Genomic DNA, 118,592 nt, shown 5'->3' with positions numbered 1-118,592 from the left:
GGAAGGAAGGAAGGAAGGAAGGAAGGAAGGAAGGAAGGAAGGAAGGAAGGAAGGAAGGAAGGAAGGAAGGAAGGAAGGAAGGAAGGAAGGAAGGAGAGGCAGCGCGTTGATAACCCCTGCTCAAGTGACCCACTACTTGGGCTACTAGCAACCTATCCCCTAGGCTGCAGGAAATCTCACGCCAATGTGACAGGCAGGAATGTGAGAGAAGGCAGAAAAGCCTGTCTTAAAATAGAAAGCAGCCTTGAGCTGGAACTAGGGCAGCGGCGCTGGCAGGGCCTGCGTGCGCTCGGGGGCCCCGAGCAGCCCTGCCTGGGCTGACCTCGAACCAGAGCCCGGCCCCACGGCCGGCCCCGTGGCTGCTTGGATTCCCGGCCGTGTGTCATCCGGCCGAGCCGGAGCGCAGCGCCGCCCGCTCCGCTCCGCTCCGGGTGCTGCGGGACAGCGCGAGGGCACCGGCACCCCCTGCACCGGGTCCCGGGCTGCGAGGCTGCGAGGCTCTTCAGCTGCTCAAGCAGCCGCGCGTGTGTCCGTGGGCAGGGAATGCACAGCACCGTTTCTATGGAGTTTCCACTAGTCTTGCCTCACTGGCCAGCCCGTATCTTTAGCTTAGGGAGCCCACGGTGTGGTGTGGATTAGGCCCTGGCAGTTCCCAACTTATGCATGAACGGAAAAAGGGGAGCACATTAGGAAACAGGGAGTGATTTTCTAAGATCTCTCTGACCTAATTTCTTTGCTTGCTGGTGAGCATTAAGCTGCTCTTAACTCCATTTCAAGAAGGTGATGATTAAACTGGGTTAAATGGAAGTGATTAGGTTGGATTATCCCAGTCATGGAAAAACTCGCTGGAAGATCTAAGAGGGAGGAAATGGCTGCACAGATCCTAATAGGTTCTGCTAGAAGGGAGATGAATTTAATTTCCTCCCTGAAAAGTGTGTGGGGGGGGATGGAAGGGAGGTTCTGGATGCTTCTAGAGGCCACAGACTTGCTTTAAAACATGCAGCTTTCATCTTGGAGATTCCTCGAGGCTGGGCAGGAAAGCCCTGCTCCCATTTTTGTGGCCCACTCCAGGCCTCCATCGGATGGATTCTGGAAGCATCCCAGAGGAAGGTGAAGTAGTTAGCCACCTTTCCTCCAAGGGCTTTAATGGATAAACTTCTGCGTTGCTACCTAGTGCTAAAAAACGCCCAAGGAGCTTCCCAGGTGGAAAAGAAGAAGAATATCCTGTTTGCCAGGAAGGTGGAGCAGCGCAGCGCGACCTTGGCACACGCACACACACATGCCAGCAATCCCCTTGGTCAACACGGCCACAATTTCGGTCCCCCGTTCCCCACATGAAGCCGCCAGGGACAGGCAGGTATTTGGGGGCGGCCACGAGCCCCAAGGCAGAAAGCAGCAGTGTTTCCATGCAAGGACGGCCGTGCGAGGCTTCCTGCCGACTAGGGCGCATCCTGGTAACGCTCCTGCTTCGGTGCTCCAGAGCTTCCGAGCGGATTCCCTCCCTGGTGACGCCCTCGTCGCCCCAGGACCGGGCCGGAGGCTCGTGTGTACGTGAGCGCGTCTGTGCGTGCAGCTGGGCTCATTTCATGGGGTGCGCAGAGGAAGAAGATAACACTTTTGGTGTCCTCATCATTCCGGGCTCCTCAAGTGAGGTATTTTTTGCTCGGATTTATTGCGCTTTTTCGGCCTGCCCTCAGGCATTGTTCTGATGCTTTCAGGTGGTCATATTTGGAGTTAGAAATCTTAAAAATATATCTATTGGGGGGAAAAAAAAACAGAAGAAACAAAAACAACAACAACAACAAAACCCAGTTATTTGGAGGAAGGAGCAGTTTCATTTTTCCATTTTCCTTTTTTTTGTTTGCTTGCTTCCATCTTTTCTTTTCCCCTTTTCTTCTATTTAATCTCCGAAAACAGAAGAACAAACTCTACTTGGTAAAAAGAAAGGCACGTTTTTTCTTCTCCTTTCGGTTAAGAAATTAGAAAAATTCAACAGTTTTCACCCAGAAAATTCTTTCCCATGGAGAGTACCTGCCGTTTTCTGATGAGCAGTGTTGTGCTGCTGATCAAAAGCTTCCAGCCAGCAGATCTGAATGAAACAACAGAAAAAAAAAAAAAAAAGCATGCATGCATGTTAAATGGAGTCAGCATTTATTGGTGATTACATAACAAATGCTTTTTTTCCCCCTTCATACTGCTTTGCAAAGCATATGCAAGTGGTCTTAGAGCTTGTTTTTCTTTTTATCCCACAAATAACCAAAATGATAGTTCTGGCCCTCCTTCCCCCCAGCCTTCTTGCACCAGAGGAGGACCAAAGAAACTGAGTTTTGCAGATTGCATTGGGAAGATACAGGAAAATACTGACCCTTAACAAATGCAGATTTTTCTCCCATATTTTGACTCAAACAGGCTTTGAAGTGTTTTTTCCTAAGCAATCTGAATAGAAACTTCTTTCTTTTTAATCTCTTCCCTTCCACATTTTTTAAATTCCCCCCTCAATAGCTCAGGTTTCCTTTCTTTGTTATGAGGCGCTAACAGCCATCAGCTCTGTTGGCTACAGAGCTAAAACAAGGCAAGAGGTTCTGAAAACAAAAACAAGAAAATAAAGACAAATTCTTTCTTTTTTTCTCTTTTTTTCTTTTTTGCCTTTCCTTCCTTCCTTACTAGCTTCCTTTTTCCCTTTCTCAAGAGACACTATCCAGCATCATAAAATAAGAAAAACAACAATATCAAAACACGAACTTTTCCCTCCCCCTCTTACGGGCCACAAGCAAGAGCAAACTCAGTCCTACTGTATTTCGTTTCCAAGCAGGCTACAAAAGCCACCCTCGCTGTCGCCTCCAGGGACGTTGTCACCAAACAAATCCTGTCATTAACTTGTTGGCAGGAGGTCCATTAGGAGATGCAAAAGGCAAAAACAATGTGGGGGTGGGGGAAAAAGAGAAAGAAAAGCAAGGAGTAAATAAGTCTGGAAGTTTGAGCCCAGAGGCTCAAGGACAGGAATGCCAGACATAACAGCGAGATTGCAAGTTGTTCAAGAGGGTTTTTGTTTTGGGAGCTGTGGATTGCTGAAGATACCGTGCCCGCTTCTTCCAACTTTCCTCTCCTTTTCTTGTTGAGCTCCTCCAGGTCTGGGAGCCCTGTTGGAGAACTCCCCAGCGTCTCTCTGGACAGTGGCTCCGTGCTCTCGCTTCCCTCCTTCCCCTTTCAATCCCATAGTTTGGTTGCTCAGGAGGAAAGAAAATTACTTCAGCAGATTTCTGCCCTTCTTCAGCAGCAGCCCCTATTATCTGGCTGATTAAAACAAACACACGAACAAAAACCATTTCTCTCTCTATAAGACTGTTTGGCATTTGTTAAACATTTCTTACAACACTTTTCTGTAATTTAAGGTGGTTTTATGATGCTGGGAAAAAAAAGTGATTTTACCACACGTAGTGTGGCTTGGCCCCTGGTGAGTTGTAGGTTTTTTTTTCTCACTGTTGCCAGCTGAAAATGATTTTTCAGAAAAGTCAGATGATCAAATCAAAATCTAAGGGCACTGGCAGAGAGTTTTAACACTCCCTTGTAAGTAATGTCCACCACTGCTGTGGTACTGATTTAAACACATCCATCTCAATGCATGTAACTCATTGTATAGAATACATCTATATGCAACCAACCAGATTTAGTGCACCAGGCATTAGCAGAACAATGCTGTAAAGATAACAAGTCAGGCAGATCCTCCCCTGCTGAGACAAAGCACAAAACAAATGTGTTGCAAAATGAGAATTTCAATGCCAAAGGCAGATATCGTGCAGAGTCTGAGGTTACTGTACACAAGGAATTAGTATTACAGTGCTTAGTGAGGGAAAAACAAGTACTAAAAAATATTTCCCAGTCCCATGAGCACTAAAGTTAATCTTGGTTTGAAACTGAAATAATGCAAAACTGCATTATTTTATGGTCTTTGCCATTGTGCCTGGGCAGAAAACGGGATCCTTAGAAATCGCTTTTCTAAGGGTGCTTTTGGGTAAAGGCCTCTAGAGGTCACCAAAACCTAATGAATAAGTCAGGACTACGCTTGCATGGGAACTGTAAAACACTGTTTAGACTGTGAATTTACAGCCCTGCATCTCTGTGGGCCCCCTCTTGACCATTAGCTTGCAAATAAAATAAAACGCCTGCAAAACCCCAGACCTCAACACCTGTGAGCCAGAGCCCTTTTGTGCAAGCAAGTCACCAAAGTGGCATCTTTTCCTCCACTCCGCACTTTGCTTAGGAGCTTCTGGGGTCAAAAGCTGCCCTGGCTGCAGGCTGGGCTCCCTTGTGCCCCATGGGTGCCCCACGGGTACAAGTTCTGGCCAACCCTCGGGACCCAGCGAATGGCAGGAGTGTTGCCAACGTGTGAGGGAGACCAGTCCCACCCCACTGCTGATGCATGGAAGCAGGGACTGCAGGGAGAGTTGCCCGGGTAATTGGTAAGGAATTTTGTGTGTGCATTTTACCTTGTGAACAATGATTTGAAAACACACGATCTGAAAATAGTGAACCTCCCTCCCCGTTCAGCCAGTGCTGTCTCCAGAGGGAAGGTCTAGAGAGGGCTGCAATTTAGTTGTGATTAAGTGTGGTTGCCATCGCCATTCCTGCCAGACACCCCATCTGCTTCGTGCAAGAGCAGGAGGAGCAGCCAGCTCATTTTCCTGGAGCTCTCCGCAGGGCTTAGGAATGAGGCAGGCCGGGTGCAGAGGGAGCCGAGCGCAGCTTCGTGGGAGTCACTCTGAATCCTATGACTCTCCTTTATGTTCTTCCCTTTCCCTTGAGGAAGATGCACAGACGGAGTGAGGGACTTGCCCTCTTCTCGAAACCCCTCAAGGGGAGTCCTGCAGAAGCCCCTCTTCTTCTTCCCCCTCTTTAAACCACAGCCCCAGCAAGGTGCCTCCCTCGCTGTCATCAGTGCCGAACCGACCCCACCGCTTTGGGCTTTGGCTGTTTACGGAGCAATTAACCTTTAGCCAACTAGCCCGTGACTGTCGCAAAGGGATTAACAACGGGAGCTTGGCTTGCTCCAGCCACTGAACTGCTGCATTGGCAGCCAAGTGCCCCTGGTGCCCGCAAAACCCTTGCGGGCTCCGTGACTTGTTTTCCTGCTCTCTGCACTCCAGCTGCGTGAGGAGGCGCTTTCACGGACACGGCCCAGTGGAAGCAGCGTGAAGGTGGAAGCACATATGGAACGTGTGCGATAAATCATGACACAACTACCTACCTTCTTTTAAAATTACTAAATTCTTTACTAAAGTTGCTACAAAGAACCCAAAAGAAGAGCAATGAGGGCAATGTGCTGCTTACACATATGTATTATCTGGACATCCAGATAGTTCCTTAAGGATCTGATTCTTGACAGATTCAGCAGCAGGAACTATCAAGGCCACTGCCCCCACAACTAAAGCAAACAGAGGCCATAGGGCAAAGCCTCGTGTTATTCCCGATTTATTCATATAAGCCAAAATCCCTGCCAATTTATTTAGTATGTGGTATAGTTAGTAGTACATGTAAGTATAGTTCGTATTTTGTCACACAGGATCGCAGAACCGTTGGAGCTGGAAGGGGCCTCTAGGGATCATCTAGTCCAACCCCCTGCTCCAGCAGGGACACCCAGAGCACGGGGCACAGGGCGGCATCCAGGCGGGTTTGGAAGATCTCCAGAGAAGGAGACTCCACAGCCTCCCTGGGCAGCCTGTGCCAGGGCTCTGGCACCCTCACAGGAAAGAAGTTCCTCCTCACATGGAGATGGAGCTGCCTGTGTTGCAGCTTACACCCACTGCCCCTTGTCCCTTCAGCCCTCACAGCCAAATCTTCTAAGGACAACAGATTTTTTTTTTTTTTTTTTTTTTTTTAAATGTAATGAGAAGGCAATTTCAGTTTGATTTACACTGGCAAGATGCATGTGGGGAAGCTTTAACTACCAAGAAACTGCGGACACTTAGGTTCTTCTCAATTCAAAGGCAGGAGGGGGGAAAAAGATGTATACAGGCACAAACTGATGCTCTTTCCCTGAATTCCAGTAACCTGAAGTAAAATGCTGTCATGAAGCGATGGGGAAAAAAAGTAGTTAGAGAGGGGGTGATTTCGGCTTAAAAAAAAAGTCACGGGGAAGTACGGAATTTTAGCCCTTTCAGGGTCTAGCAGGAGCTGACCGGGAGCAACAAAACGATTCTCTCCGCATTCCACCATCTCTCAATGACACCCCGATTAACACCGATAACAGCACCCCGCGAAAGGCAGCCTAAAATGGCCTCGCGGTGCCCGCTCGCGGCCGTTAACGGCCGCCCGTGACGTCAGTGCGAGCGCGCCTCCCGCCGGAAGGGCCCTGGCGCCGCCGTGACGTCGCCGCTTCCTTCTTTCCGTCGAGCCGGGAGCCGAGGTAGGAGCGCGGCGGTTCCGCGGCCGCGCCATCCACCGCCATCCGCGGCGCCGCCGCCGCCCCCCGCCTCGCCGCGGGCGTTAACAGCCGCCAACGGCCGGCGGCGGGGGGAGGGGCCGGGCGGGGGTGCCCGCGCCGCCGCTAACGGCCGCCAACGGCCGCTGTGCCCGCAGAGCGCCATGGGCCGCGTGATCCGGGGCCAGAGGAAGGGCGCCGGCTCCGTGTTCCGCGCGCACGTGAAGCACAGGAAGGGCCCGGCCAAGCTGCGCGCCGTGGACTTCGCCGAGAGGCACGGCTACATCAAGGGCATCGTGAAGGTGGGCGCCGCCGCAGCCCCGCGCGGCTTGTGCGGCCCGTTAGGGGCTGGTCCCGTGTAGCAGCGTCCCCGTGGTGCCGTTAGGCCTTCCCTAGTTCATCCAGTGCGGGTGGGTGGAGGTATCCCGGTAGCACCTTGCCTCCTGATCTAAGAAAAAAAACCCCAAACGCTTCCCCAAACCTTTAGTAGCTTCTGTCATCTCAGTGCCTAGCTGCATAGGGTGGGTGGTGTCCTTGTTGTGTTTGCAGTAATGCTGTTCCTGCTCTGCTCTGGGTGTTCTTTGGGAAACGGGGGATCCCAGTCACTGACACTGGTGCCCAGTCACAGGCTTCAGGAAAACCTAGCGAGCTATTTGGCCTTTTAGAGCAGGGTGATGTTTTGGTTTGGGGAGGGAACTTCAATTACATTCTGCATAATTCAGTTTGAAACAAGTAGGTGGGTGATTGAGACTGAAACTTGCTCTAGGTGACCCTGCCTGTGCAGGGGGTTGGACTAGATGATCTCTAAAGGTCCCTGCCAACCTTAATGATTCCGTGATGACGATGAAACTTCAACGTTACTTACGGTGATTTTTCTCTTGTTAGCAGTACTGAAGACGTTAAAATGCCGGGCACCAGCAAAGCCTGAGTGTTCCCAGACAAGCCACACAGGCTAAAGAGCTGCAGTTATTTAGGCTGAGTTGCAGCACACTTAAACTGTAAATGTAGCTGAGGACATACTCATAGAGGGGAATGCTAGCGAGAGCCATGTGATTTTGGAAGAGCCTGTCACAAACGCTGCAGTCTGCTCTAAAGCTCATCCCGCTCCCACCAGGACATCATTCATGACCCGGGCCGCGGGGCTCCCCTTGCCAAGATCGCCTTCCGGGACCCGTACAGGTTCAAGAAGAGGACGGAGCTCTTCATCGCCGCCGAGGGCATCCACACGGGGCAGTTTGTTTACTGCGGCAAGAAAGGTGAGTCGTGGCCAGAGGGCTGCCCAGGTGAGTCCCGGCAGGCTGAAAGGCCCGTCCCCTGAGCACGCCACGTTCAGGGTGTTTAACTGCAGTCGCAGGCCACGACGCAGTGGCCTCCAGCAGCTTTAAGCAAGCCCACCCTGCTTTGAGCCTGTTCTAATTGACCAGCTTGTCCATAGTGTGGTCAGGTCTAGAGGTTCATTTTACCTGCAGTCCCCTTTTGCTCCTCCCTTACTCTGCCCAGAGTGAGAGGAGCCCCTGCCTGGTGCTGTGGGGCGCCGTGGTGGCACCCTGTGGGAGCCCGTGCGCTGCCCGGGAGCACGAAGGAAGCCGCGGGCGCCCCGTGTTTCCTCCGTGCAGCTCAGCTGAACATCGGCAACGTGCTGCCCGTGGGCACCATGCCGGAAGGCACCATCGTCTGCTGCCTCGAGGAGAAGCCCGGCGACCGCGGCAAGCTGGCCCGTGCCTCGGGCAACTATGCCACCGTCATCTCCCACAACCCCGAGACCAAGAAGACCAGGGTCAAGCTGCCCTCCGGCTCCAAGAAAGTGATTTCTTCTGCCAACAGGGCTGTTGTGGGTAAGCAGCGGCCCCCTTCCCAGTGCTGCCTGCTCGAGGCTGAGATGTACAGCGTAAGGGAGACCCCTGGTCTTCCCAGTGACCTGCATCGTTGGACCTGTACGAGCCACGTGTGCTCAGCTGGGCTCCGTGCCTGGGTGCCTCACATGTGTGATGCCCCAGCCCTGCAAGGGCTGAGGCTGCTTCTTAAACATGGGGAGGCTTAGCGTTAGAGAGGGCCTGGCAAGGGGATACTGGTAGCCCTCAACGTGCAGGGGGATTGTGCAGCGTGTAAAATCCCCCATCTTCTGGGGAAAAAAGTCATGCAGAAAATGGCACTCATGGCTTCCTGCTCCAGATGCTCCCACAGCCTGTTGGATTGGTGCTCAGGGTGTTTAGCTGCTCTAGAGGGCAGCAGTTGGATGAAGCACCCTGGAAAGCACCTTCTACCCTGACAAGTAGTAGAAGAAATCCTGCTGTTAAGAAATGGGTTGAATCAGGTGGGTAGCCCCTTGGCTCCCAGCAGAGGGACAGCTGCATTTCAGCAAATGACACTGGAAGGAGCCCAGGGCACGTGTTTAAAACAGCAGGCAGCTCTGCCGGCGAGAGCTGCTGCTGGGCTTAAGCAGCTAAAAGTGCAGTGCTAGGCACAGCAGCAGCCACCGTCCCTGCCTCTAGCCAGAAGACAGCAGCAGGAGTAATGACTAGTCAGTCCTACAACAGGAATAGACTGCAGAAGTCAGAGCCAGCTCTTAAGCCTCAAGGAACCAGTCTTTTTACGTCTTTGAGTTGATATTTTATTTAATTGAAATAATTGTGAATTAGCTCATGTAGTTTAAGAGAGCTTAGCAAGAAAATGGAAAACTCCCCAAGGAGGAGGGTCTTGCGGGAGGGGGAAAAACCCTCAATAGGAGGTACATAGGAGACGTAGTTGGGATTGCTAAAGACTAGTCTCGGAGCCCCAGTCTTAAAACAAGAGTATTACTTGGAACTAGTCTCTGCCAAGGATTTTTTCTCTTGCGTTGCCTGTTGCCCTTTCACGTTACCATCCCTGCCTTCAATTCCAGGTATCGTTGCTGGTGGAGGCCGTATCGACAAGCCGATCCTCAAGGCTGGCCGTGCCTACCATAAATACAAGGCAAAGAGGAACTGCTGGCCACGTGTCCGTGGTGTGGCTATGAACGTGAGTCAGTTTTCAGTTATCCTCTTCATTTGATTCTTTGTTGTTGAGGAAAGGATTTGAAGTAGACTGGACTTGGAAAAGATAATGGGAGGCTTCTGCCAACAAAGGTTCCCTGAATATTTTGTGATTTCACCTTCAGCAGCGCTTGATAGTTACTGTGTGGAAACGCAGTGAACAGCAGCAGGGATATAAGGGAACTAAAAGCTCAAATGTTCATCAGTCACTTCTGCTAATGGCATTCCTGACTTCTTTCTCCGCAGCCGGTAGAACATCCCTTCGGTGGTGGCAACCACCAGCACATCGGCAAGCCCTCGACCATCCGCAGAGACGCTCCTGCCGGGCGCAAAGTCGGTCTCATTGCTGCCCGTCGCACGGGCAGGCTGCGGGGAACAAAGACTGTGCAGGAGAAGGAGAATTAAGGACCCTGTGTGGAGTTCACAGAATAAATTTTTAAAGCTTAGTTTGTGTTGTCATGTATTGCTGAAATTCAGGTAGTGCTCGGCCGGGTTGGGGGTGTGATCTGCAAGCCCAGCTGAGAGGGATAGATAGTTGTTCACCTCTACAGAGACTCTTTGAGGGGAGTTGTTTTCCTCTTTTTGTCTGCTGCTTCTCTTTGGAGGAGAGGCTTCCAAGTGCAGTGGGGCTCCCTACCCAGGAAATACTTATCAAGCACTACTGTCAAGTTGGGGACCTAATACAAGGACCAAAAAGTTCAAGGAAGTGTTGTGCACCCAGCCAGACTATGCATTTGTCATGACAAGTACTAACTAAAGCCTTTACTGTAGCATTAATCACATCTAGTTTAACGCGGGGCATCCTCCCTGTAGCGCCAGAGGCCGAGGCTCCGCTCCTTTCTTCATTATTTGCCATGGAAGTAGAACCCCCCTATAGCACGATTGCAGGAGCTGCTGCTGGGAGCGTTTTGGCGAGGAAATCAAAGACCTTGGTAAGGCCCAAGGAGTAATGTGGTAGGGCAGAGGGGAAGTTATCTTACCCAGGAAAAGGGAGCTTTAGTCCAGGCCTGGTGAAACACTTCCTTGCTGAAAATCAGTAATTGCTGCTGTGTTAATACAGGTCTGTGGCAGCTGCAGTGCTTCCCTGGATCTAGCAGCAGTGAAGCAGTTACATGTAAATCTGTATCGAGAGCTTAAAAGGAGTAGTTTATATCCTTCAGGAGAAAAAACAAGGGGATATGCAGCATTGTGTGTGTGGAATTTCTTTAAGTGCTGCTGCTTAAAGAAATGCAGTTGTGAAAGACTCGGAAAAGAAGCCACCTTGTTACAAAGAGTTCATCCCATTAATCCTTTTAATTTTTTTAATAGTGAAGTGCCCTTTCACAAACTAGAAACTTCACCTGAATTCAAATACACACGCAGTGACTTAGCAGTGCTTACTAATACTCTTAAACTAGAACTGAGCAGCAAAGGGTAGGGAAAGGCAGCCACTATCATGTAAGGAAGCTCCTCTTATTCAATGGTTCCATCAGGACTGAAGTGGCCTGAGCCGCTGTGTGGCCGTAGAGGAGGCTTTGGAGGAGGGAGCGGTGTGGATGGGATAATTGCACAAATCAATAAATAAATAAACGCCATATTATAGTGCTCAAGGCAGCTGCAGATCCATTAATGTAAATGTACAGGGTGCAATGCTATTTCACTTTAAATTCACACATTTGTTTGCTGAGGATTTTAGAAGGCACGTGGCCCCTCCTTCTCCAACCTCAGGAACAAGTGCTCCTGACGCAGGTAACAGGGAACTGTAATAACAGCTGCCAGCCTCCAAGTTGCAGCAAACACCGTCTTTCAGCTTGTGTCTTTCTGGCCTGAACGTGTGCAGCGTATTCTAATTGCTCCTTTGGAAAAGACCGTGTGGGAATAAGCCAGGGAATCGATGGAAATCTTCCTCCCCTGGTGCTAATGGCTTTGGGCAAAGCCTTTCAGTGCACGATGGAGAAGTGTGAAAAACGTAGCTCACCAAAGCAGTAGCTTCCTACCTATACATTTCAAGGGTCTTCCCTCTTCCATAAACATCTGGGGCTGATCCAGGGATTTGCAGGTAATTTATTGTACTATGAAGGAAACAGCACAAATAAAAACCGGAGTAGGGTCCCCTCTCTCCAGGCAGAGCAGGAGGAAACGGAGCCGATCCTCCCCACTGCGTGCCCGTGAGGAGAAGCACCTTCCATCCCTTAAGCTGTCAGAGCCCAACGTGCAGCACGAGGAGCCTCAAGGGCTTGCGATGGAGAAGCTTCTGCTGCCTCTGCAGGGCAGAAGGGGAAGAAGGCGAGGAAGCCCCTTCGGTCTTTCTGTAGCCTTTCTGCAACAGCGTGATCCCAGCTCTATGGAGGTAACTTTACAACAAAACCCACTGTGACATGGAAGCCAGCAAAGCAAACACAAACCCCATCTAGCAGAAAACCTGGAGCATCCTCCCGTTGAGCCCTGCGCTCCTCCTACCCCTATTGCCCCCCCATACGTTGGCCTCTTCACTCCTAGTAATTGCATTTGTGCAAAATATACAATATATGCAGCATCCTCTTGCTCAGGCCAGCTGTTACTAATAGCACAGAAGATGACAAGGTTGGATTTGCTTATATAGTTTTTATCCTATTATTATTTTATCCTGAATATTTGTTTCATGGATGAGTGCTGCATATAGGAGATCAGTACTACATATAAATTCAAGCTTAAAAGTAATGGTTATAATTATTAAACGAAAAAGAAAATAGAAAAGCAAGACATCAGAAACCCTGAAGTCCAACAAACTAGGTTTTGGAAGAAAGATGTTAAATGATTATTTTTTGAAGGAGCTTCAGAGGTTTATTTCCAGCACAAAGCTTTTCTCTCTAAAAGAAAGAGAAAAGAGAAAAAAGACACATACCAGGGAAGCACAGAAGTCCTCGTCAGGAAGTGCTTCAGATTCCACTTCCTGAAAGACCAAGTGATATTTTCTTTGCACATTTTGAGGAGCATACTGTGAAATCCTACATCCTAAGCCCGGACACATACCGTGAGCTCGCAGCACAACCCGCTACCCTCATTGCCATCCTTTCCCAACCCAAGCAGGGCACTGGGATGACTCGCCCCTGGCCGCACACGGCGGCACCAAGACTCGCTCCGCGCGCGGGCAGGCGGCTGCTCCCACCGCCATCCCACCGGGAGGTTGCCACATGCACAGGATCCTCAGCCCGCCACCCGCTGGCGGGGGAAACACCAGGGCAAACGCAGGGAAAGCCGCAGAAGGTGGAAAAAGGGCTCAGCGCGAATCCGTCCAGAGCGCTTGGGAAAAGGAGAGAGGGGGGAAAAGCTTTCGCAACAAAACTGTGCCGATTTGGTTGCGCTGAAGTTACTAGGCAAGCAAATATCAACACTGAAAAAAAGGCTTTGGGCTGTATTTTCAACTAACGTAAAAGCAGCGGGAGCCCAAATGCTGAAGAGTTTCAAGGAGTCAGCTGATGGATAACTCATTTGATATTTTATGCTTGCTGTCCAAGCTCAATTAAAAATTGGTTTCCCCTCCCCCCCTCGGCACTAACAAATCCTCAAGGAGAAGCACGAGGATGGAAAACATGCGTGGGAGCTGCGAATTGCCTGGTTCAAAAGCTTTCCTCTCCCCCTTTGTAAGAAACTCTCACGGGGCAGCAATCTGCTGCAATACATGCAGTATTTATCATTAGCTCTTATTTTCACTAACACGCCCCTGTCCAGAGAGCTCGTGGTCACGCACGCGCAGGCAGGTTACCTCAAAGGGAACGCAGAGGTTACAGCAGCTCCGGTGTTCCCTTCTTCCTTGGTTTCCTTGCTTCATTTTATTTTTTATTTAACACAACTGATCGAGTCATTCTTCATCCACCAGCTTTTCATCAATCCCTGGAGTGGTTCCTCAGGCGGCTCTTGTGCAACGAGGACGCTGCCATCAGGAGTTGGTCTTCACAGAGCTATGAGATAGTCAAAGGCAACGGAGAGCCCAACCACGCTTCCAGGCTCAGCCCATCCCAGCTTTATTTCTCCGTTTTCATGGTAGCGCGTAGCCTTCATCAACGACTCCACCACATTACAAGGCAATACATTCAACACAAAACTCCTCCACTAGCCCGTTCTTCAGTTAAGTCCACATTTTATTTAAGGTTTGCTGATGGTACTTCAATCAGATTTATATACATAATCTAGAACCTACAGCAAAATCATTTTGACTGCTCTGAAGACCAAGAGAAACGGCACGGTTGACGTTTCCTTCCGTAGCTGTTGAGTAGTGTCTACATTCCCACAGCAGGTATTTTTGGTTTTGGTTCAGCTTGCAGGAGTGCTGGGGAAGCCCGTGCCGGGTTTGACACGGCCGGCTTACACAGTTCTCTGTCAGCATCCCAGTCTTACACACACGCCCTCGGTAACATTGCTCTCGAGACCAGCAGTCAGGCCCACTGGCTTTCCCCGCCACAACAACCCTCCCTAACAACTCAACACGTCCAAAGAGCTGGAGACAGAGAGCCCTCCCTGGAAACTGCTGCATTTAAACAACATTCAGCTGCAAAGGGGGTTTATGCTACTCCAGAAGGACAAGGAGGCAGCATGAGAGACCGAGTGTTCCTTAAACCACGTGGTGCCGCCAAGTCGAAGAACTTGGAGCCCCTGCGTTTTCCCGTGGTTTACAAACACGTGCTGGGACCGCGAGCCAAGGGGTTTCCGCCGCCGCCTCTCCCCGGAGGAGCCGCGGCGCCCGGCCCGACACGGGGGCGGCGGGCGCCATGTTGAGAGGCAGAGGGCAGCGGGCGGGGGCGCCGCTCACCTGGCACCACGTGCGCCTTCCCTCAGGGAACACAACGCCCCGAGCGGATCCCAGCCGGGGAGAGCAGGAGGAAACACCTTCCCCGTGGGCTTCCCGAGGGCGTCGCTGCGGAGCGGAGCCTGGAGCGGACCTCTTCCACGGCCCCCGTGGCAGCGTGGAGGCCGCTTCCCTTCAGCACGGCGGAGCGCGTGGCCAGCACCGCGTTAAAGCACGTTGGGAAGAGCGGTCTTTAGGGCTATAGGCTTTCGAATTTGCCTCTGAGGAATCCTAAGGCCTCAAGCACCTATACCTATTTAAGCATAGTCAAGTATATTAAGTTGTTGTGAATCAGCCGCCTTTCCCAAAACAGAGATTCCGGCTGGATCTAGGGAACATTTTATTTGCCTGTAGATGCTAACTGTGGAAAACAAAGGCAAACAACCCCTGCCAAACGCTACAAGCTATTTGAATTCACGACTACCGTGAGGAGCAGGAAAGCAGAGATTTACGGGACAACATCAAATCCCAGCCCGGCTTGTGCTGCCGCGCTGCACGAGGCTCCATCTCCGGGCGCCAGGGAGCCTGGAAAACCATTGCCCTGCTGCAGCAGCCCCTGGCGATACGTCCGGCGTGGTGGAAAAGGAGGGAAGAGAAACAAAAGCAGCAAGAAAAAGGGTTTGATTTTAAGACAATTAATACAAAAATAATAAATAGTGTATGATCCTGGCAGTCCAGGATGAGAAACTTGGTAGGAAAGAATGAGAAGGGAGATTAAGAAGTGATGGGTAGGAACCAAGCAGCATTGCAGTGAAATAAAGCTACGATGCTTTAGAAAGCTCCATCCCTCGAGGTATCACTGCAGAAAAGGAACATCATTCCTCTCTTAATGGCTCCGGTGAAACCACACGTGTAAAGCAGTCAGTCAGTCCTGCTCCTTCTATAAACAGGAGCAGCACATCATGACAGGAAAAACAATGGAAATGAAGAGTAGGAGCCAACGTACATGGGGAAACGGAACACTTCAATACTTTGCTCTGGTAAGGACTGAGGGAGACAGAACTGCAAATGCATCAGGGCGCTGTGAGCCACAGAGCCGACACTGCCTTGGGTAAGTTAACAGAAGCTACTGGACACCAGTTGTAAATTAAAAAAATAAATAACATTTAACATTTAAATAGTATACTGACAGAGAGAGGAAGGAAACGATTGGATTTTCCTCCAGACTGCTTTTCTGTGGCTGGGGTTTGGATTTTAAGATTTGTTTACTGTTCCCATCCCCATTTTCATCATTTAAGGTCAGCTCAGTGTTAAAACTTGGAGGACATTGCATGCTGTTTTTTGACCACTGCAGAATGACGCTATCATTTTATGATTGCGCTCATGTTTTTAAGGCTATACTTCATTTTTCCCTAAGGTAAAAATCAACCTAAAGATTTGTTTAAAAGAACAAGTGGCTTTACGGAATTCTAAGCCTAAAAAATGTAAGTGGGGTATTTTAAACCTGCTGAAAAGTTAGCCCTTATTCAGGAGTGTCCTTCTCCCTCAGAAATTCATACTTCTGTGCTTGCTTTACCTACTCGCAAGGAGGTGTAAACGAAGCCAACTACCTGGCTGCCTTCTGTCCCTCTGGTTTATACAGTTTATCCTGATCCACACAACACCCGAGCTTCAACCTATGTGCGCTAGGGCATTGACAGGACCCAGGCAAATCCCACCGAAATATGTGGATCCAGTGTCAAGGGAAGCCTTGGTTTGTGTCAAGTCAGACTGCAGGACCAGGAGCCCTGACGGCCTCCAGCACCTGGCAGTCTGCGCTTCTGCAATAGACCTGAGAAAGGGATTTGTTAGGGTCGAGACCAAAGAGCTTCTCTTGTAAAAAACAAAATCCCCAAGCAGCCAACCGAAGCATCAGTTTAAGACGGTTAGTTCCTACGGCTTGAAGACAGATTTCTGGAGCGAGCCTGAAGCAGTCAGGTAGCCCGCGCTCCCCCGGCACTGGAGCCCTCGGAGCGCAGCAGGTTCCGCTCGCGGGCAGCGAGGGGAGCGCCCCAGTGCAGCGCAGCCCTCGCGGGAGGCAGAGCCCGGAGGCCACCGCAGGGAATCCCCGGAGGCCACCGCAGGGAATCCCCGGAGGCCACCGCAGGGAAGGGGGCACCAACACCGGGCAGGTCCAAGGGCAAGCGCCGGGCGCCGCTCGGGCGGCTGCTGCTTCGTGCCCTGGCACCGCCTGGTCACCACGGCCGTAGCGGTCGCTAGAGCTGCACGTGAGGAGGAGCAGCCGGGGCCTCCCCGAGCTCCACTTGTGCCGCCTTCCCCATGAGGTTACGGGTGAGAGGAACAGAAGCTCCTCTTCTATAGAAAGATACGGCCGGCTTTCCTGCACCCATTTTTCCTTCTGTCTATTACCTTTGCACAGCACACACCACTTACAACATGTTGCTACTTTTCCCCCAGACAGACTCTCGCGTCTTGCTCTACAGGGAAGGCTTCAGATTTAGATTTGATTTCCGTCACCTCTGGGCTGCAGGAAGAACATCAGCATGGAAAGGGAGAGCGCAGGAGGTGACGTGGGAACGCACATCCCTGCCGTCCTGATGTCCTGGCACAGGGCCACAGGAGATGGGCAACTCCCAAGCCTAAGAAACATTTAGTCAAAACCAGTGGCTCTCCCTCACCAAAACGCATGCACAGGTCCTGCAGCACAGCAGCAGACTTGCTCTCCATGTGGACTTGCAAGTGCTAGCTAACAAAACCCAACCCAGACACTTTAACTCCTAACTCCACAAGTTTCCTAACACGACACTCTTCCTTTAGTCCACATATTTAGTCTTTAAATTCCTCTTCCTCGCCCCTTTGTCTTCAGTTAATACCAGACCTGAGAGCCTCCCTGTAGCTCAAACACAGGCCAACAAAAGCATCGAGTTACAAGCAAGACTCGGAGGTAGACACAATCTGCTGAAACCAAGAAGTGAAGCCAATTGCCACAGCAGCCACCCTTTTTTGCCCACTTAGCTTTGGCAGAAGGGCTAATCTCACTCTGGGAATTTGAGAAAAATAAAATTTGGGAACGGCAAGTGCCTTCCCACGGTATAGATGTTGAAACACACATGCTAGGCACACTGAAGCAACAGAGAAGGCCTAACACTAATCACTTCATTTCCCTCATGCTGTCTCAAAGCCTCACTCTAACAATTAGCATGAAACAGCACTAGGGGCTTTCATTTCTTTCTGGCTCAATTTCAGCAAGATACACTAGTTTTAAAAAAATAGTAATAATAAAAAGAGAGGTCTTAAGGGTTTTAAGTTCCACAGCTGGCGGTTAGGAGGCTCTAGTTGCTAAGCAGGGGCAATTCCAATGGATGGAGGGAGAAATCCAGCTTAGCTACGATTTCTCCCCACACCACTCAGCAACCATCACATAACATCACCTCCGAACGTCCCCTCTACGCATCTGATCGGCGCTGTCACGAACACAAGAAATTGCTTCGTTACTTATTGGCTTGCTTTATGGAAGACCACGGACGCCCTAGCAGCCACCTGAGCAGGAAACGGGGCTGGAATCGGTAACGGGGAGACGGGATCTTGAGGCACTTTACGGACTGCTCTTTCCGGGGGCGCCCTCGACATGGAGGCACCGCGCGCGGCCCGGACGCGGGCCCCAGCGGGCGCAGGGAGCTTCCTGCTTGCGCAGCGCCTGGTAAGCACGGACCCCAACTGCTCAGCGCAGAGCAAAAAGCACAACCAAACAGAAAAACTGCACCTTTTACCGGGGCTGCCTGCCGAGAAGCGGCAGCGGGAGCGAACACCACGGAGTGTCCCTCTGCGAAGCCACCGAGGGCCACAAGGCTCCACTGGCCACCCTGGAAGTGAAGGTCCAGGGGCAGGGAAGAGAGTCACAGCCTTCAAACGTCACGGCTTTTACACGTCCCTGCAGCCACTGCACTACGAAAAAGCAAACACATTTGGCAAGGCTGAACTAGCACGTTACATATTTTACCTATACAGTAAAAAACGCATAATCATCACCTCTGAGATGGCCAGTTTAACAATTTCCAGTCCAAATAAATAGGAAGTATTTCTCTCGAATACTCAGGAAGCTATTTTTGAGTTAAAACTTCCAACAAGCATCCCCAAAAATAAATGGGAAAACTTTACCCAAATTTAGTAAGCCCAGGTAAAATGCTATGGCTAAAAAAGTAGGAAAAGATCGGAATTAACTCGAATACTAGAGAAAACACGGAAGCATAAAAGTGATCACCGCTACACAGCATTTTCAAAGCTCTTCTCTGTCCCTTCCTTCTTTCACTCACTGCCTAAGACGTCACTTGCAATTGATCCTTCCTTTGTTCGCCTCAAAACTACAGACCTTCAATTTGATCAGCAGCTTTGTGTTTCTATCAGCTCATTTGTAAAAAACACCATCAAGCTTGTGCTCATTAAATATATATATGTATATATAAAAACATACAAAAAGTACAAGATAAATCACATTAAGAAACTTTTACAGCGTAATTGTCCTGATTATTTTATTCTTAAGGGCCAATTTTTTTTCTTTTTTTTTGCGCACAATCTCAATGTGACTGATGCTCCAGAATTCAGCATAGTGGCACTGCACAGAATTCACCTTTCTGTACAGTCCATTAAAAAAACAACAAAAAGAAACAAAAAAACCCCAAACAACACACACCACAGGACAAAACATTCTTCTTAAATCAAATTCTATTTGTGAATTCAGCAAAATAATTTCTATAAAATAAAACAGCAAAATATTTAAATAGTATAGGGTGGGCTGTATCTGTTTTGCAGGGGTATTTGGTTTTTAGACAGGTTCCAAAAAAAAAAAAAAAAAATTACACACATTCAAGTTACCAATTCTCATTTAAATACAGTATTTACTGATGCGTTTCTCAAAATCTTTAAACAAATGTTTATTCTGGAATAGAGATACCTCAGAATCGTATGACTAACCAGTAGTTTTTTATAATTCAACCCTGCTTCTAATGGTAAGATTTCCTGTATAATGGATAAAGAGCTAAGACAATTCTTGCTTTCAAGTAGAACTGTGAACGAGCAGAAACCCAGCAAGTTAACTTGGTGCAGTGGCACTCACAAGTACGGTGTGATTTTGTTGACTTCCGCTTCCCTGGGATGCAGTAGAAGGAAAGTGTTAGAAGTTTATCTAAGAAGCTCTACCAAAGAAACAAAACAAGCACACCAAATACAGTCTATTATGCTCCAGGCATCCTGGCATAGCAAATTTTTGCATATTTGTTTTTAATCTTTTAAATTCCTATTACTGAAAACTAAGTGTTCTTTATCCCACCCAGAGACAGAACTGTCAAACATCAGATGTGAGGAACATATGTGAAACTGAAAACCACTTGTTTGTCACATTCTCCCTCCCCGTTTTATAGTCTAGGTGTAAGAAGAAAAAGTTCTGCGCAAAACAGTTGTCACATTGGGACAACTGCTGTCACGTTCCCTCCCGCCCCCGTTGGCTACACTAACTTGGTGTGAAGCCATGCTAAATGTTACAGCATAACTATAGCTTCAAAGTGATTAACCTAATACCAGAATGAAAAAGGCAATGAAAAAAGATCTAGAAACAATGTTACATCACCAATTTTCCACATCAACCAAATAATTAAAAGGTTACCAGCCATTAACGTTGCTCATAGTAAAATCGACTCCAGTGGCAAAGAATTAACATGAAACTATTTTTGTGGTTGACATGGAGAGGCTTTTTCGTAAAGGAGTTGATCCAACTGCCACGAGGCAGGCAACACTGGTTGCAGAGCGCAGCAGATATATCAAGAAATTATTTTTTTGTTTTTTTTTTTGTAGGTCTGTGAGTCTCATCAAGACAAAAAAAAAGTTTCTTGCTTAAGAATTAACAGTCAAACATTAATATACTATATACACCTTTGCCATTTACACATTAGCATCAGGCCATTTATTACAAAACACTATACACTTTCCACTGCAGGCGGGTTATATATTGACAGCAATTTTCTGCAGATAAGACAGTGAATAGACTCTCCACTCCATGTTGATTAGGAATAGTTTTTCTAGTTTTAAATATTAGCCAGACACAGAGAAAGGTTGGACTGTAAGGCCTGGGTGCACAGTCTTGATGGAGCAAGTTAATCGATTAGGTGCCTCTCACTAATCCTTCGTCTGCGGCGGGGAAACTTCTTCACTGCCTTCGTAATTTTCTTGTGCTCGTTGGCCAGGTCGCTGAGGGTTGTTCATATGATGGGCTGCCGGGCCTGTGTAGGGCTGTCCATGCACGTGGTTATTCTGCAACAGAGCACAGAGAGCTTGAGGGAACACCAAACCTGCGGGCTGCTTCCCGACCAGCCACCCAACGGCGCCCTTGGCGGGGAGGCTCCTGCAAACAGCCCCGAGCGGCGCTGAGCCCGGCGCAGCAGCAACTGCATCGACACGCAGCAGAGCCGCTCCGGCCCCGAGAGCTACCCCCGCCACTCACTCACCTCTCTGGTTGCAAAAATAAGGGGAACACATTCAGAGATAAAGGCATTAGCTAAATAATTTAACCTGTCGAATACCAAACGTTTACATGCAAAGCAAAAGCGGTAAGAAAGAAAAAAGGCAGACGGAAAGAGAGGCTATGTGCTGCAAATATTGAACTGTGCACCTGTTTTCAACGTCAGATTGAACTAGTTCGTTTTTCTTCTTTAAAACCTTGGAGAAAACACACCTGCATTTACGTAGCTTATTTTAATTTTAAAGGCCCCAACGTTTAAAATTAGTTTTAAACTAAATAAAATCTAGACCAGTCCTTTTCTCTGGATGCTCTGTCCCAAAGGAGTACAATTTTAAACATATTCACACATTCATCTAGCAAACCACATTGTCTTATCCCTTCTGTTGTTCTGCAAGGCTTGGAGAACAATCGTGGAGAACCGAGGACCAGGAGGATTGTGCGTGTTAGTGAGAAAAGCACCTACTGCAAGGAAAGTGAACATACCACGAGGGCAACGGTGAGGTTATGGCATGTGCCTGAATTCCAGAGGAGCGGGAAGAGCTGCATCACTTACCAGCTGCTCTGCTGAGAACGTCAGGTAAGGAAAGCAAGATGAGGGGCAAATGGGTTTGGGCAGGAAAGGAAATGAAATTAGCAGATTCAGAATCGGAACAAAGGAAAGAAAAATGGCAACTGAATAGGGGATTTATAAATTTAGTCCACTCGTTCTCTCATTCATTCAAAAAAATTTGGTACGGTTTCTTTCAGATCTGGCTTTCCACTAAGAGATGTTAACAGAGGAGATATTTAACCTAAAGTAGATTTAAATTTTATTTGTATTTACGATTTGAAGAAGATCAGTGCTCAAACAACTTTTTTTTGATATATAAAAGCAAACACATCCTTATTTTTATGAAAATCTTCAAAAAGCTCAAAAATAAACCAGGACTTGAGATCTTATTCTATCAAACAAGAAAACAACTCGCAACATAAAACACTTTTCAATGCATTAAAAAATAAATAGATAAAATCAGTGTGTACTAGCCTGGGATGACGTCTGCCTCCACGGATGGTTAATCCCTGATCTGATAACATTTCAATTCTCATATTAAAATTATTTTGTGATTGCCTGGCAAAGTAAAACTGAAACTGCAATCCCATACCTTTCAGTGTGTTATTTCTTAATAACACGCTTCTGGCTAAATGTTTAGAATTTAAGTTAACCTGAATGCTTAAAAAAACCCCACCAAACAAAAATCTGGGACTAAACAGAAGTGCTCGGCTCCTTACCTGTTGATACTGGGAACCAGGTGAATGGGGATAGAGTGGGGCGTCTTCAGGTGGAGAAGACTCATGTTCATCTGGGGCATCAGGATCATCTGGTTCCTGAAGTTGGAAAAAAAAACATTAAATGTGTGCAGATAAAATGCCCACTGGTTGTTCTACCCTGAACCAGTTCTGCCTGTAGGCGATATTTGCAGGTATCGTCAGACAAAAATTATTTCCCCTATGTCATCTTAACCAACCACCACCTACAGCTTGTACTGGTATATGCAAGAATTTTCTTCTTGTTGAAATAGAACTGAACGAACAAGCAAACACAAACCCAGACCTCTTATCCATTCCTAGTCTTCTTAAACGGGTTAGTCTCAATTCTGTATCATTCTGTAAGGGACAGATGTCCACAGAAACAGTAGTAGAAGTGGGAAGAAAAAGGAAAGGCACTATAAAAATCAACGAAAATACTCTCACATAAATCCGTATTTATAAAATACTTATAAAATGGCTACCTCTGCAGTGAATGATTATTTGTAGAAGCATTTTATTTTAGTTTTTACCAGGTGACAAGTGAATCCCTTACCTCCTCTGGGCAGAGTTCACAAGCTTTTGCGAGCGTCATTCTAGCACTGTGTGACCTCTCTAGGAAGTAGCCATTTGATGTTTCATTACTTTGTACTGGTGGAGACCAATTATTATAGGTGTACTGGGGATTGCCAGTGTAGGGTCTACGCTCAAGCTCGTCCCCAAGCCATTCCACTGCCCAGGTCCATTTTCTCTTCAAATCGCCATTGCTCTGCAGAGGGAAAATTGACATGTCATAATTATTTTCTTTATTTTCAAAAATACAAAGATTTTCTGCTTTCTATACATCAGCGCTTCTCAAACAGACCACCACCTGTATATGCTGCTGTTTTAAAACTTACTGTTTAAAGCACTCTCTTACTTCCACTCAAATATCCTTTTTACTCGAGGAAAACTCGAGATCCAAAAGGAAGTCTGTGTGGATTTGCTCTAACAGCAGTTTGCAATCGTGTGTCACAATCACAAACGCTCTCAATGACACATAATAACCTTCTGAATAACCTTCTGCTATAGGAAGATCCTGTTGAGTTTCACTTGGAAGTGGCAACTCATCAAGTCAGCAAAAACGGGATTAGTATTTTCTGTGTGAAACTGGAAAAAAAAAGGGCAGAAAGCATCACCTGAAGGATCTGGTAGGCTACAGGACAGTTGCTGAAGAGAGCCACCATGCACTTTATACACTGGTAAGCTCTCTTCTGATAATGATTCTTCGAGCGCTGAATGGTGTCAAAGAGTCCATCCCTGTCATCCGGGATGCCCTTAAGTGCATTGTGAATCCTGCAAACAAGAATTTAAAGAGTTGGAATTTTAGTCTTTACATTAAGGCTTCAGTTACACTGTAATTAGGCAGAGGATGACCTCTATAGTCAATATTTTGATTTCAGGAACATACTCTTATCAGAAATTCTAACATGACAGAATGCAAGCGTCATTTATAACTTTAGCATAACACTTGGTAACGTTTAAGCAAGTCAGTTTTTCAAGCCTCCTGAACGAGATACAGTTAATCCTACTCACCAAAATCAAGTTCAACTGGTCATTTTTTCCTTTCTGATCAACTGCATTTACAGAGTTGACTTTTTAACACAGTAAATCCCTATACCATTACATTAGTTAAACCTTCAGCAGAATGGTTACCTACATTATTTCTATGGTTCAGAGATTGTAAACGCAGTTCCTCTGAAGATATACATATATGAACCAGGGTTAAGAGATTCGGGCATTCACTGGAACTGAACAGGCCTTCCAGGCCTTTTGCTCTTGAATGAGGGCTAGAGGAACTGATTACAACACTCAACTTGCGGCATCATTCCAGGAACGGCCATACTTTGGGCTCCGAGAAAAACATCTGAGAGGATGCCAAGGAATCTACGCTGACGGCATCCCAGTGAACTAGAGTTGCTGTAGGAAAAGTAAATACCCCTTTTCCCTCAAGTCTCTGCCAACAATCATCAAACAGTCTCCAGGTAGCTGAGAAGCCAGGCTCCGTCCAGAAGCGACGATAAGCTTTGCTGCAATGGATTTAATCTAATGACACCAGCAAGATGCTATTCCCCAACTTGCATTTGCTGAGAAAAAACAAAAATTATGAGAGGTGCTGGTGCCAAAGAAAAGCTGTAGTTGCGGGCAGCAGAGATAAGGGAGCACCGAAGGGGACACACAGTACTCAGGAGGACGCGGATCTGACGCCCTGCAAGCCAACACACTTGCAAGGGATCCCTGCTAAATACAGGCACTCACTGACACGTCTGAGACAGAGAAAGGCACACCAGAACTCACAGGAGAACAGCAGAACTCAGCACAGGTCAGAAACACTGCTCCAAGGTACTGCCAAAAGCAGCAGCGAGAGATTGGAGAACAAATGCAGTTGACTCCTTTATACCTCTCTGCCGAGGGCAACGCAGATCCAGCAGAAAAGTCACTCCAAAATGCTCAGCTCCCTCCCTTCCTTCAGCCCCTTTTCCCTGCTATTTTTTCCCTGTTTGAAAAGTAATATCCTAAAATACAGACACTTCTGTGGTCTCTAACCTGTATTTTCAACGCTAGCTAATGTTTCGTTTTACTTCAGACATCATCAGCTACGTGCATCCTCCAGTGCTGTGCAGACGTAAGGCCTCTCTGTGCATCGGGAAGAAGAGATTCACAAGCCAGATCACACACGCCAAGTGCTACCAAAACTTAAAAACCTGAAACAGGGGATTATCTTCCCTAAGCTAAGCTGGAATTCCCACAGAGAAAACAAAGTAGTCCCTTCAATTCAGTCCTCAAGTTCTGGAATGTGAGAAACACCATCTTTAAGACTGAAGTCTGGACAACTGAGGAAATTGTATGAGTCCAGGGTACTTCCACAGGGAGTATTCATGATTTCCCTCCTTATTGCTGTAGGCAGTTTCCACTTAGTAAGGTGAAACACAGGGGTTTTGAAATATTGCCAACTAGCAGCCCTACATTTATTTTGTGATACATCATCTACTTTTATACAGAACTTCTGAGGAAATGACTGTAATATTTCTCTCAAATACTCAATACTTGCAACAACTGATTGTTCTAAAAATGTCATCTTTCAAAATCCTTTTACTCCAGACATATGAAAATTAAGTTTGAAACTTGAGACTTATTTTACAGGTAAAATTATAAAGAAGTGTCCCACACTGAGAATATTTATGTCTCAAATATTCTCTTATTATGAGAATATTATGAAACATGCAATGTTATGCTCCCAACTTCATAATTCATCCTTCTCTCTTGGCATCACTCTTTTGACTGTTCATGCTACTAAGACCAGGCTACCACTAGATCCTCTTTAATGAGATGTTTATAGGATTCCAATGAGCAATTTGCAGTAAATTGCAGCAAGTTTAGCTTAACCAATACACGTGTGAAAATTTCTATTGTATGTAAAAAATCCTGATTTTACACCACTGAACAATAATTTCTCAATAGTAAAGAAGGCAGAACTGTGAAACTGTAGACCTAAGCCACCACAAAAGTTAAGATGAAACGTGGTAAAGTGTTTTACCTCTGTATTTTTGCTTAACAATAGATTTAAAGCAATACTCTTGAAAAAGATTAGCAACAGAATCACTGGGAAAACCAACTCTACGGATGGAGCAATCTTGATTTATAAAAAGTCAGGCAAATACTAACCTGTGAGTTTGCCAAGAGTCCTCAATGAGTAGGATTTGCAGAAGCAGATCCAAATAAGGTCGAAGCTCGTATGTATATGAATATGCAACCTTAAATAGCAAAAATGCAGAGAATTCAAGACTGTATTTCTTTCAGGCATACGGATTACACAGTGCAATACAAAAATATAGCTGATTGATGTGAAGCTTGCTGTTTCAGGACAGGGAATTTTAAGGGAAATTTCCAGATACCACAAATGTTTGTTACACTAAAAACACATAACTCTGTCACTGCCAACTTCTTTAAAACTAGGCTTTGTATCAGACAAAACATTTCCCCATGAGTTTCTATCAGAATTGGTTTGAAAAAGTTAACATGAGGTACTACAGAAGCAACCTTGAAAAGTACCTTCAGAAAAACGAAATTATCAAACAGCATCTCCCACTGACATTGCTACTTGTAGACATTATTTAGACCTAACTAAGTGAAATAGCAGTAAAGCAATTTTTATTTTGACTCTTTATATGCTACAAAACAAAACACCACCACCACCAGAGCCAACAACACAACACAGTGTGATGTTTATGTGGGGTGGGGGGAACCCCAAGCCCACAACAGACTTGCAATGAGCCACCCAGGCTTTAAAAACCCTTTTATTTCAAGTGGCAAAGTATGGCTAACCTTATGCAGAGTACAAAGGAAAAACAAGTGCAAAACAAGGTTGTTTCTTGAGCCTAAAGCCAGGTATGTGTTGTAAAAGAGGACCTTATAAATGTATATAAAATAAACACAAGGGAAATCTTAAGAAATGATTCTAATTTTCCGTGACAGAAATGTTGAAGGTAACGTCCCTGCAAGATACATAAAGGTCATCCTGGCCCACCTTGTTCCATCCCTAACATTGCCTTTTTAATAGGACTTCGATACACAAGTGTAGAATCTTGAACCATACACATTTAAACCCTGATCTTCTTAGTTCTTTGTTGTTACCTGCCACAGAAGCTCACTGAGGACAGTGGAGGAGAACTGTGGATTCTCCCAGCAGCAGAAACGAAGCAGCTTGATGGTCTCTTCTGAATTGCTGCAATCTTCAATGATCTTCTTCACGTAACTAGTTCGCACAAACAAGATGTCTGCTACGTTCTGCTGAAGTGCCATTATAGGTTGAGATAAATTAGGATCACCGTAAGGGTTGGCAAGTGGGGGATTACCTAGAACAAGCAATTATTACTGATGAAAAGGTACTTAAATACTTTCAGCGTAGAGACAAAATGTAAGCTGCTGTAACTCATCAATAAAATCAATCAGAAGAAAACTTGTAACAGACCATTTGCTTTGCAAAATGTTAGCGTATGAAATAACTGAACCTTCTAGCTGTGAAGCTTGATACTTTCCACCCAAGTGAGCTACTTCTCAGCTAAGAGAGCAAGTGCAGTGACAACCAAAGCAGAACAGCTGTAGATTTCTACATATTCAAGAGGAGTTACTGAGAGTTTCCTCAGTGACATCTTCCTACCTCGAAAATTTGTGTGCTTCCCTGTTTGTGTAATACAGTCAAAATCTACCGAATTTCAGGACACTAAGTCTATTCAACTTCACTAGGTCATGGGAAAGGATTAAAAGGAGTATCTCTGGCAGAACAATCCAGTCAATCTCCGGAGTACAGACAAAAAATTCTCTCGAAAGAATCAACACGGACAAGTATTATTTTGTAGGCTTCATTTGTGTAAGGAAAGACTGCTGCTTCGCTCCTGATGTTTCCTGATTGAGTGCTGTTGTGTTATTGCTCAAGGTTGCACAGAATTTCAAGAGAGAACTTTTTAGATTAGGATGCTGAAGCAAAAAGAAATGTCTGCACGCAGGAATCGTAGCTAATTGTCCAACAGCAATCATATAAAGCGTGCTTTCCTGCAAAGCACTATGAGCAGAGCCAACACGCAATTCATTTTCACAGGTAGCTTATCTTGTCAGCAGGAGTCCCAAATCACACACTGAAAGCAGAGCCAAAACTGCCATAAGGTTCTGAAGCTTACTACAGCAGTAGTAGTAGCAGGGATTTTCAGTTTATTAACCTTACTATAGTATATTCTAGCCCACTGGCTTCATAGCCGGAAATGCTGATGAGTTTGCTATTAAATACCATCTCTACAAAATTCCTCATGGGGTTTTCCAAAATATGCTTAATATAGAACATACACAGGGTACACTCCCTGTATACTCAGTGCATCTCAAAAATAACTGCATACTCTATTCAATTTAGCTTGTGATGATACAGATTTATACTGTAGCCTACTAATATCTTGCTGATTCTTTTACACACAGAGTTTCTGGTTTCTGTTGTCTTTCCCACTGCAGCTGAGCACTTTGTGTATGTTTTCAGGAGATATCCACAAAGCAAGACCTCCTTACTGGCAATTTATATTAGTTACTTCAGACCTTGCTATAGTTTCCTGATAAGAGGAAAATCACAGGTTATTTTATTGTGCATTCAGTATTAAAAATCTCTGTATAACTCTCTGCTATCAGCTTAAACTATCCAAAAAAATCACCTCAATATTTTGTGTCGATACTCAGTGTATTTTTTCCTACATCACTTAAGAACATGTCAAGGACCAGAACGTATAACCTACCCTCCCTTTTTTCAGAAAGTGAGCATACCAAACCAGATTTGCCAGTAACAAGGCAACCAAGAAATCTGTCTTTAAATATGAAGATTTTTCAACATAGAATGGCAGAGACCATTTTTACAACAAATACAGTTTACGCTTAGTAACAATGTAAGCACACAAACTAGTGATATACTCATTTAAGAGGAACTGAAAGTTCACTGTACCATTGATAGAAGACTGCATGCGTGAGGACACATTGCAACAACGGATCAGTTGGGACACGACAGTGTACAGCTTGCCCAGCTCAGCATACTGGTATTTGATCGGAGGGCCTGGGCCTTCGTCCAGAGCCACAAGCATAAACGTTGCAGGAACATTCAGCTTCAGCAGCTGCGTCTTCTCTGCTACACCTTTACGGAGGAAGGCAAAAATGAACAAGCAAACTTATTTCTAGTACCCACAACATTTCTTTTTTCTTTGAAAAACAACTAGTGTTTACATGATTGGTAACTTAGTAGTTACTTTTACTTAGTTACTAGTTACTTGGTAGTTACTACTTAGTAGTACTTAGTAGTTACTACTTAATTACTTAGTAGTAGTTTCTATTATAGACCTCATTTTTGTGGGAGGGTAGGGTAGGGAGGGAGGGAATAGTGTAATAAGGAAATGGCATTCAGATTAAAAAAATCACGTTCAAGAAGAGTTGTAAATGATTAGAATTTTTAATAGTATTTAATCACGTAACTGATTTTTGACTTAATATCAAAGCCGCAGAGAAGCTTTTTGGGCAAAGGATTCATATTTTTTAGATGCTTTTATTGGGAAGCCAAAGACAGCATGAACATCCCTCACGAGGCAAGAATCCAAGACATATTCAACTGTGCCAGGTTATACCACGCATTTGCATGTGGGACAAAAACAATTTCTAGATGAACCACCTCTGCTCCCAATCCCACTGCAGGACTACCTTACACCTACTGCACAAACGCATACCAGTACATCAGGTATGTACTCTTCTCACCTCCTATTTTCTTCCTGATTATTATTATTATTTTTATTTTTTTAAAAATTCTAACTTTCCATACATTTACCCAAAGATTTTTCTTATTCTGAAATACAACTAGACCTTGGAGTGGCACGGGAGAAGTACAGAAGTATTGTAGCTTTTCCTGAGTAAGCAGTCCACATCCATACTCCATCCACACACATCCACCAAGCCTTCAATTAACAGCAGTAAGACTAGTGCAATTTAGCTGCCTTAAATCGCTATTTCATATTTATCTTGAATAAATCTAAGACAGACTGTGAGATCAGCCTGAGAGGTGAAATTATTCTCTGCAGATGTGCTCTTCTGCCTGGATTCTGACCATTATGAAAAATTAGTAAAGAAGGAGAGAAACTAGAGCAGAAGAATTACACCCTTCTTCTATATAACAACATTAAATCCACTCTTGGGGTCATGGATGGAACAATGCCTGACAAAGAACAGTTTAACAGAGCAAGTATAAGAAAATCACAGTACAAAATAGGTGAAATTAAATTAACATGATTAGCTTAACTTTTTGGATCCTCTTTGGTGATGACAGACTCACTTTTTAGACACCCTTTCAGGATTTTTGTAAGATGACTCTGATTTTCACTGGTATTTGGTAGAATATGCCACTTAAAAAGACAGGCATATAGTGACAAAGTTTTTCTATCAAATCTTCTATCAAATGTATCAATTTTCCAAAAGCATTTTGTTACTTATTGCCCTTTCAGTAGAAGCCTGTATTCCAGCTTGTGCTGAAGCCAGATACAATACAATATAATTTCCTACAGGCTAACAAAGGAAGCCTACGTTTCAGTCCATGCACTGCTGCACTGTACTGCACACTATCTTTAAAACCATCTTGTTTTAAAGGAATGACGGGGGAAAATCATTTCTTCAAAGAAATTAAGTACTTGAGCGGTATTCAACAAAAACAAGGAGCACTTGTTTATCAACAAGTTTATCACTTGTTTATCAAAAATAAGATATAAAATCAAATTCCTTTAGTGTGCAAAGACAATTTGAAGGGCTGCCAGAACCGTAGGTGCAGTATCCCTCCCTCCAGTATCCCTATATCCTGAAGCCACTTACCTGGGATCGCTGCACTTGCTTAGTGCGTTGCTACTTGCTTAGGGGATTGCTACTTAGGTCCCAGAACAAGCTAATGGAAAGCCAAGGTGATGAGGAAGCCCAGGGCACTCCATGGAGCCTCCCAGGGAACTGACGCACCCAGTTTCATCTTACTTGATACAACGGGGTGAAAGTAACTCCTGAATCATTATAAAAGGGAGAGTTCACTGGACTGCCGCTATGGAAGTGTTTCGTCACTCAGGCTATCAGGCGGGAAAGAGAGATAGAGGGGGCTGAAAGGTTGAGGGCTGAAGACCCTTAACTGGTACAGATGGTGGTACAGAGCTCTGCACTGAACCTGTGGCTGCCCTCTGCAATCTGAGGGCGTGAAACTATCATTTATTCTTCTGATCCACAGCTTAGGGCTCGTAATTGCTTCTCCTGAGGGCAAGTATATAAAGCAGCAATCTACCCACCCACCTGAGAAGTGGTTCAGCAGCAGCTGACTTTCAGTGCATTGGTAGGAGAAAGCACAGTTCAGTGCTTAAACTGAATGGGCAGAAGGCTGATCTCAGAATAAACAGCAAAAACGATCTTTGGAACAACTCCTGAAGATGCTACTGTCCATTTATCTTATTAACTTCTTAGGATACAAATGTTCTAGGCAAGGAATCTACAATCCAGAATTGGAGATAAGCTCAGCTATCCTCTTCAATCTAAATTCATTACTGATTTCATAATACTGGCTACACTTAAGACACATACCAAAAACTGGTGATGCTGGAAAGACCACAGCCAATATTTCATCTCATCACTACAAAAGCAATAATCATCTCATCTCACTTATGAAGTAACCTTGCCTTCCAAGATGCTCAGAACAAACCAAAATATTTATGTGCAACCATTCTCAATCTCTAATGCAATCTTTCATCACAAAACTTAGAATTCCAGACTTCAGGAAAATTTTTGTTGTTTTAAGCCTGGGAGAACCTTGCCTAAGCCTTCCCCTATTGCAAAAACATTGGCTTTTCTTGCTTGCTTGGAGGAACTACAACCAGAGAACTCCACTATCAGGTTATTAGGAATTCTTGCATTCTTTTACTTCCTCAGAAGTCTCCAATTAAAGCACTCTGGTGAGCAGCACTGTCTAACAGCATAAACAGATTGAGTTTAGGCTTCCAAGCGGCCTTTTTTTCTCGGCTTCCCTGTGAGGCTTTGCACGAAAGAGAGTCAAGTGTTTTGCGTTCATAGCTGCAAACTGAAGGAACCACCAAAGCGTTGGCTGTTTCTACTGACGGAGGAAATGGAGAGAATGGGGCACCTTTCTCTTTTTGAGCTACTGCCTTCCCTCAACTCTCTTCAAGAAGACCTAAAAGTTCTGGATGAAACAGTTTCCCCTGCTATTTCTTTCCACCCCCACAAACTCTCAGAAAGAGAGTTTCTCACTGCTCCAGACTTAATCTTCCAAGATATCCTGATCACAAAAGGCCAAAGTGTGAATAGAGACTCTCTAGAGAGCATTCACACTGCAGATGAGGAGGAGCACCAGATAAAGCAGCTTCTCCGGCCACGTTGTGGCTGAGGGCAGGGCTAGGGGAGCGCGGCGTGCTCACCCAGGTTGGCGTACATCACGAACAGGTTGAAGTACTGCTGCAGATGGCGCCCGTGCTCCGACACCTCCCTCCTCAGGAGGTTCAGTACCGCCCTCAGCAAGTGATCGCTTAAACTCAAGTTATCGTATGCCTTCAAAAAAAAAAAAATTAACAGGATTAACAAGACATCCCATAAAACATTTATTTAACTTGCACTTTCTATCACGGCAGAAAACAGAATAGTTAAAAGCTATGGGCTGCCCCATAGCTTTGGGAGGATCTCACACAGGCTCCAAAACTGCAGCAGCTGGTGAGACCTCTGTATCTTACACAAAACAAAGCTCTGACTAGATAATTAGCATTAATAGATAATAATTAATAGACTAGATAATTAGCATTAAGCTAATATCTCAGTAAGAAGTACGAGTTAATACACTCTTAAAAGACAACCAAACCCTACCTACCTACGTATCTTAAAATACCTCACAAAACACTGCTGAAGCATGTGTAGCTTTAATAGATCACAAATTTCTCTGCTGGATGCAGTTATTAAATTATTCTGAGGAAATAAGCGGAAGAACACAAATGAAAGAGGACAAGCGTCTCTCAGTAGATGTTAAAAAACCTTAAAAAATATGACTCAGCAAAGGGTCATAAGGCTTTATCTTTTAAATTTTAGTTCAGTGCAGAAAAAATTAGCATTATTTTGACAACTGCTGCATTAGGAATCTGTTTTTTTGCTCTGGCATTTCTAGATGTATCGAAGTAGTCAGTGCGTCTCCCTTTCCTATGCAAAGTTCTGATTTTTTAAGATTACAGTGTTGTAGGATTCCTGAAGGGAAAAATTAAGTAATTTGTTTTCCAATAAATAAAAATATATTAAAGAAAAACTTAATTTCCTTAAATAAACAAGTTAGAGTTGTAACTCACTGCTTTATTTTGTCTGTGTTTCGCACTGGTGACTAAACTGTACTAAATTCAAAGTTCATCCTACTAATTCTTGACAGAGATTTACCCCGAGGTGGAATAATTACAGGGCCAATACATCTCACACAAATCGGTACGTTTTCTCAGTCTGCAACGCAAAATAGACTGTACAGTTCCCTTGTTAACACCATGTTGCAACCACTCCACAACTAAACTTACATAGAGCACTTGAGTAAGAAATTTCAAACACTTCTTTTTTCAGCAAGAAAATGAAATACCTGACTGGAAGGTCCAGGAGAGGCAAAAGGTGAAGGACATGGTCCGTCTTGCAAGGAGAAATGTGCAATAAATACTATAAGCTTTGCAAACGCGCCCCTCACTTCAGCACTGGGGCATTCCAGGAGATACTCGGAGAAGCGGTTGGAAACGTTGAAGAGGACGTTGTGCGCGAACCAGAAGCGGACGTTCTTGCTGTGGCGGAGGAGGATGCAGAGCGCATCATACCTGCAACGAGCGGCCACAACTGAGACCGCAGCCACGCGGGCACGAGTGCCTGGCTAAGGTACTCCGCAAAATTCCCAGCAAACGCATCCACAAACTTTGATGGCGATCCACAAACATTGTTGCTTACAAAATGCTTACAATCACATCAATCAATTCCTACACTAGTAGGCTCTTAAAATCACTTATGAAAACGTACATCAACTGAAAACCAAATACTTACTATACTGCTTTATTTCTATCACCCCTTGGAACAATGAATGAATTACATCCTCTAAGCTCCAAACTAGAGAATCCCCAAGGGACTGACATATTTCACAAAGAAAACATTTATAATTGACCTGAAATTTGTTTTTTAACTCAGCAAACCACAAACATTCTGAATTTAATTCCAAATAGATAACCTCTAAGTTTTGCTCTGTCACTAGGTTCTCTTTCTTTATTCTTTTTTTGAAGAAAGACAAAGATATAGATTTAAGCTCCTTCTAAAACCGTATTTTGAAGATACTCAGATTTGAGAATGTTGGTAAGACTGGAAGAAGCTGAGCTCAACAGCTCATTTTAATGCTCAGTATTTTTTTTTTTTTTTTTTTTTGTTCAGGACTCTTCCCTCTTCCACGCACATTTTGACAATATACGGGGAGTGGCAACACACCAAAATGTCTTTTATTGCCTTATCTATAGAACTGGAAATTTAAAACAGAAACCAAACTTTAGAAACTCTTGTTAAAAGACACTATACCAATCACTTGCAGGCCCACGGACTATTTTCTTTGTATGAAATCCTGTGGTGAAGAGAAATCTAGCAGCAAGCTGAATGCTAATCATAGTTATTTCTTCTGCTTCAGGCAACAGATGATCTTGTCCTAAAGAAAAACCAAAATACTCAAATGTAGACAAAGCAAAACCATTTACTTTTAATAGTTCAACTAATTCTGGATTAGCATTTTGGTCTGACAGATTGTGTTCAAAGTTTAATACAAAATTTGGTCAAGGCAGCCTTCAGCTTAACTTGTCACTGTACTAAAGCTTGCATTTTCAGGTGATAAAATACAAGTAAAATATGTTTAATGCAGACCTGATTTTAAGACACCTTTCGGCATCTCAATTCTGAAAACTCCTCTAGTAGAAGAGTCCACCACTTAAATAAGATTAACATGATTTAGCGCATAAGCTGACTAAAACTTGAAATGATAGTTTATCAAAATGTTTTCTGCCAAGTATTCTGGCACGTATCATTAATGCACAGCCCAACAACAGATGTCCAGCTGCAGGAATCCAGAAAGACTAGAGCATTCACAGCAGAATGTACAACATTTTTTTCTGGCTAGGACACAAACTCTGGACAATACAATTAAAACTTTTGTTGGAAGAGATCAGAGGAAAATTACTGCAAGCGTGTACTAACCTGGAGGAGGGTTTAAGTAGACACTATTACAAGTAAGCAACTTCTTTATGAACTGGAAATATTCTAGACTGTACTGCATACGATTGTGCATGAACTGCACGTTCTGCTTCCGCACGCTTCGCTCGATGGCCGACGGCATTTTGATCTGATAGGGTTTAGTGGTGATAGCAAGTTCTGAAATATATTTTATTAGTTCATTGTCTTTGTCTATTGTGTCCATACGCTCATAGAAAAGAATATAAGCATTCCACCACCTCTTCTGACGCCTGTAGGACATACGCTTCATCATATGATCAAACACTTCTCCCATGTATTCTCCACCAAAACACTGATTTTTCATTTCTTCATCATCATCCATTTTACACTCTGTTACATCTCCATCATCAAATTTATACCACCGGTTTTTCTCACCATCTCCACCATTCCTCTGTATAATATAAGAGTAATAATGTCCACCACTGGCCTGACCACTGTGCACAAGGACACCAACAAGACGGTATTTTGTGCTCCCACAGTGTTCATTTTCTGACTGTTCATTTTGTATTATCTGGTTCTCGGGATTTACATCATCTCCTTCCAATTTAGCTACCCCCGCCACTGTATAAGGCTCCATGTCCAGCTCTCGTGGAAATTCGAAGTAATCATTGAACTTGATTGCACATTCCCGTTCCCAGTCATAGTCGAATCGTTTCAACTGGATTGCAAGAACTGGAGGCAACTTCTTAATCAACAAGCGTTTCACTGTATCAACCTAAAATAAACCAAGATGACATTTTAACAGTTATCACTTCTTAAATTTCCACACCAACCCCAACACCAAATTCAACATTTAAAGGATAATTGAACATGAATTAAAATCAACTTATTAGTAGAGCTGTAACAATACAATTGCATATAAGTTTAATACACAAGGAAACACTACCTTTTTGTTGCATTTTTCACAATGATATGCATTTGCACCTTCCAACAAGTCTCCTTTGACATACTGTTCCAAAGAATCAAGAAGGTTTTGGTGATTCCTTATATCTACGTTCAGAGTTGTGAAGGATTCCTCGCATTCGTACCTACAAATGCACAGATAGAAGAAAAAGATGTGTGCTCAACTGATGATTTTATGGGTGATACATAGCATCCTAGTGTCTAATTTTTGTTCAGGATTTGAAGTCAGCTTCTGTCAAAGAGACATAAGCAATAAAAAGGGAAGTATGCAATAAACACGAATACTTCAATTATTCTTTTGCCTACCTGATCTGATTAAAAAAATTATGTTCCCAAGAAAAAGAGCAGGAAATTGCTCTTGCACCTGCCAGAGATGGAATCTCACCTCCGAGGCACCACGAATGAAGCTCAAAGGGGCTGCATTAACAGCAAAGGCAAAGCAAACACCAACAAAGCAACCCCACAAAGCATTTATGTAACAAGGATCATATTACTTAATCCATTCAGACTTAGGATTGTTCTTTCAAATTTCAGCAAAAATCTAAATTTGCTTGAGTTCCACAGATATAAAAAGTGTTGATATACTTCAGTCTTTCAAATACAAGAGTATACACACAATAAGGAAGCTGTCATTAACCATACAGCTCGCACATCCACTTGGCAACATTCACAAGCTTTGAGAACCAAAGATCATTAACACACAAACAGGTTTTCCCTCATATGACATTGACCTCACAACAAATACCAAAATTGAAAGCCAAGGCTTCCAGACAAGTAGAAAATATATACACGTATTTCTTTAAGAAATCTCCTCCTAACTGAATGACACAGCTAGTAGACTATACATTATTCTTCAAGTGCAGATGAACTGTTCTCAAATAACTTCTCCATGATTTTGTCAAACAAGGAAACCTCCTTAATTGTTTTCATGAAAAAGGGAGAGATTAAACCAAACTATCCATGTCAAAGCAGCCTTTTACACTTCAGAAAAACTACATGTAGATTAAGCTCAAGTAATGAGAACATTCAGCATGATTCCTACCATGCTCCAGAAGTATGAGTTATGAGAGAACTGAATTCTCTGAATATTTAATTCCGAGAGAATTAAATTCTAAATTAGATGCAACATTCACAATATCACTTAAAAAAATCCAGTACTGAGGGCCTTCAGAAGAGCTACATACTTTATTTCCTTTCTGAAGGGGGTCACTAAACTATGCTTTAATCTTAACATTGGCTATTACAGTTCAGTAATAAACTCTAACCAAAAATGTTTAAAGCAATAACTATAGAGCCAGCTACACAGCTATATTACTCTAAATTGATATGTGGTCAGAAAAAGTTGTCTTTTCTCTATTATTTTTTTAATAAGGATTGCTCAATTCTTATTCTATTACCTCTGATATTGCCGATTTAGGGACAATAAACCTAAGATGTGATTTATGAGAAACTCAGTTCCAATACCTACATTTTAAGCTTGTAGAACTTTAAAACTCATACGGCCTTCTAATGACTGTGTGTTCTAGAAACAATTTCCCAATTTCCTTTTTTCTTGCGGTCTTCATCCGATTAGATTACACTGTCTGCACTCTGTATTTTCCAACCTGCACTAATGGTGGATTTCTTCACTAACATCATAGAAATTACATATAAAAGTGCCTTCGGTTCTCTAAAAAGATGGAAAATCCTTTCTGAATCTTTTTGCCCATTTTGTTTTCAACTATGCTTCATATTCAGTCTGTTAAGCAGAGGTAGTAACTGTAAAATATTTCAATGCACTTCAGTATAATACAGTGAGCATGAAGTCTGTAGCAAACAAAACTAACCGAACTAATTAATTAAAAAAACACCACATACATGCTCCTGATTCTTTACTCACTTTTATGAGGCTGCTTGACAGTATCTGCATTATATTCTTCCTATACAAACACAGATTGGTTTAAGAACAGAGAATCTTAACCTACTTACCGATGTGGGCATCCCTGACAAATCTTCTGATCAGCAAAGGAGCCTCCTAAAACTTTACTTAACATGGCCGGATGACCCAAAGCTTTTAAAGCTTCATCTAAACTGTCCACCAAGGAATTAAAAAATTCTAAAGCATCATGTTGTTCACGCAGATTTACAGGCTCACCCCAAAGTCTGAAAAGAAAAAAATACATTTTTGTCAGATATTTTAAATGTAAAATTTTAATTATCTCTTCTCTTTACTAGGTAAGACTAATGTTTTGTGATGGAGTACACCAAGTGGCCTTCTCTCCTTGCCACTTACCAACCAGTAACTAGTTCAAGAACGGCTGGAATTGGGATTTGCTGTGTTGCTTCAAATTTTGCTCTGCTAACAGACTTCCAGAGAATGGTGGCAAGGTTAAGACAGCAGATATAAAGCTGTACAAGTCCTGCTAATTAACATTTCTTCATATAATTATCATTTCCTCTACTACAGATAATTTTGCGGTATTACACTATTTCAGTGAACTGACAGCAATACTAAAAATAATTTTTAGTTATTTACCTAAATTGTTTCCAAAACCCTCTTGGCACATAGTATTGTAGTCTGGAAGCTGCTAAATGACCAAAAATAACTTGAAGATGCCTCAGAACTCCAATGTTGTACTCTTTTCTATCTTCTGTTTTACTGAGCGCTGGCTTGTCTTCATACTGGTGTGGATAACCAAATACATCATCTCGTGGGTCAACGTTGCTCTGAAAAGATTTTTTTTAAATACAATTATTTCATAAAAAGTGTTGCATACACCTGCCTAAAGTTTCCTGTATGTGTTGTTAATTGAGACATAGCAAAAGGAAGAGTGTATAACAAATCCAAGAGGCGGCATCTGCAAAGTCTATTACTTGTATCTCCTTCTCTGACAACAAGCCTACTCAAATAAGAAATATATACCCTCTTGTCTCCACTGCTAGCAGTACAAAAAGCAATTAGTAACTTAAATTTATAACCTTTCCATGACACAGCATTATGTTCCAAAGGTAACAGACAAATCGTACATAACAAAATTTACCTCATTGTCCTGCTTCTCGTCCCCAGACATGTCATCATCTACATCACTGCCTGTGCCTTCAATCGCAAGGATCCCATTTCTGATGGCTGGAATCATGTATAGCTGCTGAATGACAGAATTCATGTAACAAGTGGCACCAGCATTTTTTAATCCTACAAATCCCTTTGGTGGTCGAGGCCCAACAGGTGGTAGATACTCCCATTCAGTAAGCGCTTCACAAGCTACGAAAAAACAGCAGAAGACCATTAGAAAGCTACTTTATTATCAAAGAATTAGAGTATTACTTACGGTGCTGAAGACAATTCCACAAAAATCAAAATCAGTCTTAGCTTGTATCATACTGAAGTTTAATAAAACAAATATTCCCCTAGAAAGTTTAATTGCCAAAATCAACACAGTTTTACTAGTCATTATTCTGTTCTTAACAATGCATTACACCATTCTGTTTTATTGCTTAGCAAAGCTGGTAGGGAAAAACTCAGTATAATTATGTACTAAACAGAAGTTTTCCCTCAATGTCAGGAAATCATTTAGTTGGGAAAAAAAATAATGATAAAAAAATCAAAATCAGTTAGTAGTATGAAGCGAATTTAAATTACACGGCTAATTTCTAGCCACTCTACCACCTTATAATCTTTTTCGCATTGCAACATTTGACTTTTACCTCATTTTTCTTAGCAGGATACCAGGAGCAGTTTTAGATAATGCTACTTGTTTCACCTACGGTAGAGATTTTTCCTCCCCAGCCTCCTCCCTCAGACCTCTCACATCATTTCCAGGTACATTTACAGTCACAGGTCTGTCACACGAGCATGTTTCTCAGCTTCCCTACGCAAACAACCCTCATGTGGATGCAAAGTGTGCATGTGCATATAGGATATAGGTGTATAGGATAGCTTTCCTTAGGGCATGAAGCACAAGGAACACAGAAGTTTCCTCAACACATGTGTGCTCTCTCCTGTCTGACACCCTGGGAGGATATGGCTTTCTGGTAGGCTTTTAATAAAAGGAAATGGTATAAAATCTTTTTAATTGTGAGGTAATTAACAGAGTACTCTCCAATATGAAAAAGTGAAGAAAAAAAGTCTCACAGATAATGCACAAAAACTCACAGCACTGCCTCATACCAACAACCGGACAAGTGGCAGCAGGTATCATGACAGCGACTGGGCCTTTCTTACTCCCAATACCATTTCTACCTGCTCACAATTTTGCTAAACCACACAAATTGCAATATTCTGTGAGATCTCCCAAATCAGACTATTTCTCCTGATAATATTTTAACTAAAATTGTTAACTATCCTATTTACGGTTGGACAAAATATGTTCCGTTAGTTTGTTCAAAAAAATAAAATAAAAGAGGTCTTGTGTGCTTTGGTAACATGATCTTTGCATCACGGATGTGCCTTTTGCCATCCCTGTGAAAATCAGCCCAAATTTCATTTGCCCACAAGCGTCCGAAACACTGATATCATACTTGTGCACATACCACTGCAATTGCTATAATCCTCCTCCAGGGAGGAGGAGAAAGTTCATGACAAACGAGAAAGAATAAATACAATATTCAGATCAGCTAATAACTTAAGCACAACTTATACGTAACATAGACATTGAGTAAATATTGAAAAGAGATGGTTAAAAAATATTACATACTAGTGATTGCTGTACCTATGTAATACATTTCAGTCAAGGTGTCTACTATCTGTTTGAGATTTCGGACACATCCCACTGCTAGTGCGACCAGTAGCTCAAAGCCAGCGTTAATGGTGGCTGGTGAACTACAGACTGGTATGGCCTGCTCAGCAGGCAGTTCTCCATTCCTCATGTATTGTAAATAAACATTGGATGCAGGAAAGATGAAATCATCTATCAACTCCTGAAAGAGACAAAAGAAAATAAATTACCCGTTACCATAAAAATGCTTGCTATTTTATAACGGATTGGAAATTATTACATGAATAAATGTCCAAAAAATGAAGTCGTTCTTAGAAATATCAAGTGTTAGAACTGGGACTAGTCTGAGCTTTAGAATTTCAAATGCAGTAATTCCAAAGTGCTGCTTCCCCCGCCCCGCCATCTCTCTTATAGCATATAAATCTATACTATACTTAAGCATTAAAAAAATGCCAAACCAGTCTTAACTACAAAACCCTTTATCAATTCATTTTGAGGAAATGCAAAGGAAATGCTACTGATATTAAAACATCATGTATTTGCTTAAATATATCATAAACATTAATAGCACTAGGGAGTAAAGTGTGTGGTGGGCAGGCTGGAATATGGGATAAGGAGAGCAAGACTGCAGGATTATAACATATTCAGTGAATGCTAGAGACACCCATGAATCAAGGTTTTTTTTTTTTTTTAAACAGATAATTTTAAACTCTACTTAGAAGTCCTTGTCCAACAGTGCGATTTGTGGTCTGAAAACCACAGAAGGTACCAAATTTGAAGCTGACTTTCACGGATTCATAGCAAAGACCAAAAAAGGTAACAGCTCAGAAAATCTGCACTTACTTTAATGAGATTAGCACCTCCTTTTTCACAGCCAATATGGTATTTCTTTTCAGGTGTCTGGAATGCTAACAACTCTTTTGTTACTCCAAGGTGACCTTCTAAGATAGTTTCTTCAACACCTGTTTCCCCTGTTCTTTTTACTTCATCCTGTCATTTAAAAGAAAGGTAGGACACTCAAAACAACATACACCTTTAGAAAGCCTAAAGCTGTACTTTACAACAGGACAGCAAAAAACTTGTTTTTACCAAAACAGACTGATTCTGAAACTTACCCTAATCCTTTTAAGCCAGTCAATTTCATTATTGAGAAGAACTTCAGCATTGGGTACATTAATATTACTGTTGTAGGCATAGTTGAGAAGATGTCTTAAGAGAGTGAAGTAGTCTCCAGAATGCTTGGCTCTCTCTCTTGCAGTACTCTGTGCAAATCAAAAAAACAATAATTGTCATGTTTCTGATTTTAATGCAATATGAACATTTTTCCTAAACTGACAGTAAATATGAAGGGGGAACCAAAAGGAACAAGACTCTTTCTAGCCTTTTGAAAGCTAAACAACTTAGCTGCTAGTAAATAACACACTTGTTTCTGGACTATTTTTACCAGGGCTTTCTACATCTGAAGTGAGAAGTAACAGTACAATAATCCAGTATTCAAGAACTGCTAGCATGCAGAATTAAAAGCCCTGGCAGACCTATTCAAATGGGGCAACTTCTCTGCACTTCTCAAACTGTAGGTATCTCTGTGTGGGTTATTTTTTTTCCCCCTTTTTTAAAAAACTTCAAGGATACCATTCTCTGAAAATCAAGCTCTCTCATTATTCACGCTCTTACCAGAACATTTATTTATTCACGCTCTTATCAGGACATGCACAGAAGTTCCTTGTCATACTCAAATCGATACTGACTGTGCTGCCACAACATAGGTCAGAAGAAACTCTTTATTTTATTGATGTCGTTATTTAATGACAATTTGCCTGTTCTTGTAGATACTGTGTCTTACTACTTTCACAGCTGTACTGAAAACCTTTACCTCTAGGCACTTACCCCTAGAACAGTAAACAGCAGGGTTATGAAGAAAAGGAGAGGTCTCTGTCCCATACAACACCTGGTAGCCATTAAAAAGAATTGCTCCTGTGCCATCTGACGAACAGTTCTGAAAAACATCATTTAATAAAAAATATTACATGCAATCTCCCCAGCTAAAAGCATACTCAAAAAACCTTGAAAGCTGTGCTTATCTGTTGCTATTGTGCTATTTTAGAATATGGTGGTAAACAGTACATAAGAAACGGCGATATTTTCATTCTTCAAGGTTATTCATTTGCTTCTCTTTGTAGATTTACTTTCAAGAATATTTTAAAAATGGAATTATTTGCATAATCTGTCCCCAAACTAAACAGGAACTTATTAGCACCTAGCCACAAACCCACAAAACTACCTGTCAACATTGCACAACCAACATGCAATACTAAACCCTAAATAAATGTATACGTATTTTTCTTTCTAATCACTGATGAGTTGTGTCTGAAAAATAAAATAAAATAATCCCAATAAAAACACTTTTCCATATTCCTGAAGCAGTTTGCTAAGTATCTCTAAAGTGATCAAAATCAATCACTAGGAAGAAATGAGAAACAAGGAGTCCCCTGAATATTCAAGTGGTGGGAATTAAAACTGGGAGAAAGTTTCCATTTAAGAACTTCAACCATCCAGTTATCTTGCACTGAGAATGGAAATCTTAAGGGAAAAAGAACTAAGGTCTAAGGCAAAACCTATTCTGTAAGTCATACCCTAACTGCCTTCATATACTGTACCTTGTGAAAAGGGCTTGAAATAGCTCTGCTTAGGAGGAGAAAAAAATGAATGTCCTGACATACAAGAAACTGGAGTCTTTTTGGTGTGGCTGTCACTCCATCCTGCCCTTGGGGTTGCCGTGAAAGGCGCGTCTAAGCATCTCGTTTCCTTGAGAGTATCTCCAAGTACGGCTGGTTGCGCTCCACAGACAGGCAAGAACGTCCTTCTGGGGCAAGAGCGAAGCCGCAGCTTTGCAAAGCTGGCCTAGCATCCTGTCTCTGGGATCCATCTGGATGGGTATCTACACGGATAGGGTATCCATATCCTATCCGTGCCCTCACAAGGAGGGGGAAGCGCGTAGCCCTACTTCTCCCAAACGCTCCCTCCGCTTCTCACAATGTGCGGCCCAACGCGACCACCAAAAGCCGCATTTAACAGTCCTCGACGGACAAATTCATGAAAGACTATCTCCAAACTGAAGGTTTACATTGCTTAAATACTATGCCCAGCAAGTCCTTACACTATGAAAGGGAATAAAAAAACCTGTTCTCTATTTCGTCTCCCCTCGCTACTTTGGATTTTGAAGGTCTCTGTAGCATTCCCCTCCTACCGTTTCTCCCTCCTCCGACACAAAGCGCCCCAAGCTATTCAGCTGTGCCTCGGAAGGAAACTGTTTCAGAGCTTTCATCTCCCTTGTTGCCCTTCTCTGATCTTTGCAAGTTCTACATTGCACTGAATTGCAGAAGACTGTGGGATGAAGGGCACCTGCTTTTTTTTTTTTTTTTTTTTTTTTCCTTCCCCTTTGTTAATAATACATTACATTCTATGGGATATGACTGCTGAGCTGCTGATTTCCTAAAGCTTCTTCCAGGAAACTCTTTCAAGCTGCAAGCCCTTTAACTGCTTGGAATATACCACACGGATACTTGTGTGGTACTCCATACGGAATGGAAAAAAAAAAAAAAAGAAAAAAATTCTTAAAGCGAGAAATGCAACTCAGGAAACACATACTTCTTGCTTTCACATCTGAGGTGAACATATGCTCTAAGGTGTACATGTTATTTGAACAAAAGCATCGTATTTGTGAGGCTGTAACAATCTGCTACTTAACAGGATGGGCCTAACTCCTGTAAGGGAATGGTAGGAGGGATTCAGATGCCTCTACACAGGGATCCAGCACCACTTTAGACATCGGGAGAGCTAAATAAAGTTGGCAGGCAGGATGAACTCATGCACCTGTAGAGGCAGCTGGTGGCCAAATGCTTCCATTAAGGGATCCCGAATCTCACCTCATTGGTATCTCCAGGATTTCTATTCTGCAAACTATACAGAAGTATCAATGTATTTGAGTGTCACAACTTTTCATAGGCAGTAACAGTTCTTACGCCACTTCTTTTTTTTCAGACATGTAACAGCCATGTTGGACATGTCTGACATTGCAAGCCAACACTTCTGGCTTCCAGGACTACTTGGAGCTACATTCAATTATCTACTATTTACTAATCCTCTACTATTTACTAAGCCAATCTTGCATTCACAGCTTGTATGGAGAGGTGTGAGCCATTCTTTCATTCAATGAATTCAGCTCATTTCCCATTCTGGGGGAGAAAGGAATCAAAGATAAGGGGCTTAGCAGCAGTCTACTTGAGAGAATCCCTTGAAAAAAGATATTTCCTCCAAGAACAACAAATAAACACCATTCATTAATGCTGCTACATTACTTTTGAAGGACAAAAGACTAAAAAAAGTGCTATTACCAGATTGGCTATCATGACAAGAAAACATGTGAAAAGAGAAGCCCCAGCTTGGAAGCAAATTTAGTTTCTTCCAATACATCAGGAAGGGAAGTGAGTCAACTATTCACCAGGCATCATGATATGAAACAACTGTAGTCATATTTCAACCCTCAAGTTTCAAGCCACCAAGAAGATTCGCCACTGGAAGGGACTGGCAAAGTCATGACATTTTTTCCGCATCTGCACATGCAGATTGTAGGCCTGGCTAGAAAGGCTTTCAAGCTCAGTCACAAACTGTTGGAGGCAACGGACTGGCGATTCATCTCAAACAGGATAAGGGAATTCAGAGCTAACGTGTTTAGCATTTATAGATGTAAGAGCTCCCATTCTGAACCAACAATTCATTCCTTTGTGAAAATATGACCAAAAATGGGGAAATCAGCACAAAAAGCAAAGAAGTTTTCAAAGACGGAAGGAGCAAGAGTATCCGTTGTTGACTTAGATCATCACTGGCACTCTCAGATTTGTCCCTGCCGCACGTCTGTAGGACCAACCGCCTCACGCAGGCGTTGCAGAAACGGCTAAGCCCAGAGAGAGCGCTGGGCAGAGCGCCGACCTGCCGCCCCAGGCCTGCTCGCCAGGCCGTCCTGGGCCCCTTCCCCACATCCAACGTGGCCGTGGGGGCACAGGGCGCCAGCCTGGGAGCCCCAGGGGCCAGCTCCTCACAACATGCTGCAGGGCAGATGAGGATCCCAACCTGGTCACTCTGATTCAGGAAAATCAGAGGATTAAAACAGACCTTCCCGTCTCCTCATATTGCCAGCACTGTGTCTTGCCTTTACTTATCCCCGAAGGAGAAAGAACACGTTTTGTAGAACTTTACCGTAAGTCATCTAAATATCCTAATTTATCAAGTACTGCATGATTTATGGGAAATATAGAGCACCTAGTGTTTTATTCTATATAAATTAATCTGAAGACACAAACAGCACCTTATAAGGTATCCATGTGCTTTGATCATGTGCTGCTTACAGCATACAGAAGGCTAGACTAAGAAAGCTACCACTTTAGAATAGATTGCACATTTGTATTGCTAAGGTATAAATTAAAACAACTGCTAGTGACAACTTATTATAAAAATCTAACACATATGCAAAATAACAGAATTGCACAAAGTTCAGCAAAAGTTTAACACGGTGTCAATTTTGAACAGGGTCACCCTAAAAGAAAAACATTAAAATAAATCAGTGAATTATGTTTAGGCTTTGTAGTCATTTCAAATTGTAAAATTATTCCATAAAACAATCGTAAATTCATTCTGTGATAATACATGTGACACAAAAACAAAAACTTACTTGCTGTGACAGTGCAATAACAAATCAATGATAAATGTCTGCCATGCCTTTTCTTTACTGAGAGCATCCAGTGCCGTTGGAATCAGAGCAAAGCACAGGGTCATCACCTCCAGTGCCTCACAGCAAACTTGCTCATCCTCCATGTCTGGCTCATTCCCTGCATTTGTCTGTGAAAATAAGAGAGCATGAACTGTGCGTGGGGACGAAAACAGAGAACCCCGATGGGCTTCCAGGTGACTTCTACATACAAACACAAACTAGGAAGTTACATACTAAGTGTTATTATTAATGTCACTTCTTTTTACACACTCTACTCAAACAGGATTCAAAGCACTATGGGGGACGACCTAAATTTCTAGTACTTTTGTTTGTTTTTCAAAGCAAATTTCAGGGCACCAACTTAAGATGCTGTAATTAAATGGGAAGGTTGTAAGCAAAAGTTACATGTCTTAGTCTTGTTAAATTTTTAAACAAGAGGATGATTTCTATTCTGCTCAGAATCTAGAGTTTAAAGCTTTGAAAAGTGCTCCTCTTCCAGCCTAGCTAGGCTGTAGCGCTGTACAACTCAAGAAATATCATTTTACAATTCTGATATTCAGACTTGACTTAGCCAACATCATTTTGACACTGGCAGAATTTATTCAGCACTTCACTATGTTTCAAAAATAAAATGTGAAAGAGCTGAACCAGATTTAGAGCGGAGCTGCGCTGGTGACTTTTGAAAGGTAACATTTCCAGTTTGGATATAAATTATTCTTTCCATCAAAAACTCAAATTAAATGAGTTGATTCGGGTACATTTTCCCCAACCAATCACTTGGAGAACAAAAGCCCCAAGCAGGCGAGGAGAGCTTCAGAACGCAGCAGAGACCTGGCTGGAAGGCACCTGCAGAAGACACGAGTGTCTCTCAGGCTGGTGACAGGCTCTGTTTCGTCTCGGCGTGACTAAGATGGGAGAAGGTCACTAGCTACAACGGGCAGACCTGGCTTCTCTGACAGGCCTAAAGATACGCAAGCAAAAGCCGAGTGTTTCCAGCAGTTCAAGAAGGCACCTGCTGTGCACTGCAGAAGAAGAATTATTTCTGCAGTGGCGCATGCATCTAGAGGAAAGGCAAAGAAAGCCTTGTATTACTCTGCACTTAGCACAATTTGACCGGTCTTTTAAAAGAAACTGGTCGTCTTAGAAGAAATTAAGCATCTTTGAGGAATGACCAGTAACAATGTTCATACAAACCACTGATACACTTTTCTCCAAGTGAGGCCAGCGCTTTGCAAAACTTAAATTCTACCTTAAGACTTGAAAATATTTTTTATAAAATTTAACTGTGCCATTTCTAACCAGAAAGACACAAAAGACAAAACGAAGCAAGACAGTGACATCAGAGTGGAAAAGCCTCATTACCTCTAAGAAAAGAGACCTGGTAAGTTAGGCATGTCTAACAGGAGACTAATGTTTTAAACATTACATATCAACAGCAGTAACCGCTGTAGCAAAACCAGGGTCTCAGTGCAGTCCAAAGAGAAGCAATCATAGCTAAACAGAGTATTTTTAAGTCACACAAAGGGAAAACACCCTCCTGTATCGCCCTCAAACAACTAGATCATTGAGCCGAGAAGGAAATAAACTTGGTCAGGTTTAAACCTAGGCATACGCAAGGTACACTGCCAAGTGTACCAAGAACAATATTAGTCACTATGTAGGGAGATGAGAATCACACAAAGAATTTTATTTGGTTGTGGTCCTCTCCCTTTAGTACGGGGAACTTCATTACCTGCATTTTCTCTGCTACACTATTGCACCTTACATACACATCAAAATCTGTAGATGTGCAAATTATATTCCTCAAGAAAAAAAAAAAATACATCTCATGAAAAAGTCATTCTAGTAGCAATGAGAGCAGAACACTTAAGACAAGCAGCTGTTTGTCTTAAGCTGGCTAAATTAACAGATGCTGATTTTTTCTCAAGTATTTTTTACTAATTTATTAAGCACCACAACTTACACACCAAGAATACAACATCTCAGCATCCTTTCTCTTCTACTATCAGGCACATGTTTATCAGTATTACTCTTATTGGTCTTATAAAATCAGGGTGGGGTATTCAGAGAACACAAATTTTTCTTTGTTATTTTTAATCACAGTCAAAATACTAGTTAACAGTAAGCAACTCATTTGTTATGCGCAAGGTTTGCAATGACTTATTGAAATATACCCCAAACTATGTGTGTAAACTGCATGTTAAATTATTAAGATTCAGAGTTTTGATTTTATATATGTGTATATTATATAATATGATATTTTATATATATATGTATTATTTTATATATACATACACACACACAGATATAAAGAAAATAAAGCCCTACAGTAACAACAATGATCTAGTTTTACCAGTGCTTCACTGCTGGTTTCAGACAAATAATTGCTCATGTTTTTCATTCCAGATTGCACATCTGTAGAATAGACCTTTTAAGTTCAAAGACTACAAATATTAGTACTGCAAGAAGTGCTTAAGTTTCATATCTGAATATAAATACGCTAGAAACACCTTGTAACAATCAACAGTATGGTTGCATTTTAAACTGACACCAGATCAAAGCTAGAATTAAACAGTGATTAAGAACAGCTAATTGCACCAGAATATTCAACTACAGTGTGACAGTCGAGACATCACGCTAGACTCCACAACATGTTCCCACCAAGACAACTACTTAAAAGTTCGTTCCACTCAGTCTGAACTAGAAAAGCTTTTGTTTAGGAATCCTTACCTTTTCATAGATTTTACTGATTTCTTCATTTGAGCTGAACACCAGCTGAACTGACCCACATCCCGATGCCCAGACGATTTTTTGCACTGCTCTGATAACACAGATATCCGGGATGTACTTTGATGCCTGAGAACAAAGACATAAGCAAGTAATGTTAGCATGAAATCTAAATCCTTAAACTATTAAATTTCATTACACATATAAAGCTTAACAACAAGAATTTCTCCTAAAAAAAAGGAAAAAAAAAAAAGGAAGTTGTTTAGAAGTTACTATATAGATTTTAAAACAAGTGAGACTATCCACAGACCTTGCATTTTATGAACCACAGAATCATTCTTCACTATTTCAGGCAATGTCCGAGTTAGCATCTAATGGTTTGTATAATGCACTGCATGTACTCATTACAGAAAAAATCCTATAAAAAAGCTTTCTGGGAAACCAAACCAAATTGTGTATGATGCATCAAAGCAGTCTAAAAAACTTTAGGAATTCTTGTTCACTTAGGTATTTCAGTCCTTGGCTTCTAATCCCACCTGAACAGAGTAACAAATCCTTAAAATTCTTCTTTAAGGCAGAAAATTCAATCAATTAACTTACTGAATAGTGCCTTGGCTTGAAGATGATTGTATTTTCTTTGTACTTTGGCCATATTATACAGATTATAAAATCACTCAAGTCTACTAAGTGACAACTGCATGCAAAAGTAAAGAAATTTTGGAACACCTAAGTAGGGGATGGCAAGCATATTCACAACAGCTAATGCAAGCCAGCACCAAAAAAGTGTCCATTTCCTAATTTAGGCTCATAGAAGTCACACTTAGATCAGCTAAATTAAAGGATATCGTTCAAAAATATTATATTCCAAAACTATCTTGAACTCTTGAGAAAAGTACTTAGAATTTAATTCCCTTTTTATTATACAAAATGTATTGTAGTAGCAAGACATGTATATATATATAGCTAAGTACAGTAAACATTAAAATAAGCATTCTGCTTTTCCATGTTTTCATTTTATATGAAAACAACCATTAAGTATTTGTCCAGAATTTATCCAGTAAGTCCAGAATTTGATGACTTCTTTCTTAATGCACGTCTCAATATAAAACCCAGTTAGAATCTAGGCAAAAGTAAGCATCAGTTATAATACATAACTGTGTATTATTATAAAACAGCTGTGTTTTTCTTCTCCATGCAATATAAATTTAGCAAACACAAAGTCACTGTAATATTCCTTAGCAACCAGTATTTTCTAAAAATGAAGTGGCGAGAGAGCAGGGCTAGTGCTAGATACCAAATGTTATGTATTTGTTTGACACTAAGTACATTACTCCTCTTTGGAAGAATTAAAATTTCAGATTAGAAGATAAAAGAGAATCTATCAAGCTGCTTTTCAAGATGCAGCAACTCACAGAGAATCTCTTTAAAATTAATTACACAAGGAGAACATTTATTAAATAAAGCCCATAAAAAACGTTGGTAGCTGTTAAGTGAAGAGCTTCAATTATGTAAGTATATCTCCTAGTGAATTCACAACAAAGCATTTACATACTACACCTACCATTGTTTATATTATATTCAATTTTATATTATTAATTTATATCCATCCTAGGTACAGAGTTCTCAGAATCTTCCAATTTCTTTTTTCTAATGCTCGGACTGTATCAACAATAACACTCTAAGATTCTTAGCTCATACACTGGCTTCACGAGGTGGCCTGAAAAACGTGCACCCCCGCTACTGGCCCAAACACCAGGGCTAGAAACCAAGCAAACAAAAAAGGCCACCTTTGCCACGAGCAAGGCAGCCTTACATCAGCAACATCACAAGGAAAATTCCCCCTTCCTCCCCTAAGGATCAATGCTTTAATTTTTTTCAGCTTCCCTTCGTTTTAAAATCTCCAAGTATCTAAGCATAAAAAGGTGGAAGACTTCTCTCTACCCTGCAGCCTTCTGGCAGGTCGACAGAACACGTCAGAGCTTCTCTGGGGAAAATGTGTGAGGGGATGGGGAAAAGGCTTTGACATTATTTTTTGGGAGGTGGGAAGAATCACTTTCAATAGCAAACTAGAACACATATTGAATTTAAATCTACAGGAGTTTTATTACTTTGGGAAAATTAAGAGATTGAACTTTATAAATAAGACTGTATTATTCAGGAACCAAGATGTGAGAGTAAGAACAATAAAAAGAAGAAATGGAAGTATTTTCTGAAGAAAAAAAATTCAAATCTATGACATCAGGTTTCTGAAATACTGATCTAAAGGTAATAATAACCGCAATCCATTAAAAACCTTGTTCATCTACGTGTCTTTATGATACTGGACACTGAATTTCACAATTAATTAAATTCTTTTAATGAGAACTAACTCACTAAATTATTTTAATAAACAGCTGACTAAATTAGTGTATGAATGGTATTTCAGGTGCTTTATGCCACTTCGGGAGGATAATCCATTTCTTACATAACAGTAAGCTGAAGAAGGAAAAAGAAATGATACTATTAAAAAAGAAAAAAGAAAGTGACACAGAAGGGAATTCACCAACCTCATCAGATATTTGCTGTGCAAGACGAATTGCTACATTTCTTAGCATGCATTCTGAAGTTGGATTGGGAATGTTCTGTAGGGCATTTTGTAGCACCACTGCCTGGTCATGCGTAGCCTGGTTTATCTGGAAGAAAGGTTTTTGGTTTTTTTTTTTTTTTTTTAATATAGTAATTATTTCACATGGGATGGGGAAAAAAAAGAAGATATGAAAACATTAAATTACTTGGGAAGGGTTTTATGTGGACAGATACAAGGAAAGGAAAGGAAGGAAAATTACATTTAGTAATCATGTACAGAATCACAGAACGGTTAAGGCTGGAAGTGACCTCTAGAGATCATCTAGTCCAACCTTCCTGCTCCAGCAGGGACACCTAGAGCATGTCAGAAGCTCCTCACTCTCAAACAGTCAGACACCATCTACATACCATATCATACATCTATTTATGTAAGGTCACAGAGTAGATGAGAGGCATTTGCCTGAAACTACTTATGGCAGCAGGTTTGTCTAGTTACTTCAAGTTAAGAGTTATTTTCAAGTTGGCTGTTGCAAGTCAGTCAAACCTTTTGAATCACAACTCCTCCTTACCTTTCTGTTGATGTACCAAAGAAACAGTTTTCTAAGGCAATTTCTAAGGTAAGTCTCCCTTTGAATAGCTACCAGCAATCAAAAAATATATGGTTTCAGAGCTCCCCATATGTAACTACACATAAAGCATTTGCATTTGAATGGAAAGTATTAACATTACTTCTCTTGTCCTTACTATCGTTTCACAAAAGAAACTGAACCCAAGACAAGTTTCTGTCGTCTCTCTGGGTTTGAGTCTGGAGTTCCTTCTGCTGAGGCTGATCTAACCCTGTAAGTTCTGGCAATTCCACTAAAATGCAATTTCCTTCTCTTGAAGAATGAGAAGTTGGGCAGAAATAGTCAGTACGGATTCACCAAGGGGAAATCATGCTTAACCTACCTGATAGCCTTGTGCTGGCTGCCTGGGTAGGTAAGGAGAGAGCAGTGGATGCTGCCTATCTTGATTTCAGTAAGGCTTTGTCCCTGTCTCCCATAACATCCCCACAGGTAAGCTGAAGAAGTGGGAGCTGCTGGGTGGGTTGCATGAGGAAGATGGAGCTGATCCTTTCCTTCTACTCCGTCTGGTGAGGACACATCTCGAGTACTGCATCTACTTCTGGGTTTCCCAGTATAAGAAATACGGAGCTACTGGAGTGAAGTGCTATCATAGCAAGGAATAGAGCATCTCCCATATGAGGAAATGTAGAGAGAAATGGTACTGCTTAGCCTGGAAAAGGCTGAGGAGGGGATCTTATTAATGCATTTAAGTATCTGAGAACCAGACACAAAGAGGTCAGGGTCAGATTCCTCTCAGCAGTGCCCAGCACTTACATGACTGATGAACTATCAGACATTGGCCATAAAAGGACCAACATAACACTGGAGCTAACCAGGATACTTGCAGCACAGAAGAACACTCAATAACCAGATCAGTTTAGGTTTCTCTGAAAGCAAAGAAGAAAATACTGGGTTTGTTTTTGTTTTTTTTTTTTTTTAAAAGGCCATAGGGACAGGTAGCAGGCTGGCAGTTGGAAGACAGCAGATACAGTCCTGCTTACCTCAGTCTCTTAAGAGACTGCCAGTATAGAAAGTCAGGCTATGCTGCTTGCACTTGGCATGTAGCAGATAGGAAACACTTACAAATGCCACCTCCAACTCAAAAAGGAAGTTCTCTCGTGCTGCAGGAGAATCAAGCATCAAGACCAAAGTCCTTCAAACAGAAGGACCAAGACACCAAGAATAACTGCTTTCTGTGATAGATCATATTTTTGTAGCACTATATAACAAATGCCTGCAGTCGTGGACAAACGTTACTACCATCTAAATGGTCAGCAGAAATCAGTTCCAAACAACTGTGTATTTATATAAGACATTCAGCCGATACCTATCTGTCTGCTCCAAGCAATCTTCTGGATAATCAGAATGAGACCAGACAGCAGTAGTTTATCCATTTTAAGAGACAATGGATACAACACACTTGCCTAAAGATAGCAAACATTTACTTAAAGATAGTTCTCATATTCCGACAAGAGACAAGAAAAGGTCTTTACCTCTTCATGAAAGTATTCTGTCAAGAGTTTTCATCTCCTTGAAAAACAAAGGCTAGGATCTTCTAGAAGATGCAGATAATCAGAAGAAATGCTGATTTTTCAGATTTAATGGGACTGCACATCTCTGCTTTAAAGAAGGATCTTAGATTTCTCGTGGAATATTTGCTATCTGAAGTGGGCTTTCATTCCTGAGTATAATTTGACAGATCAAGCAACTTTTTAGGATGAAACTTGACAAAGGCAAGAAAATAGCTGGAATATCAGGAAGCAATTGTCCAAGATGAGCAGCAGCAAATTCTGGGATTCTATGCACTAGCTCTAGTATAAGGAGGCAGATGCAAAAACTTGACCTGCAACATACTCGTCCACGTGTAGAATTACTAGCAATATTAAATATGCACAAAATCTGCTCCTGGTGTTCTGTCCTTCCATCCTTTCCAACTTCAAGAAACCTAAGAGTAGCACATCTCTCAAACATTCAACTTTTCAGTTTACCTGGCTTTTCTCCGTAATAATTTTTCTACAAGCAATGGACTGAACTGCTTATTCTGTCTGGCAAGCTTATTTTTGTGAAGAAAAAGAAGTGACATGACCCAACTGCAATTCTCTGCTATTTATGCTCTAACAGTATCTATGAGACACAGAAACATCCAGAGGAAGCCATATATTCTTCAAAAAACTCCTACGAGAAGAATCTTAGTTTACATTTAAGGGATAAACAAAGGTGAAGACTGGAAATTACTTCTTACAGTCATGCAAACCAGTGAAAAACACGTGTGACCAACAACCAAAATCTATGGTATCTGAGTTCACATCATTAATATTTGCACTCATTCCCGCCTTTTCACAGTCAGAAAGGTAAAGAAATTGATCAAGAATGCTTATATGTGTATGTGTATGGTTTTTAAATATATATATATATATATATATATATAAAAAAGTGTGAGACAAGCTTATTTCAAAGGACTATGAGCTGCTGACCTGCATTTCGCACAGAGCAACTAAATCCATTAAAAGCACCATCGCTGTAAGCCGACAGATGTTGCTGCAGACAAACTAAATCTAAATGTGCTATACATTGCTATCTACATCAAGGAAGATTTACGTTACCGGTGAGATGGGACTTGTGCCTTCCACAACTGGCTGACAGGCTTCTGCCACAGCTCGGACATGGCCATAGCCAACTGCTGTTAGCAATAATTTGGCTATTTTTAGAGCATTAAGGTAGGCACCCCTTCGAGTTTCCATATCTGCATTGGGCAGGAAGTTATTTCTTGTCAGCATGCTCAACACGAGAGGCAAACCACCACTTTTTAAGAAGTTGTATTGGAAGTCACTGGCATCTTCTCCCAGAGGTGCACTGGCAGGCATTAGCAAGGCATATACTACCTGTAGAAAACAAATACACCAAGTTAGCTAATAAAATTGTACTAGTTTGATGACTGAACATGAGACTATACTGGAATACTTCTATCCTATAGTTTGGTAGCATAGTCCCTCCCCTCCAATACTCCTATACTCTCCAAAACTCCTCTAGTTTGGTAGCATACAGCACTCCAATAAACTAACACCCAAGTATTTTGAATTGTTAATTTCATCTTAGGTTTTTACAAAGTAACAGAGAGCACTGCCAAAAAAAAGTTTAGAGTTTTTTTCTAATAAAAACTGAAAGAAATTAAAGGCAAAGTATCACAAACCTCAGTGAGATAGAGCACTTGTGAGGCAGAAGGACCAAAGAAGAGAGAGTCTAAAGATGGACTAAGGCTGCTTTCACCAAGTTTCGCATGATCTAAACATATAGCTCTTAGTTTCTCAACCGTAGTGTTATCTGCAAGAAAAATATAATTTTTAAACATTTTGTAACATAGCTACTCCAGAACAAGCCGTGGTATTTTCAGTTATCAACCTTAAAAATTTAACCATGTCAAAAAAGTTACAGAAAATAATTAACACACAATTACAGACTATGAAGTGTTTTGTAGTGTTGCTTACTGTCAGTAAAAAGACTGTTAGAATAATGCCATAAAACCACTACAAAATATAATGTTATCTCCATCATTCCTGTGCACTAAACTAGGGCACTAAACACAAAGGTTTGCTCTTTGTTCTGGTAACTTTATAGGACAGAGAAGACATCACCATTTTGGAAATGCATTTATGACTCTAGCCAGGATAACAGAGACATGAATTACAGTAGCAATAAACTGGCAGAAAGCGGAAAATATTTCCCTAACTTCATTTTCACAGAAATAGTGAGCTATATTCATCAAGATAAAGCAGGATGAAATTAAGCATATACCTGGTGGCATGAGCTTCATAAGGACACGTGCTCCATCTCTAAGTGGTGGCATATTTAGGCTACTGCCCAAGTCTGCAACTTGCCAAAGGAAAGAGATGTATCTAGGATGCAGCGACATGATCTTAAAGCAAGCAAGCAAACAAACAAAAAAACAGTTAAAGATGCAATACAGGGCAGAAAATACTTTAAAAACCGTTCATTACAACCCAAATATTTGCTTACCACTCCAGGCAAACAGCTTTCAACTTCAGGGTTTGGACCATCGCTGTAGTGATTGCCATGGTTGCCCGGAGAACCAGTTGAAGAGTCAGAAGAACTATCAGGACTCGAGGGCATGTTAGAATTTATTTGTGTAAGCTTAGCTGTAATTAGCTGAAAAACACAAGCACAGCTGATCAGTACTATGCACAAATGAGGATTCTTTACTACATAAGCAACTAATAAGAGTGCTATTGTAATATTATAAGAAGTGGGATGAATGGTACCGTTTCACAAAGTAAGTGATCCAATGCAGGGCTTTTTTTAAAGCATTTATAGAAAGGAAGCAACATATAAAACTGAAAAATATAAGATCACAGAATGGTTAAGGTTGGAAGGGACCTCTAGAGATCATCTAGTCCAACCTTCCTGCTCCAGCAGGGACACCCAGAGCACGGGGCACAGGGTGAGATATAAGCTATATAAAAAAATATGTAAAAACAAAATAATTAACTGCCTTGCAACACGTACCGTTTTATCTTTGAGATTCAGCTGTCCAATTAATTTCCTATCATCCGCAGGATCCACAAGCTCCCCGCCGATGAAGAGCTCCACTTTCGTGTGCGCGCTGTTGGCTTTAATGCGGTTGAGAATGCAGCGCCGCACCTGCCCGATTGTGTCATTCGTGTGAGACCAAATATCGAGATCTTCCACCTGCCGGCCTTGGTTTGGGAAACGAACTACCAGCGTGATGTGCTTGCCGCGGAAAGCTCTGAAAATGGACAATTCAGACAAAGCACTTCATGAGGGCAAAAAAAGTCATCTCAAACTTCTGGCATTAACCCCTGATGTTTTAAATCAAAGATATTTCAATGTGAAATCTTAATGTACGGTGATGTACTCTAGCAGCTGATTATGAAGGCACCAAACAGAACTTATAGAGAAGCATTCAAGAAGCTGTGCTTGGTATGCACCAAACATACATTAAAAGATAGTTTTATACATGTCAAAATTGACCAATTTGCCACTAGGTTTTGAACACTGATGGAATTTTTTAAGTCTTTTTTATAGTGATGGAAGTGTAAGGTCTTTTAGATCTTTCCTCCTGATTGTAATTTCCTGATCAAAATGTGATAAAGTCCATTAGGTTGGCAACTATGTTTTGCTCTTTTTGTGAAACAACTGTTCCACACACAGAAACATGAGAAAAAAAGTCATCAGGTCACCAAGTCTGAATGCCTTTTCTCAAAAATTAAGCTTAATATTAGAACTCCACATCTAAAAAAAAAGAAAAAATCAAACTGTTTTTGAAGATTAAAATAGCAATCAAAAAGAAGAAAACACATTTTCATTCCACCAGTGACCAAACTTGTACAGTGACAGGGACTTGTTAGGAAAGATGCACTCAGATAATCTCTACAAATTGATCCCAGACTAAAAGGCAGGCAAAAAATCCTCGTAACAGCTCCCTGCTAACAAGACCTGCGAAAACTTAAGTCTGAGAATATAAACAGGCCATATAACCAAGATGTAGCACCAATGGACACATAGCATCATAAAGAAAAGAAACAGCAGTTTTCACTTTGCTTTACAAAAACAGCACTTAAAAATAAGAAAGGAGATGGATTTTTTTTTTTTTTTTTCTTTCTGGGTAATGGCAGGTAGGTTAACTGCATTATAACCCCAGAGCCATCTAAACGTTTCCTACATACAGCAGTTACTAACACTGGAGTATTTAAACAATCTCTTTCTTTTATCTTCACAGAAATAAAATACTTCATTTGTGAAAACTGCCTACACCGTTTAAGTATTTTTCTTTTCTCTGATACAAAGGTTGACTTAAAGCAAGGACTGAAAGTGTTTATTCAAGGATAAACATACAAGGAGAGAAGGAAGATAGAAAAATGAATACACTTCAACACACCTTTTCTTCCCCCTTCTACGAGAGGCATGTGAACTGCTGCTAAACTTATGCCAAAAACATAATACTGCACTTAAAGATAACTCTAAATTTAAGCTTGCTAAGTAAGACTAGCATCTTTGTAAAGAACTCTGAAGAGTCAAAATATGCATTTGTAATATGCTCTTGTACAACAGCGCTATTTGAAAAGTTTGTCCTTGCTAATTTTTAAGTGATTTAAAAAATGATATTGTTTCTAAACAGTTATCTGGAGACAGAAAGGAAAAAAAAATCAAACTAAACCAAAAGAAAAAAATGGTCCCAGTTACACAAGAAAACACTAAATATACAAGTTTAATCTTGGACTTCCAATCCCTTCTTATATAGCTGAATGCTTGTATTTGCAGGGATTCTTCATCTTTTTTAAAAAAAATAATCATTTATACTCATTTTTGAAAGATCTTCATTCCGATTGTGTCTTGCACTCATTTGAAGTTCTTCAGGAAAAAAAATCATTTTTGGGGAGTTTGTTAAGAGTCAATCCACAGGACTACAGATCAGACTTCAACTTTAGGGGGTTTAACTTCACAAGGTTAAATTATCAAGATGTTACCAATATCTCACTCAACTGGTATCACAGCAGTGCATTTTAATACATACCTTGACATAGGTAGGATAGTTCTCTCTTCATGGTAATCGCTGTCACATTCATTTATATACTCCCTTAGAACAGTCAGCACTCTCACCATTCGTATTGCTTCTTGTCTTGCGCAATTAATACTGTCCTTATCTCCATCCAACACACAGAGCGTGTCGTAGGAGGCTTTGAGACGATCAAAACAGGACTGAATGAAGTCTTCATGAATCACTACCTAATTATATTAAAAAATGGGGCAGTCAAAATACTAAAAATGGCCTTTTAATTGGCTAATATATAGGTACAAGTGAAAAAAAACAGGTAAGCAGTTCTTTAAAGCTGATTTATTTCACATTAAAACACTCATTGATACTTAGCTCTAATTTAGCACGCTTCCTAACAATTTTGCTCAAAAGTCATCAGTAGTCTGTACAGGGCAAACTTGCTCTGAGAAGAACAAATCGCACCTTTTCTTATTTAGTTCCTCAAACTCCATTACAGGATCTCTACCTGGCAATCTAGTATGGGTCAGCTTGCTCAACACTAGGGTGGATCATGGGACATTTGCAGACCACCAGAATGCATCTTATTCATAATTCCAGATATCCTTGATTTCCAGTAGGAAAACAGACGGTGGGCTAAATACAACACAACAGCAGTTGCAATAAATCTCAACTTTCTTCCTGATTTCTGTCATCTCCTTGCTCCTGGCCTCAACTGGCGTATCACAGAAAGAGTCTTTACTGTAGAGACACCACTGGTATCCCGGTGCAAGAAAACACTTCCACCACAAAGTGACTACGTTAGCACTCGCAGTCACTTTTCTCATAGGTAGATTAGAAACTGAGAATGAGTATGCAACACAATGCAGCAACACACTTGGGTGAGTGTTCAGAAAATCTGACACTTCCCAAAGTGTCCATTTAACCGCTTCCAGGTGGACTGATCTGGGTACATTTGCTACAACCAGACATGCAGCAAGGAAGAAGCGTAGAGCCATCTGCCACTGCAGCAAGACACAGCTCTCAGGGCTGTCAAGGTACCACCGAGAGCAGCTGTGCTAGCCAAGTGGTAGCTCTGGAAACCCTTGCAAGTCTTTTTGGAGATCCAGTTAAGAAAGGAGACGTTTTCAGAATTACAACTGCCAAGCTACCAACTGAAGGTTGTCTGGAGGACAGTACTCTTTCCTCTATCCCTTGAAATCTGTAATCCTTGTGGTACAAATAAGTAAGTACCAACCCTGGAAATTCAACAGAAGGCTAACTTAAGTGTATGGCACGACCTGCTCTGTACGTAGAAAGAACAAATACAAAAGGCAAGTTTAAAACAAAAAAACTTGTCCAAGTCCAGGACCTAGATATTCCAACAGATTCTTAATTCAGCACTTGATTAGAAACTGATGGTTGAACTCAGGAGCATACCCTTCAAACCAGAAAAACTATTCTCCATTTTCACAACTTTCATTTCTAAAAATATAATTGAATAATATTTTCCCATTGCTTTCCCATTTTTCATATCTTTTCCATATTTTTTTTTTACCTGATTAACTTGTAACCTTGGACCAAGATTAGTATAGATCTCTTTAAGAAGATCTATTGCTCTGTTAGCGATGTCGTCATTTCCCTGAATCACAACCTGGTGTAATAAAAATATGTGTTAGGACATATTAAAACTTCCTGGAATCAAATTTGAAAACAAAATGACCACACATAAGCATCATCACACATATAATTAATTAGGTAAAAGTGATTAAAATGCTTTGATAATGCAACCTCTAGAAGTTACACCAGTATAGTACTAGTTAAGATGAAGTAGAAACTATCTTAAAGGAGCTCACCAAATTGGCAAAAAAAGGCCTAGGCTTTATAAATATTTTGAATTTCCAGGCAATTAACCTAGGAGACTAAGAACTACATTATAAAACAAGTACCCTTTTAAAATGCTGAAGTAATCTATATCACAAAAAAAAAAATGTAGAACAGCTTTTTAAGGCATTTTAGGTGAAGTGGGCAGGAGCAGGAAGCAAGACACTTTCCAACCTGGTAATCTGCTTTGTCTCTCCAAGCCGCCAGGTCCTACGGACACTGCCGGCAGCCCTGGAGAGCTGCTACCCCTGCAGGATCCTGGCCTGGAGAGCCACCAGTGCCGCCCTCCCGCGCAGCAGCAGGGCAGATCCGAGGCAGCTGCTTCCCTCGACCAGCCCATTGTGGCACTGTGGGGGCCCTCTGTACACCACCCCTGCGGGAACACTCACTTGTACAAAACTCCACGCCTGTGTTTTGGTTTTAGCTATTAAGTTATGACTATTTCAATGGGCCACAACTAAAAGTACAAGAGTCTGTTGCTTTATATGTGGCTCGCGTTTTTAAAAAACATAGGCAGTTTTATCATGTCACATTGCAGCTACTATGTGACCTACTGCGGTTGCTGAAAATTAGAACAAACTTAAAATTAAATATCAAACCAGACTGATGTTTTTCACTACTGGATTTGGAAAGAAACAAAGCTTTTACCAGAAAGCTATATTTTTTTAGATTTAACAGATGTAGCCATGTTCAGAAAAGAGTGGTAAAAAAGTAAATAGGAATCATGTCAGTTCGCTTATCATTCTTGAATGAATAACAAGCAAGTTTATAATATGCTTATGCTATGAATAACATGAACACATGCTCAAAATAAAGTTGGTTTAACAAGAGAGAAAAATGTCTCTTATCTCCCATGGTCGAACAACTATTAAGCAGAAGTCTGGCAGGAAAACAAACAGAAACCAACAGTCTTACAGGCTTTTTTGGCCAAGTGAGCAACTGAATCACACATTGTGATGTCCTACAGATGATTCCACTGCAGTGATCCTTAGGATCACTGATAGATCTGAGGGGCACATTTTTAATCTCCTGTACATACACAACTGCTAGCACACCCTGTGTTTTCAAATAACTTTCCTTCTTAAACTCCAGGTCAGGATTAGTGTACAAAGTTACTACACTTCCCAATCTTTATTGGGAAAACAGGGGAATCGATGCCCATATGTTTAGTTTGAAAAAGTAGCTCGTTGTAAGTTGAGTCTATAATTAACAATGGGCACATTGCTAAAAATACAGAGAGGTTGGGAGATACTTAGGAATCGACTTTTCCGATGTTTCCTCAAATTAACTTACCCTCCAAAGGTAATCTAATCCTATTAATTCCAGATCATCCATCATATAGGCTCGTCTCTTTGCTACTAGTTTCCCTTCTCGACAGTTCACAGCTTTGAAGAAACGTTCAAAACATTTCATTCCATTTTCTGTTAATAGGGAAGGATCCAGCTGAAGCACATTATTTTCAAAGAAGTCCTTATTAATGTCAGGGTCTAAGTCTGGTTCATCCCCCATTAGTTTGGAATACCATTTAAAACAGGCTTCTCGATCACAAAGATAAACGGCGTTTTCAGCTAAACACTTCCATATTTGCTTCGCCTGAGGGGCACAGAGCCACAGCTGACCATCCTTCAATAAAAATCTTGAGCAAAAAGAGAGACAATTAACAATATTTTCTAGTTGACATCTAGAGTCACAGTTCAGTAAAAAGTACATGAAATAATTCGCATATGCATTTTACACATGTATACACCATAAACATGAATCTGAAAACTTTATATATCATCAGTCTACTCATGTGAGCAGTCTTGTGTTCTTAGTAAGAGTTTGCAGATTAAGAACTTGAATATTTAATTTATATTTAATTAGTACACATTAATAAGAAAGGAAACAAGTTGTGAAAATGGTTTTCTTCGAAGAATACTTAACATTTACATATACATACATTTACATACAAATATAAATCTCTTAAGGTAAACTATGTGGTTTAAAATTCATGTCAACATATGAAAAAATCAATTCTTTCCTCTTTTGCAATTACTTTTAGCACTCATTTTATTGGATTGTTTGAAATGCCTTCTAGTGATTCAGAACGACAAAGCTCACATACAAAAAAAAGAAAAAAAAAAAGAAGAAAAAAAGGACTATTTCAGTGGAATACAGCCTGAAACAAAACTCAAGGAACTGGAAACCTCTGAATTTGAGATTTCAATTAAGCTATTATTAGAGAACTTAAAGTCCTTTAGAGGACTAAAGTCCTCAGTCCTTTTTTAGAGAAGCAGAAGTCTTAAATCGTGAAGGTTAGCACTAAGAAGTTTCAGGGAAAAAACAATACGGGATAATCAAGATGATTTAGAAATTTTTTTGTTTCCTGATTGAAATTTTTTTTTGTGTGTGTGTGTGTGTGCAAGAAATGAGGGGCCAGGACATGGCATTGTTTTCCAGGAATTGTCGTCTACATACTCTGTGCCTGAAGTGCTTCAGGAGATCATTAATTCCTTTTTATTAATAAACAAAGAATTCAGATTTCAAGAATGTCACCTTTCTTAAAACGTTAAAACGCAGGAGCAGTAAGTCTGCTTTTTTATTTCACTCAGCATTTAGTCAAAAGTCATACAAATAATTTTTCTTTTATGCTAACCCTTCTAAGGTTCACCTACTGACAACCCAGTTGAGTGCTTGTCATAACTGTGTCAGTTTACCCTCATGGATTCATAACTGACATAGTAAAACAAATGAGGACATGTGGGTATACCCATACTTGAAATAAATATTAATGTAATGCTGATGAAAATTCAAAGTATGTAACTATATATACACATGCCCTATATTCCAGTCTGTAGGGTTCTGCACGGAGAAAGAAAAAAAAGCCTGTGCAAATTCTAGTGCAGAATTAGAGTCTTCAAATGTAAAGCAGAAAAAAATACATATGCCTCCTATATAGACCCTAGAAACACTTATTTGGTTGCTCCAATATTTACATGCAAGCCCAACAGATGAAACCCCAAAGAATTTGCTGCATTTTTGCATCTGAATCTGAAAGAAGTTCATACAGCAACTTAAAACTAGACAGGAAAAACAATTACCATGGCTGTTTATTTTAGATATTAATTACAGCTAGAGTTAAGCAAATTTAACAAATGATCACGTTAAAACTAACCGTAAAAAATTAAGTCGTTCCTGTACTTCTTGTACGTGACTGTATCTACTCCCTGGTCTTACAGTTTGAGGATCATATTCACCATGCTCTGTAAATAAGAAAACTTCCATTAGACAAAACAAGACAGGTTGACTTGGAAGGGTAGCTCGTGCTTGACAACTTGCTGTTCTGAACATAATAAAGACCACTCAAAGGACAATAAATTTCAAGTAAGATGTATGAAAATAGCTGTTAGCAGCCTCGTAACAGCTAATCCTGCATCCCAAATCTCAATGAGCAAATCTAAGATTCCTCAAGTCCATAATCAAATAAGCAAATTCTTCCTTGTAGATACATGTTCAACATTCAGTATAACGCAAGTATTACAGGACAAGTAAGAATCTGCATTCTAATTAGTTAAATCAATTTTCCCAAACTTCAACCATTTCCTTTGGGAAGCAAGTCTGGCAAACTATACCAAACATATCACTCAGATCTTTCAGTATTTCCTTTTCCAAGGCTGATTCAGTTTCACTACAGAATATCTGTTCGAGAATATCAGTTTTAAGTTTTTAGGTTTCAACCTCTCCAGAAACACCTGCAACAACTCCAGTTCTTTAGCACTATTGTGTGTACGTGTGTGCATGCCACATCAGGAGGAAAGCAGATGACAACTTTATCTACTGCAATTTTACAACTGTAAATGAATGAAAACTACATGCCAGTAACACCAACAGCGTGGAACAGAACAATAGTTTTGCAATTTGGAAATAAACCAAGAAATCACCACTTAAACGTTACTTTTCTTTTTTTCAAATCTTCGCACAATACTCTCCAACAGTTTTGCAGAAAAAAAATAAAAAATCAGGAGATACAATCTAGACATTTCTCAGAAAACAGCTGAAGAAACTGCAGAGTAGAAGAAAATAGTTAAGAACTAGGGGTACTCCCAAGAACTGGAGGAAACCTGACGGTGCTACCTTACTATGTGCACACGTAGTCTTCAGAGTTAGAAATTTCATATCCATTAACTTAACTCAAATTCAGAAAAAATGCTCCTTTCCTTTAACAGGCCATGCCAATAAAAATAGTTGTAAATCAGGATTACTGAACTTTTGTGGGTATGGGAATTCTTAAGAAAATGAAGCATCATTTTACCACATGCTTCTTCCTCCACAGCACAGCTCTAGTCTTTGATCTATACCTGTCAGTCAATATCTCATACCACATACACTCCATAAGACCCTCCACAATAATTACTGCTATATACTTTATAATAAAGTTGCTCAGATAATATTTAACTAAATGACTAATGATTGAGCTGTGGGAGACCATGACAAAATGCAGAGTCATTGTAAAATTTCTTCTGAAAATTGAATAAATAGATAAGCAAGTCAGTGCTTCCTATTACACCATGGGAGGAAAAAAGGCTAGTCTAACTGTTGAAGTGCGCCAGGAGGGTTTCATAGCAAGAGAAAGTAATTAGCACAGATACTGATGTCTACATACAATGTGCACATAGCACACTAACTTGAAAAATATATAAGGGAAGTCAGAAGAATAATAGTAAACTTGTATGTCCAGAAGACCCACCATTCTGCCCACTAGATGTCTTTCAAAAATTTAAATTTTAACTTGAATCGAACCAGCAATAAAGGGTAATTTTCAAATGAAGGAACAAGCTAAAAACAATTCTAAAGGTAAAACTAGCAAAAAAATCTGCAACTATTTGAACTAGGGGAAAAAAAAAAAGTGCTGAACTTGCTGAGAGCCCAGTAAAGGAAGCTAGTAAGGGACACAAGGACATTGCAGAAAACCAAAAATTAGTTAATTTTACATGTTCAACAGATGTTACTAGGAGCTGTGGGTAGGGTGATTGTGTCCCTTTTTCTTTTTTCTTTTTTGCTGCTGCTATGAATAGAGATTAATTCAAAAACTAAAGTGCCAGGAGTGGCTGTAATGGAAGAATGAGACCAAAGTCATCCAAGGCCAATGAATTAACAATTTAAAAATTCTTGAAACTGCTGAACTAAAACAAAACAAAACCACCCCCAGCCTCCCCTAATATTCTTCATCTCAGCATCATTAAACAACTGTCCAATTTAATTTTAGACTATTTCCTGCAGGAGGTCTAAATGTGATCTCATTAAAAATGTTTCCTGCACAGAAGAGTGCAAGGGGAGGGGAACAAACGTTGCAAATCATCACTGAGCAAAGAATTTGAATCCTGGAAATGGTCCTTGGATCCTTCTGTGAACTTGGTATCTGAACGGCAGTGTTAACTTGCCCATGAGGACCTCATCTGGAAGTGTAAAAAAAGCAGCAGTGGAAAAAGTTCAAACTGAAAGGAAAAGGAATAAGAACAGGTATAACGTAATTACTTAGCCAGCAAGCTTTCATAGAGTCACAGAATCCTTAAGGTTGGAAGGGACCTCAGAGGTCATCTAGTCCAACCTCCCTACACACGCAGGGTCACCTAGACCTCATGGCACAGGGCTGCGTCCAAGCGGGTTTTAAAGATCTCCAGAAAAGGAGACTCCACAGCCTCTCTGGGCAGCCTGTTCCAGTTCCAGCCCTGCGCTGGACTCTCTCCAGCAGCTCCACATCCCTCTTGTACTGGGGAGCCCAGAACTGGACACAGTACTCCAGATGTGGCCTCCCCAGGGCTGAGTAGAGGGGGATGATCACTTCCCTCGACCTGCTGGAGACGCTCTTCTTAATGCACCCCAGGATCCCGTTGGCCTTCTTGGCCATCAGGGCACACTGCTGCCTCATGGTCAACTTGTCGTCCACCATGACACCCAGGTCCCTCTCTGTGGGGCTGCTCTCCAGCAGGTCCACCCCTAATCTGTACTGGTGTCCAGGGTTATTCCTCCCCAAGTGCAGGACCCTGCACTTGCCCCTGTTGAACCTCATGAGGTTTCTCGCCGCCCAGTCCTCCAGTCTGTCCAGGTCCCACCAGATAGCAGCACAGCCCTCAGCACAGCCCTCCTCCCAGTTTGGTATCGTCGGCAAACTCGTTGAGGGAGCACTCCAGCCCTTCATCCAGGTAGTTAATGAATAAGTTGAACAGGACCGCACCGAGAACTGACCCCTGGGGGACACCGCTAACTACGGGTTTCCAACTGGACTCCACACCACTGCCACGTTCTGCACCTTGCCACTGAGCCCATTCCTAATCCACCTCCCCATCCACTCATCTATCCCACACCTTTGGAGCTTGCCCAGGAGGATGCTGTGAGGGACAGTGTCAAAAACCTTGCTCAAGTCCAGACAGATGACATCCACTGCTCTGCCCTCATCTATCCAGCCAGTCACTCCTTCGTAGAAGGTGATCAGGTTAGTCAAGCATGATTTCCCCTTGGTGAATCCATGCTGGCTACTCCTGAGCACCTTCTCCTACACGTGTCTGGAGACAGCAGCCAGGATGAGCTGTTCCATCACTTTTCCTGGGATGGAGGTGAGACTGATCAGCCTGTAGTTGCCTGGTTCCTCTTTCTTGCCCTTTTTGAAGACCAGAGTGACACTGGCTTTCTTCTAGTCCTTCCCCGTTCTCCAGGACCTTCCGAAAATGATGGCGAGCGGCTTAGCTATGACATCCACCAGCTCATGCAGCACTCTGGGGAGCCTCCCCTCAGGGCCCATGGATTTGTGGGTGTTGAGTTTCCTTAGGTGCTCTCTGACCCACTCTTCCTCTACTCCGGGCACGTCTTCCTCTCTCCAGGCTTCTTCTCCTGTCCCTAGTGTCTGGGATTCCAGAAGGCTGCCCTTGGTAAACACTGAAGCAAAGAAGGGATTCAGCAACCCTGCTTTCTCTGTGCCTTCTGTAACCAGGCCACCCACCCCGTTCACCAACGGATCCATGTTCTCCCTGATCTTCCTTTTGTCATTGATATATTTGAAGTTCTTCTTGTTATTTTTAATATCCCTTGCCATAACTAATTACAAATGCACCTTAGCCTTGCCGCATCCTTGCATTCCCTAACATTCCTATATTCCTCCCAAGGGGCTTTTTTCCCCACATTCTGTACACTGCCTTCTTCTGTTTGAGTTTTGACAGTAGTTTTGATAGCTCCCTACTCATCCATGCAGGTCTCCTGCCCTGCTGCACTGTTGCTGAGTGTGGAGGATGTGCTGCTTGAAAACTAACTAGCTCTCCTAGTCCCCTCCTCCTTCTAGAGTCCTAGACCATCGGATCTTTCCAAGCAGCTCTCTGAAGAGGCTAAAGTTGGCCCTCCTGAAGTCCAGGGTCCAGCAGTAAGGCTACTTACTGCCCTGCCTCCTCCTCGTTGGATCCTGAACTACACCAACTCGTGGTCACTGCAGCCAAGGTTRCCCCCCACCTTCACATCTCCAACAAGGCCCTCTCTGTTAGTATGGGATCCAGTAGTCCATCTCTCCTCGTTGGCTCCTCCACAACCTGTGTCAGAAAGCTCTTGTCAACGCACTGCAGAAACCTCCAGGACTGTTTGTGTCTCACTGTGTTGTCTTTCCAGCTGATGTCGGGGTAGTTCAAGTCCCCCATGAGAACCAGGGCCTGCGACTGTGAGGCAACCTCCAGCTGCCTGTAGAAGGCCTCATCAGCCGCCTCCTCCTGGTCAGGTGGCCTGTAGCAGACACCCACCACAGTGTCTTCCACCTTGGCCTGCCCTTTAACCCTTACCCACAAGCTCTCCACCTGCTCATCATCCACTCCCAGCTTGAGGCTCCAGGCATTCCAGTTGCTCTCTTATATAAAGAGTAACTTCCCTCTGGACTATGCCAGTCCTATGTAATCCCAGTCACTTCATTTCATGGAGGGCTTTGCAGAGTTGGGGAGAAAGCCAATGAAGTCAATGGGAATAGAAAATAAATGAAAGAGGGTTCGCTTAAAAAAAAAAAAAAAAAAAAAAAAAAAAAAAAAAAAAAAAAAAAAAAAAAAAAAAAAAAAAAAAAGGCAAAATTATAAAGGGGAGCATTGCTGAAAAGAACATACATCAAGCATCAGAAAATCAAATTATGGCAAATTCAAAACTAATAAAAAATGGTGTCAGAGATTACAGTGCTTGTGAAGTTAACTTCCATAAAGATCTGTGAACAGATTTTTAGGGCATTTTTTTTCTCCCGTGATTAGATATTTGCCTTGTATCTTCTCCCTCAGTCTCATTCATGTTCTCCAACTCAGCTTGATTCTACACTTGTTCAGCTCTTGCTCTTTACATAATTACTGTAACTTTCTTCTCCTTTCATTTGCTTCCCATCAAGCATCTTCCCTCTCCTTATCCATGAAAGCACGGAGATATCAGGATGCTTACAAGCCTCATGCTGTTTTCTCTGTGTTCTGCTCTATTTAGTATACAAAATTGGAACAGAAGTTGTACAGACTGGAACTGCCTATTATGGTCTTAGTACAGCACCCATAACATTAGGAGACACTTTCTGGCAGCCCTTACTGGGTATAAAAACGCCTCAGAAAAAAAAAAAAGTGCACTATGATTCTTCTGGTCTTGCATTCTGTGGCAAACTAATAGTACTTTGCAACAGCTCTACCTTAAGAAAGAAAAAAAATTGCTTTGGAATTAGATTTAATTTATATCCTTTACACATTTGTGGTTTTATTTTGCCAAAAATACATATATTGAGTTGTCATAGTTGACTGACGGGGAAACAATGTGCTTTTCTGGCACCAGAAAGATCACATTAAGACATTCTGAAATGTAAAGCAAACATTTGGCTATTTTTTATGCCAAAGTAATCAACAATGTGATAGATAATACTGTTATAAATGACTTCTCAGTTCCGAAGTCCAAATTAACTGAAATTAATGGATCAGTTCACACATGAACGGCACATACAGGCTCTCTCTGAGCAGCAAAGCACTGCTCTGCACAGCTCCTGGTTATGCTTCCCTCACGATCCTGAGGCCTACACCAAGGTTTTCAGAGCTGGCCAGTGTCCAAGAGAAAGGAGAAAGTTGTCCATATAGTTAAAATACAGCACTTAACCATAAGTGGAATGTTATTTTTGCATCAAATGAACACAACTTACTAGTTCCTAAGCCACTAATTAAATGTACCCCTTTACTTTTAGGAAGGACATTCAAGCTATAATCTCTCCTACCCTTTACCAAAGAGTATTCAACAGCTTACAGAAGTTACATGAAATTAGGCATGTTCTATTCTACCTTACTGGACAGGACTGAGCTTAAGATACTATGGTGTGAAGCATTTAATACAATTTCAGCATTGTAGAAATTGATGTTAACATGAATTAAGGAAGCTAGAGTAAAACATCCCATGCACACCTCTAGAGAAATAGAGCTGCAGTCTAAAAACTCAGCTTGTCACTCTCATTGACTTGTGTCTAGCTGAAGCCAACACCCTCAGGTAGCACTGTGACTCAAAGGGGTTTGAAGGCATATTTTGAACACAGTTGTGAAGCTTTCTACAATTAAATGAACTTCAAATGAAACTGGGCAACCCACATAAGAATACTTTAACCTAAACTTACAAAAAAAAAAAAAAATTTATACACACACACACACACACAAATCAGTTTTGCAATGCACGATATCTCAGCATCTTTGAACAATCAATGCTGAATTCCCAAACCTTTAACATAACATACCACTTAATTTTTGAGATGCAACTAAAATGCTGGTAGGATGTTACACAGGGTAGAATAGGTCCCTACTTCCCACTAAATCACAGTAAGTCACTTCCCCACCCTTTTTTCCCCCCGCTCCTCATTCCTCTTGGTTACTTTATAGAACGCTACAGTCCAGGGTCTCCGAGCATGGTGACCTTCCTCACTCTTTGCATTCCACCTTGGTAGCTAGAAGGCTATTTTCCTCCAAGGGTAAGACTGCAAACCCCTTAAGCATACACTTAAGTTTAGACTGAAATATATAAGAAACAACATGATGTACTGCTCAAGTATTCTCATAACAATGTAATGAGAAAGCAACTAAAAGAACTGGAGTTGTGTGGTAAAAGGAAGTGGTCTTAAGTCCACATGCCTGACAAATTCCACCAGCTTCAAATATCAAAATATAATATAGAAATACAATAATAATAATCTCAAAGGAGCTTAAAAAATTCAAAAAGGAGCTTAAATTCAAGATGAAGTCATGCAATATTCAAGATTATTATTAGTATTTTCCATAAAATAATTATCTTCAATTATTCAGTGCAAAATGATGTGCATCCATCTACAAAAAACCATGAGCAGTCACCTCCCAATATTCTACTGTAAAATCACCGCATGTGTTCAATTATGAAACAAAATGTCTACATTTTAAACTTGTTTTGACCCAATTTAACAGCACAAAGTCTACTGATCCTACATCTGCTCTAAAATTAAGCCAAGAAGCCCATCAGTTATTTCAATACGAGAGATTGCTTTCAAGTCCATTTTCAACTGCTGTTCTTACACACCTTATTTATGAAGCATTTTCTATACAGAACTTACCTTTAGCATATTGCCTCATGCTTTCCATATAGGCAGAGAGGTTTTCTGCAACCAATGTAACTAGGGCATGATTGTGCTGGAGTTGGTTGATTAAGTCATGTCGGTAAAACACGTGGGGACTTCGCTGAGTTTGACTGAAATTAAAACACAAGTGTTATAGAAAAGCAGGTATGTTTTCCACCTAACAGTTCAGAAACTGATTCTAAACACTTGTCTTTGAAGCAAGTTCCATACTTTGATAAAAAATCTGTTATAGAAGCGATATTGAGTTTGACAATGTTTGGCCGCCTTTTTCTCCTGAAACATTAATAGTTTGTTCTGGTTAGTGAGAGCAGTTAATCTGGATTATAGTCACAATCAGCAGGAAAAATATCAAAGCAATATGAGGAGTTCAGTAGGCTAAGGATTTTCCAGAATGAATGCTCAAAGTCTTGTAACTATGATGAAACATATGGGCCAAAAATTGTCTACTAAGAAGACATTTTTTCCAATACTTGAGAAGTCTGAACAACTTTGCATTTCTCGTTTTTCTAACCGTATCTATCAAAACCAACAAACAAAACACAGCTGGTAAGAACATGAACAGCATAGATAAAAAATATATACTCCAAGAAAAAACAGGAGTAGAGTTCAAAGGAAGGATTACCACCTCCAAAAAAAAAGAACCTGGTGATGATTAAGCACATTACCAAGATCTTAAAAAGACATTTTTCTTAAAAGAGATATTATACTCATTTTATAAAGTAAACTGCAAGAGAAAACACAGGGCCTGAGTCCACTGTTGCAGCACTCTCAACTTCCAAAAGTGGAGGCTAGTCATCTCGGCACTCCACCTTGGCTCTCCAGACAAAGCTAATCTGGACGGCTCTTCCAGACTGAGAGGGACAATTACTCACTGTATGGCTCAGCTGATCCCAAAGCCTGTTCTGAAGGAATACAGATGTCATTCCAGAACCACTCTCCTTCCCTGTAAAGCTCAGGGGGCCCTAGAATGAGGTGAAGGTGTTGCTGGTGGGAACTCTTTCCCATCCTGGGAACCTGAGTCTCAGCACCAGGCGATGTGTACTCCGTAGGTACCATCACACCCTTCCAGATCAGCAGGGAAGGCCAGAAACACCAGACCCTGCACTCGCTGACAACGACCCCACACCAGACATCTACATTGCTACACGTGCAACGACAACAGAGCTGCTGATTTACTGGGCCAGACATCACTGCCATTCTGGGCCTAAAAGATAGGAAAGCCATTAACACCCATCCCAGAAATTACGATATTTGCAAGCAACAGTGTCTGGCCAGCTAAGCAGAGAGGCCTTCTAAGATTCGATTTGGGAATATACAGAAGTTCCTAAAACAGCTTGAAAGATACACTTAACACACAAATTGTGTTTTTCTAAGGAAAAGATGCAAAAAGAAATCAGACATTTGTAGGATAGAAAACCAAATGGACAGGAATATGAGGGCAGAAAACGTATAAGGCTTGTATTGCTTAAGAACAATCCCCTCTTTCTCCCTCTGGAAAAGAAACTTTCCAATTAGACATCAGCCCATCTCCATCCTGCCTCTTTGTTGGGGATAATCCATCAGCAAAAGCAGAAAAATGGATTTTCCTATTTTAGTAGCTGAGATTTTACTTTTAGATAGAAAGTTGCATTTACAAAGGATAACATTAACTGAGAACTTCAACAATTTGGGAAAGGCATATGACAACACAACTAAAGGAACAGGCACAGCAGGAATGGGCATTTTCTTGAATCACACTGTTTGCATATAGATTACAGTCATAATAGCATGTGTTTGTATTTGTATGCACATACATATTTGGCCCTATTGCATATTAAGTATAGCAAAAGCAAAGTTGTATCAGATGAAGACTTTGTTCTTTGGTAAGTATTTTTCACTTCCCCCCCCCCCCCCCGAACAGAATCATCCTGGTTCACATCTACTTCAAAAACTGGAATTGTGAGTCTAACTCTAGGTATGAGCTATCTTGTTGCAGTGTTTGAGAGCAACATCCCCAAAGCAGTTATTTCAACAGTCTGCTAGGATGCATTAAAAGGCACGATGATTGTATCCATGCAGAGAAAAAAACCCCACAATCTGACAACAAGCAGACTTGTTAGCATAAAGCAAACTCCATATGCAACTATTGAATTATTCCTCAAGCATCTAAAGCTGGGCTCATTGAGGCTGCTGCTGCTGAGGCAGAGAAGCACACATGAGAAAAAAAGGCAGAACTGTCATCTTTTCATTGTAATTTTGCTAAATGGGTATCAAAGATCTACATGTAAGAACACGAAAAAATATCATTTTGAGATGGATGCCGGAGTGTTTTGGAAACACTAAAAGAAAAAAAGAAATAGAGACTAGAATGCATACTTGGGAAGAAAAAGTGACCAAGGCAAAACTTCAAAATGTTTAATGTGAATGGATTTCTTTTGAGTTTAGCACACATAGAACTTGTCTGAAGTAATACTACACATGCAAATTAGCTTTTTAAGTTAAGACTTCTTCTATTAGACTGTGTGATCAACCTTTGCAAACAGACATTAAAGAGCCAAATAACAGGGGCAGTAATCAGAAACTTGCATGTTTTAGGTTAAAATTGACTTGAAACTAAATCCAATGTTGTCTTAGAGCAGTCACAAATCTCTAAACTCCTAACAGAAGCTCCTTTCAGTGTTCAGTTAATTTTCCTCAGCAATTAATTTAAGAGACCAAGCTTTTTATATTGCTAAAATAGATACAGGTCAAACTCAACTGCTTAAAATTGGTCTAGAGAAGGCTCTATCTCAATCACTCACCGCAGAAAATTAAGATGAACTGTGCGCTAGCATCAGTAAAACTGACTACTCTGATATTAACAGGCACCCTCCTTGCACATAGCCTTACACTGTTGCAATTCTGGTTAAGTCAGGCTTCCCAAAACAGGTACCTTTTCTTTGAGGTCAGGGCATTAAGTATTGCCAAAATAACTTCATAACGAATTAATAATTTTATTCAACTGCAGGATTAGCTACAGTGATTAAATCTTCCACCTGAAAACAATCTCTATATTGCAAATTGCATAAGGAAATTTCTAGGCATTGTGGCTATGAATCAGTAGCCTCCGTCTTCTAATAATCTTTAACTTTCTATTAACTCAAACTCCCCCCAAAGACTACACTTTATGCTACTAATATTGCCCAGACAAAGCTCAACAAGAGCCCCTCTCAACAAGATCTTGCTATCAAAAGCTTTTCTTTTATCAGCAGAATTCAGGTTAGAAAAGGCCTTCAGAGATCATTTGACTAGAACCTTTTAACTGAAAGCTTCTCCGTCTCATCTGTTTTCAAACTCTGCATAAAATGTTGAGGTATTGTCACACACAGACACAAGCCTGCCAGAAACTTGAGGAACTAAAGAGATGACCTTAACAATCAAGGGGAGAGACTCAAAGAATCTACCTGCACATATGCCTGCAGTACAGAAGACTTGGTCTTCTACAATCAGACGAGAAATTTAGGTTTCCCCCATTTGGATTAATTTGGAGCAGAAACCTATCTAGTGACTTGAGCGAGCCTCACTGGAAGGACTCCCCAAAGCAAAGCTTCTTCATCAAGGCACTGCGCTAAGAGCGTCCAATCTGCTCAAGCACCACGAGGAAGCAGTTAGCTCCGTTCACTCAGACCTTGCTGCATGCAGAATGTCAAGGATTCCAAGAAATCTGTTTTCTGCTAACAAGCAGGTACTTCTGCAACTACTAGAAACCCTCTAGCCAATATTTATGAAAAACATAGAGGATTAAAATGTCACGAAAAATGAAAAGCGGACTGCAATCTAAACAAATAAAGAAATATCCCAAAGCCAGGTACACAGCACTATCACAGCTCCTTAAAACATTATCAATAAAGAAATGATTTCATGGAAACTGAAGGCTATCCTTTAACTTCCTCTTGACTCTTCCTCTAAGTACATTAATAGCAACATTGATTTGAACTGTCTACCTACCAGGAATCAAGAAAAAGTAATTATGACACCCTGATAAGCAAGCAACATTTTTCTCGAGTTTGTATAAATGAGAGTGTTCTGAGCATAGAACCTCAGACATTTCTGTAAATGAAATCACACAAGTAATGGCCTGCTGATTTTTAAAAGTCACCTTTGACAGGAAGTACATAAGATGCATGACCCATACAAATGTATCATCAAAGAACAGGTGCCTGCATGCATATATTCCCACAAAACACATTTTATTTATATTATGTAAGGTAGCTATTGTTAGGCAGGGAAGTCCATAAATAAGAGTAGAAAGTGTACACAGATTTTCTGTGAATCAGACAATAATCCTCCTAAAAAATCAATATCAGCACATTTGGGAAAACAGCTAATGCTCTCTTATTGAACACATTATGTGCGAGAATCTTTTAAAAAGTATTAAAACAACCCAAGAGCATGTTTAAACACAGGTCATGATTTTAGCTAAATTTTCCCTGCCCCTTAAAAAAAAAAAAAAAAAAAAAAAAAAAAAAAAAAGCCCATCCATTCCAACCCAGGGAACTGTAGCAGACAAAATCCTATTTGCATTCCATTCTTACCTCAGGTTTTGTGGTGCTTCACCAAACAGACTACAAATTTCTCTGATTTGTTTCAGTGCAGGAATGACCCATTTGTCATTTGTGCGAAGCTCTTCTATAAAGCGATCTATCCACTGGATTTTTTGTGTATCGCGGTCCTGAAAAAGCAAGTGTTCACAGTCAAGTACATTGCAGAAACCAAAACCGTTCCCTTACTTTGTTTCCAAGGCAAAACAGGATGTACAAAACCATATAAATATTAGATTGTATCAACCAAATTCTGAAGTACACATTCACAAAAATACCCAAGCAGTGTTAGGAGTTAAGACAGAGCTCTTTTCACTCTGGCTTCTAAGTATTCAAGTATCAGTAATATTAAAATAAAAACTACAACTAGACAGGGTCATCTGTAACTAAGTTCTTCCCTTTCAGTTACTTCTCTTCACTACTCAGCATAAATCACTATAAAATCACAAGAAACAATTATTGTTTCTTAATTGTTAGGAAACAAAAATGAAACCTGCCAGTGGTTGTCAGGCATGGATAATGGATGAATATGGACCCAGGATGAACCACTATTATGTCAAAAACTGGGCAATGTTAGAGAAGAAAGGGAATAGTACAAAAATATCACCATAGGAAAGATAAGTAATTCAGTGACCTTCTCTAGGTCTTCTCTAATATTACTGAAGACATGTAAAGGATTTGAAAGCAAACAACAAAGATGACAACAGACATTAGCTGCCTCTCTATTTAAGCAGTTGTTTTCTAAGCTGAAGGCAGAGAAAGCAAAACATACTTGGCCTTTCTTCCTATTTCTTTTGGTAACTTTAATTCCAATGTGATCATCACTATAATATTGCCACCATTTGCTTTACTAGTTATTCGAAGATATAGCCCTCTCAAATTTAGCCTTCTCAAATTAAAGTCCTAATTCTGCTAATTAAAACATGTCTCATACACCTTAAGAATACCTGGACTTTGGTAGGAGGATACTAGTGTCCTGAAGTGCAATATTTTTGTTAAATTACTAAACTTCTAAATTTCACATGAGGGGAGGGGAAGGAAACTTTCGGGGACTGATTTCACAACAGACCCACAAACCAGATCACTCACCTGTGAACAGCTGTAATCTAAAATCTTAATATGGGCACTAAGAGCCTGGTCCATGATGTCAACTGGGACATCATCACTATGAGCCAAGTTCCACAAAAGGTTCAGCACCTTGTGTGCCATCACACCATCCTTGTCATCCTCCGCAAGACGACGGATTAACTCAAGTAGCTTCTCACGCTGTTTCTTGCTTGCATTTGTCCAGCTTGCCTAATAAAAGATTTTATTCAATATGAAAAATGACTCATTTGTAAAAATTCAGTTCCAAGCATTATAACCTGCACTGCTGTAAAAGATGTAAGTCTTGCAACAATATGAAGTATTTCCAATGAAAATAAATGGCACATTCTATTATTACAGAATTCAAACACAACTGAGAAGCTCTTTAGTGTTCACTGCTGAGATGTATTCAACTGAGACTCAAAATAATCTTAAAAACCTTTTACAAGCCTATCTGTGATATTTACTTAAAATTAATATAACCATTGACAAGTTCAACAGCAGTCAAAGTGGGCTCAGCTGTTTCCTGCAATTGCTTTATAAAAGCTCCTTTGTTTATAATTACAATTCTTAAATTAATCATAATCACTAGTGCATACAATATAATTGTTGCCTCTGTATCTGGCCAAAACAAATCTTCTCTGCATCAAACTAATTGTTTTCTGAATAAGTTACAAATACAACATTACTTCATATCCACCTTTCAGTGTAAGACATGAATGATAATGTTTTCCACATAGAACTTCTGAGTATCTAGATTGCCAAGCAACAGGCCTGTATTTATATTAGGCCTAGGAGAGACTCACTAATTTATGCACAAATTATATCCAAGTCAATACAAAGAACATCTCTAAAAGATATCTAAAAGCAGAAAACAGAATTCTACAAAGCTGTCTTGTGTTTTCTAGTGTAGAAGACTGTCCTCAAAAAGTGGAACAGTAGCCGCCTTCCAGGAGCAGATCATTTACTGCACTGATTTCAGCCAAATCACGTGTTCAAAAGTGTATGACATTTTCTTCTTCCTCAGACTGCTTCATTTTATGTTTATGTTAAACAGGGTAAAATTATTACACGACAGAGAGGAAACTGGGGGAGGGAGGGAGGAAGTCCTTGATCTCTCTCTTTGACATATACACACAGAGGAGCAATATCTGGTAAACAAAACAAAAGCTACTTTAAAACTGTGAAGAAAATACTGAAGATAAACCCTTAACACTTAATTTGAAACACAATGTAGAAAGCATAAAAAAAAAGATTTTGAGAAGTTCAGTATACAGATTAGTCAAGTGACAATCAACAAGCCCACAAGACTCAATGAAAGAGCATTTTCTGAGAAAGCCGCTAAACCAAAAAAACAGAATTATCAGAATTGTCAGTTTGTCAGCAAACTATCTTTGCTTCAGACAGGAACTAAACTGAACACCGTAAATCTTCATAGTCAAATATAACTGAATCTAGCATTTTTAATATCAAAGTTAGACTGCTGCCACACACAGAACTAAGTCTTTAATCCAAGTAAACTGCCTGTATCTAAAATGAGTTGAAAGTAAACACTGAAAGCATGTCACAATTCTGTTAGCCATGCATCCGTATCAAAAACTGTGCTGGAAATATGCAACATAAATACATGTTTGCAAAACACACAAAGTTACCTTAAAACAATCAAACAGGTGATCAAGCTGTTCAGGAGAGAAATCCCAGGCTAACTTTGCAAGGAGGTCATGTACATTTTTTACAATGGCTTCATGTTTTCCTGCCTGTCAAGAAAATAAACAAATAAGCCAAAAAACCTACACATCTGCAGCAATCCATACCAAGAAACGTGCTATGACAGCCGGAGTCATTTCCACAGGAGAACCGTCTGTGGTGGCGAGCAAGAACTGCCATGCTGCTCTCACAGCATCAACTAGCTGCCAAGTCACAGTATTTAATTTCAGCTTATATACATATGTATTCAACCAGGGACACATGTGTACACAGGCATACAATATAAAAACTGCAATGTTACAATATTTAGATTTTAAAACAACATATTGGGGCAGCAGAAGATAAAGTCTAATGGTACATTTTAACCATTAATAATTTCAATTTAATATACGTTTTGTTTTCTGAGAAAAAACACACAAAACCTGTTTCTTCAATAAATGTTACTGTTTCAAGATGTAAATTGCTTTTTAGTTTTTCCAGTATTTATATTTAGAGCATTTTCTTTGTGCTAGTGGACTCATGCTAACTAAAGCATTCTATTACCAAAACAACAAAGAGCAGAAAAAAAAACAACACTAAAACCAAAACAGAATCACTGTCAGCACTGTAAAGTTCAACAGCAGCTTAATAACTAACAGTATAACTAGCTATAGCAAGATGTTTGGCTGTTATCTTAAATACCACTTTAAAATGAGATTCTGGAGTACAGCACAATTCTAACATTTAAGGATGAAGACAAATAAGAAAAACAACTGAATTTTAATCTAAGGTGAGGAAAAGATATCTTTCCTGAACTCCCAGATGGGAAAAACACATCTCTCAGTGCTCTACACTTATTAAAAAATAAATCTGGGGCTAAGTGAATCAGCAGCTGATTACTGTGTGAAAATTTAAGTGAAGACTCACACAAAGCAAAAAACAAACAAAAAACTCTGATGTAATAAGTCTCAGACACTTAAAAACAGATGCACCAGCTTTGAAACTTATGTCCTAGCTAGCATGAGTTGTTCACTTGAAAACAATGAAAAAGAAACCAACAGCTTTTTTTTCATATGCTATATGGTGTTTGTTTTTTTTTTTTTTTTTAAATATGCCCTAAATTTACTTTTTTTGTAATAACAATAACAGCAGCATTCTTTTTCATGTTATGGATCAGAGTACAAAGAGGAAAATAGCAAACACCATCTGTATCACTCAACTTTACAAATCATGTCACCTTTTTTCCCCTCTTTTCAGACCTTTTCCTGCAAGGGAAGAAAGCCTGGGAGCATACAGGGCAGAGGGAGCACCTGCGACAGAAATAAAACAAGGAGAAAAACCCACAGGGCCACTGGGGGTGCCAGCAGAGCAAGAGCAGGGAGCACACACGTCCCAGGACAAGACCAGGGCCAGAGGTGCAGGGAAGCAGGTCAGGAGGAGGCAAGAAACCTGCCATGTGAACTGTAAGCTCGCTGTAGCGGGCAGGGAAGCACGTGCTGTGTTCTGAGTAAACGCTCTAGGACTAAGAAGTCTAGGACTTCGTCCTAAGTTTAAGGAATCGGACCCCAACATCATGCTCTGCAGTTTCACTTCTCCAACCAGATGTTTCCCTGAAAATCAACAGACTAATTTAATCCTTGATTTTGAGGGTTATCCCTTGCTCAAGAAAAAAAAATACTTTGGGAGTGTTGGGTTTGTAAGACAACGTAAAATGCTCAATAAAATTTCATAGTAGACTTTCTAAAGGCTGGAGCAGCATGATTTTATTACTTCTCATGAACTACTTATTTTTATTCCAGTTGCATACTGAGCTTCTCGGGGCATATCTGTATCATCAAGTAGAAACCTGCGTTTGCTTGCCCTCTAAAGCAGGCAGAAACATAATGGCTCCAGTCTGAAAGCAAAACCACATCAGAACTGCGCTGAGCCAGAGCGAAAATAGCCTGCCTGTTACATAAAGCTACACAGTAAATCAACTGCCCTCTACTGATTCCACACTCCAGCTGCTCTTAGAAGCCATTACTTAGCAAGAACTTCTGAAAACTGCTACAGGCAGAGTAATAAAGTCGCTAAAAATCATCTCATACGACCAGATTTAGAGACTTCCCCTTTTTTGTTATGTCTTATTTTAATTCCACAGCCAAAGCAACAGTGCAAATACCTACTTGAACGCGTCCTACTGACTTAACTTTCACATGGAAAATGCCAGACAAACCTGTAGCAATCGCACTGTGGCAACTATCTTATTGAAAGGGTAAGAAGTGAGCGAACTAAGTCAAGCATTTGAGACCACAGAAGATTTCTTCCTAAACACCTCAAGGGAGGCAGTGAGGAGGCGGGGCCGGCCTCTTTTCAGTGGTGGCCAGAGACAGGACTAGAGGAAAAAACGGCCACAAACTGAAGCACCAAAAGTTCCACAGGAACTTAAGCAAACATTTCTTAACAGTGAGGGTGCCAGAGCCCTGGCACAGGCTGCCCAGAGAGGTTGTGGAGTCTCCTTCTTTGGAGATCTTTAAAACCCGCTTGGATGCAGCCCTGTGCCACGTGCTCTAGGTGACCCTGTGTGAGCAGGGGGGTTGGACTAGATGACCTCTGAGGTCCCTTCCAACCTTAAGCATTTTGTGATTCTATAATTTACTTTGCAGCTAACGGGCCAGATTATCCCTTCCCTGCCTTTTAATGGTGGCACTACGTGTTCAGTTCCCCGGAACTGAAACAATTTGGTTTAAACCAACTTACTCAGGGGTCCCCATTCGCAGGCTGCCTAACGACAAACTGAATTCTCAAAGTTTGTTTTGTTTTTGCAGGCTTCTTACAAGATAGTCTGGCAAGGTATACATACCATAAGCTGAAAACAAACAGTATTATCACAGACCTTATTCAAGTAAACTGTGTACTGTTCTTACTTACCAAACACATTGAGAAGTCCATTCTAAGGTCTAAAGAATGACATTGGTTTCAATTTTTCCTTTTTTTTTTTTTTTTTTGGTTATATTGAGCATAAGAAGCACAATTTTTAAAACATAAGAAATTTAGCATTTATCCATTCACAAACCGTGGTTCTCACGTAGATGCCATTTGTGACTTAAACTTCAAACCATGGCATAGAACAAGATCGCTCCTGCTCCGAAGCGAATTAAGTTAATTCTTTACCTGCGCAGCCCAAATGTTGTCAAGATCCTGCAGAGTGAGGGCTTTTTCTTTGATGACAAAACGTAGAATCTTCTCTAATTTCTCTACATACTGGGGCTGATGAAGACTATCTCTCAATACAATTGATAAAATGTTGTTCTGCTGGATCCATTCCTGAACATAAAAATAAAACAGTTTCACCTCAAATTACTGAAGTACTACTGATGACAGTTAAGCTGAAAAGAAAAAATCTAATCTGTTATGAATTAATGTTTTTGTATACACTATCCCATGTGCTAGAGATCAGGAAGATGCAGCACAAGAGGATGGCACTTATTTCTGAGATTTTTTTTTTTTTAAGGGGGAAAATCAAAGAACTTGTGTGTGTGTGCGTGCATATGCATACACATACATATATAAAACATCCCAGTATGTTCATCATTGTAACATACGGTGGAAAACACTTTTTCAGGCACGTTAAAATTATAAACCCCAAGCACAACAATGCTCAAATAGCTTCAAATATAAAAAGCCAACAAGAAGAACAGTTAACTATTTTCTTCAAGAAGGACAATTTTTTTCTTACAATTAACAATCATTTAATACCAAAACCCAAATCACTTAGAAGACACTGTAGCCTTTCTGGCATGGCTACAATACAATCTGTCAAGAGAGCATAAACTAACACTGAAACATAAAATAATACAAAAAATATAGGTTTTTTCCCCCTTGCAGTGCCCCTATCTGTACCAAACTGCCCACAATATATAACTAGTTGCAACTTTTTCAACAGTATGTCCCAATAAAGCATGTGGAATCATGTAATGTTTTGTTCAGACTGAAGGAAAGCAGCATGTGCTCTAAGCACCAAAACCTCCCAAACACACACAGTTATCAACCTCCTGACACACTGCCCATGCTTACAGACCTGCAACATTCAAACTAGTTTTTCATGAAATATTTCAACCTAAGTGTTTTCAATGAAGATCAGCTTATCTGAGATAAGCAAACTATGGGAGTGTGTAAAGAGACAGTCATTTCCTCCTACTTCTTGAAAAGGTCAAAGTTGGCCATAATTGCCTCTTGGCAGTAGCTCTTTTGCAGATTACAAACCTCACACGAGGAGGTCAGTCACAAAGCTGAGGCAGAACAGAGCAAAAACTAATTTAATAAAATTAAGTCCCATGAAGATCTGAAACAATTTTGGCTTAAACCAGCTTAACCACGTGTCCGCCTTCTCAGGCTAGGCTAGGATTGTCTTTCCACCACAAAAAAAAAAAAAAAAAAAAAAAAAAAAAAAAACTATATAAACTAACGGTTCCTCCAAACAGCCCTTCAAGCAAAATAGTATTAAAATATGCAAATTCTATATTTAAAAAACATAAAATGTGATGTCTAGAACATCTTCTACCAATGAATGCAGATCCATTTTATTTTTCTAAACAATTCAGATGCTCAAATGTGAAAATCAGAGCAGTAACTTAAAATTCTCTAATGGGAATTCTTAGTGCAAAAATGAATAGAACCCTATTTAAATGAATGTTCAATTTTGAGGTGCGGAGGCAGCGAGGTTTCTAAACAATCACATCTGCTTTTGTTTGGATTTTTTTTTTCCTTTTTCCAATACTGTATCAATATCATTCTATTCCATGTTTTCCTTTAAAAGCATTATTTTTAGCAGCACTAAAAGAAGCCTGGAAACAAATACTGCTGCCTTTCTGTCAAAGACTACCTCGTGTAATGCTACTTCTTCCTATAACATGTGATACCTGCTGTTTATAACACGAAGCATGAAAATTACAGAGTGTGCAGGACCATGAGGTGTTGAAGGGTTAAAAGGGTAAGAGAGAAAGTCTGTTCAACAAAACTCTGCGACAAGGAGAACTTACTGCCATTCTTTCTGCTGTGAGCCACTCCTCCTCCTCAGGATTACCATGCCGATGGGTATAATATGACACACTGGATATTACTTTGTTAACTTCATTTAGTGCATTCATTTTACCATTGAAAGAAGAAATTTGTAGCAATCTGTAAGAGAAATTACATGTAAGAAGCCTGGGAAAAAAAGTAAAAAGTGGCACCGTATATTAGAAATAGCATCTTACCTAAGTATCATTTTTAACCTAAATATTTCTAAGTTTTTTACAGTTTCTTCTTGTCCTGGAACTCTTGACGCTAAGTTTTTTAGAGATTTGATTATCATTGACAGAGCATCATTTTTGGCTTCATTTTTTGCTTCTTTTTTCAGTTCATCATCTGTTAAATTTTCTAAAAATTGAGGAACCATTTCTATAATTGGTAGGAAATATTTCTTCACTGTGTGTAGCGTTAGAAATTCGTAACATTGTCCAAATGGCCTAAGAAAGAAAGAAGGGGTTGATCAGCATCACAGGGGAAAAAAAAAAAAAAAGCTAAGTTTTCTCAAAACAGGAAGGAGCAATATATTCAAGAAATTGTACAAACACAAAAAATGCTAAAATATGTGAATTATTATTAAAAAGACTTACTTGATAAGAGCTGAAATTATTTGAACATTCAATGCTGATCCACTCATGAAGCGATCATGCAAGATCTGAAACCCATTTAATGTGCCAAATTTGTTGATAAGGTCTACTAGCCAACCCTGAAATACAATGAATAGTGATTTTCAGCTTCCTTAGAAATAATGATTAGAAATACTTTTAAGTAATTGCTACTAAGAAAATTTTTGTTTCCAAGCCTTTAGGAAGTCCTGTGATAAAACATAACATAATTAACAAGTAATTTGTCTATACAGTCAGTCTTTATAGTACATTCAGTTTTAAGAAAATAGCTATAAATAGGCAATACCAGCTTAGGTCATCGTGGCATCATAAAACAGATTCTGTATACGTTAATTATTCAAGGAAATTTATCCAATAGGTAAGAATAAAAAAAAAGATAAGAATAAAAATGCCTGTACTTCAGATCCAGGTTGCCCTGCTAAGTTACTACAGAAAGCACGATGATTCTGATATTCCCTTCTGCTCCTGGAAGTGATAATGCTGCATGTAAAAGCAGTAACAACATTTTTATAAACCAGGCTAGCAATGCAATGAAGTCCACGCCTTTCTCTTCAATTCTTGCATCTCAAGAGCCAGCAGCTCCACAAAACAAGCAAACAAAACAAACATGCAAAACTAACCACCGCACGCACCCTAAACTCAAGGGCAATGTGAATTAGATTGACGCCATCAGCAACATAATTTTGAATGCAGATATAAAAACCCAAATAAATCAATCAACATTGTATGGCCCCTGAAGAATGTTCCTCCCATCATTAGGCCTATGAAAAGAAGGAAGGAAAGTACTGCTTTTACCAGTCAATCTGCTCCTCAGAAGTATGTCACCTATAAAATCACGATGAATAAAAAGGTTAATCTATCAACTGGCAAACAAGCAAGCCAATTAACACAGCAGGGACAGCAGCTCAAATGGAGTTGGGCCAGCCTACCACAACAGAGCATATGAAAGTGAGAGTTTGATTGTGGACCAAAAACTGAGAAGAGTTACAGAGAAGGGGAAAGGCAGATTAAATCATAATCAAGACAGACCCAAAAGCAGCAAAATTTCAGCGGGACGCAGAATCAGATATATCTTCTTCCCCTCTAAGAACACCTTTTATAAGAGTTAGCAAGTAATTAACTTTGAATAAAAGCAGAAATATGTATTAAAAATACATATCTGAGAAAGTTGGCATACCTTTGGTGACCGGGGGTCAGGAGGACGGGCGTAAAGCTCATCTTCAGCAAGCTGGACTCCTGCAGGAACTGTTTCCGAAGGACGGGTGCCATTGTATAGATGGAATTTGCAGTGAGGATTTAAGGCCATGGCAAGAAGTTCAAGAAGGGGGAACCAATCTTGGGACAGCTTGGCCACACAGAGCTCCACTAGGCGATGAGTGTTGTTAATGATACATCTCTATCAAGGGAAGCAAACAACAGAAACAACAGTAAGACGGATGACTGAATGCGAACACTAACTACAAAACTATACCATTCGTACCTGGCAAGCACAGAAGCTTCACAATACTTTTCATCTGCGCATCCTCTCAAAAAAGGCTTCAAAGTTTTACCTATTTTCAGCTTAAATTCAATTTCTTATTTCTCCACCCATCAAGATATTCATGAATCACCACTGAACTAAGTCTCTAGTCATCTGGCTGAAGAGCAATCAACGCACTTAGCAAGAGCTGCTCTTATCAAAAATTTCAGTTCTTCCCCATACTCTGGTCTTTTATGTCCTTCCAAAACCAGCAAGACCCTAAGATGAAAAAATGATCATAAAAGGATAAAATGCTCCTCCCAAGCATCATGTATATACGGCAGCTCTCCTCCCAGTTATCTGTTCCTATGATTTTCTAAAATAACACTGGACCTCCGCAATTTCCATTCTCATTTAAGTTGCTCTCTTTTTCATAAATACAATTGAGAAACTCACATGAATTTCAAACTTCCAGCCGCTCACTGCCTCATCCGTAAGGATTTTTGTGAAAGATATTGTCAACCCATCTCGAAAAAATCGCTGGCACGCTTCACTTTTAACATCAAGGCCTATTTTAAAACAGAAAAGGAAAAAATACATTATATATACAGCACAAATAGTTGTTATGTGAGCTTTAAAACGCTAGAAGCAGTGATCTGGACTTCAACCCTTCGTGTTCAAAGTTTCAGTATCATTTTAAAAAGAGAACCTCAGAAAGAGATGAACTTATTGTTTGTAAGTAAAAGCAACTGAAAGATTTGTTTTCATGCTTTTAACACTCTAAGTTAGACTAGCAAGACTAACTACAGAGATAATTAACTTCTCATCTTTAGTTACACATTCTTTGATGTTGTCTCTTATGTAGCTACTACCAGTAAAACTCAGTGAGCGAGAAGTGAGACCTTCTCAGGTCTCCCAGACACAACTGACCTGCAAGAATAAATAACCACCCCTTCGACTGACACTGTAACTTGACCTACTGCAGCAGTTTTGCTGACAGGACACACCATACCTAGACCCCAAACTGCCCTAGGCCTCTAAGGTGAATGCATGAGACAAACACCGACTCTGGTGTTCACAGTTGACCTTACATTCCAATTTTAAATTTTTAAGCAGAGTCCTCCAAATTCTTTTAGTATTTTTTATCCTTTGGCATTATTTATAACTGCAATATTACAAGAAAGCTGCATCTTCCCTTCAAAAGATAAAATTTTTAATAGTGCCAGAAGCTGAAAGAAAAATACAGTCAATGTCAACATGACAGCTGCAGACAGTGAAAGCCACCGGGCACTTCACAGCAACCTCACCGTAACCTGCAGCTTCTCCGCAGAGCAAGTTCAGCCAGCGGATCTCAGCACTCATGGATCGCAACAGTGTCCAGACGCCTGGAAAGTACTGCCAGAAAAGCCTGTATGCTCCAACATGACATTTTTAGACACAGAGATCTGCAGATTTGGGAGAGACTGACCTATGTTATCTAGTTTGTCCCTTGTAGTAGAAAGCAAATGTACAGTGGTTCCATATAAAAGTGTTCAAAAAAAATCTACCTGTTATTACACACCATAAAAGTTGCCCAAAGTTTTTAATACATCTTGTGAGCCTGTAATGGTGGGTGCAGCTCTCAAGCAAATCGAAAGCCACCATCACCATCTCCTTGAGCACTACTCTAGACTTTCCTCTCACCACTACAAGAGGCATATAATACATATTAGCTTGCTGAACATCAAATTACCACTTTTTTGCATACATAGCTTACAGTGTGGGTCAGTTCGGCACCCCTACACTTCATGTAGCAAGCCCAGTATTAAAAGATCACAAACCACAACAAGAACAACATGACAGAAGAGATCACATTGTCTAAAACTTAGTTATTTGTAGTAATATCTAAAATGAATCAAGGAGAAATACTCCTTTTTGAACTTAAACGTAACAGCAAATTTAATTCTTGAATACAAATGAGGTAGTTAGGAGATATTCAAGTGGTTTTATTTTAATGCGCCATAGAGCGCCACCACAATGCCCTGAAACGCTTCTGGCACAATCTGCTCCCACGATGGTGGGCCAGCTTTGGCCAGCAAGACACTTCAAACAAATTTTAGTAAAACCTAAAACAGAGTATGTTGCAAAATACACTGTCCTTGCTGAATTTCACTGGATTTTGAAAGAGAGGGAAGATGGGAAAACTTCAGAAAATTCATGTGTTATTCCTGGCTATGTGGGCACCCAATGCTTCATTTCAGACTGTTTTTCTTCTGCTTTCTCCACACTGCTCAAGCAACAGCAGAAAATCACTGAAGGAACCCAGGCTGGCGGCCTGCAAGGACAGGAGCTGCATCAAAAGCAAGGCACAGGAGCCCTAAAAGACAGCAGGATGGAAGAGGAGACAGCAGCAATCCAAAGAGAAGCACAGTGGGGAACAGCCACTACACTTCACCTGGTGTTTGCTGCTTAAATCAGACTCAGTATTATTGATCCTTTAGGTAGGATCACAAGCATCTTTTTTCTTTTCTCATTTTGAAGGCTGAGAAAGAATAAGGAAGGAAAAAAAAAGAAGAGAAGTTGGTATACTGCTCTGAGGTAACTATTCAGAGAAAGGCTGGGGAAGCAGATCATGCAGAGAGAAAAAAGTGGATATGAAAAGGTCATGTGTAACATGGGACTTGTGATGACGGGGTGGAAGAGGAATAAAGGGGCCATTTGACTTCTGAATCTACACTTCAGAACAGCCCAGTCTGCAGATAAATTGCACAGCAGAGGAAGACTGGGAATTAACCCTGCTGCAAGAGCGGAACCGCTCCAGCCCAGCGAATCTCTGGGCGCAGATGCAGCAGTTGTGACGTACCCGAGGGCACGCGGCAGCGCGGGATGGGAGCGTCACAGCCCCAGGCAGACCGGGCCAAGTCCTTCCCAGCACTCCTGACTGCAGCACTGGGGAGGCTGCCATGCCAGGGCTGCACTGGCCCTGTGCTGAGCCACCAAAGCCCCCTCAGGCCTGGGCCTCACGTGAGGCAGCAAAGACACCCTCCCTTGAGGAGCTCAGCAAGGGCTGCCCAGGCCTGCAGAACAGGTCATGTGCTCTGGGCAAGCCAAGGTGGCCCCCAGGAGCTACGTCCTGTGCTTGCAACATGCTCCAAAGCACCTCTGGCAGACATTCAAGAACTCTTAATCAGCAGGGGGATTCAAGTCCTGCTACACGCAGATAAGAGCCCTGACCCTGCTGTAGTTCTTTCCACTGAACTGGCTCTAGGCCGGGAGCCCGACCAGGAAAGTCAGGAACGCCAAAACGGTCCGTCCTTGCTTTAGAAAGATGGCAGAAAGTGAGTACTTCAGCAGAAGGCAGGAGATACAGTCCTGGAAACATAGGCAACGCTTACTCCACAGAAAGGCAGATGCTCAGACGCCAACTCCTGCTACTGGGCGGCCTAGCTTTGGTGCTCACACAAGCCCTTTTTGTGAGAGAAGCCCCAACCTGCCTCTCTTCTCCTTCCCACTCAGAAGTTCCCCACAACAAATGAAGACTTGGGACCAAAGCTGTAGCTTTAAGGTGCAATCTCACTCCACTCTGAATGAACTTTACACTGTAAGGATTGCCTTGCATCTCCCCTGTGTGTGCTGCACTGGCAAGTTTTGGCACCAGGTTAAAAGCCAGATGTAAATATTATGAAGAACAAAACTCACAAAGGCAGAGAAAGTCCACAAAGACATTGAGGAGATTTTCTAAGAAAGGCTGAACCTATTAAAACAACAGCAGCAACATGAACAGTTTCTTCCTCCTAAACGTACAGCGTCCATCTTACTAGGACATGTATTTCTGAAGCAAATCTCTCTATTTCAAACACTCTGTAAGTATTCCAAGATGATCATGCAAAAATGAACATCGTTCTTCCTGTCAGGCACAATTTTTCTTCCCCCCCCCACCCCCCCCAATTAGGAAGTGACTCCAGATTATCACCTGATATTCTTACAGCTCGTTTAATGATACATGTACTGGTGCCTACACACAAAAAGATGTGTGTTCCATAAACAAGTATCTGCATGACAATAATGCAAGCCATAGTCTAGGCAGAATCTGTGCTACTCTGTCCAATCTTTTCCTTTCACTAGAACACAGTAACGATGAAATTTAATTCTTATACAGTACTTTAAGTCATAATTTCAAGAACTATCTAAAGGTGATATAAACATCCCTCCTATTTTACAGAGAGGGCCACACAGAAAACAACTAGCCCACAGTCACTTCACAAAGGCAATACCTATGGCTACTGGCAGTATTTGGAATAAAAACAACCACAGAACTCCAACTAGAAAACCTTGCTTGGAAAAAGTGTAGCAGCCTGTTAAAGGAGTTTCTGACACTTCGCAGTTGAATGAGCCACAGATTGAAATAGAATTTATGTAATTCAACTGTTTCATTTTCTGCTGTCAGATTACGACAAATGCTTAGAGACTGATAGCTAGCTGCCCAAATTCAGACCTCACTGTAATAAGAACATAATTAGTAACAAGTTACTAACAAGAGTCTTATACAAGCATCGCTTCTATACATACAGAACTCTGAAATAGATGGTGGCCACCAAGTTTGGAACAACACGGGGGAAAAAAAAAAAAAAATCAGTTACAGGCAGGGAGCACCTTACTTCCTTGAGCACTGACTGTTCCTGGAAAAGGATCGCCTTGGCCACCTTGTAAATTCAAGTAATGAGGGAAAAAAAAGCCAAACCAAAACTACAACGTGGCTAAAAGATAAAACTATTAAAGAACAACTATATCTAGCACCTTTCCTTAATTTCTCCTTAGCCAATAATCTTTGCATATGTCCACACATAGGAATTCATCTAGCAGAGCATGACTGAAACAATTCAATAAAACCAAACATTTTTTTTAAGAAATGGACGTCAAACTAATAAAATCACAGTGCATGAAGTATTTGAACAGATTCCCCGTTTTTCATAATTTCAAAAGAAGGGAAAAAAAACCAGAAATAGTTGAAGTCCTCAAAACAAAAGCCAAGTGTGGTGCTTTGTGGAAGTACATGGATGTTACAGGAGCCATAAATCTCCTTCTGCTCCTAATACTTCAATGCATCAAGGCATTAATGCCTTTTCTATGACTTTTTTCTACTATGTACAACATGGATGACAGTACGCGGCTCTCCTCTCCCATAAATCAGAATTTATTCCTTTCTGCTCTACTGAAACAGCCTAAACACACAAATGGCTGCATTCTCCTTCCACAAGGTACCATTTATTTAGCTCCTGAACAGATGCAGTATCTTAAAAATGCTACACGCACCTAAAGCTTCCTACCAGCTCTACCTACATGCCAATTACCTACATTCCCAAGGTAACTGGCAAACGAATCAAGTGTGGGCAACAGCAGGTCAGGATCCTATCACAAGTGTTCACTCTGTCATATAGTTCTTCAGCGAGCGAGCACTCCAAAATGGAGACACACACGCACAGAACATAATCAGGATACTCAGAATTTCATTATCAGGATACCCAGAATTTCATGACCACAGCCAGCTTTTTATTCTTGGAATTGTTCAAAAATAATCTTTAGTATCATGGGCATCAAGTCATCCCGATTCAATTATGTCACAGTTAAAAGAGTTACTTTAAGTAAAATTAAAAAGCTCGTAAGTGCAGATACCCTAGAAGAAAATTTATCTGACTTTTGATATTACTCATATACTTAGGCAACAAATACTGACTACAACAACAGACCAAAGTAACTTTCCAGCAAGACAAAACTTCTGCACAACATATGACAAATTTTCTCACTCTTACTAGTACAATTTAGCAAACACATGCACAATACTGAGAAGGAACTGCCCTAGTTTCAAGAATTACTACTCTGCAAGTCATGCTTGAGAATATTAGGAACAAATAGAATTTTAAAAGCATATATATTTCAGATTTGAACAAAAGTTTATGACAAGACATTTGGAAAGCTAGGTTGGTAACTTATTAAAAATTCAAAGTTATTTCTGCTTTAATATTTTTTACAAAGACTAGATTTGATACTGAAGCGAATACAGAAACAGGTAGGACAGGATTGATTATTATTAAGTTTATTCAACCTCCATGCTCATATTAAGGCACCTAATTTCTAACTACAGCAATAGTTTTAAAAGTTTCTGGTCTAGAAACCTTATATATATATATATGACCATGAGGCAGCAGTGTGCCCTGGTGGCCAAGAAGGCCAACGGGATCCTGGGGTGCATTAAGAAAAGCGTCTCCAGCAGGTCGAGGGAAGTGATCATCCCCCTCTACTCAGCCCTGGTGAGGCCACATCTGGAGACTGTGTCCAGTTCTGGGCTCCCCAGTCCAAGAGGGATGTGGAGCTGCTGGAGAGAGTCCAGCGCAGGGCTACCAGGATGATCAGGGGCCTGGAACATCTGCCCTATGAGCAAAGGCTGAGGGAGCTGGGTCTGTTCAGCCTGGAGAAGAGGAGGCTGAGGGGGGACCTGATCAGCGTGTATAAATACCTCAAGGGAGGCAGTGAGGAGGAGGGGGCGGCCTCTTTTCAGTGGTGGGCAGGGATAGGACTAGAGGAAATGGCTTCAAACTGAAGCATCGGAAGTTCCACAGGAACTTAAGGAAGCATTTCTTCACTGTGAGGGTGACAAAGCACTGGAACAGGCTGCCCAGAGAGGTTGTGGAGTCTCCTTCTTTGGAGATCTTTAAAACCCGCTTGGATGCAGCCCTGTGCCACGTGCTCTAGGTGACCCTGCGTGAGCAGGGGGGTTGGACTCGATGACCTCTGAGGTCCCTTCCAACCTTCGGCATCTATGATTCTATGATTCTATGATATATTTATATATATATATAAAATTTTGCAAGACACCATCTTTAGAATTAGGGTTTTAAGAGCAATAAGCATTTTTAAACCTTCATCAAAGATTTAAAAGAACTATCAGCCAAGCGTTTACACACTGGTCTAATAAGAAGCAGTTGACTTTTCAGCCTACCTTTTTTACTCAGGTCAATAGCAGCTTCTAGAAGAACTTCTAATTCTCCTTTCGGCAACACAGGAACAACCCATCGAGGCCTGTATTGAAGGAAAAAGGGTTTTAATTCTGCTTCTTAAAGTAAAGAATCCATGGCTCTGTGTGTGGAGTTATGGAGTCTCATACTTTAGAACAGAGTAAAACATTTTTTTAAAATCAACTCATGGGGACTCTACTTTTAAAATCCAAATTAAAAAAAAAAAAAGGCTGATTGGTGCCCCCTTTCTTTATAAATCTAACCCACTAAATTTCAGGAAATCCAATGAAACAAAAACATAGTAATCTTGCTTCTCATATCAAGGTATTTGCACACATAAGACCTGACGAGAAATAAAAATGCAAAAAGTACGGAATTACCTGTTGATCATGTCATCCAACTTGGCCAGGTCTGTGTGTGGAAACGCAGGCTCCTCATCTTCAAGCTGAGGTGGAGCATCCCCCTGGCCCTGCTCATCAGGCGGGGTAGCCGGGGAATTCTCGTTCGAAGAATCAGGTGATGAGGTCTAAAATTGGTAAGGAAAAAATACTTAAGTTTTGGTATTCTTCCTTCCCGTTTTGTTTCAAACATACATTTGAAGAAGAAAATATCTGTTACCATAGAACAGAACAAAATCATGGTATTTTAGATTTAGCAAGAACAACAACAAAAAAAAGAAGGGTTAAATTTTCCTAGAAGGATTGCACTTTTACAGGTTAAAAATTAAGCTATTTTCCTAAAAAGGAAAAGAATTTTTTTTGTTGCTGTTTGTTGCCATTTTTTTTAATTCTTTTTTTTTTTTTTTTTTTTTTTTTGGTAAGAGATTCCTAATTTCAGTGGACTGTCCATCGAGAGATGAAAACAAAGACTACAGGAATGCTCTGGTTTTTTAGAAATGTTCTAAAGAGGATGGATGGTTTAGGCAGGAAGTCAAGCTTCAGCTGTAGCACAGAAGAATCGAGGGCGATCCACAAAAACACTTTTTACATAGATTAACCAATAATAAGTAAAACATGTAAATGCTGTCTATGAAGCTGTCTCCTCAGCAACCTCAGAGCAGTTTCATTAAACACATTTTGATGGGCCAGTTTAAATGCATTTTGTGGCTGCAAGCTTATTTGTATACAGAAATAGCACAGACTGACAAGGAACCCAAAAAAGTTTGACATTAAAAGAGTGAGATTCAGTAGGATACACGGGACCAACATATAAAAACCCTTTTTAATATGTTGTAGAAGAACAATCAATGCTTATGAAAGAGCAACCATTAAACCTTACGATATTCAAAGCAATATCACGGTCACCGCAAATTAAAAAGTGGGCTTTTTTTCCTGGATTTACTTGCAGTTCAAATGCATTTTTTGTGCTATTTTTTCCCCAAGTTTAGGAATCATCACATTATGACACAGTAAATTTGGAAGTTTCTGCTTCTTTCTGAAAGCCTGTTCACAAGAATCATGCTAAACTGTTCCAAGCTGCACTGTTTTTGCCAAGCTAAGCTGATGGCAGGGTGTAAATAAACTAGGACAGACTCTTCCCTGTGGTGCCCAATGGAGGCAGCAGGCACCAACTGGGAAAAACATAGGAAAATCTAATCGAACATAAGGGAAACCCTTCTTTACAGGGAGGCTGGTTGAACATTGGCACAGCTTGTCCAAAAAGGTTATGGAGTCTCATCCAGAGCTATCTGATTCCTGATGAGACACAGTCCTGGGCAATTCGTTCTAGCTGACCCTCCTTGAGCAGCGGGGCTGGATGACACCATCTCCAAAGGTTCTTTCCACCCCAACTATTTGTGATTCAGGACATTTACTACAGTGAAAAGAAAGCCAGCTGAAGCTGATATTAAACATTCAAGACCTCCCTGTAAGCTATTTTATCCATAAAGTGCTTTAGGCAGAACTGAGCATAAACAGAATTCACGGGAAGCAGCGCTACCAACCTGTGGCGGGCAAGTCAATAACGTGGTTCTGAAGAAGCTTCTGACATCATTCCAAGAAATATTCTTGAAAGAGCTACACCGCGGCCTGAAAATGGAACACCCCTGGCAATGCAGTGCTCCCTAACAATATCTACTTTGCCAAGAGCACTGCCTTCATCTCTTAAATTCTTTCTGTACTTCCAGACTGAAAAAGAATACCTAATGTGACTAGGTTTCTCCAGGAATACACAAAAACCCCTATTCAAACATATTTCAGAAACATTATGTCTAAAGAAGTAATATTGTACTTCTACGTAACTTGACTGTTACCGTACCTGATTCTGCTGGAGGGGAGGCTGGGACTGTCCATCGGGAGCCTGGCCCTGGCTGTCATTCCCTCCTACCGGAGAGCCACGAGTCGTGGCTGTCATACTCGACACAGGGCAGATCTTTGCAATTTTGTCTGCTTATGTAGTTGTTGTGAGAGAAGAAATTATAGTCCGCTTAGTAAAGTTGAAGTACCAGCATATGTTTGCCTTAAAAAGCTCCAACTCAAGAACATGCCATCTTGCAGAGACCATTGCATAACCTGAAAGAAAGAGAATATGCCATTAATGACACATGCATTAACAACAGCAACAAAATAATCCACATTTTGAAAAGAAAACTATAAAAAGATAACAGCATAAGGAATCTTTTATTTTTAAATTTAGTATTCCTTTTACTGAGTACAGCTGACCTCAAAAGACAACATTTGAAGGAATTTAACATGATTGTGCTGCAAATAAAGATTACACAGATCATTACCCTTAGACCACCGGGAGACCAACCCTGTCTCTCCCAGAATGCAGCTGTTCACTCTTAAGAGTCTTGCTCAACTGCAACAGGAACTTTTAAAGCTCTTAAAATGAAATTCAGCAGTTGATTTAAGCATGGACATGAACCTAGTTAAGAACAAACAGCCATACTTAGCATCTTTTCCAATATTCTGTCCCAACACTGCCCAACAGCAGATGTCTGAAGGGAGTCACTGGAGATGGCTGCTGGCTCAGCTAACATCAGTAGAGATCCTGCAGACCAACGTCTTCGTCAAGGACACCTGGACACTATTCCCTTCCTCCAGCCCTTGCCTAGGGCAGCCTGGCTCTGCTGACCTCTCAGGCCCAACGCAAAGCCCATCTTAGCCCCATTAAGTATGTTAGGGGACTATCTGAAGAAAATGGTGATGCCCAATTTATATGCTAATCTTGTAATCCTGGCATACCAGCAGTTCAGTAATCGCCACGTATTTCAACTTTACTCTGTATCATTTAAGAAATAAACAGTTGTATTAACCATAGCGACTACACCAGTAACTTCACTCGGTACCACAGGGCACTGCCTTACACCAGGAAGACAAAACAGTTTTCCAGGACACCTCACAGATTTCCAGGTACTACATAAACAACAGTACTCAGAATATTAAAAAAATAAGAACGGTGCTAGAAAAAAAAAAAAAAATCTGAGCTTTCAGAATGATTCATTTGGTCCTGCTAAGTTCTTGATTCAACCAGCAATAGTTTCAAATTTACAGGTTAGAGAAAAATTTATGCTGTAACACTATGCATGTTTTTTTGTTTTGTTTTTTTAACTGTGCTACTAGGACATCTCATCACAAATCAATGTTCAGCGCTGCTTTCTCCCTCCAAGCCACTAAAATGCTCCTACATTACACAATCTGGAAGCCCAGCTATGTATGAAAATGTTAAGTCTGAGTTCACCTCCTCCTCTGCGCAGCCTCCAGTATTGACAGCACCAACACATCTGGAGATCTCTTCTTTAACACACCACAATAACGTCTGCTTTTGAACAACACTGGAACTGTGCTCTTGGAATATCAGTGATTATAGCCTACCCTCACCCTCCAGAATTCATACTCAAGGTCTGTCTGAAAAGGACACTACCACTTTAGGGTTCTTATTCAATTTTTTTTTGTTTGTTTTGTTTTTAAGGAAGAAACTCATTTTTATAATACAATGTTAAAAGTTAAGCTTATTTAAATAGGTGTTCCTTTTAAAATGACCCCTGAATTTTTGATATCTGTTTTCTATTGAAGTTTTAAAAGATTGCTAGGAATGAAAAAGACCAAGTACCCCTGGGAGAAGGATATATATTTCATATACAGCTTATTGCAGTTGAACACCCTGCAGTTTCCCCAGCACAACCTGACTGAGGCTTCTTGATATTCGTGTAAACTAATGGAATCAAATTGTTCCCAATCTATGCTGTACTTCTCAGTAGGCCTAAGCCAACTGCACCACAACAGTAGCTCCATCCTCTCTACTTCAGAAGTGAATTTCCAAGGTATCCCATCAAGTTCACTCGTCTTGGCCATGTCAGAGTACATAAGACATGGACAACTTTGTTTTTGTAAGGGCAGTCATTGTCCAATTTATGCATTTTACATAATATTAGAAAAGAGTCCTTTACTTGCCATGGTTTTCGCCACTGATTTAACCACTGATGTGTTTTTGATGACAATCATCAAATAGCCCCCTCAGAACACGCTGTTGTTTTAATCCTAGAATGAATCAATTATCCACAAAATTTTGAATTCCAATCACAATTCTTTAATTCAGATTCATCAATTTCAAATTTTGAAATACCCATCAGCAAGATGGATGGTTTGGCTCAGCTCTAGAATTAACCTTTACATTGAATTTGAATTAACTTGTCTCTAATAAAACCTAAACTGATGCAGTGTGTTTAAACATACCCACTATCCCTGTCCAGACCTTTGAAAGGATGCTTTTACATGGTGTCAAGATGGAGACAGACCTTTGCTAAATGACGTATTAGGTATCCATTATTAAACGAGTGATGTACAAGGCCTAGGACCAAGTCAAATAGTCCCAGTTTAACTGTTTTGATGGTCAGCTGAAGAAATTTATTTTTTCATTTCTTTCTGTCCTTGTGATCTCAAGGAGTCAACTTTTGCCCCCCAGCTAATTTGCTGTCATTTCAGTAAAGCTAGAAAAATACTACTTTGCTCTCCTAAATTATTTATCAGATTAAGTCTCAGAAAACAAATACAAGGTGAGAGAGAGTGGGGTAGATCTCAAAACACAATTAATAACACAGCTTTATAATGCTTAAGCCCCAAACTATAAAGGCCAACCATTTTTTATTTAACTAAAGCTGTGTGTCTATATAAAGGGAGTGAGGATGTGTGCCATGGAACCAAAATGTTCTGCAATACGATAAAAGAGTATGCCAGGATAGCAGCCTGTTCCAGCACAATTCAAAACTTTAGACCTTTTCCATCTCTTTTAATTATTCAACATCTAAGAACAGAGCCTTCTAACATCATATACCTACGCTATGAAACAGTAAGAGGTTTAAACCAAAATTACTGATGAAACAATGTTCCGATCCCAACAGGGTCTCTCAGATAATGTGCCTTTCCACCATAAAGTCCTGTACTGCAAAAGCCAGAACTGCAGCAACACAAATTCTAGATTGCAAAGTATCACAGTTTTGTTTCCTATGAGAGTCTGCAAACAGTGTTCCTATAAACCCAGTAACTGCTGATTCATCGCGAGGGTATGTGGTTATAGCCTAAGAAAGTGGACTTCGGAATCCGACCTTCTACCTCATCCCTCTCTTTGAATGCAAGTGCCTTCTCGTCTGGAAGCACTTTCCCGAAAACCTGGAACACTCGCCTGATTCAGCGGTTACATTTTATACACACCCCTACAATTTTATCTTTCTTCTACTCTGTACCTTTTGTATTTATTCAGGAAAGAGGAAGTCATTTCTGTATGTAGAACAAAAAAAACAACAGTCGTAACTATTTGCGCAAGAAGCATGACATGCACTAGGACTGCAACCTATTTGATGATTAGTAAAATATGGTCATTAAACAACAACTATTCAATAGAACAAGAAGCTCAAATGATCACTCTAGTGAAGCTCTAGTGTCTGAACTGTAGTGCTGCTTAAAATTTATCTGATTAACAGCAGTTGCTGGAAGGTTGTTTGGTTTAATATCAAATGTTTCCTGTTACACAGACAGTTATTTAGATTCTCTCAGCAAGGAAGTACTTGCACATGTGATTCACTCAAGACAAATCTAAAATATTTCTAAATAAAATATTTTGATTACTATGCAATTTCATCATATGAATTTTCAAGACATAGGAAAAAAGAGGCTTTGGCAGCACAAGTTTCCCTAAAGTTGGAAATGTTCTCCACAAGAATCCGTACTTCCATTTACCTTCCTCAATCTCATGGGACTTAAAAAAGTTAAGTAGGATATGGCCTCAAATATCCTTCAATTCCTTCAGAATATATCTAACTTCAAAGCTTAACGTTGAGGTATAAGGCCAAGCTACATCCACTCAACAATACACAGATTCCCTTCTTAGAAAAAGCTTCTACACTTGGTGCTCATGCAAGTTTATCAAGCAGGAGGAGCACAGAAAGGGAACTATCAAAATAAAGTGCAACCTTCTGCTGTCAGGCCAAGAGCAAGCCAAGGGACCAGAGTTCTCAACTTCAAATACACTCCCAATAGGGAAACAGCCAAGAGTAGGGAGATCTCCTAGGACCAGCTACACAAGAGTCTATGTTGGAGACAGCATGAAGGGATGCTACAAAAAAAGGCCAGTTTTAAACAATGACAACTCTTCTTGCTTGAGCAATAGCAAAGTAAAACAAGTATGAAGAGTTGCTGTGTTTTAGATTTGGAAATGTGACAGCTTGATCCCAATGCCTTCTCCCCACGCTTTAAAACACTGTGGAATGTATGCAGTTGTCTGGCTGAAAATTTCAAGTTCTGGGAACATTCGAAGAATGAAGTCTTAGTGTGAACTAGACTCGGGGAAAACAAAGTTCGGCAACCTCAAAGAGATGAAAATGTCTTATTTACATCCTGTCTTAAGAGAACTGTAATACAGACATGTGTGTTGTAATTCAAGTACAGTACAGAGATGGAAAAACTCAGTATTCTCTCCTATCACTATGTAAAAATAAAACCAAAACAAGAAAGCTTCTCCTCTGCCCAGCACACATCCTAAACTTAGAAGACTTGTTGATGCAAAGATAAAGTTCTCAAGTAGTTCTGTTACTGCAAAACCATGCAGATTTCATATATTGATGGGCTTTCCAAATGCCAAAAAGGGCAACGGAATCACTTCCTCAAGTAACTCAGTTTGAGACACTGATGAAGGGAACAGCCCAATTGCCAGGTGTAAGAGGAAGCCTAAGATTACGGCAGGGTAGGGCTTCCAGACTCCCTTTTCAGGTAATCAGAAGAGTAGCCTCTTCTTGGGTTTCCGTGGCAAAAATTGCCTCCTTTCCAAGAGAATTTTTCAGTTTGGACATGGAACTCTCACTGAAGCGTCTAGTTTAGGCTCTACGAAATTCTAACCGAAGTAGAACTGTATTCAAGCTATGGCTGAAAACCCAGTGTTTGTCACAGTATGCTAAGGCATCCTGGGTCAGATTTAGCATACTTAAGGGCAAGACAAAAAATTTAACAGATATAAGCTTCTTGGTTCCACACGAAGTAACTTCCCAGAAGACTTCAAAACACCACTCATCTCAAAGCACAGCAGCAAGGAGCATCTTTTATAGAAAGATGTTTACTTGTCAATAACTCTTGATGCATTTAATGATTAAATAGGGCACCTCAGAGTATTTAAGATAGGCGGTTCTTTCCTTTCTTCCCCTCCAAATACAAAAGAGGTCAAATCTTCAGATCATACACTTGGTGTCTTTGGCTTCTTCTGGCTACCAAGCAAAAGTCAATTTTCAATTTCTAGTCTGAAGAAGAAGGGTTTTGCACATATGGCAGTAAACGAAACAGAACGCAGAAGATGTGGCACCAAAAAATGAAGACAGTGAGTGCCTTCATACAAGAGCAGCAAACACCGAGACAGTTAACTGTGCTCTGCTGTTACTTCCCTGCAGGCACATATACACACATACATTATATATAGATATATATATATATATATCATGTACTTCAGGTCTCTGTTCTAGACAGAGCATGGAGTGAGACTGGGCCTCTTACCCAGCACGACCAGGCTTTTGTTCTCAGAAACTTTCAGTGGAAGTTACAGTGGTTCAGCTGATACGAAACCGCACTTGCTGTGACACCTAAGGACACACTTGCAAGTGACAGAAGGAGAAAGGAGGTAAGTTTTACAGATCCTTATTCCATTATTTAAATTTGTAGTTTCAACTCTTCAAAGAGATTAAGAAATTATACTCCAGGTACTGCTAAGTATTACCTAATATATGTATTTTATATGCTGGGGAAGGTGGGAGGGGAGTATGGAACTTTCAGTCACAGGATAAGGAAATAAACTGGTCCTGGAAAGAATAGGATCAAGCTAAGTAAATAAACCAAACACTACTAAATACATGCACTATAACCGAAGAGCAAAATTCATTTAGAGTCACTTCACCCTGAAGATGGCTCAAAACATTAAAATCTGTTTTAAAAATATGCTTAAAACTATGCCTCTTGCTTACTATGCAGCCCTTTCTTGATCTCACTAATGGCCTTCCAAAAAAGTGGATGTTATTTCCTTTAACCTTGTGCTAAAAGCACAAGCTACAACAGGAAACAATTTCAAAGCTAAATATAAAAAAGACCCACAGTACAGAGATCTAAGTGCTTGATTCTATACATTTTCTTTCAGACAGATCTGGATGCAACATCATGCTGCTGATTATGCTACAGTTGTTATCTTCAAGAGGCTGTTCTTCTGCAATGTGAAACAGGACATTATTGTAATTAGAGCTAATTACGACTGTTCTTTAGGTTCAGACCTAAAGAGTGCATGTCACAATTCTCAATATTTTTGTCTTGTAACTGACCATTCACACTGTAAGTTTGTATCTTCCACCATTCTTGAGGTCAGAGCTGATGCAATGGCTCATGCTGCGAGTGACTGCAAGCTTTCAAAACCCCGAGTAAAAATCTACATAGGATATGATACTATAGAGGATAGCAAGAAAAACAAGGGCTTAGGAAATATATATATTTTTTCAAACATGCTCCAGAATACCAGCACTAAACTAAGATGGTATAGTAATTACGTTTTCACTTATTGTAAACTATGCATTTATTTTCAGGCCTTTGTCTATTTCAGAAACGAAACTAAATCCTTTATAATATTCTTACTTGACCCTGTAGGTCTAGTCTGTCAAAAGACATATTCCACCACTCCAGTCCCTTACACGGAACAGAAGAACATTAAAACAAGGACAAATCATGGTTTAATATTTACACTTAAATAAAGCTCTAGATTTAGTAAAAGAACACACATATTTGTAGTAGATATAGTACCTTCTACACTATCACATTCTGAGGTGATATTATTATGCTATCATGTCTACTTACTGCCACTGCAAGAAAATAATAAATGCCTGAAGTTCTCATCAAGGACTGATAAAATGCTTTTACTCTCCTTTTCTGACTGTCATTGTATTTGAGCTTTTGTCGTAGTCACATTATTTAAATACTTCACAGTGCTTATCTAGTTCTAAGTCTATCCAAAAGTAAACTGTATTTCTGTACCAGCATTGAAACTTGTCTTTTTTTTTTTTTAATTAAGACACTATCAAGCAGTGGTTCAGAAAACAATAACAAATGTGACAGCAACATGCTCAATTTCCTAGTGGAATGAATATTTAAAATTGTTTTAGGAGACTTTTTAATCAAGATATATATCAATGACAGTAGAAAGCTGCACCCCATTTTCCTTAATTTCATGAGCATGTATTTTTGATAAAGATTAAAATACAGTAACAAAACAATTATATACTCCTTATTCAGCTTTTTCATGCAACTTAAGAGATAGTTCCCAAGCAGATTTTAATTGGCTACCCTCATTTCTTATCTAGCACATAGTTCCTAGTAGACACACGATCATCATGCATAGTTAAGAAATATACAGTAAAAATTTCCTAGCAACTGTCATATATATCACAAGTGAAACAGTATAATGGCTGAAATGTTTAAGTTATATTTCTGATCTGAATCTAAACACAAGATGGCTAAAAATCAAACAAACCTACAGAATAACTTCTACTTGATCTTGGAAAACAGGAAATAGCAAAATAGCACAGAAAGGGAACAGGGAAGTGGGGGTTGGAGAGAAGAAATCAGACTCCCAGCTCAGGACAAGGCTGCAGAGTGAAACAGCCACCAATGTGACATCCCACACAGTAAGAGCAGTTAATGCTTTTCTTTACCATAAATGCAAAAGATTTTAGTTACCACCTGAATCTTTATTGCACGTCTTTATGTCCTTTTCTGATTAAACATATAGTATAATATACATATTTTTTCCTAAAAAAAAATCTCCATTGATTGAAATCAGAACTATTAACAGAGTTTTACTAACTGGGACAATATTCCTAGACAAATTGCTTAGGGATCAATTCTCAATCCCCAACTACTCAGTATTAATAATAACCTAGAAGAAACTATAAAATTACTAATAAGGTTGGCACATGATAAAGGCTAATGGAGTGATAAAATTGCAGGCATCTGTAACTTTCCATTTTAGGAATCAATCTGATTTATCTGATAAATTGAGCATAATAAACATGCACTAACACAGCTAAGTATATGGTCACTCACCAGGTGAGTTGTGGGGAGATGAACTGTAAAATATATAGTATGTATCAGAATGCACAGCTAGAGAATGCTCACTGCAGAAAAGCTACTGAATGAAAGCCACAATTCCATTTTTTACAAGAATAAGTCTCAATACTATTGCTGTTTTAAACAGGAACATCAGGTTTGTAAACAGAATTATACATAAACTTGCAATTAAAAAATAAAAAATAAATAAAAAAGATATCCTTCCTGATCAGAGGCCTGGAACATCTGCCCTATGAGCAAAGGCTGAGGGAGCTGGGTCTGTTCAGCCTGGAGAAGAGGAGGCTGAGGGGGGACCTGATCAGTGTGTATAAATACCTCAAGGGAGGCAGTGAGGAGGAGGGGGCGGCCTCTTTTCAGTGGTGGCCAGCGATAGGACTAGAGGAAACGGCCACAAGCTGAGGCACCAAAAGTTCCACAGGAACTTAAGGAAACACTTCTTGACAGTGAGGGGGCCAGAGCCCTGGCACAGGCTGCCCAGAGAGGTTGTGGAGTCTCCTTCTTTGGAGATCTTTAAAACCCGCTTGGACGCAGCCCTGTGCCCCATGCCCTGGGTGACCCTGCGTGAGCAGGGGGGTTGGACTAGATGATCTCTGAGGTCCCTTCCAACCTTAAGGATTCTATGATCCTGCCCACCTATTAATTCATTCTATGAAATGATAAAGGAACACCTAGAATCAAACAGCTGAAGCAATTAAAAGATTGGCCAAAGCACTGAGTACTAGAGACCATCTGCTTTTGAAGCAGTCTAGTTGTTGCGGTGTTTTAAAGCACTAATTATCTTTTTTCTTCCTTAAATAAGCAGAAGTTTCTACTTTCAAACCTCTACTTCAACTCTCCTTTTCAATTTTTAGACCTAATAAAGGAGAAAAAGAACTGAAATGCCAGTAGGCAAATAGCATATGAACTACAGTTAAAACCAATATTTCAAAAAAGCAATCATTTCTAATCATATATAAGCAGAAAGGCAAAAACAAGAAAAAAAGAGCAGAGATTTGCCATCCCTACAACTTTTGAGATGGAGAGCACAATTTTCTATGCATAACACAGTACTTCTTTTTCAGTTCTTAAGTCCAATACTGCAAATATTTATTTCACACTAAAAGCTTTTAAGTTGCAGCTTGCGTGCGCTTTTAAGCAGCTAAGAAAAATAAGATGAGCAGCTGAAATCCCTACCACCTATATATTATTGCTTTTAAAATGGTTTCTGCATATGGACATTATTTTCAATTTGTAAACTTAACTTCTAAAATGTAAATTCTATAAAGAATAATCTCAGAAATGGCATTCTTCACACCAAATGAGCAGAGATGACACTGCAAATATATCCAGAACACTGGGTAAAACTGAAGTAACATCTCCATTCACTGCAAAACAAATTTCCAAGGTAAATCCACTGAGAGAGGCTAAGAATTTTATCTGCCAATCTATTAAGAACTTCGTACAAAGACATTCTTACAATTTTGAGTTGGAAAATAAAGCAGGTAGCATGTAAAATATAAATTCTAGATTTAAACAGATTTGAAACAAAATGAGTAATGTGAAGGAAAAAAGTTACTACTGACTATAAACTGTACAATACTGATAAATCTGTAACATTTGAATAAGAAAAAACTAAATAAAAACACCACCACACATACTTCAGGAAAAGGCTCTTTGAAGAGTCCAATCATACCAGAAACAAGAATACCAAGTACCATTTTTACTGAAGTCTAAGTTCCTTTCAGGGTGTATTTTAAAGATATCAACAACTAAGTCAATTCATGCAATCCAGTACACTAGTCTCTACCACATGATGTTAGATCAATCAAACCTAATTTTGTTAACATGCAATTTTTCAAGTGATTCAGCCAACATAAGAAAATGGTCTATTTATGTTTTTCTGTGCTGAGCATTATCCATCTTTAAAACACTGAAGTGAACTGCTCAGGAGAAAAGGCAGCTGAATTTTTTGTTTGCTATAAGTTGCCAATCTCAGTTTTGTTCCATTTTTGTCAAAGGACATGATTTGCTACACTTATCAGTAACTTAAATTGACACATCATCACCTCCCAGCAAGTGTTTTAGACTTTGTTCATGACTATATTTTAGACTTTGTTCACATTTGCTATAAAATATTAGAATATTCACATTTAGGTTTGACTTTTAATAAAGTCCTTCCAAGTAAACAAATATTAGTATATCTATACAGGGTTTTCCTGCAAACTCCAAAAGTCACTTTTTAAAGCTCTGTCATCGTAAAGATTGCATGATGACAGAGAATACCTCTTAAGCTTTTAACTTTGTTAAAATAGTAATTATTTTGAGAATAGCAGTAAAAAACACAGAGGTATATCCAGAACTTCAACTCTGTAACTTATACAGGCAGCTTTTATTATCAGTTTAGGTTGGATTACATTCTATGATCTCTCTAAAACAGTCCTATAAGATTTACTAGAGAACAACACAAGTCCTGCAACCTCTAAGTACCCGCATACTCACTTCTTTTTTGGAGACTCACTCAAATCATTAATGATTGCTAAGGACCTTTATCCTCTTGTTCTGCTGACCTCTGGAGCTTCCTGAAAGTTGTGTTTTCTTTGCTGCAGGCCTCACAAAGAAATCCCAGATTGTTCTAGCATAATTTTGTTGACAGGAGGGATTGAGTTAAAACTACAAAGTACCCACCTCCTCTGGCAATGAGAGTTGAGGTTAATTTAAGTATCTGTATCTGCACACACACACAAAAAAGAGCTTAAATCACAAGTGCTCTCTCTGATCTGCTATACTATTAATATGAAAATGAACAGCTCAATCACAAGAGCAGCTCAGTATGTTTGGAAACTTCAATTCCTGTTGGCAAACCAACTGAGCAAGGTAACAATAACAACATTCCACCTCGGAAGAGCCCACTCATTACAGCATTCTACAAATGTTCAAATGATGATTTTTCATGCTCCTCGGCATCCCTGCAGAGACACATGATATATCTATCTCACGGGTTCTGTTACATTTGATGAGGCTCAAACTTTTTGGGGCTACTTAAGAACAGCTCTTTGAAGATGCTGAATGGCCAGCACTACCTTGATCCTTTCCTAAGGTATTTGAAGGGAAGCTTAATGGTATCTTCCAGGTTCAATCCAACTGTGTCCTTAAAACAGAGAGTTACCTGCAGTATACTGCACACAGGGCTTTACTAATGCTATAAATATCCAAAATGCGTCAAAAGCCATGGAGCCAATGAATTATGGACATTACTACAATGTTACTTTTACATATTACTTGTGCACTGTTCTTTGTTAAAATTTGAATACACCTCCATATATATAAATGTGCTGCACCCCATGCTACTACCGTGACTTTCACCACACTGCAAAGCTGCTGTTTGAAAATTCAAAGGCTGAAGTTAGCATGTGAAAGCAGGCTATTCTCTTCTCTTTATGTCCAAAGTTAGCAATAGAATATAAAGGCTCCTCTAAACTATTTTAAACATTACGCTCAAAAAAAATATTCAGTTATTTCTTAGTATTCTGTGATACTATCAATACATTGTAAGAGTTAAGAGTTGTTCCTCAAAGAGTAAGATTCAGACAACTACCAGTGAATTAATTACAAATGATTAAAGCACGGAACAGCAAACACACCGGATAGAATCTGGAAGCAATTTATATTCTTTATCTTGACAAAATTATATTTATAAAATACTTAGACATTTTAAAATGTTTTAAATTCAACAAATACTTAAAGTGTTCTCATGGTAGTAGCTTTAACTCCACTACAGTTTAACTCTGTTTTCTGGTTAGCATTCAACCAGGAAGCACAAACTAAGCATGGGCAATTGGAAAAAATCAAGCATAATAAGCTGGACAGTATCAAGCACCAAACACATGAGAAGGTGATATCCATCCTACTGGGAAGGTTGGGGTCATCTTTCAATTACAAGGTTCTTCATCACAACTGATTAAAACTTTGCCAAGCTTCCAGTTGTTTTTCCAGCTAATAAAACATACCCCATTAAACTTGGAGAATCTTTTATAGTGTTCCATGTAGAATTATGATAGCTATTTGCAAGGAAACATTTTGCAACTTCCTGTTGTCAACATCAGTCCTTACAGCTATTTCCTTCAGAAGATACGTTCGTACGAGCTCAGTAGAGGTGTTATAAGCTGACAGCCTTTTTTTTTTTTTTTTTTTTTTTTTTTTTTTTTTTTTAAAAAAACTGCATTAAACAAGCTCCACTGCTATTAAACCTGTCCAAGCCATCAGCTCAGACACAAGGGACTCATGCAAACCCTCCGAACATGTCTAAAACAACAAACAAACAAATCCACCTGGAATACTGGACTTGTGTCCGGTCCGGCAAGTCTTTTTTGCCTTAAAAGTCTTGGTCTCTCTCTAGGGAAATAAGAAGGGGCAACTGAAACTGTACTTTCTACCTCTGTCTTAATGCCATTTTTGCCAACATTATGAAGGCTGTAGTTTGATTTAAATGCAAATGGTAAGTAGCAGAGGAAGTTAGAGAGGAACAAATAAGGAATCCCCGAGAAAGCAGATCATGAACCAAGTATGAATGGAAACTGAAGTTATTTCCAATTTACCCATTCTTCTGTAGAACTAGAAAGTGGATGTGCTGTTCCAGAAAGTTAATATTCCTGTATCTATCAAACCTATCAGAATGTATATCAACAGCCTTCTTTATTACGAAAAGCAGGAAATAAACATCTAATACTACCACATCCCAAAGACTGAGCATAGGTTTCAAAACTCCACTGTACCCAATGAGCAGAATGCTATGCTAGAAAGTGATTCTCAAGAAAAGCTGAACACTATGAACTAATCCTCTTGTATCCAATGTTTAACTGCTAAATCACATGCTCTCTTGCTAAGTGTATTCCCCTGCACTGAGTACACAAGACAGTCTAATGAGCTATCAGTTTTCAGCTGATTCAGTTCCACCAACCAGCCAAAGAAGGACAACGGGAATGTCCAATTGCTCCTTTTAGAGACACTGCTTAAACTGACAGGAAGCGCCCGGGCCACGCACAGCCACTGCAGAACTCTTGAAGGGTACTTTTACCATCATATGCATTAAATTCATCTATTCTGCCTGTGTTACTGAAATTTCCATGAGAAAAGACAGTTTTGTTTCCAAATAAGAGCACTATGTGCTGGATGATTGTGGAACAGAAGCTTCACCTGATACCTGCATGCGGACAACCCCTAGCTATGTGCATGTGGACAAGCCCTAGCTAAAGGTACAGCTGCGCAGCCTGCTGAAACACAATAAATCACTGTCACAGGGGGAGTCATCTCACCCTAATCAACTTCTCAGCACCAGCATAAGTCCTTACACAACCACATCAGGAAACCAATCTGACTGAAAGCTAACTGGAGAAAAGAGGGGGAATGAAAAAGAGGACTTAATATTTTAGTTTTCAGATAGATCATGTGCCATATGAAACAATAGCACAAGGAACAGGCAGAACACATAACCACGGATGGAAATACCTATTTCAGCTTCAGTACAAATCAACCATGAAAGTGCATGCTGAGAGGCAGAGGAGGAAAAAGGAAGGAAGCCAAATGCAGATAATTATAGCTAGCATTTATTTAGCTTTAAACAGCAACCAAAGTTGATATACATCAGAACAGAGATGAATCTTGACACCATGGAAGCGTCACAGAGATCAACATTTTTCCTCAATTGTACTGATTATCTGCCTATAGTAGAAGGCAGGAAAAGCTGATCAATATATGGTAAGTGCTAGAAGTGTCAGCTGATGAAAGGCAGAAGTCTGGTGTTCCCCTTCCCGGCCCCCATCCACACAAAAAACAGCAAATCAAGGCTAAGCATGAAAAGGAGAATACAAAAACTGTGCCTTTGCCCTGGAAATTCAGATAAAGCCAGTGCAACATGCAACAGAAGAGGGCATTCTGATCACAGTGAGCCAGGAAAATGAACTTAAAATACTTTGAATAATGTGATCACAGGTACAGTAAGTCAGTGATGAAGCTGCAGCAGGTAAGGTAGAAAATGCAAAACATTTTACTTCTGCTGATCGAGAGGAAAAAAAAAAGTCAAACTTATGAAACTGTAAACACAGCTGCAAGTTTAAAGTACGTTCCAGAGACAGAAGTCAAAAGAAAAAGGAATTACAGATGACAGAGCATGAGGAAGAGTCCACTGTGACTGTCAAAATCTCACTACATTCAGTGGATAAGTGTTTGAGGGAGAGGGACTCAGACTTCTGATACACGCTCTCTGCATTTGTCAGAGGCTCAGTTTGTCATCCTGCTTCTGTATAATTTGGGATTTTCAGGGTAATTACTGTAATTTAATTTCTATCAAACTGAAGTCATTTCCTCTGCATGGACAGTAATAAACTGAGATGCCAGGAAGAAAAACTGTCCATACCTTAATTATTGCAGAAGTTAAACAATATTTCACAAGGCAAGAAACAGGACTGTGTAACTTGAAGGGAGGTCACAGTGTTATAAAGCACCTAGGTAGAACCACTAAAAACTGAATTCCGTCCATATTTTGTTCATACATATTGCAGGACAAGCCACAGATTTTTCAGATTACTCCTCATTTTCTGATACTGAATCACGTGAGGCTGAATTGAGAGGAAGAGTAAAGAAGCGCTAAGAAACTCTAGCCAACATAAGGTGTCTCTAGCACACAAGTATCAAAAGACTGGCAAAATCTTACCACAGGAAGAAATGTTGATGATTATTGTCTCTGTATCTTAATTCTTTATCAGCAAAACTGGAGATATTACAAGTGTTTAGTGTGACATGAAAATGAACATATAGATGTCTGCACAGTATACAGGTAGAGAACAGAAGGACCTATTAAGTTCATTAATAGAAAATAACTCTGCTCAGGACAGGTTTTAGACTCATTTTAACACATACATTTACACACTAAGTTGCAATAATAAAATATTGAACGACAATGCAGTTCAACATGTACCACAAACTGAATGAGTCAAGGATCCAAGAAGAGAAGTTCATAGAGAAAAAGAGGGCTGTACTGACAAACCTGAGACTCACACTCCCCAATTTTCCTTCTTCACATAAACACAGAAGAACATCCATTTAAACTCTGCAATAATTTCAAGCTATAATTTCCAATTTTAAAATGTTTAACTAGATCATATAACTTGTGCATTTTTCAAGCTCCTTTTCATCTTATGTTTTTCATACAGCACACAATTTTCAAGAAATTCACTGAGCAACCCAAAAATTCACCTCCTCAATAGAGGAATCTATTCTGATATACAAGTCACAAGTCCTTATGAAATCATATATACTACAGATGAGAGGGGAAAAAATACTCCTCCTATGAAAATTCTATTTTTGTCTCATCTTTGGGGGAAGAGCATAGGGGAATAAGCTTTTCACTTGCAACTATCAAATTTCTCAGCAAAACTAGTTCACTTTAGACATCACCCTCCTCTGTAAAAACTCAAAGCAGAAAAAAATCTCGATTATATATACTGCAATAAGTATAAAAACATTTTCTTACAAAAAAAAATCTCTACGATATATACCCAACCTCAGTAGCTCAGAAAGGAAAACATTAACTGGTAGAAGCCTAAAAGTATTTTCCAAGATTAATAAAGCTCAGCACTGATTTTCTTTAAAGCCAAACAGTTAACCTCCAAACTAAGCAAGCAGCTAGGATCAATCTAAATATTCAGACCAAAAAAAAAAAAAAAAAAAAAATCTCTTGGGCATACTTTCTGTTGTTCATTAATATGTTTTCTCCTAATAGGAAAAGGGTAAGGGATTGTTTTTGTCTGAATATTTAGATTGATCCTAGCTGCCTACTCAGTTTGAGTGTTTTTTTGAGTCTGTGAAAGAAACATTTAAAAAAAACACACCACTTTTATGCCTGCTGTACCAGTCTATGCAACAGAAACAGAAATACAGTCCCAAATATTTTTTCTGATTCCTACAGATTAAAAAAATGTTGCAACTGAACCGCTGAACTGAAAAAAAATGTTGAATTGAACTTCAACACAGGTTATTAATTTTTTTTTTTCTTGCTTTCTGGCAAAGAAGTTCTTTGCCAGATCAAGAAACAACTTCTATGTGTCATACACTCTAAAGACACTGATTATCTTATAGATAAAACAATGAAGAATTTTGGTGGGCAACTGCCATCTAAAGCTAAGCTGTGTTAATTATAAACTCATTTAAAGCAGGCTTTTGAAATCAGAATAACACAATGTAAAATTAAAGATTCACCCTCAAACCATGAGGGTTCATCAGCCCTGAAAACTACTCAAATTGTACCTTAGGCCTAGAATAACAGAATAACAGAAGATTCCACTACAAAACGGAAGGCAGCACTCAAAGGAGAGACTTCTGCTTGCTGCTCTCGACTGCTAGCAAGTTGGTGCTGAGATGTTCTGCAACATCTCAACTTTCCTGAAGACACACTTAAGTTGAAAACTTTTGAACAAACACCACCTCTTCTTGAGGACAAGTTTAGTTGTGTTACACAACAGCCTTTAGTACCTTCATTACTGTCCAGCTCACTACCCCAACATGTTTTCAGAGACCTGAAATCATCAGCTATGTAAGCTCTGAATTGTCTATAGCAGTAAATAACTTTGAAGACAGCCTTCCACAGTACAACATGAAACGAATCAACACTGTGTATCTGCACGTCCATTTAAAACTCTCCTTTTGACTAACGTTTCCCAACAACAAAATTAAACTGCCACCACACTGGCCATTCCTTACTGCTATTCAGCTGCCTCCGTGCATCATACTCAGAAGTTCCTCCTGGTTTTAAATACTTGTTTTATTATCAGGAAATTAGTATCAAGAAAAAATCATGACAGGACACATCACCCAACTCTCCTTTATCCTGTCAAAGCACCAGGCCTAAGTGCCAAGGTCTTCACTTACTCTACAATTTCTAGTCATACACCTGATAACGAGACTAATACCAAGTACATTTCCTGCCTCTGCCCTGGCTGAAAATACTTTAGCTTATAGCAAGATTTCACTATCACTATTTTGAACTTGCTATCTCTGGCTTTCTAATTCATGAAAGAATTTTGAATCATTTTCCTAGTCCTAAAATGAAGAAGAAAAGGCAAAGAAATTAATGGCTTTTCAAGACTCATAACGGGAATGCATGTTTCAAGTTGTCTTCAGTATGTGCCTAACGTAGCAACCACTGTGATCTGGACAAACTGTTACATGAATGAAGAGATTTTCAGGCAACCCAGAAAGTATTTTCCTTTACAATTACCAGGACCATCCGAAAGAAACTCAAGAGACAGTTATAAATCCCTAAAGAAACTGACATTACTACTTTACCTTTAAAGAAAAAAAAAAGTAATTTCTATTTAAAATAATGTACATATATCTGCATGTATGTGTATATACACACACATACGCACACAAAAAAAAAATCGATAAGCAGCAAGAAAGCACCTGCAATCTGGAATCTTAAGGTCCCACTGAGGTAACAGTGCACTATTGAGAAGACAAGTCAAGGCACACGCAAAGCTGTGCTGTGACTTCATAACTGAAGAGAGGGAAGGCGGGAAAGAAAAAAATAGGAAAAAAGAAAGGTTGCATTTAAGCTCGAGATTTTGCCACATTTTTACAAAAATGTTGGAAATCATCAGAGTTGAAGGATTAAAAAGGCACTTAACAAGGCAAAAAAGCAAGGTCAGAAATTCACTGCACTTAATTCCAGATCAGAAATATATGGAGTTTAACAGTAACTCAAACAACGGTTTTAGTCTTTCAATCCCCATCCACTTAAAATTTAGGCTAAGCTGATCCATTTTTCTCCTTTAAGATTCAAATCCATGGACTCATTCTGTTGGAACTTACTAAAAACACTGAGGCACTTCATTGGTTCAACAGCAGGAAAGTTAAACATCAAAAGACACAAGGCTCACATACTTCGATGTGAGTATCTTTTAACAACAACATTCACTCCAGTCTTAAATTAAGGAGGAAAAACAGAGAGAGAGATTGCTTGTCTCCCCTCACTGTCCATCTTAATTTCTGAAAAAAGGAACCCAAAATCTGAAATTCCACCCAAAACCAATACACAACACTGTACACAACCCAGTGCTAAGGAGTACCCTCCCCTTCAACAACAACAACAAAAAAAAAAAAAAAAAAAAAAATCCTGTTTAGTAGTAGCAGAGGGATGTTATTTCCCTACACATTACTACCGGCTTTTATTTACTAAACACTTATAAAAAAAACCCTCCTTTTTCTTCATTTACCACCACTGTTGTTTCTGAGCTAAGACCACCTTGCAAAAACAACCAAATAAAAAACCTTTTCAACCTCTGCCTACATCTAGTTCCTTTGAAGCTAAGCATCAAGAAAATGTCTTTAAAAGTCACGGCCTGTGGAGTTCATAATGTATGTCACATTGCGCCATGTTGTCATTTAGCTGTTATAAAATGGGTGTCATATGCCTAAAATAAAGTTCTTCAGGGGTAATTTTCCACAACTTAAGTTTCAGCTACCTTGCATGGAAGCTTAACAAAAGGTTAGCCCTAACATTCCCTTTGTGAACACTGCTCTGGTAAAAAATATTAGGTAGTATGTTAGAGGGGAAGAGGACCAGAGCAAATACTAAGGAGCAACACAGAGGTTACTGTGTCTTGTCTGGAACAGATTCTTAGGACAAATATGTGGGAAGAGGGCTTCTGCTGTTCTCCATTCACAGATGTACATCTTCAAGAAATGATGCAACGTGGAATTCCCCTCCTATGAGTGAATTCATGGCTAAACGCTAACCAGCAAACAATTTGATTTGCCAGGATGTCCAGTAAGGTTAAATTTAGCAGGAAAAAGGCTGTAATTTACATGCAAGAGAATCACAGTTTTCTGTTAGCATTTGCATCTGGAATGAAAACTAAATCTCAGAATATTCTCACATACTGCTTTGTAAACAAGTCATGAAGGATGCTACAAACACAAATATCCCATGCTAACATTCCTGATGCTAATCATTACTTCTAAAGCAGTCTACATTTTAACTTCATGAATAAAATTTAGAACATTAGTACTCAGAACATGACCAATTTGTTTTAAATCTACTTTCTATGGATGCCTTCTGGAATTGTAACAGCAAAAAGGAGTTAACCAAAAGCAATTAAATCATTCTCACAGTCAAATTAGCCTTTAAGGAAACCATAAAACAGTAAAGCCTCTCTTACAAAGTCTACTAAAACATGTTTCCAAATATTTCCTATTTCCATATATTTTATCTTTTATTTTAAAACAAATCAACAGCTTAAAACCAAAAATCTTTTGACACTAAGCTGACTGATGACCGACTCAAATAGAGGGAGCAACCAATGGTTTCTTATAAGAAGAAAATACTAGAAAATTCACATGGGGCAATGCAAAATGGAACTGGATGTATTGTTAAGCCACCTTAAAAGTTTTTTTACAGTAAATCACAACTGTGAACTTTAAGATCTTATTTACTTCTACCATCTACTATTGTGGGGAAGCCACTAACAGCTCTCCTGCAACCTCACAAACACTCAGTATTTTTTAAAGATTTCACAAAATTTTATCTCCCAAAGTGCCTAACGTGCACAATGGTGTAGAGGGAGCACATGAAGCTTCTCAGATATGCTGCAGTTGACATTTTTAAGGGAGCAAGAATCACAGCAGAGAGGAGTTTCTGAACTTGTGTATCTATTCAAGACTGGAAACAAGAAGATTCAAGTCAAAACACAGCTCAAGAACTACAGAAGGAACCTTTTCATTCCTAAATCATTCTACAGCTTTGAGAAAAACAGAACTCTTAACTGAAGAAGATAGCTGGATCCATGAAACTTTTTATTGTAGCAGTGTGAGAGCTTTAAGATGTTGCTATATTATTAAGAGAACAAAAACTACATTTGATCTAAGAAAAAAATTTACTAACATAACACATGATCCAAATAATTCATATTTCCTAGGTCAGAGAAAAAATGTATTACATGCAAGTATATATACACTCTTGAAATATCATTTTTGCATACTTTGCCTCTGATACAGAAGAATCCCTCCTTTCAATTACCTTTCTGCAAAGCAAAGCTTTAATCAAACTGTCCTCCCCAAACATAACCAACTGCTTGGGCTAAACCACAGAGCAGGAGATATCTGCGATTAATAGGTATTTTAAGAACTTAAGAAAACTGATGGAAGAGGAGCATAAAGTTGTGATGAATGTTCTACACTAACGATAAAGGGCATTGTACTACTTAGCTTAATTTTTAATTCGTCTTGTTTTCATTGGGTTTAAGTCAGGGAAACCGCATGCATAAAAATGGTCAGTTATTTAAAAAAAAAGGTGAAGATTTTGGGTATTTATACACAACATCCCATACAAAAAAAGGAAAGTCTACAGCAATGGTACACAGCACCACTGGTATTGCAAAGAGTAAGATTAAACAAGGACATTATAGAGTTAAATTTCCATAACAGTTTTCAATTTCAAACTCCAGGTTCAAATAGTGATATGAAAAATAAAAGTGGATACTACTGCTGCACAGAATTTCAAGAGCAAGCATATTCACACTGTAAAGAAAATAATGATTCCTGAACAAGAGAAATCATGCCAAAATGCTTAGTTTACTAATGATAACATGCAGAAAATAATTTTCTAAAGGACATACAAACCCTAAGACATATAGCTAGCTCTTTCAAATGCACTTTATGCCAGAAGTTTCCTAAATCTTCAAAGATTTAACATCAGTCTCCACAATACCTGCATGCTAGCTAAGCAAGACTATTAATCTGACTAAATAATATCCATGACTGTAAATAAAAGAATTAGAGTAAGTGATCTTTCCCGCACACATACACTAAAAACATGATTAATAAAGAACTTAAGGGACAACATTGATTCATTTACTTCACAAATGAAGCTAACCTGCTCTGAAGGTTTTCAAAATATACCAACAGGTTTTGATATTAGCAAGGAATATAAAGAACTTTTAGAAAAAAAAAAATCAGAGTGCTGCCTAATACAATAGTGCTCATCAATCAAATACTTAAAATAAGTACTGAAAACACATTGGAGAAGGAAAGAAAAGTTCCTAGGGAACTTTAAAAAATACTCTAATAATAATACCTAATACCCTAATAATAGTATTTGACAGCAACATAACTTTGAAGATATTTTATATTACTTATTCAACTTAACTGAATTCCTCTTTATTTTTACTCAAATGCACCTTTTAGAAAGCCCTACACTAATTTCATTTTTTAAAATTGAAATATCTTGCAACAAAAGTGCCATAGCCAGGTACCATTACTTTCTTAAGGGTATCTTTAGTTCTGTATATCTGCTGACTTTGTCTATTTAGAGGGGTTTTTTTTCCATAAGAATTCCAGCATTTTTAAATAAAATGCATAAAGCTAACAACCTGCATTAACAACAGAGAGTAGTTGCACTGGTCTGTTTTTGAATACAAGTGCATCATGATGTGAGAAACAAAACCTTCCTATAAGGAATACAAAACATTTTAGAGAAACAATAAACAGTTTTGCTACCACTATCCTTTTTCTACCACCACCTCCAGATGTAGTCCTCCTGTCAAGTCAATGGGCTGAAGTACCACCATAAAGGCAAATTCAGCAAGACATGAAACAGGAATCTGAAGAGTAGGACAGAGGGCCAAAAGAAAGACTACAAAACAAACGCAATACACGAAAGACAAAAAGTTCAAACAATACTGAAGAGGGAGGAAAAAGTTACTATGACACTATCTTACATGTTTGTCTTTAACAATAATACCCTCACCCCCCCCGCCCAAAAATAGCTAATGCTTGAGTTTCCTCCACTGCAGCTCATTCTAAGAGTTTTATTCAAAGCTATCAGTAATTATCACTGCTGTACAAGGTATCCAGTCTTTGTCCTGAATCAAGTTCTGCAATAGATCAATGGTTTTTGAATGCTTCCCAATAATTCTTGTTGTGAATTCAAGGGGGGAAAAAATCCAATTCTAAGAATAAGAATTATTTAAGAAACAAAAAAGACAAGCATAAAAACCCCATGCATGACTTATGCTTTGCTGAAAAAAAAAAGATCAGAAACATTTATGGTGGAGAGTCCCGCAAACTTCTTACAGTAAAGCCCTAAAAGATCAAGAATAAAGCTAGATGCCTACAGATTTCCAACAGTTACCCCTAACGTTTCTTACTAAAGATGCCATTACAATTCCATAGTCAACAGGATGGCCAATTCTCCAAGCAGCCCTCACTAGTACCCTCCTAAACACACTTTTATTATTTATCTGCTGCACATTTGTTAGGCCTGAAGAAAAACCTAGATTACCTACTCAGTCTGTCATAACAAGTGCTGCCACAAGCATATTTAAGACAGCATATTAATATCCAAACTCAACAGCTTTTAAAAACGTAGGCCCTAGTTTGTACAACTAGGTCGACACAAGCGGGCCTTGTGCTTGCTTAGAGCCCATAACTGCAGAGGGTCCTTGGACTGATACAAACATCCACAAACGGGAACAAAACTGCAGAACTGAGAGTATAAATCAAGCGGCACAAACAGCGTCAAGATAGGTGAGACAGACACAACATGTCTGCTACGAGCCTGGGATTCCCTTCAGCATTTAATTAAACAGCTGCTCTCTGAAAGAAAAAAAAAATCTTTTGACATAGTTGTGTTGTGTGCATGTGCAACGTGCATCTTCAAAATGCTCTACTGCACTTCTGGAGGAGCAACCTGGAAATTCAATATCGCATTTTAAAGCCCACCTTGCCACTACCTTTCCACAAGAAAAGAGTCACTTTAAAGGAAAGGAAAGAAAAGGAAGACTCCCCAACACTCTCCCCTCGGTATACAAACAGCGCTGCACACAACGGAACACACACACCAGCAGCACGGTTACCAGCACGCACACACACAAAAAAAAACAAACAAAAAAAATTAAAAAAAAAAAAAATCGCCCAACTGGCGAAACCCTCCCCGTTTTGCAGAGGACAATAACAGAGCCCGATGGCCAAATGGCACCCGGCTACCGCTTGCCTCGCGCCCCCGGCAAGGGGGAGCTGCGTTTAAATTCCCTAGAACAAGCCGCGAGGGCCGAGCCCCTAGACGCAACTTTGCAGGGAAGCGGCGGGGCCGACTAGGGAAACAAGATGCAAGGGGAAAAAGAAAGATAGGAGGAAGAAAAAAAAAAAAGAAAAAGAAAAAAAAAAAGCGTTTTCGCTGTTTTTATTAGGCTCCTTGCTCAGCGCGGCCCGAGGAGCGGCCCGGGCGCTCGCAGTGTTTACGGCGGCGCGGGCGAGCCGCGGCGGGTGGGACTCTTCCCCCGGGGCAGGCCGGGGCCGCGGCGCCCCGCCAGGGCCCTGTGTGCAGGCGTCGCCCGGGCCTAGGCGCCTCCAATCACTCCACCTCAGTAATGGCGCTCGGCGCGAGGGAGGCAGCCGGGCGGGCAGCGCCGCGCACCGGGGCCGCCGCCGCCGCCGCC

The 118,592-nt window shown here is 40.4% G+C and overlaps 2 protein-coding genes across 3 annotated transcripts; one reads left to right on the top strand and one right to left on the bottom strand.

The window, feature by feature from the left end:
- The first annotated feature begins 6,576 nt into the window (after positions 1-6,576).
- Positions 6,577-9,875, top strand: RPL8 (ribosomal protein L8). The gene is made up of 5 exons (XM_026042850.1): positions 6,577-6,720; positions 7,533-7,674; positions 8,035-8,253; positions 9,300-9,415; positions 9,676-9,875. Exons 1-5 carry the CDS (start codon positions 6,583-6,585, stop codon positions 9,832-9,834), a joined length of 774 nt encoding a protein of 257 aa, XP_025898635.1. The 5' UTR covers positions 6,577-6,582; the 3' UTR covers positions 9,835-9,875.
- An 8,958-nt stretch (positions 9,876-18,833) lies between these two features.
- On the bottom strand, positions 18,834-95,039 carry USP9X (ubiquitin specific peptidase 9 X-linked). 2 transcript variants are annotated; one of them, XM_026042839.1, is made up of 44 exons: positions 94,799-95,039; positions 92,923-93,068; positions 92,527-92,606; positions 86,007-86,119; positions 85,269-85,487; positions 84,056-84,171; positions 83,654-83,905; positions 83,438-83,576; positions 81,570-81,722; positions 78,383-78,487; positions 76,734-76,940; positions 75,639-75,775; positions 71,062-71,195; positions 63,634-63,721; positions 61,773-62,115; positions 60,154-60,249; positions 58,638-58,849; positions 56,609-56,849; positions 56,102-56,251; positions 55,880-56,000; positions 55,278-55,408; positions 54,691-54,969; positions 51,464-51,589; positions 48,921-49,046; positions 46,152-46,318; positions 42,311-42,419; positions 41,539-41,685; positions 41,267-41,413; positions 40,403-40,625; positions 38,750-38,970; positions 38,245-38,435; positions 37,698-37,871; positions 35,713-35,854; positions 34,791-35,541; positions 34,125-34,248; positions 33,160-33,385; positions 31,976-32,105; positions 28,486-28,671; positions 26,643-26,863; positions 25,674-25,762; positions 23,147-23,303; positions 22,525-22,737; positions 21,954-22,049; positions 18,834-20,476 (listed from the first exon to the last, which is right to left on the bottom strand). In XM_026042839.1, the coding sequence occupies exons 1-44, from the start codon at positions 94,892-94,894 to the stop codon at positions 20,342-20,344; spliced, it is 7,659 nt and encodes a 2,552-aa protein (XP_025898624.1). In that variant the 5' UTR covers positions 94,895-95,039; the 3' UTR covers positions 18,834-20,341. The 2 variants fall into 2 exon arrangements, with proteins under 2 accessions (XP_025898624.1, XP_025898625.1); XM_026042840.1 differs by having other exon boundaries at positions 40,418-40,625; positions 94,799-94,894.
- Between the last annotated feature and the right edge of the window lie 23,553 nt (positions 95,040-118,592).

This window comes from Nothoprocta perdicaria, unplaced genomic scaffold (assembly GCF_003342845.1).
Source record: "Nothoprocta perdicaria isolate Ctin4 unplaced genomic scaffold, notPer1 scaffold_315, whole genome shotgun sequence".
Classification (NCBI taxonomy): domain Eukaryota; kingdom Metazoa; phylum Chordata; class Aves; order Tinamiformes; family Tinamidae; genus Nothoprocta; species Nothoprocta perdicaria.
This window is presented reverse-complemented; position numbering and strand designations above follow the sequence as displayed.

Coding starts and splice junctions, on each gene's coding strand:
- RPL8 (XM_026042850.1), top strand. CDS start 6,583: ATGGGCCGCGTGATCCGGGGCCAGAGGAAGGGCGCCGGCTCCGTGTTC. Junction 7,675..8,034: donor TGTTTACTGCGGCAAGAAAG/GTGAGTCGTGGC, acceptor TCCTCCGTGCAG/CTCAGCTGAACATCGGCAAC. Junction 9,416..9,675: donor TCCGTGGTGTGGCTATGAAC/GTGAGTCAGTTT, acceptor CTTTCTCCGCAG/CCGGTAGAACATCCCTTCGG.
- USP9X (XM_026042839.1), bottom strand. CDS start 94,894: ATGACAGCCACGACTCGTGGCTCTCCGGTAGGAGGGAATGACAGCCAG. Junction 62,116..63,633: donor GAACGACTTAATTTTTTACG/GTTAGTTTTAAC, acceptor TTTTTGCTCAAG/ATTTTTATTGAAGGATGGTC. Junction 25,763..26,642: donor TCAGTGAGCTTCTGTGGCAG/GTAACAACAAAG, acceptor TTGCTATTTAAG/GTTGCATATTCATATACATA.